The sequence below is a fragment of the Larus michahellis genome, chromosome 2 (genome assembly GCF_964199755.1).
Source record: "Larus michahellis chromosome 2, bLarMic1.1, whole genome shotgun sequence".
NCBI classification, from domain to species: Eukaryota; Metazoa; Chordata; class Aves; order Charadriiformes; family Laridae; genus Larus; species Larus michahellis.
The window spans coordinates 17,644,616-17,753,202 of NC_133897.1; the positions used below are offsets into that span (position 1 = coordinate 17,644,616).

General features: G+C 48.2%; 1 protein-coding gene across 2 annotated transcripts; it reads right to left on the reverse strand.

The window, feature by feature from the left end:
* Positions 1–800: 800 nt before the first annotated feature.
* JCAD (junctional cadherin 5 associated) lies at positions 801–64,956 on the reverse strand. Of its 2 annotated transcripts, XM_074574370.1 has the most exons (4): positions 64,252–64,956; positions 15,880–16,238; positions 5,565–9,217; positions 801–1,436 (listed from the first exon to the last, which is right to left on the reverse strand). In XM_074574370.1, the coding sequence occupies exons 2-4, from the start codon at positions 16,176–16,178 to the stop codon at positions 1,402–1,404; spliced, it is 3,987 nt and encodes a 1,328-aa protein (XP_074430471.1). In that variant the 5' UTR covers positions 16,179–16,238; positions 64,252–64,956; the 3' UTR covers positions 801–1,401. The 2 variants fall into 2 exon arrangements, with proteins under 2 accessions (XP_074430471.1, XP_074430470.1); XM_074574369.1 differs by lacking the exons at positions 801–1,436; positions 64,252–64,956 and adding an exon at positions 28,963–29,050 and having other exon boundaries at positions 5,366–9,217.
* Positions 64,957–108,587: the final 43,631 nt, after the last annotated feature.

Sequence of the window (108,587 nt, forward strand, 5' to 3'; positions counted from 1 at the left end):
AACTCCTCCCCAGCAACATCAGTTGACTTCAGGGAAGAATTAAACCCAGTTTTGTTTATTTTTATACACTGGCCTAATCCAAACCCATAATCTGTAAAAGGGAACAAAGTAAAAGAAAGAAACCAGGTATTTTATCTGAGCCGCTCAGAGACACCGGGACAAAGATCCAAACCCACTTTTTGGTAGTCACCGTCACTGGAATGCAATGGCAGGAACACAACACCAGCCGGGACAGTTCTCAGCTGTGTTTCAGAAAGCGGCTCCAAGAAGAACGATCCAAGGGTTGAGTGGGGAAAAACAGAAATTAACCCTGTAGTACATACATACATACATACATACATACATAGATGGCTCTTTTCAGAACGAAATAAGGTAGCACTACTGAGTATGTGGCAATATGGAGTGTGCATTAAGATACACAAGTGAAATCTGCTTGGGGCACCTTCACTCAGAGGGGTAAGTCTTCTTAAAATATAATAATTATAATAATAATAATACTTCTTTATACTTGCCACTTGTTAGCAATTGTTTACATCGTAGAAAAATAGATAGTATTCTGTAACAAGAAATATAGTTACTTTGTTAAAATGGGCTATTTTAAACCAGCTACTATTCTTTCATATAAAGAATTTCTAAACAGGAAAACAAAAATAGGTAATACTGAGTGCAAAACAGCCAGTGGTATACTTTGCATTGGTTTGAAACACTAGTTGCCAGCTACTATAATTACAGGTTCTGTACACTGTACTACAAAAGTCTTCCATCTTTTAGAAGCTTTGGGGTTTTTGCTTTTCTTCTCTCTAGGTGGCAAGTAAGTATTTAATCCGAGTAAATTCATACTCTGGAAGTCAAAAATAATTTCACCATCAGTCTTTGCTACCATTCTCTCGCATTCCTTCCCCCACGTAGTGCAGCAGCACTTTCTACTTATGGCCAAAAATCCCTTAAGTTAAACAAAGTTTAGACTGTAGATACTTAGAAGTTTAGCTTATAAATTCACATTCTTTTAAAAATCATTTCACTAATCTCCCACATTTACATTTACACCAAAGAGAAAGCTCAAAAGCCTCACTTCATGCATTTCATCATCCCCGCTGAAGACTGAAATAGAGTTCAGATAAAAACTCTTTGCCAACAGTAGGTAGTAAGTCTTAACGCTACAAAGCCAGATGGTTCCAATGTAGAAGTCAGATTTTTCTGTAGTCTCCGCAACAGTTTCAGATACGAATAGCTAATTCCTAGTGGCAGTGGTAAAGGCATTATCAGTACACCATGAACACCACAAATGGAGGCAATTTCCAAGCATCAAAGAACAAAAGACAAACAAAAAGCACCCAGAAAAAAAAAATCAGTGAAACATTCTTAGTAGAGCGGAATTCTCTGTTCTCCTCTCTGTTCATCTTACACCTTTTCAACTTTGGTGGGGTCATATGTATCTGAAAACAAGACAAGAAGACACTATTAATAATGTATTGTGAAATCTATTCAATGTTGCTAGCTGCGGAAATAAGACATCTTTTCCCTAGGTTTTATTAAAAAAGAAGCAAATACTGGACTTTAAGCCTTAAAGATACATACTACATTCCTGACCCAAATTCTGTATTTACACTGATGTAATGCAGGAGCAACTTGGATCAAATGCATGGAGATATAATTTGGGAAATCTTGAGCAGGTAGGAACAAGCACGCTGACTGTTAAGTGATTATTTCTAGTTTTCAGATTAAGATAAGATTTGCTCCCCCTTGTACTGAACAAGTAAATGTTTTAAGTATCCTAGTAGGGCGTTTAAGGCTGGCTGAAGCAGCAATGATGCCATCCAGTCATCAGGGTCTCTTCATTCGATCGCAAATCCTTGGGTTCAGATTAATTCAACAGAATACAGGAAAGCACAGCTGCGTTGTATCACTATGGTTAGACTGTCTCACTTCAGTCTGCAAAACTGCAGCTCACATTTTGAACATTATTAACTCAAGCACTGAACTGGCTTACTAACATTGGTCTTCATTTTTAGCCTACCTCTTGTCAGTTCACAGGACAGACTACTCTTTGTTTTTCTTTTCCTGAAGCCCCAAGGACACTCTTCTATCATATTTTTTTTATTGGATTTATACCAACATTATCCATGAAGTGAGCAAATATGAGCCTTTTCCTTCACCCTTGTGACTCTGGGATAGGATTGTAATGAAACGGCTTTGCCTTGCGAGATCTGCCTGCCCTGTGCCATCATGCACATCCCTGACTTACCCTAGGCTCCTTGGGATGCACGGTCATGGCATGGAGGAACCAGGGCTACCTGTGGAGGTCATGCACACATCTGACTTACCCTAGGCTCCTTGGGATGCACGGTCATGGCGTGGAGGAACCAGGGCTACCTATGGAGGTCATGCACATGCCTGACTTGCCCTAGGCTCCTTGGGATGCACAGTCATGGTGTGGAGGAACCAGAGCTACCTATGGAGGTGTCTGTAGGCACAGAGGGGCCTGGACAAGCTGGCACTGCAGCTCGTGCTACCATGTGCTACTTGCTGCTCTTATGCAACCTGGATATCCGTGCTAACCTTAAGCATCCCTCCTGTAGGCTGCACTCCCACAGCACTCGCATTTAAACAGTTGAAAATAGTGAAAATAGTTGCATACACAAGTATCACACTTTGGAGTAAAACATTCACCCCCAGGACTTTTATGTTGATGTGAGTGAATGTCTTCATTAAAACAAGCATAAAAATCCACAGAGGGAAATTTTTACTCATGTGTGCCCGCGTCCATCTGCAGCATCCAGACTCATATCAAGGGGGGACTGACTAGGAAAGAACTTCTGGATTTGGCCCCAGTGGGTGGATTCCTGCTGCAGGATCCTTTATCACTTCTCTTGCCCACTCCCCTCGAATTGCTAGGCCAGCCAAGAAGGGAGTCTGTGCCAGCAACACCTATGTTTTCAGAACTGCTTATCAGTATTCAGACTCTTCTGGTATTTCCAAACTTCAAGCACAGACACCACATGAATGCAAAAAAATCAAGAGAAAAAAAGTCTTTGAGGACTAGTGCACTCCAGGGTAACGATGCATCTTTCTAGGCTTAATGCACTGATGGTGTGGGAAGATGCCTCTAAAGCAGTAACATTTTTTCAATTGTAAATTTGCCGCCTAAACTGCTAAAACATACAAAAATTCTAAACTGCTCTGTGTGAGGTTTACCTAAGAATAAAAATGGCTTCACATTTCAGAAGCCTGATTTTCCTGAAGCCAGGCACATTCACACCAATAGAGCTCCCCACAAAATTGCAGGTGCTCACTGTTGCAAGGAGTAGCGGAGGGTAAAAATCAGGCCACAAGACGTGGAGCCTCTGCGTGGCTCAGTTTATTCCTGGAAAGCTTACCCATACCCTGAGCACCTAAACCAAGGACAAAAAAGGGCCAGACCGGCAGGCTACGTCCCACTGCTGGGGGGACAAACATTGGAGTTCTAGCACTGATACAGAAATGTCTATTCAACATTTGGTTAAGCTCATTTGAAATGCTCTCTACAGAAGCAAAGCCAGACCAGCAGCCTCATGGAAGCAGTCTTCAAACAGCAAAGGAGAAAAGACATCCAGTGCATTTGGGAACATTTGGAGATACTCTTCTAATGGCAGTATTTGCATAGTAAGATCAGCTTCTTGCACTGAGTTTCGGCAGAGTTCTTACTCTGAGAGACGACTGTTCATCTGCCAAGCTGCATTATACATGTGAAAACCTGTTTCTGCAAAGGCCTCTAGCCTCTGCGACGGGCCCAGTCTGCAATTATAAGACTAACATCCCCCAACCTCGTTCCAAATAGAATGGCCTTTAGCAATATTTACTCTTTAAAAGCAACAAATACAATGGTTTTCCAGGATTCTCATTTTGGATTTCAATGGTACCAGCGAGCTAGTCTGGAAGTTGGGAGTGAGATTGACAGAGGAAGACACAACATCACGCCTTTCTACAAACAGGAGTCTTCAGTCCTGCCCCGTTAGGGTAAGGTGACGATCTTGTGGCCATCAGCAAATCAAGGTCTTTTCGGATGGGAAGAAGCCAGCCTTCCCGCCCCATGTGGTACTGGATGTGCGTGGCAGGAAGGGACACCCATGTTATCCAGACGTGGGGAGGGCTGTTACGTCTGTGAGGGAACTGCTGCAGTGGGAACACACTGTGGAATACAAGCCTGGCATTGTCAGCAAGAGGGATAATTTTAGACCTAATTTACTGCAGAATAACTCTCCAATAAAACACAGACAATCTGTTTTGATACATCCCTGAAGTCATGTCACCACAACAGTTATTTTCTTCACTCCAACAGAAACCCCAAGGGAGGAAAGCATATGAAATGCATGTGGGGCATACTAGACCTGATGGATACAAGGGAGCTAAATTAGCCTGTTTGGAAAATCTGGTCTAGAGAAACACAGCTCAGAGCAGAAAGAGACACAGAGCTGTGGGATACAGAAAAAGACATGAAGGGAAAGGCTGCAGGACTGCAGGAGTCAATCCTTAGAACTCATACAAATATTTCTCTTCAGATGGAAATACATAAATCCACTTTAAACTATGCTCCATTTAATTTCAGTCCCTCTGTACTGGAAAACTGTGAACAGATTTATATCGATGAGGTTTAATGAATAACCTGTGCAGATTTCAAGGTAGAACATCAGCTGTTACAGAGAGGATGGTAAAAGGAAGGAGGAGATTAATAGTAATTTAACAACTTTCACACCACACATTTGCTCACTCCAATTAATTTAATGGAGTAGACAGGTGGCCTGGGACATTTATCCCTTTACACAGATCTACGGCAACAACTGATTTTCAGTTGTTCAACACAATGCTGTATGAAAAGTGTTTTGGAGAGAGAACAGCTCATGTTACTCTTTGGGGATGCATATGGACTACACAAGTTTATACGCCTTTGAGAGATGAGGAACACCAAGAAAAAAGAAAAGGTGTTCACTGAAAAAGTCAACTTTCCATTTGACCTGGGGATAACAGTTATTCTCAACATCTGATCTGGAAAATATTCATGAGAGAGGGAGAGAGAATTTTCCAGGCCCCTTAACGCAGCCATTTCCCAGAGGCGTCACAGAAGAACATCAGATTTTTATTTTTAGTTTCTTCTGAACTCTGATATAGTATGTGTCTACTTAAGTATTAGAGAGGGAAAAAATGGGTATTCAAGGAGAGGTTATGATTAAATCACCACGTGTTCCCAAACACTGGCACTAGAGTGGCTATCTCTGAACTCTGCTGTTTGAAGCTGGCTGTTCCCTGAAACAATTAGACAGAGATGAGACCTCAGGGAGCGCTCCTGTCTCTGTGAATAAGTTTCGGTATCACAAATGAGTTTTACAGTAACTTCTCCTAAAATGGGATCAGAGAACACTCATGTTATCTCTTCCACAAGGAGAGCAAAGCGGGTGGCAACCAGACAGGGGCAGTACCACCTACAGCCTGTTACTATTTGAGCAGCGTTATGTGGGCATAAGCAAACCGATCATGCCCATTACCTAAGGAAACAGTACCCATTTGGATCTCCCACCACAGGGTCTTACCTAAAGAAAAATCTCTGTCGATCCTCTTCTTGTCCATTCCACCTAAATATCCGTTTTCACTGAGAGAGATAATACGCTTGGAAACAGCCCCTGAGCTTGCCAGTTTGTTTCCTCTCTCCTCTTGTACCCTCAACAGCTTCTCCTCGTCCACCTCCTCTCCCGAGTCTGCACTCTTAATGCTCAGACGTCTCATCCGGGACACAGAGTCAACTTCTTTCATTCGCACTAAGCGATCCATGGCAGTCCGGCTAGGTGGAGAAGTGAGCTTGCCTTGGAGTGTCTCTATCACTTTTGAGGTGCTTCTCACTCTCTTTTCTGAATGCTGATACACAGCTGACTTGCAAACCAAGTTTTGGTCCTCACCTTGGCTGGGACTCGCAGGTTGTTCAAGAACTTGCTCAGTTACCGGTGTTTTAGCGCTGGCTTCCTGGTGAGTGGTCTGGCCTTCATCAGGGTATAAAGATCGGCCTCCCACTCTGACAAAGAGAGCACTCTCTGTCCAGCCACACTTTCGTCTGCCTTCATAAGAACCCTCTTTTTTTCCTTCTTTTTCACTTACTGTGCTCCCCAGTGATGACTCAAAGTCCTGGGCACCATTTGCAGGGCTAGTGCCTGCATGGGACCCAACATGGTCATCTGGAAGGAGAGACTCCACTGCTATATCTATACCTAAAATTCTTGCAGCTCTGGCCTGCAATGACTCATTCACAGGGATTTCCACTGCATTTGCATTTGAAGAGTGATCGGAATTGTTAGCACCAGGTCCTGGGGCTACATCAAGTCCCACTGACCTCAAATCCGGCTCAGAGCGCCCTTGGTTCCTCTTCGTTAGTGACAAGCGTACTACTGAGCCTCTCTCTAATGCCGTATCATTCGTGGGAGTTACACCTTTGCTTAGTTTAACAAAGTCTAGGTAATTTTGGTCTTCGCTCATCTCCTGCAAGACAGGGTTATTGAAAGGATTACTGTGACATGAACTGCTTGGGCTACTGGACAAAACTCTCTTGAGAGGGCCCACACGAACTTGCTGCTTGCTTGTTCTGCTCTTGGCTTCCCCTGTCCTCATTTCTGTTATCAGACTTCCATCTGCTGGCCTGACTCCTTCACTGCTCCCTCCTGGCTGCGAGGCGCCTTGAGAGCCAACGCAGCCCGGCTCACCACCATGCTCTGTCCCCACACTCCAACTTTCAGACTTACTTTTAACTCTTCCTGGCTTAAATACAGGCACCTCTGAGACCACCATTTCTGATTTCCTACCGTATTTTGGCTCCTGGTTCAACTTCTCATTTCTGGATGCCCTCCTCTGTGTAAGGGCACCTGCCTGTGGAGAAGCTGCAGCACTTTCCAAATCTTCTTCACTGCTTGTGCTCTCCTCCTGCTCTTGCAGCTCCTTGTTAAAACTTTCTAGCTCACTTATTGCATCCCAGGGACGGCGACTGACAGGTTTCAACAGAAACTGCCCAAACAGCTCTTTACTGTTGCAGGGAGCGCCTGCTTCTCCCTTAACTATATCTCCCCGGGGAAAAAGGCCGGTTTCCCTCTCCTGGGCAGGCAAGGGCTGGCTCTGGTGGGCTTTTGGAGATGGGGCCTGAAGGACCGAGGTGGCGGTCCTGGAAAATGCACTGTTGCTAGACTGGCTGAGATGCATCTGACCCTTCATGCCGTAGGCGGTCTGTCTGCAGCTTCTCTCGTCAGAAGGCAACCCCGCCTGTTTTGACCCTGTGGTGGATGCTGTACATCCTGGGAGCTTTGGAGACAGCGTTTTGTTACTACTGGGCTGCCCAGGTTTTTTACCATGGAAAAATTGTGGGCTATTAGGTTCTTCAGTGAAACTGGTCTGTGTCTGCTGGTCTTTGTACTGATCACCTGGCCAGGAGCCAGAGTATTTGAGCTCTCTGTGTTTTGTAGGCTGAATAAATCTGAGGTCATTCATTTGTTTGAACTCTTCTGGTCTCCACAACTCTTGTTTTTGTAACTCATTTTTATTGGTCATGCTTCCTGTAAGCGCTTGTAACTCCAAGTCCGTTGAAGACATACTTAAGAGACTTTGTTCTTGCAAAGCCCCATTGTTATCAAACCCATTCTTATCAGGGCTCTGGGTTATGTTGTTGTTCCTATCTGTATCTGGCAGATTGGATTCTGATTTAACTGGGATAGAGACCAAACAAAATATAGTTTCATTCATTTTTTTCTTTGAACTCTTTTTGCTCTGCATCCCAGTTCCAGGTTCAAACTTTTTCACTTTCGTAACAGTCTCACAGGTGCTGTCCATATGTGAATTTCTTACAGAGGGTTTGCCTTTTGCGTACTCTATGCTGGCTTCATTACGGGGGCTGTGATTAGTTGTGCTACAACTATCTCTTTGGTCTGGCAAGGCACAATTTTCCTGATCTCGGATGGATGGTGCCAACCATCTGTTGCTATGGGTGGAGCTGTTGGAAGTTCTTTCTCCCTTTGCAGAATTGGTCAAGTTTGATGCATCCGAGAAGGCACTGTTGTACTGTACTTCAAGATCTCTCTCTTGCAAAGCACCAGAACGGGGACTACATGCATTTTCAGTGTATTTAGCGTTGTCCTGCAGACCTTCCGGTGGTGCAATTTTAATATGTCGTATTCGAGGATCGTCAAATGGAATATACTGAACAGAACGCAAGTAGTCAGCAGGGCGCCTCGCATGGCTTTGCTTCCCATGAGGAAGGTGGTTGTCTTTGCAAGGGTCGCCTCCCACTTCAAAAGTATTGGCAGCTGGTCGTTGGCAGGGGACAACCCGCTCCACAGGACCCTGATGATCACTGCTGGCATACGTGTCATTGTTAGGCACTTCATTGAGGGGATGTGGGGTCACATTTTGGTGAGTTGGGGATTTGTAAGATGGAGGAGGTACATAGACCGGGGGCTCCAAAGCAGAGTCTTGAATGCAAGCATCTTGCCTTGGCTCATTAACTTTGGCTAAGTAGGGGATGGGTTCATCTTTCTGGTAGTGGTCCTGGAAACCCACAGTTTCTGCAGGTGACCTTGTCTGCCGCTGCAGTTCGTAAGACGGAGGCTTCAGAGGTCTCCCGTACTTGGGTTTCACTAGGGGAAGGAAATGGCCTCCCGTTTCGTGGTGCTTGGCTGGTTCCACACTCAGTCTGTTTTGGGGATAGGAGGGGGTTTTAGTTACGCTGAGTGAGCTGTTGCTGTTGTTTAGGGAGGGCATTTCCACGCACCTCATACTCTCTGGTGAAAGGACCCTCGGCAAGGACTGTGATTTCCCCTTGTTGTGGGTGCTCAGTACGTTATCTCCCAGGGTGAGCGAATACAGCTCCTGAAGCAGCTTCTCCCTGTCACCCTCGGACATTTGCCTCCCTGCCTTTTTTGTCTGGTTCCAGCTTTCCATTCCCAGACTCTGCCATTTGCAGTCGCCGGGCACTTCGCAGCTTTCCTGCAAGCCGCTTCTTCTGGCATACCCTGCGCCCGTCCCCACCTTCAGCTGACTCTCCCTGGGGTGCCGGGGTGCCCCCGGGGCTGCAGACAGGCCTTTCATTTCCACGCCGCCTTTCTGGGAATAGCTCAGTAGCACACTGAAGTCCTGTCCTCGTCTTCTCCAGTAGGCGAGATCTTTATCAGTCCTGGGCTGGGAAGACCATGCTAATTGAGTCTTGTCATAAACCCTGAAAAAGAAACACAGTGTCACCAGGCAGTTTGCACAGATGTCCTTTCTTTCCCTTATGGGTAAGGCCATTAGGAGGTCAAATGTTGAGTTATGCCAATGGGGTTTGTGGAATTTATTTGCAACCAGATGACTTTATGATTTTAATGAGAGGATTTAAAAGTCAGTCATTAATATGAGTAAAGGAAGGGACTGATGCTCTGCTGGCATGTTGTTAGCTACGCAAAGCTGTTAGAAAGAGAAACAAATGCACACAGTTACGTGCTGTGCAAACATGCACAGCCCTCCTTGATGGACACCAGAAAACCAGAAATGATTGTGTTGAACTTATTTCTGCACTCTGCTACATCCAAATCTATAGACGTCAAGGGGACTACTGTGGTACGCAAGTTTAATAGGAATCGAAAGCTAAAAAGTAGAGCTGAGGAGAACAGGTAGGGGGCTATTTCATAAGATATATTCTGTAAGAAGCATGATTTGCATCCTAGTACAAGAGCTGAAATGCAACATGTCATTTCCACTGTTGATTTTTGTTTGTCTTTCAAAGGGAACAAATGTCTTCGAAGTGCTTTGGATGAAATGATACACGCCACAACAATGGTGATGTATCAGCGCAGTTCTGAATAAGACAGAACCAATATCTGAAATCTAAAATACCTCAAAAGAAGTATAACACTGTTAAATAAAAGAGGGATTAACTCCAGCATATGAAATATGAAAGACATTAGACATTTTATTGCAGATTAGAAATTCAGAACACAGATTTAAATGAACAGAATAGGTTCTTTGTGTGTTCTGAACAGACTGTAAACTATTTAATATATTACTGCTGAAGAAAATCGGTACCTTTCTATATAAATAATTAATCTTCTACTTGAACCGTGTTCTGCTATTCTTGTACCTAAGGTGTCCAACAATATAACTGCCTTTACACTATGTAGCTGCCACCAGCACAAGACTGGAAAGAAAAATCAAAATTGACAGAAATAGGACAAGTATGTAGATAGAACCCAAGAATTTCTTTCTTTTCTCTCCACCCCAAGGTATATAAACAGTGTCATCTGGGTCTTTTTTACTAAAACCAATGATCTATTCAAATAGCAGTTTGAGAAAACATAATACAATTCAAAATTTGGAATGAAAACTAAGCAATCCAGATCCACAGCAATTTTGTCGTATGTATGTTAACTTTGTCCTATGACTATAAAAGTTTAAAAACCAAACTGGGATAAGGAGCATCTTGTTCATATTTATTCAAGTGGATTAAGACTTAACATCTGAATAAAATGTTCTGCCTCTGAGGCACAAAGTACAGTTCGATCGATGAACCCTAGGAAGTAACAGACGTCTTCATTAATCAGTGAGATATACCAGGACACCTCCTATACTGGCGAGTTGATTGTTGTAACAATGAACATTTCCATGTGGAAACATGCAGCTGAACAAATGCTGCCTTCTTCTGAGATTATCAAATCTACCTTTTCATCTCACCCCCATGCTGCTACGGCACCATTTGTATCTGCATTTACAAAACGAGGTGAGAAACGGGGTCTAGCAACAATGAGGAGGGAATGGACAGATTGCTCTTTCTGTTTGGTTTTAACCATCATCGTAAAAGGGTCTACAGAAATCACAGGAAGTACAGAGTCATAGGTTCCAAGATCAGTAGAGACTGTTATGATTATTTAGTTTGACATCTTGCTCATCGCAGGCCATCAGACTTCCCCGAAATGATTCCTGCTTCAGTGGCCGCATGTCTTTTAGAAAAACATCTAAAAATCTTGATCTTTACATTTCCAGAGATGTTGTTGCATGGCTTAATTCACGATTAAAAAAAACCCCAAAGTGAACCCAAATTCTTATCAATCCAAATATAAAAACATTGGGGGAAGGACAACATCATTGGTAGACACTAATACTGAGATTTGCAACAATTGCAACTAACAGCACAAGAATGGCATGTGCTGGATGTTTAAAGGATGTAACAGGAAATCAGGAATAGGCAAGGAAGCACTACTCGACTCTTTCCTAGGAAACCCTAAACCAGAAGAGTTTTGCTTAGTTTGCTTTTTTAAAAGCAAACAAAACCCAAGCTCAGACGTTCATTAAAGTAAATTAGCCTAAGTTAGGACAGCTTCAATTAGAAAGGATGTTCCTCCATTTATTAAAAGCTGTTTAAAAGATTAAATTTATTTTTAAATATTAAAAGATTAATAACTAGGTTCCAGCAATAAATTTCTGAACATGATACAAACCTCTGTGACCTGTACTATGTCATCACTGCAACGTGAATGTAGAAAAGACATTTAAAAGGAGGTATTTACAGCATTTTAAACCTCATCTTTTCTGTGATCTAGTCACAAGGTGGACAATACCAGTCTTTCCAGCTCCTGGCTCAGGCGCTAAAGATGGCTACACAGACAACCTGTTTCCTGGGCCCTGAAAGCCTCTGGAGGGGATGGCACTCCACTGTGCAGTGGGAAGAGGATGCTCCACAGTCTCCCCATGGACCTTCCAGCTTAGCTCCAGCCTGAAGACTCTTTTGCTCCAAAAGATGGAGAGTGGCTCCTGCGCACCTGCAGGCAGCAGGCATGGCAGCAGGGCAGCAGAGCACAACCATGCTGCTTGTGGCTGCAGCTGCAGCAGAGTGGCTCCTTCCAGGCTATATGACACTTTTGGGTCTTACAGTCAAAAGAAGCTGTGAGAAAGGGAAGCATCCAAGAGCCACCCCAAGTTCAAAATGCTTCACTACAGCCTCAGCAATGCTACCTCTCTGGATGGTGAATGCCAGTCATGCTGCAGTCTTTGCGTCCATGATTCATTACCAATGAAGAGACCACACGATCCCTCTTAGCAGCAGCTAGTCTCTGACCATGCCACTATGCAATTATATTTCACTCCATGATGCAACGGCACTGACACATGAAGACATGCACACTCAGATACAGCAAGTGCTTCACAGCTGCAAGGGGTGCCAAGGAAGGAGCAGTCCCATGCGACCAACCGGGAAGATTTAAGTGCCAGGGACAGAGTGGTCCCATGGGACCAAGGAGTTAGATTTTAATATTACGAACTCTTTTCTAACAGACATCACATTTGCTGTCATAAAGTGCTTTGAATTGATTCTATATAAAATTAATCCAATGAAAACCATTTAAAAAAAAGAAATTTATATTGCTAGCTTTCTATGAATTTTAGGACTTTGCAAGAAAGGAGGCCATCAGTCCACCCTGCACCAGCTGCACAACTGCATTCCACTGAGCTGCCCCTCTCAGAGCAATGGGCTGAAGCTGACCGGTTCCCCCAGGGCAGTGCTGGACCAACAGGACCTTGCGTGACCCACAGAACGGGGCCAAAAGTGAAGGAGCATGGCACAGGCTATGAAGCCAAACCCCTGCAGAATGAGGCCACTGCAGGGCTATCTAGCAATACCGGGTGACCTCCTGTCCCTGTTTCTGGCTGCCAGCATGCAAGCCGTAGGCATTAGGCACCCAGCAGCTCAGGGTGGGTGGGCCACTGGCACCAGGACAGACTTTGTGCCCAACGAGGAGGCACCATTAAGAGATTTCCAGGATTTGTCAGCAAGGGGGAAAAAAATTCAGAGGGCTGCTTTTGCGCACTGGCAGCTTCTGTTCTATTATGGGATCCTGTCCTCACGTACGCTCTTCCAAGCCTCAACAGAGGGAAACACCAGTACACTTTCCTATTTTTTCCAGCAGGTAATCTCATTAATGATGCTATCTATTTATCTCTAAATTTGCTAGCTACCAACATAGTTCCTCCCACACAAACAGCTAAGCAAAGTGCCTCTTCTCTCCACTCACAAGAGAAGCAGGAGGGATTTCTCCTGTGAACCTTTCTCATCTCTACCCATAGGGTCAGCTTTCCCATTTTCTTTGCCTCATCTCCTCTTCCAAACCTTTACTGTGCAGCCTCCTAATGCTCAGTTAAGCAAGGACAGCCAGGACAGCCCTCCCACCATCTGCTCCTACGCGTTGCCTGAAGAACAATGGGATGGAGCAGAACATCAATTCCCTGCTCCGTTGGGGCGTCACTCTCCCCTTGCAAGCAGCAGCGGCGGGCGGTGTGATGTGCCCACCTGCAGTTGCTATGAAGCATCTCACCTCCTCCTCCTCCTCAGCAAGGTCTGATCAGCAGAACAATCCCAATGAGTGGAGACAACAGCATCATCCCCCGCTGCCATGAAACACCCTTAGCCCTGCAAACCTGTTTGAGAAGGCAGAGATGAGGCGGGCAACATCACTCACTTCTGTGGCGTTTGGAGGGTGACTAGCTCTTCTACATCAGTGGTCTGAGCCTGAGTGTGGTGTAGATAATTCCCTGGCAGAGGAGCCTGAGTCACGCTCCAAATTGCCGTGGAGCTGGTCAAGGTCTGTGAAGGTAGTTGGGACACACACGGCCTCTTCTGGCCCGCTCCTCCCGCTGTGCTGCACTGGGAAGGCAGCATCAGGAGGTGACTACAGGCAGCCTGTGATGCCCAAAGAGCAGTGTCTTCCTGCTGGACCTTGCTGGGTGGTTGTCCCCTCTTCGGGCCCAAATGGTCCCCAAGTCTCAGCAGTGTGCCTTTCTGGCCCAGCTTGAGAACCGGGAATCTATGTCCTGTGACAGTCCAGAAACCAGACAGCAAGACCAAAGTTCACTATGGCCCGCCCTCAACAGGCCCAAACACCCCAAAGCGGGCCCGTACAAAGCCTGTTTTAAAGCAGCTCATGTTTTGTGGCTAGCCCCGCGCCTCAGATGCTCCCCCAGGGGGACTGTCACCCTGGAGCTCAGCAACTGAAACGCGGGTGCTCCAGCGACGACGCTGCAGAGACCTTCCCTGGATCTGGCCCAGGCAGCTCCCTGCTCCCTCCCCGTCCCAGCAGGACAGCGGCGGTGTCACGCTCTGCACCAGAGGTCCTCTGCCCACCCAGGGGACGGCTGATACAAAGGTTTTCCCTTGTTCCTAGCTGGTACTGCCTTGTAAGAGGCTCACTAGGAATCAGAGTTTGCTGTAACAATAATAGTAAGAAAAGAGTTCTATTTTTGTGAAAGTGTGACAAAACCATTTCCAGGGCTGTGCTCCCTATTTTATGGGGAAAAGCCACTTTTTAAAACCAGGATGGAATATTTAACTATGCTGCAGACTGACGGGTTCCACCCCTTGCATTTTGAGATGTCAGAAAGAGGCATTTAAAAAGTCAGAGAGCATTATTTTGTATTTAGCTGACACCTGCAGCTACAGATACCGCTGCCATGTCCGAGACGTGGGGCAGACACACGGTCCCCCGCAGAAGCCCCCGGCGAGGTCGGAGGCAGGGATGCAGCAGTACTCCTACACTCCCGGGCACCCGTGCAGGCTGTGCTGAGGTCTCTTCCAGCCTTGCACAGCCGTATCTGCTACATACCAGTTTTTCTCCACGTTGTAAAGTTATCTCCAAGGCCAAGCGCCGCCTTCCTTGACACCCCTCACACTCTCTTCCCCTGCTCTGAAGCCTTTTCAGTATCTTTCCTCACTTTATTGCTGTCCAGGTTACTTCGCCCAAAACGCACCACGAAGGATCCTCCTTATTACCTTTAAATCTGTGTCCTTCATTCTCCAGAAGGGATGGTTCCACCTGGGGACCTTCACCACAGCTGGGACTTGCTGCCCCAGAACTGCTTCACAGGGCTGACATCTCTTCCTGCCCGTTATCCTAGCTGGCAGCCAGGAGCCATTCCTGCTCCAGGCAAACAGGCTTGCAAGGGGAAGAGACACGAAGGGAAAGAGCAGACGAGCCCAGCAGTCAGGGGACACGTGCCTTTGCCACATGTTACTGAAGGTCTTCGTAGGAGGACAAGCTCCCAAGGCGGCAGCGTTTTGCCCTGCTTTCAGTTTCAAGCCCGTTCGTCAGGAGGAAGGGGCTTTTCCTCCTAAACTATCGTCACGCTTGGGCTGGCTTCCAGTCCTGCTCTAGCCCCCTTCCTTTGTTCGTCTGCAGCACTCAAATAGCCGCAGAACAATGGCCGAGCGGCGGTGTGTACACATAGCTCTTCCTGCCCAGCCTGCCCCAGCCCCGGCACGCACGTACTCCGCGCCCAGCAAGCCACTGTTGTACAGGCACATTTTATGGAGTGACGACAAGAGCTTCCACTGGCTTTGAGCTGTTTTAAGAAGAAAGAAACAGGCACCTTCTCATGTTTATTCCACGAGAGCGGCCTTAAAAAAACACGAGAGTGCCCGGTGCACGTTGGAACACCCACCGAGAGCTGCACATGGCTGAATCTACAGCAAAACCCAGGGGGTGTATGTGGCAGTATGGTTCATTTTTTTAGAACTGAAGAAAAGGAAGAGCTTCTGCCCCATTTTTTTTTACTGTACTTGGACTGAGCTTCTCTAAGCCCATCAAAAAGGCCTTTCTGACACAGACCATATTAGTAAATGACATTTTCCCACACTTGGCCACTTCCCATCACCCCAATATTCTCAAAGGCCTCGCTCTAGCAGAAGGTGAATAGATGTGCTACTGCTTTGTGTGGACTTGCAGTGCATGGCATTGGTCACTAGTATGGGAGCAGGAAAGGATCACAGGAAGGTGGTGTCAAGGGTTAGGGTCATGCTTAGTTATCTGTCAGGACCAAAAGGAAGAGAAAGCAAAGCCATGGCATGATGCTGAAACTTACCCCCCTTCTGAAGTATGAAAAGTGGACAAACCCTGAAGGTCATGGTGGCAACCAGGACCCGCTTGCCTCCCTTGGCTCCCATGGCTGCTTTCAGTGCTGCTCGAGTTGGTTTTCACCAGAGGTTTCTTGCTGTATGCCCCGGCTCTTGATTCTGCCTCAAACCCATTCAGCGTTCTCTGAGCAGATCTGTTCCCTGTGACTTCATGCCGGTATCCATCATATCTGTTCTCATATGAAACAGGGGGATTTTTTGACAATTTGTATCCATGAGAAATCAGGAGGTCCTCAACACTGAACATATTGTGCTGGTTTCACTCACAGCTGTGCCATCAGAAAGCTCTTTCCAGCAGGACCCATCACTGGAAAACAAAACCGAAAACAAACAGAAGGCTGTTTGAAACAAGGAAAGATACCTTTGATCGGCTGGTAGGCTGCCGAAACTAAGAGTCTCATCCCCTGGCCTCAGCCTTCCACCCTTATAATGAAATAGATGAAGCAAAGTGCATGCAGATGCTGATGAATCATGTGCTGACCTTCCCCAGACAATACACCTCCATGCACTCAGCCAAGCAGCAGATGCCGCGCTGCTGCTGACTCAGTCCGTTTCACTGAAGAATTCACTGGTGATTCCAGCTTTCAGATTTCACTAAGTGATCTCAAAAAAAATCTTTGCACCGGAGGTAGGCCCGCAATCTGAGTCAGGCGTTTCCTTAAAAAACAAATTTTTTCCAGTCACGGAGAGGTGTGCTCTGTTACGTTTTAAGTGGCTGCAGGAGGAGGGCGCGGATTGCAGGGCAATATGCCTCTCCCTACAGCTCTGCATATTCCAATTAAGAAAAAATGTTCACATGAACAAGGACAAAATATGCATGAGAACAAAAATAAATTATGCAACCACATGAGAAACCCAGGTAATATCATGCAATACCCCAGCTAAACAGTCCTTTTTACAGATTACTTTCTTTTTGGCCTGCGTCGGCCTGCTGGAAATCAGTGATCCTCAAGTAGAATAATACAAAACCTAAGATTTCAAGTACGCAGCACACTTCCACTGCATAAAATGACTGGAAACAACCTGAGATGCCCATGTCTATCGTGTCTCAATGATCTCCAAGACATGGGACAGTTAAGATTTTTCTTCCCAGTGGCCACCCTCAATTCTGCACTGTCTAGAGCAAAGATCCAGCCAACTAAATTAGTTGTCTGGAAACAATCTCTATTGTCTATACCCCTGTCGCAGCTTATTATGGCAATTACAGAATACCTATTCTTCCAGAGTTTTAAAACAAGTGGAAGGTAATGATCTGTTCTGTAGGTTGTGCACAATGGACCCATTCTGATACATTCCTCCTTGCTTGAACTGTGTTACCAGAAGAAAGAAAGGAAAAAAAAGGTGGATGAAGAAGAAATTAAACACACAGAAATAGATTTTTTGTGTAAAACATAAAACACTCAAGATGATTTTCGCTGCATGAAGAGTTCATTTAACACGCCTGGTGAGTAGTGTGTGTCCTTAGTAGCAGTAGCAGAGCTACCTGAGGGACAGGAGCCCAGCATTGGCAGCTGCTCAAAAGGAGATTGTCTCTGCAAAGATCATGAAAGGCAAGTGCATTTTCTACATCAGGCTCTAATGTTCTCTTAGGCAAGAAGAAAGGGAGAACTTTATTCACTGCTGTTTACAATAATTTACTTTAGATGGAGTAACTACGGAGATGGCTGCTGCACATTCATTAGTACTAAATCTCTCAGGCTACGTATACGCAGGATTTGATGAGTTGGCTTAGAATATAAACCAGTTTCTGTGGTGCAGCACTCTATATATTATGGCCACTTTGTGCCTATCCAGCGCCCCATCCATTTTCTGTTCCCACCCTGTCTCCTGGATACTCCTGCAGACTGCGGAGCCGGTTGGGCCGGCTGCTCTGGGCCAGCCCGGCGTGCGGCTCCTGGGCACGCACGGACCCTCTGGCCGCCTCTGCCCTGCACTGCCCACAGCTTGCCCGAGGACAGCCCGTGGTGTGGAAAAACAGGCACAATTTTTATGCAGAGCCGCAATTTAACTGGTGAACTGGAAGACTGCAGAAGTGGCTTTTCAAAAGCCTGAGAGCCTGCTGAGCACTTAAACCGGTTTGTCTCTAGAGCTTAATGAATCTCTTCCCTTTTCACACATGTAATACTACACACCCCTTAAAAACGGAGAAATAAAGCTCTGTGCCGAAGATATTTTAGGAGTATCCCTTGCTAGAACAGGCCTCCAAATTCCAAGTAAGTGCTCTGAGTAAGCGAGCCAGCAGTAAGTACAAGCAGGCAGAAAGCAGGGAGGAGCGGGACCCTTCCCTCTTGGAAGGACGGGAAGGCTTCATGTGTTATTTTTGAATGCTGACCTAAAAGGCTAATTTTCCATCCACCCGCCACCCTGGACTGAGCAAAGGAGCCAGGTACGAGCAAAGCAAGGAGAACAGCTGGCTGCTAGAGCTGTTCAGCTTCTAACAAGAGAAAGATCCGATGTGACTACCATAAACAGCAGAAAGCCCATCGGAGTGCTTGCAGGTGCAAGGAAGAAATGTGCTTTTCCTGCTATTATTGTCAGCCTGGCTTGGAGCGCGGCTTAACCCTCTCTCTGCCGCCCGCTGCAGCCATGGGGCCATCAGAGAGGCAAAGGCAAGTGGGCAAGAAACCTCCGGCCCGTGGGGTTTACTCTGCTCCTCCTTTTGGCACCAGTGGTGAAGAGCAACGTGGTGGAAATGCACGGTGAGGAACTGGTGCGACCATCTCCTCCTGTTCTGCAAACTTAGCACGTGTGGAAGGGAAAACCCCGCAGTGCTACGGGCGGTGGGAAGGCCTGGCGGGGAGTGGGATGCTGTCACTGTGCCCATCACAGCTCCGCAATGGGAACGAATAAGACGGAGAAGCCTGCACCCCTCTGCCTGTGTGGTGCCCTGGGCACCAAACCCCCCAACAAGCTGTCCTCAGACCTACCACATGGCAAAAGGCTTTGTGCCCATTGCAGCGGTGGCAAGTGGCTGCTAGCCAGGACACTGTCGGAACACGTGCCTCAAAGGGCTGAGCAGAAGTCACGGGGAGGTACCATCCCCCCACATCGGACCTGGCAGGGGACAGGGGAGCCGGAGGCCCTGCCTGAGCAAAGCCTGCAGGACATCAACCATGTCAGCACCCAACGTCCGCAAGGATACTGGCCAGCTTTCCAAACCTGGCTGCAGTACTGGGACGCTCTTCCCATCCTCCCTTAGATAAATAAATCTAAAACATAAAATCAAAGGAATTGGATTGGCAGGAGTAACAAAACCGTTGCGGCAGCACTGTCTCGCAAATAATCTGTCAGACTGGGCCAAAGAGTAAAGGCTGTGCAGAGCTTCTAATTTGAGGGAAGATCAACAACGCTGGAAAACAGTTTGTTTTTCCAGCGCTCATTTGTTTTGTTTGCCAATGACATCAGTAGTTTCTGATAGGGTTTGCTTCCTGAGGATGCCTGCTATCTTGCCAGCGTTTCCGACTTGTCCCCGTCAGCCAGTACAACTCCACATTACACTGGAAACAGGGGCCAAGCTTTTCTCTGGAAACTTCTCAGCAGCACTCTCAGATGCAAAGAAACAAGCGCAGGCTGAACGGCGGAAACCGGCATCAGCCCCCCTGTACGCGGACACAATGGGGACCCGCAGCCTCGGCGAGCGGGACACAATGGGACCACCAGACGGAAACGTCATCAGAGCACCTCGGCTCGGGGTGCTCTGCCCCAGAGCAGGGACCTCACTGCTGGCCCTGAGAAAAGCCCAAAGCGCTCCTGAAAGATACCCTGAAGAAATCTGGTGCTAGAGTTTCCTCTGCGCTGCTTCTGGACTCCATCATCAGTGGGGGAAACGCATTGGTTTCTATTGATGGTCTGCATTTATCTGCAGTTTTTTTCAGCGGCAGAGGTTCCCAAACCTTTTTGGAGGGGTACCACCACCACCTGTAGGATGATCAGTACCAGCAATGATGAATGACAACACTTGAAGCAGTGGCAGAAGCAGCTCCACGCTCTGAAATGTCTGGCACGCCGCTGAATCCTCCCTGCATGGTGTTTCGAGCAGCCCATTGCCGTGCTCCTTCCTTTAGCCCTGGCTCCAGAGAGCGTCCTGGCGCAGCACCCACGTATGGGTGGGAGACCAGAAGTGGCAGAGAATTTATCTTTGGCTGCCCTCTGTCACATCTCTCCTGCCCTTGAAAAACTTGCTACTTGAAATAAAGTGGAGGGTGGCAACCTTTATGCTGTTTGAATACGACCCCTGAAGTCCTTGCGCATGATTCACCCTGCCCACCTCTGCCAGAACTGTTTGTAACATTTTTGTAAGTGATTCTGCACAACTTTACAGAAAAGAAAACACTGAAGGAACACGACCCGTATTGCAAAATGAAGCATACAAACATCATGAATTGCCAAAATTAAGGCACCTTGAATGGCCGCACAAGTTCCTGCAGGCTGTAATTAACATGACTTCAGGCTACTGAATTCTGCAGGACTGCACCCTGGGTTGCTGTGCAGCCTAGGTGATGGTAGTCTGCCCAGGCTTTATCTACAGCAGCTATCCAAACGCTGTTCTGAAGACGGAGTTACTAACAGGCATCTGAATTACAAAGCGTATTATCTAGATGGGTCGCACATTAAGCTAGCTTATCTTCACTCATGTCTGGGTGACATTATTCCCATTTCATATCAGACATGTACCAGACAGAAGTATTTATACAGACAGACTAAAGTGAAAACAATCCTCTCCATTTTAGGCGCCTAGTCTGAAGTGCCTACAACATGATTTTTTAAAGCATATAGCCTTAAAAGTGAACTAGGTATGTTCAAAGCAACTGCTGCAAGAACCTAGTGCCTCTGCACATCAACTCGAGTGTGGAAAGTCAGCTGTCCACACAATGAAGGCATGGGATGAGCCAAAAAATTGGTTGCAGAAATTTGTCTACCACACTGTCCTCCATCCCTCTGCCCATCTAATCCAGCACCATCACTTTTGTCCAGGCAGTGTCATATCCCTCCCACCTCTGTTAACTCCTCACCACTGTGCGCCCCACTGCCTTCATGTCCCACTTCCCACACCCACCTGTCCTTCTTGCCACCCCCCACCACCCCCCACCATCCCTTCCCTGCCTTCCCGTCTCCTGATGCCACCAGTCTGGCCACTCTTCCTGCACTGCCCACCACCCTGCCATCCTGCACCCCTTACAGCTTCTCCTGAGGAGTCCTCAGTTCGCGTCCATCACCCCCATTTTCTCCTTCCCCTCCTGATGACTACCTTCTGTCACATCTACATTTCCAGCAGAAGCACCTCTGTGCCTGCTCTCTTTTCCCAGGTCTGAGACCCTGTCTCACCTGGAAAAAGCAGGAGCTGTCATTATGGGGACAATCCAGCTCCACCGCCGCAGTCCTGGGCATGCTCTGCTTGCCCATCGGTTGGAACGGTCAGAGAATGAGCACCATCCCTGCACAGGGCTGGGCTGCTGGGCACCAGAGGGATGAGAGGGAAAAATGATGGACGGGAGAAATCTTTGGAAAATGGAGCGTCTAGAACCAGAGACGAGTCTGCCAAGAACATGAGCAGACGTCTCCGAGCCTTGTCACCACAGATCCTGTTCCCGATCATGATGGCACCGCAGGTCTCAATCAAACAGCTGGAGGATTTCTTTTCTTTGCCCTTTTTAATGTGGGCAAAACAACATTCCTTCTCCCCTCCCTCCTCCCCCCTAGTTTTTCTTGGAAATGGTTGAATTGGTTTAGCTGACGATATTAAAATAAATTTAGCCTGAGAGAGAGACACAACCTGAAAGGCTCAGATCAAGTGATAAAAGCCTGACAGACTACAGCAATGGAAAACAGGTTCTTGTAGTAGAAGTTTTAATACTAGATGGTACCACTCGCTCAGTCTAAATATAACCCTGAGCAACATCCCAGGAGAATATCTAAGTCTTTGGCCATTGTAATTGCTCCTGTTTTCTCACTCTGGTTTTGCATAGGTGCATAGGAGACAGCATATCAAAAATAAAGACATTCAATAAGGTTTTGCCTTCATCATTTCATCTTTTCGGGGACGATAAAAGTCAGATGGGACTGTAAATGGTAGGCTACTGTGCGTGCAGCCGCCCCGGCGCGCCGTGCCCCTGCCCCTGCCTTCCGCTGCGGAAACAACCACCACCACATTCGCTGGCTGGCAGGCACGCGCTCCATCGGGAAAGATCAAATCCACGTGCTTGAAGAGCCTTCAACAACAATGTTCACTATGATCAAGTATTAGATATTTAATGCAAAGATAGTCTAGAACACAGGAAAAAGAGATTAGAGAATATTAACGTAAGTTGGATGTATTCAAGTTGGCAGCGCTTAATTAAGCGTAGGCTAGGAGTAAGGAAGGAGTAGGGAACGAGCCAGGGCAGCCCCCGAGCCATGAGTAAATACCTCCTAGAAATTCTCAAAGGATAGGCGAAGGGCAAACATATTATCTAACTTCAAACAAAGGGGGGAAGGAGACAGATCTGAGGTTCCACAGAACAAACAGCCCGGCTTTGATATCAACTCAGACAAATTATTATTCAACCCACTTGTAAATACTTATAACAGGTGTCAATTTATCGTGGAGCGGGAGGGAGCGAGTATGCGATCCAGGAGGAGCAGCAGCGTTTCCAGCTCCCTGCTTCCCGCCCTGCACCGCAGCTGCATCCACTCCCACAAGATAAAGTCATGAGAAAACAGAAAACACAGACTTGTCAAGAACAAATTAAGTCTAATCAATTTAATTTTCTTCTTTGACGGAGCTGGGAGCATAGTGACTAGGGAGGAAAAGACAGTAGAAGTCGCACACTGGAACGAGGAAAGCTTTTGATGGATGCATGTGATATATGCAAATCAGGTGAATACAATTTAGGTATAATTTACTCTAGGTGGGTATACAAATGTTTCAAATCTGTACTCAAGGAATAGTTAGTAAATTCAATGTCAACCTGAAAAGGTCTGAGCCTGGGGTCTTGCTCTATTCGGTATTTCCATTAATGACTTGTAAATTAGAATAAAGATTACAATTCCAAATCTGTAGGGAGTGCTGCGAGCATTTTCAGGGATTACAATTAGAATAAAATCTTAATAAATTAGAGACGCAGTCTGAAATGAGTGACTGACACTCAATATGGGCAGGTGTAAAGCACTGTGCTGAAGAAGAAGGGAGCAATGCACAAGTGCAAAAAGGAGTCTCGGGGGCTGGAGCCGTGAAGAGAGAAGACATCAAGAGTAGCGTGGGGCTTGGTTCACACAGGTGAATGTGCTCGGAGATATACTGAGAGCAGCACCACATGTCAGGCTCTTTACTCCTCTCAGCCTCAGACCCAGTTCTGGGCCCTACCTCAAGCGAGACGCTGCTCCCTGCCACTTGCTCACAAGCAGTTTAGGAAGTGTGAGCCCTTGAGAAGAGGGTACAAGAAGTGGGCTTGTTTAGCTGAAAGAAAAGGGAGGAGGAATGAGGGTGAGAGAATGAGAGATGATAACAAGTTTCAAATATGTCAGGCTGCTAAAAGGCAGTGATAATCTTATCCGGCTCCCTGCGGATGTGGAAAACTGAAGGGACTGGCTTAGCATGCAGCAAGGGAGATTTCGGTTAGATATTAAGGGGAACCGTCTTGCCATGATGATAGTTAACCACTGGTTAGGCAGGGAGGCTGCCAATCTCCATCAGCAGAGGTTTTCAAGAGCAGGCTAAACGAAGCTCTATCAGGAATGGTGCAGATGAAGCAGATCCTGCCTCAGAACCAAGGGATTTGGGATGGACACTAAACACATTGACATTTCTCCGCTGCCTCCCCCCCAAAAAGGTATCGTTTTGTTGTTGTGCCCCACACATTTCTGAGAAAATCAAAATGCTTCTGTACAAGATTCCTAGTCCTATAAATAGCCACCTTACCTGAATTACAATGTGCCTTTCCCCCACGGCTACGACTGTCCGAAGTAGAACAGCCACTTTATCACAAAATGCCACCAATGACCTACTTTGCAACCCCCTTTCCTGACAGCCTCTGCCCTTTGGGGAGGAGTGAGGGGGTGCCAAGGGCAGGCAGGCCTGGCAGGGTGGCAAACACCACGCAGTAGGAACAGAAACTTTGCCTTTCCTCCAGGGATGGGAGGGATAGGGAGTCTGAGACACAAGAGACACACCACACGTTGCAGGATCTTGAGCAGAAAAGAGGCAGTAGATGTGCTGAGTGGAAGTACAAGAACAGGGTCCTGACCAAAGGACTCATATCAGATCACGGACACACACCAGGCAAAACTTCAAGAAAATTCCCATTACAGCCAACACCACACTGAGGGCTTCAAAGCCACTAGTGCTAAATGCACAATCATCTCTGCTGACGACATGGGAAGATGTGCCAAAGTCATTGCTGGAAGATAAGCCAACTCTACGTTGGCTCTGCATGTCTTCCCAGGCCAGTCTCTCCCATTCATCTCACAGAAATTAAAAAGAAATCTGTGAATTTTTGTGTTTAACCCTCATTACCTGTGAGCAGGAGGGTTCACATTTTTTCACTAACACAGGGATTCACAGACAGAGGAAATTACAGCTCACATTCTCTTTGCATTCCCTGAGCAAAAAGTCCTCACTGAAATCACCGAGGAACTGTGCCAGAGAATGAATTAATGAAACGGTGTGTCTCCAATAAAATTAGGAAGTGGGGAGGAGGAGCGAGTCTCGAAGAGTTTGTTTAACTCTCAGACGGTAGTTATTCCTGTCTTCTATCTCACCGGTGCAGATGCATCAGCAAACCCACTGTGGCATCAGAGAGAGAGCAGAGCATCTCCTGGGGGAGACCTTAACGAGTGTCGGCTGCTCTCCAGGGGTTGACAGCCCCGTTCGTTAGGAGGTTCCAGGTCGTATTTCAAAGTTTGCCTTCTCAGATTTGCCAAGAAAAAATGGAAGAGAGTTAGATTCTCTTTTTTTTTTTTTTTAAGTAATATGGGTGTTTGAGTACTGGGTTTGCAAAATGATGAAATAAGTGTCTGATGGCACATGGATGGGAGTTTGTATCCGTAATAAGGTTGATTTTTAAATTTGCCATGGACCAATCCAGCCCCGACTGAACACTGATTCGCTGAGGCTCGTAAGCATCCAAATAGAAGTAAACGCATAAAGGGAGAGAGGAAACGTCCACGCATGCACAGATACCGCTGCTCGCATTAGCTGGTTTTCAAAATGTCAACAGCTCGCTTCCCCCGATGACAGAGCGGCACACTACTCCACTGAAATCGGTCCAGATTTTTTTCAGAGAAGGAGCAATTGTTAAAGAGCACTCAGTGCTACTCTGCGCTCCAGATACAACCAGTCCTTCGACCAATTGGCAGCATATGGTGTATTTCCTCAAATGACAGCTTTTGTTTGTCACAACAGGAGAACAAAATAGTACATTTATTAAACAAAGCATAATTAGCCAACTCTTTCCCTCCCAAAAAGGAACTGCAGAAGAGGGTATTTTTTAGGACTTGGACGAATGTTTCCATGCTGTTTATGACACTTTTGGACAGAGCAATCCATTGTGGTGGAACAAAGCACATGGAATCACATTTGTTGTTCACATCTTAAAATCAAGATGTTAAGGGCTAATCATCCCACCTAAAATACCTATGGCAGAGTGCTAATAAGCTACTCCCACACTAGGACTATATGGACCATTATTATTGTTTGCATGTTTTTTAACAGAAAAGCTCTCCATCTGCACAAACCAAAAAAAAGCCCCAAATCTCAGTAATGACCATATTAAATGTTTCGAAGTACAAATTTTTAATAAGGGATCCATCACATAGTTGAACTTCTTTGAGGTGACAGTGACGTGACTTATAGAGCCTGGGCTCTGTGATCAAAAGGATTACACACATTAGCATCCTACTAATCACAGCAGGACGGGCCAGCCCATCAGGCCAGGACTCACGGAGGAGAGATCCGTAAACAAACACTTTCTCCTGCTCACAAACGTGGCTGGGAGAGGAGGCGCTCCAAAGTTGGTGTGGTCTTCTCCTCTTTCAAAGAGATAAGGATTGTGTCTGCTGGAGTAAATAAATTCTCAGCATAGTCTTATGCATCTGTTTGTTTACTCATTTTCAGACATTGCCATCCTCTCCTGTGTTGTTATCCCTTTTATATTACCCTTGTACGTATAATCAAATGCCCTCTCTTCTGGATTGACCCTCTGCTTCTTCCTGTATTATAGACGCCTTTGATCTTTCTTTCTTGCATCTGTGTGTCCTGCCTTGTAGTCTCAGCAGGATTTCCCCCCGACCCCTTGCACTGCCAGAAAATAAATGCCAAAGCAGCATTTGTATGCTTTAGCGCAGAAAAAAAAAATGAGAGAGACGCTGGAAGAGCCTACAGGCAGGCTCCGCTGGGTGTGCTGGGCAGAGCTGCCCACCGGTGGGGGAGGTGAGCCCAGGCTGGTGAAAGGTGGCCCAGCTCCTGAGCCCCCCTGGACCAACAAGGTGAGCAGCTATCACTGTGACGGGGGAAGAGGGACCATCCTAAAATTTCAGAAATGGCTTTTTTTTTTTCAGAAATGGCCCCCCTTTGTCACACACTTGGTGACTTGCACTTTCAAGAAGCAAAACTCAGCCTTTAACTTTTTTTTTCTTTTTTGCGACTAGCTCAGATTTCAAAACCCCGTCCCTTGCCCCACCATTTGAGATGGTCCGAGTTAGGGCTGACAAATTCTATTAATATCCTAGCTGTAATACACTTGGGCGACGAAGAGGCTGCTGTTGATTTTTGTTCTCTGCAGGCACTGCCAGTACCAGCAGAACTGAGGGTTATCTCTAGGTAGATGTGAAAAGATGCCATCAGTTCACACAGAGACCTTAAGGATCGCATCAAGACTGCTGAAAGGCTGACCAACCCCTTCCTTCATAGCTGGAACTGGTGAGTAAGCTTCCCCAGCAAGCCCGAGTCCACTGGCTCTTCAAACAAAGCACAATAACAAGGTTGCAGAAAGTGAGATAACCCTTTCCACTCAAGAAGTGGAAAACAACATCTGTTAAAAACCAAATAAACGGGTGTAATGGCTTCAGCAAGAGACCCAGAGGATTTTAGGGATGCAGCTCGTGGCTTGGTCAACACATTGTGAACAGCAAATTACAAGAGAACAATTGTTTCATACCAAGCTCTCCCACCCCTGAACTCCCTCAAGGTTAATTAGGATGGCCTCTGGCCAAATTAATTAGAAGAGACGATTTGGGCAGGACTTTGCTATACACTCGGAACTAGTTCCAAGGTGACCGAGAAGTTCAGAAATGCCTCACCTTCCAAATAAAGCCTGCTTGGCAAAAAAATGAGCTCACGTGTGCCATGTCATTTCTCTGACAATCAGGAGAAACACTTAAAAGTAATCTTTCCCTAACAAACGGCAAAGGCAGAAGAATTTTCTGTATCCTTCCCACTGAACAATATGCCCTTGTTTATTTTCTGTGTGCTTTTTGGGTCGTAAGAGGCCAGTGAAATTATGCATCTAAAGAACAATATACTACTGTAATATGCCACTTGATACACACAACCCAGCAGACTCTCAAAGATCCGTCTTTTCCAAGAGCTGGCGAGTACATGTTGCAGCATGGAGAAATCCTGCACATCACCATAGGAAGGGAGGATGCAGAAGCGGGCCCAGCTTTTGAAACAACAGGCTAAATTGGTATTTTAGTGGGTATTATAACATGCCCCAGTGGCACAGCTTAGGAGAGCATCCTGCCTTGAGGGTGACAGCCCTGCCCAGCTTCTCTACCCGGCGGCAGCAACCTGCCTTGACCTCCTCCGGACTCCTGATGCCCTCAGCATCTTTGGCAAAGGGAATAGCTGGCAGGACCACACTTTTTTCCTCCAAGTGGTACCACAGTGAGTGGTAGAACCGCAAGAGCGTAGCAGGGTAGGGCAGATCTAGCTTCTGTGATTACAAGCTAAGCGCTGGCACAAATTGAGGCTCTCGCAGTGGCTGCATCTCTGAACTGCAAAGCCCTTCTCTGTCATTAATCTGATATTCTTTAGTTTGAAGCCGGAAGGTTGCTATTTTCCATGTGTTTGTTACCCACAAACAGCAACAGCGTTTCTGGGCAGAATCAGAACTTTTAAAGTGACAAAGAGAAAAAGCTTCAGCTCATGCAAAGAAGTGGAGCTGAATACTTTTCGGCAGGACACAATTCTCATTGTCACTAGCCAAGATTTAATGCCTTGACTGTGCGGATCAGACCGACTACTCAGAACAGTTACATGGTATTTTCACTTAAAGACAGGGGCTGGAGTAACTTAATGTGTAGGGTCCATGCCACAAAAAAGGCATTATTCTCAACTCTTGACACACAAAAAAAGGAAAAAAAAAAAAAACAACCAAACCCAAACCCTTAATAGATGCAAGAGTCCTTTGGCGCAGATCCAGCAGCAGACTAAGGCCATAATTTGTAATTCTGAGGCAATTATGAAATGACATAACAGCACAGACCTCCTTCTGACATAACAGCTTTTTTTTTTTTTTCATCTCCTTTGCAACAGTACATGGTTTAAAACAACCCCCAGAAAGGAAATAACCCCAAGGATCTATTTGACTGCTGGGTAAATATCGGGAATAAGCACCGAGAGGGGCGGCGGGTGATGTTTCAGACATCCTGCTCGGTGTCAACGGGACCCAGCACCGAACGGCAGCCGGCGCCCGGGTGGCGACGGGGTGGGGGGACGGCAGCGACCGGCGCTGAATGAAGGTGAGCGGCACCGACTAACTTCCCTGGGACTCCTGCTCCAGGGGGAGCTGGGCCCTAAAAGGGAGGGGGGGGGGGTGTGATGGGGAGGGGGGGGGGACACGGGTAAAGAGAAGAACGAGCAGGTGCAAAGCGGCCGGAGGAGGGATGGGGATACCGAGGGGATGTCTCTCCCCGCGCCTCCCGGGTACCGCGCATCGCCGCCCGCCTTCGGACCAGTCCGACCCTTTCCCCCCACCACCACCACCCCCCCCCCGACACCCCCCGCCCTTCCCAACTCCTCACTAACCCTTTTCCACGACCTGCCGGGAACTCACCTCTCCGGGCGATCACCGCAGGACCCTCCGGTGGCGGCTGGGGCCGCCGCGCTCAGCGGCCGCGGCAGCCGGGAGGCGCCGAGCGCGGGGCGGGGCGGGGGGGGGGGGGGGGGGGCGGGATGGGGCGGGGCGGGGGGCGGGCGGGGACCCGCCCGCCCCCCGCCCCGCCCCATCCCGTCCCCCCCCCCCCCCCCCCCGCCCCGCCGGAGGCTCTTGGAGCATCACGGCGTCGTTTAACCTGGAGAAAAGGAGGTTGAAGGGAGACCTTATCGCTCCCTACAGACTATCTGGAAGGAGGTTGTAGCGAGGTGTGTGTGCGTGGGGGGGGAGGGTGTCGGTCTTTTCTCCCGAGGAACAAGTGATGGGATGAGAGGAAACAGCCCCAAGTTCATCGAATCGTAGAATCGCCTGGGTTGGAAGGGACCTTTCAGATCATCAAGTCTAACCATCAACCTAGCTCTGACAAAAACCGCCGCTAAACCATATCTCTAAGCGCTACGTCTGCCCGTCTTTTAAATACCTCCGGGGGTGGCGACTCAGCCACTTCCCTGGGCAGCCTGTTCCAATGCTTAATAACCCTTTCCGCGTAAAAATTTTTCCCAACCTCCAATCTAAACCTCCCCCGGTGCAACTTGAAGCCATTTCCTCTTGTCCTATCGCCCGTCACTTGGGAGAAGAGACCGACCCCCACCTCACTACACCCTCCTCTCAGGTAGCTGTAGAGAGCGATAAGGTCTCCCCTCAGCCTCCTTTTCTCCAGGCTGAACAACCCCAGTTCCCTCAGCCTCTCCTTATAACACTTGTGCTCCAGACCCCTCACCAGCTTTATTGCCCTTCTCTGGACACACTGCAGCACCTCAATGTCTTTCTTGTAGTGAGGGGCCCAAAACTGGGCACTGTACTTGAGTTGGGGCCTCACCAGTGCCGAGTACACGGAGACGATCACTTCCCTAGTCCTACTCATCACAAGCTGTGCGAGGGGAGGTTTGGATTGGATATTCGGAAAAATTTCTTCACCAAAAGGGTTGTCAAACATCAGACCAGGCTGCCCAGGGAAGGGGTGGAATCACCATCCCTGGAGGTATTTAAAGGACAGGCAGACGTGGTGCTGAGGGACGTGGTTTAGTGGTGGTTTTGGCAGTGTTATTACGTTGATGGTTGGATTCAATGATCTTAAGGGCCCCTTCCAACCTAGACTATTCTATGATTCTACGATTCTATTGCTGTAACAGCCAAGGTCAGCTAACTTCATTATTTTGCCCCGTTGGAGAGTCGGAAGCAAAAAAGCGTAGAAGGTCACACCTGTGGGGAGGAGCAGACAGGACAGGTGACCCAAAACCAGCAGGATATTCTATCCCATCTGCATGCTCAGTATGAAAGCTGAGGGATCAAAGGGTCAGGCCTCTTCCTTCAATGCCCAGCATCCGAGGAGGATTCTCTCTGTTCACCTGCCTTTGACCCGGATCTGTGTGTTCCTCAGTCCAGATCTGGAATCCAGTTCCCATCCCTCGCTGAGTCCAGTCTGGGACTTTCCCAGTGCCTGACAGTGACGTGATCGTCATCCTGGGAGCTTGATGTGGTTTTGCATATATTGTAAATATGTCATTATTTTCTTTTTATTTTATTATTAATATTTCATTAAATTAGTTCAGTTCCTTCTAAACTCATAAATTTCTTTCTCTCTCTCCCTCCTCTCCTTGGAGAGACAGGTCGGGGAGAGCATCTGTTGTGCATTTCAGTGGCCAGTCCGGCCCAAACCACTTTTCTCCACTGAAGAGATGTTGTGGGATTTTTTTTGTTCTTGCTTTCTCTCTCAGCCCACAGCTTCACTGAGAAGACATCGACTTTGTCAGCACAAGGAAAATCTGCAGATGGGGTCCATCAAGGATGGAGAGGGACCAGAAGAGACCCTTTCAAAGTGCGCTGTGCCTGCCAGCACCCAAAGGGCTTGTTCTCACCATGGATTTCACAGTGACATTGTGATGGTTTAACCCCAGACAACAACCAGGACAATACAGCCACTTGCTCACTCCCTCCAGCTGAGATGAGGGAGAGAATCAGAAAAGTGAGAAAAAATTCATGGGTTGAGATAAGGACAGTTTAATAAGTAGAGCAAAAGCCACACATGCAAGCAAAGCAAAACAAGGAATTCCTTTACTACTTCCCATCGTTGGGCCATCTCGGGCCATCTCCAGGAAAGCAGGGCTCCATCACACATAATGGTGACTTGGGAAGAAAAATGCCATAACTCCAAATGTCCTCCCCTTCCTCCTTCTTCCCCAGCTTTATATACTGAGCATGACACCACATGGTGTGGAATATCCCTTTGGTCAGTTGGGGTCAGCTGTCCCATCTGTGTCTCCTCCCAACTTTTTGTGCACTCCCAGTCTACCCTCTGGCGGGGCAGTGTGAGGAGCAGAAAAGGTCTCGAGAGCTTAGCAACAACCAAAACCGCCAGTGTGCTCTCAACACCATTTCTCATCCCAAATCCAAAACATAACACTACACCAGCTGCTAGAAAGACAGTTAACTCCATCCCAGCTGAAACCATGACAGACATCCGCAAGTATTTTTAAAGCACTGCTCGTTGCCTGCTTCCCCACCTCTCCCTTCCCCGTCATTTATTCAGCCTCTAGAAACAGGTGAATAGTTTGCAAATCTGTTTTGGTTTAAAGCCACTCTTGAAACAGTATGTTTGTGAATCATTTACTTCAGCAATTGCTTGGGCCCATCAACTGCTTGCCGTGTCTTAATTGACTTTTACCCTAGGCTATCAAAGTGCTTTACACTTGTTCATAAATTGAGTCCTGTTCAATACCTGCTCTAGTTAACAGCGAGAAAACAAGGGCAGTGAAGTTACATGATGAGTCCAAGGTCACGGGAGAAGTCTGCAGAAGAGCCCAGAACTGAGTACAGGTTTCCCAGTGCCCTGGTTTCGTAGGGAGCTGGAAGGAATCGTCATTGACCTGCTTTTCTATGGACATCTCCTTTTGTCTTCCAGCAGTGAGGCTCTGAGCCTGCAGCTGCTGACACATGAAGTATCCACCAAGGGTAATGCCACCGGCAGCAGGAGGACCTCCAGCAGGACCCCGCGCAGGCACCTTACGCCCCATCCCTGCAGGGTACCTGGGGAGTTCTCTGTGGCTTTGCTGGTTGGCAAACCCACGTATTTTCCCACGGTAAAGCCTTGTAGCTGACACAGTCAATCACTAGAAAGTTTAGGTTTTGTCACAGAGCAGCTTCTTGTGGGTGTGACGGCAGCGCAGGTTTCCATCAAGGAAGCCATGCTGGCACAAGTTACCATTTATTATTTAAATATCTCGACTCTGACAGGCAAATTGGGACTTGTGGGTTTTTTAAATACCTGTCTCTACTGTCTTGTACGAAAAAAAAATTCCAGGATGATTTTCTCATCTGCATGGCTGCAGCTCTGAGCTTTTCGCTCTCCTTGGTTGTAGGAGACAGTCCTGTTTATATCCCTTCTTCCCAAACAAAAAAGCTTTTGCTCCCTGTGGGTAGTTACGGTGCACCACACAGAGCAGGTCCTCACTGCTGGAGCTCTCTGCTCTCCGTTGGGAAAGCTGCTGTGGCACTGGCTTTAGGGGATGGGAAGGAGGGGGGGGCACAGGCTGAAGCTTCCACTCCATGGAAGGAAATCTGGATCATTTGCTGAACAATGTCAAGGTGAAGGGAAGGGACATCTTTATGTCGTCAGGAGGTCACAGCCTGTGGAGAGTACGACAAAAGTGCAGAGGACAGAGACACCTCAGAGCTGCCTCTCTGCACCTGGGGGCATTTTTTGTTACACCTCTTCTGAGAATACTTCGTGGGCTGTAAAGGGAGGCACAGCCCATGGAAGGAGGCAGTTCGGCAGATTTGTTTGGAGTCCTGCAGTCACTGAAGATTTCCCCCGAGTGAAGTCAAAGGGCCTCGAGTGGAGAAACAGAGCTTTCCTCCTAAAAAAGGAAAACAGCCACCCGTGCTTCTAGCTCTCCTGTTGCAGTGAAAAGCCTGAAAACCTGAGCTGAACATAACTCGATGGTCAGACACCAGAAAGCAAATTGCATGATTTTTGAGAGAATCTGAGGGATCTGTTGGGCTGGATTCACAATTAACGACTGATGACGGCTGGCAGCCCCAAGTCGTGTCCAAGTGGGATTGCCCAGAGGGCTGGTGTAACGCACAAAGCCATTCGTCTGCGGTTTGGGAAGTCTGAGTGCTGCACTCCTCAGCAGCATCGCAGCTTTCAGGGACTCCCTTTGCTCCTGCTGCATCTTGCCCTCCGCCTCTCAGAGATCAAACTCTTTGGCCAGATGTCGCTTCTGGTTTTGCCTTAGCTCATTGCCCAGATCAATGGGGTTGCGGTCTCAGGTGGCTACTGCAACGCAGATCGTGACTGCCAGAAGCAGGGCAAAGATGAAGAAAAGCAGAGCAGACAGGAAAGCAATTCTGCTTTTTGATGGCCAGAGTAAATGTATACAACTGATGGAGCATTGCTCCCCCACAAAGCCCATGGTCCTGCAGCCACCTGGGGAGATCTCCCTCTCCTGGCTCTTTCCAGGGAAGGGGACCATAGTTGGACATTCTTCAGTTTAGAGCTCCAGCCTCGAAAAGGCTGGAAGAACTAAATGTGGCTGTGAGAGAAGCATACAAATGGGGTTTTCAGAAGGGAAAAGGGCGCTAAAGCCTCTGCCCTGCCACAGAGGACTCCTGAGATGGGTGAAAATCAGTGTGGAGGGGCAGGGTGACACAATGGGGCAACAGAGCAGAGAGCTGTTACTGCCCCTCTGCTTTGCATGGCTCGCAGGGGGCAAGAAGAAAGGCAAAGACACCATGAACCCGATGCCAGCGGTGGCTGTGCGCAGCAAAGGCGGGTATCTGGGCAGCAGCATGGAGGGGCTGCACGAACCCAGCAAGCAATAAGCTGTCCCCTTTGTCACAGTGGCCAGGTTCAGATCAGCGTCCCGTGGGACACGGTAGAGTGGGTCCATGTGCCGGGGCAGGCAGGGAACACCAGGGCTCGGTTCCTCGGGAGACCAAGAGCAGCGCCTGCAAGTCTGAGTGAGTGGCCGTTACAGACAGAAATGGTGGAAAACAGAAACACACAAACACGAGAGAGACAGGCCAGATGGGGGAAATACAGATGAATTAATGCACAGGGAAAGGAAAAGGAAAAACACACAGGCATGCTGCACGCCAGCCAGCTCTTCAGCAAGAGCACTGCTGCGTGCCATTGCTCTGATGAGTGAATGGGAAGTGCTGCTCTGCTTGGTGCAAGTTATTGCTGCTTTATGCCTTTATAATTCTCTTTGGCCTCAAAACCTCCCTGATCGGGAGTCCTCTGCTTATGTTTTATGTCCGATCATCAGCGTTGCTGCTCGGGGCCAGAGCTTTCCTGCCATTCCTACCCAGTTTGTTGCAGGCTTGGAGCCTCATTTCTGGAGGTGACCCTGCATTAGTGGTTTTTACATCGAAATCAAGCAGATTTCTTCATAATTTGGTGTGGTTTGAAGTGACTAGATCCATTAATTATTCCCTGAAAGACTGTAACAGTTTTTGTCTTAGATCCAGTTGCTGGGAATGTATTTAGGAGCATACGCTGAAATCACCACATACCTGAAGTTTACCATAACTAACTAGCCACAGATGTGCTATTAAACCCGTGCTTATTTTTTCCTCCTGTCTGTCCTATATGGCATGTTACAGCCATGATATATTAAACTTTCTTATAACAGATGCTAGTCATAAACAAAGCAGCTATTACCCTTTTGCAAGAAAACATGTCACATTACCCATCCCGCCAGTAATCACCTGTTTATAGAACTGGCACCTCTTTTTAGTTTGGAACAGAAGAGCTTCAGATATTTTATTGCTACATCAAGGGAAACACTAAGCACCGCCACGGAGAGGGGATGTTTTCATTTGACAGTTCTTTGGTGCTTCTTAAGCTGTATTTTGACCTGGTATTCGGGGATTCGTTCCTTGAACTACTTTATCGCTTCCTAAGCATCCCAAAGAAGCAGGTGGGATGGGTGTGTATTGAATAGAGGGAAATATTTCACGATGCCGGGCGGTGACTATTCTGCAAGGACGATTTACCACCCAGCCGTCAGCGTCTGTGCAAGGTGTTGGGCCACAGGCTGCTGGGGGGGAGAGACAGTGCACTGATGGAGAATATTTTCCTTTAGATGTAAGGACTGAGCTATCGTGTCTGTTAGATATACCTCAGAGTCTTAAAGTATGACACACAAATGTGTGCTGGAGGGAGGAAAAAATGGGGAAAAAAAAGCTAAAAAATAAAAGGCCAGTTAACACAGAGGAAATGTATAGCCATGTATACCGTGTGTGCTCCTGAACATTGTGAAGACTGCTGAAAAGGCTCAGAGGTGTGGCGCACAGGAATTACCCTTCAGAATTTAGCTGGTTTACATTTGCGAAAATTAGGTAGTGCTTCCAAAACTTTTGAAGTGCTAAATATTGTTAAAATAATCCTTACAGCTCTTTCATTCAAGGACTTGGCTCAGGGTACTCAGCAAATATTAATGAGTTTCTCATCATAACACCCAGGAGAGACGGGAAGTTACCACAGTAATTACCCCCGTCGCCCAGCTGAGGAACAGAACAGTTAGGCCTCCTTTTTCAGGAGAGTTTCCTGACCAAAATATTTGTACAGTCATTCATCTGGAAAGCTCTCGAGAAGGGTTAGGAGCTCCAGCTGGCCCCCCAGCAAGGTTTCGAGATTGGGGAAGCAGAGGGTCATCCCCAAAGGTAGGGGAAGATGAAAGAGGAATAGTTATGCAGTAGCAAAGCATGTTGGATCTATCCTATTTTTCTGGCTTAAAATTTGAATGCTTATTGCTCTAGAGAAGGCTAACCCCTGCGTTCGCTTAATAAAGTAATGTAGATTTGATGCATTACGTACAAGGGTACACGAATGGTACAATACAGATGTTATTGCAGCTCCATTAGTCTCCATGAGGGCAGATATGGAGGCTGAGCTGTGACGGCCACATCGTCATTCCTGCTAGTGATGTGAGCACCACTTGTTAAGGAGCGAAGCCTCACAGGCACTGGGAAGTAGAGGACATGGCTGAGAGGTGTGCAGCCAGGAACTGGTCTTTTTCCAAGCACAGGCAAGTTTCTAGCTTCATTTCTCAAATCAAAAAGAAGGAGTTAGCAAGAGCTGTGGATCCCATTAACATCACTGGCCTAGTGTGGACTAGTGCTGGTGGAAAACATACTTCAAATAAGGTAAAAGAAGAGCAGGCCCTGGTCCGACATCATATATAATCACAAGATGTTGATGGTCTCCAGGGAAATGCCCACTTTGCCGTTACTTGTGAGTGCTCAGCAGCTCCCAGACAACACTCAGCAGCCCATTGGGTCATGTCTGATATCCAATGTACATCTAGTCAAGCAGCAGGAGCCACCCTGTCCTCCCACCAAACTTCTAGCTACACCTCAGCACTGTCCAACTGTGACTCCAGATTTACTGTGGCAAGTTCAGATACTGACCTGTTGGAGTTACAGTGAGGGATGAGAGCAAACTCAGGTTGCCCGCAGGCATTAGCTAAAAAGTCTTCGCCTTTTTCATGAAACAAATTGCAAATTCACTTTAAAACCAAACAACAAAAAACAACTTCATCTTCAAAACAGCTGCAAACATATTCTTAGCAATATAGATAGCTTAACGCGCAAACACATAGTGTGTGCTGAGCAGCTCTTTATCTGGGAGAAGAGAGTCTGAAATAGTAGGGCACCTGGGGGAGGAGGTGCACAAGGGGCAGGGTGATAAAGGTATGTGAAGTAATGCAGAAACAGAAGAGGTGGTTTGAGAATGTCTCCTCCCATTCCTGAACATATATTTATAAGCAATTAGCTGGAAGATGGCAAATACGGTACTGATAAAAGGATTCTTATTTATTTCCACTGATACAGCTAGGCCGTGTAAATCACTGCTGTGAGATACAACTGAAGCCCTGAGGTTTACAAGGAACAAAGAAAAATATAGACCGAAGGCAAAAGAACCTATAGTTACAGCAGTAAATATCAAGAAACAGAGTCTGCAGGGGTTACACTCTTCAGAGCTTTGGGCAGACTGTAATTATTGGTAAAAAAAGGAAACTTGCCCTCGGGCAGGTTACCCCCCCCCCCATCCCCAGCCCCGGCCACTGCCACTTAGAGAGACATGGAGGTGCTGAGGGACCCGTGCACAGCCAGGCAGGGGCAGGCAGCGGGATGGGGAGTCAGACCGGCAGCTCTAGGCTGTGGGCCAGCTGTTGGCATGATAGTCCTCCTGCTTGCCTTTAGAAGGCAGGAGATAAACACAGCTTCAGAACTGGGAGACCACCCTTCCCACAGCGCTTGCTGTGCTTTGAGCAGCGGGGCTTTGGGTACCAGCTTTGGGTACCGCTCGCACTGAGCCGCTGCAGCAAGCGCTTCCTTGGGGAGCTCCCGTTCACCCGGCATCGCTGAGGGGAGCATCGCTGAAATGGTGTGCTTTAATGCAAAACCACAGCACACAGCGAAAAGGCTCTTTTTATAAATGCTCTGTGACATAGTTCCTATTAGTTCCATAAGGACTTAAGTAATAGCTATTTAAGTTTAACTCACCAGTTTCAGCTTTTGACTATAGTAACATTAATTTTTTAAATCTTACGTTTCAAAAGGCAGCACTGTCCTTTCTGAAATACTGCCTCCCCCCTATAGATCTATGCGAGCTGGTTTTTATGAGATCAAGGGCCGAAAGCTATCTATAGTAGGTTGTTCAGTTTTTTTTCGTAAGAGAAGTTGAGCACAGTAGCAAGGGCAGAGCGTGAAGAAAGGCTTGTCTGTAACAGGATACTTAAAAAGTTCAACAAGAGTTTGCAAGACCCCTTCATGCCAGTGTGTTCCCACAAAAAGCCTCACCCAAAAAGCTGAAATTACAGTCCTTCCTTCTCTGTTAAAGAGAGAAAATGTGAGAATGGCTTGTAATTTTTGAACCAGAAAAGCTATGTTTATCTTCCAAAGAACAGCCCCTTGAAGATGTGACTGTCATCCAGGGCTAAAGAGCAGGCAGAAAGCCCCCGGAGGGACAGGCCCTCGGCGGCTCAACACCCGGCACCAGGCATCTGTCTCCTGGGGCGGGGGGATGCTCCTGTTATCTCACTGATATATACCAGAGTGTTGCAGCTTTCCGTATCCAAACACATCTTGACACTGGAGATTACACAGATCCCGGAGCCCTGGAGTGAGGCCAGGGAGGTGTACCCGCCCCGGAGCAGCTCCCGGCCACGGGAGTGGGCAGAGGCAGCGTGGAGAAGCTCTATCAGAGAGCAATGACATGTCACGGCCGTCTTGAGCGGGCCAGCGGGTCAAAGGATTATGGCTCAAATCCATTCTTCCTAGAAAAAAATCTTTTCCAAATCCCTGACTTAATGCTATGGAATCACACAGGGAGAGTGCTGTTATCTGTGGGGGTGGTGCGGACCCACCTCTGCTTCAAGTGGGAAATCCAAAAAAAGAAAAAGTATAGGTGTGCAGAGCATCCCCCTTGCACAGAGTCACGCTCGCCAAGCTGCTTTCCTCCCCCCTCACACCCGCTGCTGGATGGGTTTTGAGGAGCGAGGGGGGATGTGTCTTTAGACCCACAGTAATAAACTTGCCTTGTGCATGTATATTTTAGGCTTGAATTTAACTGTTATTTGCTCTCATATTATTTTGCAACAGGGCATGCACTTCTACGGGTACTGTTGGCACCCCCAACAGGTTTCCTACCTGCTCTCCACTGGAATTGATTTTGGAGGGACTGGAGAGGAGACACTTCTTTGGAAAATACTTTTGCCAAGAGCTTATCTGAGCAGCATTACGGAAGCGTGGTTTAGCTCGATAACCTTTCAAGTTTTAGCAACTGTGCAAAGGACTGCAGCACCAACACCAGAATGTCAGCCTGCACCATAAAGGTTTGCAGGTCTGTAGGGATCGTATTTGGGTTTGAAAGTCATTGAAATCTATTAATTATCTTGTAGAAGTTGATACTGACATTACAAAGAAATCTTGCTTGGAAGGCAGAGAAATCCAAGCTCTCATACCACAATGCTTTTCTTGTCAAGCCGAAATCTTCCATTTCCTTCTTTCTATCCAGGACCAGAGGGAAAATGGAACCAAGCACCAAAATAATAAAAGATTTTTATTAGGCAAAACCTCAATCAGTTTAATCAGAAGGCATCCATGTGCGTTTTACTAGGTTATTTTGGTCTGAGGCCACCTTCTGTAAATTTATGCAGCCCCTGATTCACTAGAGGGCTTTCAGACTCATCAGTGGAAATTACACCTCCGCCTCACCACATTTTCTGTGCTTCGGATCAGAAACAGCCACCACGGAAGCCCTAATTTATCACAACTTTTCTTTCACTGGCTCAAGCTTCACCCCTGGTATTTGGGCATATTGCAGCGTTGTGATACAGAAGTGTCACACAGACTGTTTAAAGACGCAGCCTGCCCGAATCCAGTCATCCCCATGGGCAAGTCCCTACCCTGGAGGGTCTCACATCCACCTCCCAAGGTTGGGGGCGACCTCCCAAGGCCTCCTTTCACCTCAGAAAGACCTGAACCTCGAAGGAGATCCTTCGTCCAAGCTGTTTTGGAACACCTTCTCTGTCCTCAGGAAGGTTCTGGGAGAAGAGCAGCCAGCCAGCCTCCAAATGAGCTGCTGTTTGAAAGCAGATGAAACCCTCCCCTGCACATGCAGCTTAGTCGGGCAGGCAACATCAGAGAAGCTGAGCTGTATCCACTCCAAGGAGAAAGTTAAAATAGAAACGGGTTTTCTTACTTCAGCTCTGCCTTTTGTTGTGCCCTGCAGGCAGCGTACACCTGCGACCGTGTATCCTCCAAAGTCAGAGTGCACTTGCCCAGAGTGAAAAACGGCACATGCAGCCTTACGTTTAATTCCCATCATTTCTAGACAAGCCTCTGTTCTTCTTCTATTGAACATGACCTTAGCGGTCATAAGCAGCACCACAAACCATGTAGGTACTTGACACGTCTCAGAAGGGAAGCTGAAGAGCGAGTTGCAAAACTCAGAGTATAGCTCAGATCCTTACAAGTGGCTGCTCCATATTTAAGGAAAGGAGCAAATGATCACTACAGAAATAACGATACTGTTGTAAGATGCTGTCCTCCTCTACCCGCCAGGAGCCATCTTCCTCTCTAACAAGGTCAGAGGCATGCATGGTGGGAGCTGCAAATCTTCTACACCATCAGTGGTACTAGCCTGGATAGTTTTCTGGAGAGCACTAGGCTGATGGTTTTGCAGTGAAGTCAGTGAGGAAAGCTCTGCTGAGGGGTGTTTCCTTGTAGAAATGATGAAGGAAACAGCTTGGGGCAATGACACTATAACCCAGTACAGCTGTTTCTGCAGCGATCATTTGTTCACATCCGAGGATGCATTAAAAGAGCAGCTTGGAGCATTTCTGTTGCTGCTTATCCTCTGTCTGGGCTGTTGTTAATGCAACACTCACTCAATGAAGTGTTTGGGATGAGGTCCAAAAAAGCACTTAGGTGCCTAAATCCGAGGCAGCAATTCACAGCTGCCTAAGGACTTAGGTTCCCCCTTTTGTACACCCCTTCCCAGAACCTCTTTAAAAACTTGGACTTCTGCAATGGGGGTGACTCTAGGTGCTGCCATCTTAGCTGGGCTTGGCCACTGGAGCCTGCCTCCTGCCGTTCTTCCATCCAGCCCTGTAGACCAGGTGACCATGTTTGGGGCCACTCAGATGCTCTGCAGCTGTGCCCTGGGCTTTGAATTCAGCAGCTGGAGCTGCTCTTGCTCAAACCATGGCTGGTGCTGCTCTTCCCCATCAGTATAGATGCCATAGGAGAGTGGTGCTGGCTGGCTCTTTGCAGCCAGAGACTCATGGTGAGCATGGTGACAAGGGTGACAAGGGAAGAGGCTGCCACTAACCTGTCTTGGGTATATTTTCTCCCATATAGCACTCCCCTTCTCCCACTCCCTAAGAGGGATCCAGGATAGAAGTGATGAATGTACCCATCACAGAAAACAGTTATTCCCTCTTCCATCGCCCTTGCTACTGATGGCCTGATAGGGAAGGGTGGAGCCAGGTGGACTCTGCAGTCTGGCGGCTGCTGCATGTGTGGAAGCTGGATGGCTCATGGGACACCAGGCTCAAAGCCACTCATACTGCCACCCATCAATAGAGCTGTACAAGTCTGCTTAAAGCCATTCCTAACGCAGTATAAATTTCGTCCATTAACCAATTCTTCTACTACATTACAGAGCCTGTCTGTCCTTGTGCCTCTTTCCTCAAGATAGAGCTCAAAATAGCTACAGAGATCTGGTTATCAAACTCCTGTGACTTAGAGGGAGCCAGAGAAAGCATAGTTGCTCTTCTACTACAGCTTGTTCACTTTGCTCCTGAAGAAGCCAATTACTTCCAAGGAAGCTCTCCGGGTAGACGACGAGCTGAGGCGCATATGCTGGGAGTGCCTTAGTTGGGATGGCAGCACCCCTCCCCGCAGCCTCAGTATCTGCTTAGGTGATCTGACAGACATCTCTCAACCACGTTCATGTGTCTTGCCACGAGAGCTTAAGCTTTGCCAGGTTTCTCCTCTCGCCTGATGAAGCAGTTAGGGGTCCGTGTAACAGACACTTGCACTTTTCAAGTGTATGTCTCAGGTAGGGCTCTACACGCGCAGGCTGTTTTTCTCATTAAGCCCTTCAGTTACTGCAGTTTACCTAAATCCACGCTGGACTGTAAAAGGCTTAATCGATGTAACACTCACTCCTGATGATGTCAAGGAGCCACTATACCAATCCAACGGATGAGCTGATCTGATAGCCAGTAAATGAGGGATGACAAGCAGGGTTTATCATGTTAAACCAGATGCCATCAGCACCCTTCAGTCCTGCAAAAATGCTTTAATTCTTCATAAAGCTATTACAGAGACATGTAAGCAAAACATGAGATCTGAGCTCCTTCCTGCTCCAGCCTTCTGCCACTGGAACCTCTTCCTACAATCAGGAAAAGACCCTGATGTGGAGGCATGTTTCTGAAATGATTTCAAAGATCAGATTTGGTGTCTTCTCTGCCTACATGTGTCCTCAGCAGGAAAACTGCAGAGCAGCAGAAGAGGGAACACGAGGGCTACTGTGGGATGGAAAATGAATCGTCTGTAGATCTGTCCATGCATGTGTATCTGGCTGGGCCCCACACTCCAGCCATGCTGCAATCCGTATTTCAAAGGGACCATCATTTCTTCTCCAATTACTGGTGCTGGCAGAGCAGCAGAGCTGGCAAGAGAGCTTTCAGGAATGTCTTTATCCTTCACAATCCATATGAAATAAGTCCAAGTAGTAATATTCTCGGAGAGCCAGATACACAGATTTTGCAAAGGTTGGGAGCAGCAAAGCACACTATTAATAAAACAGTCACAGTGCTCTTGGTTTTGTTCTGCTTGTTATAATTGTAAGCAGAAGTTTTCTTTTGTCTAGGTCAAAGTCTCTGTTGCTTCAAATTTAGAGATGTCAGAGGCAGCTGAGCAAGAGGGCTTCATTCAATGGGCAGCAGTACTCGATCCAGCAATCAGTATCCAGGCCTTCAGTCTACTTTGGTGAGTTCAGTGGAAGAGTGGAGAGGAGAGCTTGTCTGAGGACCCTCTCTCCCCTCCACTGTTAACACTATTGCAGCTCAGAGTAACTTGACACAGGTGTCCTGGCTTAGAGAAAAAAAAGGATTTTTCTGGATCTGTACAAGCATATCCATGACCATATAAAATGGTAAAAGCTAGTATGACATTAATTTTCGTATTTATTATTTTATTAATGCTGGCTTATTTTAACAGGGTACCTTCAACAGGGAGAAATAAAGGACATACATACTCTCCAAATACTGGGAACCAGATACAAAAAAGAAGCTCCTCGTAAGTGCTCTTTTTTAGCCTCAACCAAATGTTATGAAACAAAGTTGGTGCCTTCTGGCAGTATGAGCCTGCTTAGGAGGGGAGGTTTTGTTCGGGTAGTCCACAAACTTTCCCTACACGTTTTCAAGAGGTAAGCCTCAATAGCTACCGTTAATACTCCAAGTCTTCATTCTCAAGAGGCCAAAGCACCCACCATTTCACCTCATTTGCAATTTAACAGGTTTATCATCTACACGATGGCATCTCTTTTAAAGGAAATCCCAGTGGAATTAACCAATATTAGATTTCAGGTGCAGCAGGAAAATGTGCAGCGAAGCATATTTATGCTAGAGACAGACTTTTGTGCCTAGGTATGCTGCAGTGGATATTGCTGAAAGGGGCAGCTTTTCTGTAAAGTTCTGTTAGATTCTCTCAGCAGGAAACAATTACCTGTAATACCAATTTCCCGCAGAATTTCGCAAATCCTTCCCTACAGGGATTTCACCTTTCATTGTTTCCCCTGCACAGGACTGAAAATCTAACTGCTGTGGTACAAAATCAGATCTGAGTCATATTTTTTTCAGCCTCTGGCAGCTGAAGGGAATAATCTCATCTTTGACGAGAAGGAGATGGGCAAACAGGGTAAGGGCTGGTGACCTGAGTCCCAAGATGACCTCTGGAGATCCCTTCCCACTACACCCATTTCGTGGTCTGATGCCCAGAAGGAGAGTGGCGGAGGGTGCAGCGGTGGGGGTTCATGCTTCAGGGGCTCTCATGCTTTGGCAGCAGCAGGAGGTACAAATCTGAGCGCTCCAGGGCCCCGAGACATCTGTGGGAATGAGCACTGCCACAAGCGGTATCTGCCAGGAGGAGCCTCCTGCAGCACTCGCCATCCTCCCCATGGGTCCTCTGAAGACCACAGCGTGCCCATGGCAGAGACTCTGGCTGCCTTGAACCACCTTCCCTTTGTCTTTCAGTGGCCGTGATGCGGGTTTACGAGGAGGAATATAGCCATGGCAACCAGGAGTCACATTTTCAGTGCCTGTTCTGTATTTTTTGCATTTGTCCCTGTCCCCTCTCCCAAAGCGAGGTGTCTCACTGTGCGGTATCCTGACAGCGTGGGCACAGCCCTGCCTGCGCAGGCAGCCCCAGAAATAACCCACAGCATGTGTGGGGGTCTGCCTTCTTCCCCAACATTGGAAAGAAACTCTGGGCCCAGTGTGGGGGTGCTCAGACCCCATACCAGGCAGCATGTCCCCAGGGAAAGAGGATTTGTGGGACACTCTAAGGAGATGGGCATAGAGCCAGAGCAGGGACTTCTCTCTTGGAACAGTTCAGCATGTTCAGAACTACCATATGCCAAGGTTTCCTTGCAGAATCCACCCGTTTCCACCTCTAGAGACATTTCTGAGGGAAGAGGGAAACAAGGACTTTGTCTATGTGCTTAGGGATGCAGGTTGGATGACCCCAGGAATGCAAGACAGTCCATTTTGGTGTCCCCAGTACCTGGCAGCCCAGCAGCAGCAGGACCTGGTCTGCGGGGTGACAGGTACAAATGACTGGTTAGATGTTTCAGCTTCATTTCCCACCGAGTTGCGCTCTATGACCATCTGCCCCTGGCAGTGTGTGGCTCTGCCAGCCACTTTCACCCAGTCCTGATGGGGGAGGCATTTCAAGGCCATGAAGTCCCAACAGGTCTGGGACATGCAACGAGTTGGGGCCATCCTCAGCACTGGTGACCCTTTGCCCAGGCAAGCCCTGGACACCAGGGAGGGCAGGGATCGGATTCGGCAGGAAACCAACCTCACAGGCTCCTATGAGCAACTCCATGGCTGTTTGCCCCCATCCGTCCCGAGCAGTTTATTAACTCCGGCCCAGATGACCTGACATTTCAGGTAAGCCGGATCTGATTTTCCGGCTGAGGGAGCCCTCAGATCTTTACCGTTTCCAACCAGATTTGCTCATGAAAAGCACATTACCCTCTGAGGCCTGATCTTCAGTGCCAACAGCAGAAAGCACCAAGTGTCTCCAGCTGACGGCAAAAGGGAACTCAGACCTTCTTTGCTAAGCCCTGGCTGCAAAATGGGAGCGGTGCCAGTGCTGGGGGTCCAACTTGGTGTCCCCATCAGTGCAGTGCAGCTTGTGTCCTGCACTCAGGAGATGCTCACCGCTCTCCAAAACGCAGGCTGTGCTGGGGGGACAATGATGGTGAGGCCCTGGTGCCACTCAGGACCTCACCATTTGGCAAGGCATGTGGGAAAGGCAGGAGGCACCCAGGGAGCTGCGGAGGGTTTTGGGGGTAAAAGAGATGGAGAAACAAGGGGGGAAAACCCTCTGGTATTTTTCAAGTTGGTGGGTCTGGTACTAGAGGTGGAAAAATGAAATCCAAACTTCTCAAGGTATTTTGTTTTCAAAAAGTGGAAACTTAAACTACAGGTGTCATTTTTTAAATCCACTGGAAAAAAGCTTGTCCAAAAGCGACGTTTTCCTGCATCAAATGACTTAAAAATCATCAACAAAATCCCGTATTTTTGGAGGAATGGTTTTAAGTTACTGAAGTCCAAGTAGCGTCCCCACTGCAGATGCTTTAACACATGCCCACAGCACGTATATGGAGCTGTAATTTGCTCTCCTTTGGAGCGTCTTCGTTGTTGGCCTTGAAGCTGCAGGAGAGCTGCCTTGTTACCCCTCAGCAGAAGGGGATACAAAGTACGATGCCACTGTCCAAGAAGTGCAAGCACAACTGTGAAGGCACGCAGACCTGCAACACTGAAAGCTATGGAGCAATTCTGCAGTGCTGTTAATATCATTTGACGTTCATCTCTAATCATCCATTTGTATTCATGGTCTTTTTACTTGCTAGAATCCTCTGGCAATCTTTAATCAAAAAATAAAATTCATTTCCCACTTGAGATCTCGGAGAAACAAGGTAAAAATGTAATTTGCGTGATAATCAAGGTCTCCTTCAAGGAAAGCGTAGGATCTGGATAAATTAGCCACAACCTGGCAAGGGTAAGAATATCCATCAAATGTTTGCCTGCTTAATTCCAGAGCCCAGGTGATTACAAAATAGTTGTTCTGTAGAAGCCAGGAGAGCAACAGCCGAAGGGAGAAGCTTTGTTCTGGTGAGTTCTGCACACCGGGAAGCCCTGATGAAGTGGTCACAGGGGAAAAAATGAGAATAATCACGGTCTGCCCTCCCTGCTACTTCAGTGTGGCAATGAGGCAGTCGAGGGGGGCAGTGGGGCAGGCTGTGGGGGACTGCGAACAGGTTTGACAAGCCCCGGGGGGACCACGTGGAGCCTGCCTGGGAGAGGGGGAGAAGCCAGTGACCCTCCCCAGGCTGCAGCTCTCCAAGAGGAGATACCCTTGCCCTCACCCCAGTGAAGTCTGGGAAGGAGGTTCGTGGCACCAGGTCTCAGCGCCTTTATAGGCGATTTCTATTTTTCAGTCTCAGTGTCTAGTTCTTATTTTAAGTTGGACCTTTTTTATTCAGTTGCAGGGTAGCCGTGATGTCCCATGACATGCCACAACGCTTACAAAAACCCTCAACAGTCCAAGGGCAAACAGTGACTTCGTTGACTAGGAACACTCCTGGTTATTTCCGAGTGCAATGGGAGATCCTGGCCTTCCTCCATGATATGTCCTTGAGGAGGATGTAATTACTGAATTGGGTTTTGTAGTCTTTTTGCTGGGCGCGCTCTGACTGACAGCCCGGGCCAACCCGCGCTTCTCTCCTTCATAATAGTGGAAGCTTATCTGCCTGCAGTGCCAATAAAAATAAATCATCTGGTTGCCTTATGCTCCGTGCAGATGAAAACAGAGTCATCAGTGGTCTGTGTACTTCTGTGCTAACTTTACGCCCACAGCATTCTTTTTTTTTTAAATCAAATTGCAGGATTTTGAAGAGACTACTATGTACTGGAGAAGAACGGAGGGCTGAGGCTCAGTGTGTGAGAATGATGAGGTTACAATACATTCATTGTTCAGTTTAAATAATGGTTTTTCAAATTAGGCTTGCATGTATGAATGTAATGGTCTCATTGACTAGAGCAACGCACAATAGGCCACCCACAATTTGGGAGAGCGCTATGAGTTTGTCCCTCTGTGGGCAGGCATCACTTAGTTTTCCATCCCCATTCTGTCAATATATCTTCAGCCCAGCCTTAATCTTTCCTTCTAGATGAGCTGGAAGCATATCTGGATCACATAATTTTCCATGGTGGCCTCATGTGCAGTTAAAAGATGTTTTCAAGTTGAGAGTCCTCAAAGCCTGGAGAGTTGAGACCTGAACCACTCATCCAAAATCCAGCTTCAGCATTTTCCACTCATTCATTGTGGGAGTAAATCAGGATTTATTCTTCTGAAGTCAGGGATTTATATCATTTTAAAGCAGGAATAAGCGAACATGCCTCAACTGTCAAGGGGGAACCACATAGCAGGTAAATTTTTTTACCATGTACTGCGAGTCTCAGCTTCTTTGCAGTAGTTTCGTCATCGTCCCTATTACCAGTTCCCCTACTTTCATAGAAAAGTAAGTGTGCAAGCAGCCAAACACGATGCAGCTTGTGGAGGAATCATTCCACTCAGGTCCCATTGAGATAAAATTGTATAACTCAAAGCCACCAAGGGCACAACCCCCAGCTGTATTTCCATCTGGAACATATGTCCTTCCCCCAGCACTTTTAGGGGAGATGCCTGGACAGGTTGTTATTTATGTCGGTGCAAACTGGTGGTACCAGGCATGTCTCCGCGGTAGTGAAGTATTAGTGTCGGCATCGTTGCGCAGCATATATATGTGATGAGATAATAGACATCTGGCGCTGAGTGGCTACTGGAGCTCTGTAAATCCCTTGTTTTGTAGTTTTGTGCAGAAAAGCTACCTCCAGCACAGTATATGATTGTATAGTCTGGAGTAATAAATTAAAGATTGTTGTGGTCCTTACAAAGCTCTGAGCTGTGTAATGCTGCTTTTGGGACCCCAGCTTAACACTTGTGTCCGGATACCCCTAGGATGTTGGTGCCTAGAGAAGGACCCAGGGAGTCCTTAGGTGTCTGTGGGATTGCTTGTAAATCCCTAAGGTTTGCTTGCTTCCTCACATTCTAGCATTTTGGCTGGCCCAAGCAGCTCAGCGTCTTGCCCTTGGGCTGGATGTCTCCCACCTGAGACACCTGGCTGAGTCTTCACAGAATCATTGAATGGTTCGGATTGGAAGGGACCTTAAAGATCACCCAGTTCCAACCCCCCTGCCATGGGCAGGGACACCTCCCACTAGACCAGGCTGCTCAAAGCCCCATCCAGCCTGGCCTTGAACACTTCCAGGGATGGGGCATCCACCACCTCCCTGGGCAACGTTTGCCAGTGCCTCACCACCCTCACAGTAAAGAATTTCTTCCTGATATCCAATCTAAATCTACCCTCTTTCAGTTTGAAACCGTTACCCCTTGTCCTATCACTCCACTCCCTCATCAAGAGTCCCTCCCCATCCTTCCTGTAGGCCCCCTTTAGGTACTGGAAGGCTGCTATAAGGTCTCCCCGGAGCCTTCTCTTCTCCAGGCTGAACGACCCCAACTCTCTCAGCCTGTCCTCACAGGAGAGGTGCTCCAGCCTCTGATCATCTTTGTGGCCCTGCACTGGACCCATTCCAACAGGTCCATGTCCTTCTTGTGCTGAGGACTCCAGAGCTGGACACAGTATTCCAGGTGGGGTCTCACCAGAGCGGAGCAGAGGGGCTCAAGTGCCTGCAGTCACAGTCCAGGCACCCCGTGTCACTTCCCTGTCCCACATCACTGCTGGCAACTCACTGTCCAGGATGAGGGAAGTGCTCACTGTTTTCTGGGCCCAAACAGACGCGAATGCCACATGTCCCGCTTCTGGGACAGGAGAGATGAGCGTTCAAGTCCCTCCTCCAGGCACAGGCTGTGCATTGCATCCAACTGCTGTTTAGGATACACATCCTAAAAACTTATGTTATTAACTCAAGGTTAACAAATAATTAACCTTATTCCAAATTAAGGAGATTAGAAATGCCATTAACATTTACCATTGTTGAGAAGCACGAGAGTAAACACCTCATTAGAGAGCGCTGTGACTATGGCGAACCCGCTGCAGGCCATACAGCACGTTCAATTCTGTGACGGGGCATTGCCAGCTCAAAATCCCTCGGGATGGGTACGGGACCAAATTCAACTCTCTCTTGCACTGCCCTACAGCTAAACTGACTTCAGTTTGCATCCCTCTGGCTTTATGTGGTAAACTGGTGGGATATTTGATCTTCAGTACCAAGAATAGGAATAAAGTGTCTGATTCCAGTGCATGATATTCTGCAAATATCTATTTGAGTAGCCGCGTCTGAGTAAAAAAAGAAATCAAATAGAGGGATGTGGAAAAATATCTTTATGCCTATAAAAGGATCACTTCAAAACCGCAGGATTTTGTATAGGAACCTTTTTCCTTAAATAGTAGAAACAGTCGCCGGGTGCATTCCATCAGTGTAAAAAATGGGGGTTAGAGGGGAGCTGCCGTGTCCGGCGGCAGTTTCCTCTCCTTCCGTCTCTCCCTTTCCTCCCCCCACCACACGTGTACCTTCTCCTAGCCCCAGAAACGACTTGTAGGAAGCATGAAAACAGTATAATTACAATATATATATTTATACGCATAGATATATTCAAACCCATATACATATATGCCGCGCAGTTAGAGAGGAACTGCACGGTGGGATTTTTGTGCGTTGTTCAGGAAACACCTTTCTGTCCCATTTTCCCACCAAGATAAACAAAACCTGGCGGTGGATTTTGCTGGGCGGCTGAAACCCCGGCGCAGGCTGCTGCTGCGGGCTCACATCTGCAGCCTCCTGCCGGCCGCTGGCCACCAGGCAGGGGAATGAAACCCCAACGCTCTTCGGCAGTGCCCCTTCGAGGGCAGTGGGCCAAATCCTGCCACGCAAAACCCTGCTGACATCACGGGGATTAGACAGGCTGCTAATCAGGACAGCGGGATTTGTGTCAATCTTTTACTTAGGATGCGATACCGAGCGCCCCAGCGGCCAGCGTGGGGTGGCTGGTGCTGCGAAGGGACCGGGTCTCCCTGGGGGTGAGCAGCCGTGGGAGGTGGCGCTGGGATTTGGGGTGCCCTGCATGTGCTGCCGTGGGGAGGAGCAGGAATGTGGGACCGGCTCTCCCAGGGCATGGGACCCCAGTGGCTCTCAGGGCAAGGGTCCTGCTGCTGCCCTTTCCATCTCGGGGCTCCCAGGCCAGCAGAGAAGAGGAGGGAGAAGATTTCTGTGGCTTTGGGGCTCACTGGCCCTTTTGCAGCCCATTTGTCTGAGGGTGGGATGGGGAAAGGAGTCAAAAGTTTTCCATCTTCAAACTGGAGATGGGCTCAGTTGAGACCAAAACCTTTCCTGGAGGCTGTTCAGAAACCAGGGTGATGTTTTTAGTACTTTATAAGAGGAAGCCCAAATGTTCACATTAATATGATGAAAATGTCATGCAGAAGGGTCCCCGGGGTCTCAAGCTGGCTCCAGTCCCTCCCTCCACCCCGTGCCTAGGTCAGTCCTTACGGATGTCTGGATAACCTGTTCTTAAAAATCTCTAAGAACAGAACCGCCACAGTCTCCAGAGACAAAGTATTTCAGCGTTTTACTACTCTTACTGTTAGAAACATTTCTTAAATCTGTCTTAAATCTTTCTTAACTCCTTCCCGACCAGACCCTGTACACACCCTCATTGAAATTTTAGCACATGGCTGCTATCTACAGCAGGAACAGAGAGCAGTTTATTTACTTTCTTTTCGCTCAGCCTCTTATGTGCCTGAAAGCCATTATTTCTCCCTTCAGACATCTGTTCTTTAATCAAACCCAGTTTCTTTAGCCTACCTTCCTGCACATACATCTTTCTTGAGGAATAGCATCCCCATCCACAAAAAAGTCTCTAGGCGAAGTCTCACACCAACAGGGGCAGCTGAGCAGAGGGAAGGGGGATGTCCTACATGCTGTATTTCTATTTATATACTCTGCAGTGGAGTTTGGGGGTCTTTTTTGCAAGGGTATGACATTACAGGTATTCAGTCAGCTCTTGACCCATCATGACCTGCAGGTCCTTGGAGCCGATCGGCAGCCCGGGCAGTCAGCCCCAGTCTGGCTCAGGGACACCAGGGAGAGGTGCGCATTCATCCCTCCCAAACCGCATCTTAGGGCTTTTTAGTCCCTATCTCCAGTTTGTCGTTCCTGCAACCTACAGCGAGCCCAACACCCGCCGCAGCTGCAACAAGCACATTGCTCTACTGTTCCATTTCCCAAGCTCTCAAGGACAATGTCGGTTAGCTCTGGGACAAAGGGAGACCCTCAGGGTCCCATTCAAGGCACCCCCCTAGTCAACAGGGATGTATTGACACCTTCCACACACAACTTTGCAATGGCTTCACCCTTCCCATAATAGTTTCACTTCAACCCTATTTTTGCTGCTTGCTCATGGAAAGGGATGGTACTGTCAGGGTTTGTAGAAACCTGGAGGAATATGTGCTGGGGTGAAAGTGCACCCACTTACCCGGCAGGCGAAGGCTCGGGTGGCAGAGCCAGTAGCACCCATAGGATGGGGACTGTGGGAGCCACAGGCTGCACCGCACCCCACCGAGCAGAGAGAGGGGGGAGAAGCCGCTCAGAGCATGGGCCCTGCTGTGGGAAAGCTTCGTAGACCCCAGTCTTGGGGTGTCACGAGGACAGGCAGGGGCTGGCAGAGTCAGGGCTTCAAACGGGGCAGGGGCTCTGCTGCGGAAGGACAAAACACGTGAGGGGCTGGAGAGCTTGGATGAGGAGCAAGGTGCCTGCCTTTCGGTGTATACAGCTCAGTTCTGCCACTGTGATAAATATTAGCAGCCTCACAGCGGTAAGAGCTGTGCATACAGCTGGTCACCTCCAGAATGGCTGTTTCTGCTTCATGGACCCTTGCACCTTTTGCCACGTCCTACCCTCTGCAGAGGGCACAGGCCTTGTGCTGCACATGCACAAGTTTCTAGTAAAGTTGTTAGTGCAATTACAAAAGGATAAAAAGTACCTGTGCTGCAATTGTTCAACTCCCTTTTCAAAGAGCAGCACATACAGCCGGAGACACGCTGCTGGAGAAAGCACGCTCCACGTACTGGTCTAGCAAACACCTCCTGAACATTTTTTAATGTGACCTGGCAGCAGTCCAGGGTAAATGGCATGTTCTTTTTCCAGTGCTTTGGCCCAAAGGGTGTATTTCAGAGCCTTAAAAGAACAGTCAGTCAATTAAATGTGATAAACGAGGCCATTTGTCACCAGCATTTTAGCTTTTCTTTTAAAGTATAAAACGAGATAATGAGCAGGGCTTGAAGAAATCCTTTGCGGTGTTGGGAGCCAAGGGCACATGATATACAGAACGGATTTTCTGCCTCTCCCATCATGAGAATGCGATCTGACAATACTCCCCCTCATGACACAGAAATCAGAGACAATGTTAAGAAGGAAAAAAATCACTAATAGATGAAAAACCAGTGACATGTTGCAATGAAGATAAGAAAAGAAATGCACTTAGTTAAGGGCAAATCTACCCCCATTGCAAACTTCCCATTGTAGATGCTGGTGAGTAGGAGCACTAATACAGAGACAGCTGCACAGTATCTTTAGCTTACAAAAAAACACCTCAAGTAGCATAGCTGCCGACACATCAGCTAGTCAGAAAGAAGCCAGCAGGGTATGAATCCAGGGGCAGGCGGTGACTGATGGAAAATGTGGCTCACGCCTCCCCTTCCCCCAGCACGGGAGAGGGGACATGACTGTGATGGGCTGTGTGAGCTGGGGCGTCCTGCACAACGTGGGGGTCCCAGGGCTCTGGGGCTCCGGGTGGTGGGAGGATATTCCCCCTGTAATGTCCACAGTTACACACAGCACACCCGGACACGCTGTTCACTAACAGCCACGTAGGCAATGCAATACGGGTGTGTAGTCCACAAGAGTGGTAGCCCTTAGGTGGTGTCCAAATTAGGGTAGGTTTGTATCCACGGCTGGAGGATAGAGCTGGATCCAGAGCCGGAATGTTTCCGGCTCTCTTTTTAAAAGTTGCACCTTTCTTTCTGGCACATTCCCTGAATGTGTTTCTCTCTACTCACTGTCCTTCTCTGTCATGTGTGTCTAGGAATTAGAAAACATTTACTCCAATGTGTGAAACCTCTCCGCAGCTGCGGGACATGAACAGACTGACTGTATTGACTGCATTTCACATTGGCGTCAGCGCCACCAGGACGGTGCTGCTGCTGCACCCTTTTCCCACCTCCCCTCTGCATCTACCCACTGGTACTACCCCAGTAAGAAATTACTCTTTTCTTCTAACTTGTTTTCTCAATCAATCATCAGTTTATACTGAATACATTGAGGCAAGAGCGACAGTAAGCAAGGTTGTGCACAAACATGAACAGATATTTGAGATGAGAACCACTGACAGTTTGTCTCTACAACCTATGTTTTATTTATGTCTGCACTGTGCTGTCTTGGCAGGATTTTATTTAGTCCTGGGATGAAAACCCTGCCTTCCTGCAAACATGGACAGCCTCACACATGCCTCTGACATTAAATAAGTAATATACACAGTGCACAGGCGCATATATTTTAAGAAAACTACCCAGATGCGCCAGCAGCAGGAGGCATCAAGGTAACTCAAAAGACAAAGAATTAAAATCTTGTTAAAGGAATTGCATGAAAGGAAGTCCCAGTGAGGTACCAAATGAGTAAACGCCAAACACGCATTTGGGCCAATGACTCAGCATGGGGTTAGCTGCAAGTCAATGAGTTTTCAGCTGATAACGAACTTTGCGCGTGGCCTTCGATGGGGCTCTGGGTGGAGAACAGCCTCCCCAGCACCCCAGCGACCCCGCGGCCGCAGTGTGCAGCCAGCTGCGCCCACCCCGACGTTGCCATTCATGGTGGCTACCACATTAGCGACGTCTGCACCCGAGGGGATTTTTCAGATGAGGCTTCAAACAACAGGACCAGACCCTGTGCTGTGTAAAACTGCTGGTAAGAGTGGTCTGTCTGTCTCCGCCTCCCCTGGAAGCAGGCTCAGCCCCAGCCCATGGGTTGCTCCGGCTAAGGCTTGCTGAAAGGGTGGGATAATCCTGCCGAAGCCCTTGGTGGGCTGCCCAGTTCCTCTCCTTCTGACTCGCTTGCTTCCAAAACAAATTCTTGTTGCAAAGGCTCAGGCCCTTTTAACTCCACATTCCTGCTTGTAACAGGATCCCTTTTGAAAAGGAGGTGAGCTGGTACAACTCAGTGAGCTCGAAAGGAAAAAGATCCCAAATAATTGTTGGAAATGATTGGAAAGAGATATCTCATAGAACAACATCCTAAACCAAACAAAGGGCCAAATGGTTCAGAAGCATTTAGCTGTGAAATGGTGTGTTTTCAAAAACACAGGGACTTACCACGGGCAGGCAATGAGGTGTGGGAGTCAACGCCAACGCCTTTCCCTTCCTCGTGCGGAAAGCCCGTGGTGCTGCTGCCTGCCCCTCCAGGCGGCTGCGTAAAGGTACGACCATCACCCACCTTCACCAACAGTGGGAGAGACCCACCGCTGTGGTCTCTCGCCATGGCCCAAGGAACGAATGGTCCGTCCCTTCTGCAGCAGAGGTTTGCTGGCATCCACCTCATCTGTCTGGGTTAAGCGAGGAGGAGGTGGAGAAGGAGGGGGAGGCTCTGACTCCCAATTTACAGCTTTACAGCTTCAGGAAGATAGTTTCTTTGCAAACGGTTTCCCTGGTTTTCTTTCTCCTGTTAGCTCTACAGAACGTTGAGCATCTTTAAAACTGCATTAGCTTCCCTAAGGGAGGCTTGTTTTCAGATCCTGTCTCAACCCGATTTGGAGCAGGGACATCAAAGGCAAGGCAAGTCTGGTCCCCTGTTAACCTGGATCCATTTGGAGCTGGTCTGGGCAGTTGGAGCTTGCTGTGGTGATCACAGTCTTTCGAAATATTTACTTATCTGACTGACAAGAGAGTTATTTAATAAGTTATGAGGTCTGCAGTTTTGTGTATACAATTTACAGTGCTATGATTGATGCTGGTTGCTGTTTGGAGAGAAGCGAGGCTGATTGTATATACTGGGCTTCGTTTTGGGGATTTCAGCCCCAGGACTGGGCAGTGTTGTACCTAATATATAACAACAGTTAATCATTTGGACTCACATTGTTTCAGTGTTCATAAAGCCACACAAACATGGCCAAATTAAACCAATGCGTCTTTGAGCAGACCTTGGCCATGCAAACATCAGGGGTCTCTGCCCGGTACAGCGGTCACAGTGCCCGTCTCTGCTCTTGCCCCGTGCCTATGCTGCCCACAGCCCTCCAGCTCTTACTGGGCAGAAAGAAATATCTGGTTTTCTGGGTGAATACCTTCTATTACAAGTGTGCAGGATCACGAGAAAAGCCTATTCCTTGGTGGAAGAGGTCTTCCCACCTCCAGTGAAGCAATACAGGAGTGATTGCTGCGGCTCATGGGTGCGTGCAGCCCAGCTGGTGGGCCAGAGCTACTGTAGATGAGCACAAGGCCCCAGGAGACACTAGAGCAGAAAAGAGAGGGCATGGACTAATGTTAAAATGAGAGGGAGTCAGAGGCTTTGGTTCAGTTCATACTGGAAACAAGTTGTTTCAGTTCTGAACCATCAAAATGTTTTGTTTCTGGAATTACGTGACCTGTACATATCTGAAACAACGTTTTCAGGACCATGCAGCTCCCTCAATTTTTCTGCAATTTGACTTACTGACCTGATTGTGCACAAAGACAAGGGTATGACTCTCAGGAAACACGGGGGCCAGTGCAGTCATGTGCAATGCAGGAGCTATGCAAGAGCTACTACTGGAAGGCAAAGCTTGGAAGGAGAGGAAGAGAGAGCCCTTTCATGCTACCAAGCAGCTGTCCAGATTGACTAGTACAGGCAATAAATTAAAAAAAAAAAAAAAAAGAGTTAAGAACTTTATTCTGGAAATATTCTTTCAGACACATTCACCGTCAAAGGTCTACACCAGATGCTGTGAATAAAGAACGGGAGGAAATTAAAAGGAGGGAATTGACCCTGACCCTGAGACGAGGTGGCTGGGTGAATGTCAGCTGGATGAAGGCTCCACATACCCACGCAGCGAAAAATGTGCCTCCTCTGAACAGAGCAAAGTAATGAAGTATTGCTTTGAAATTATTGAACTGTGATACTACATCCACGTTGCTAACGATGGCCTTGTCTGATGGAGAGAAAAGCACAAGGAGGTCTTCCCAATTCAGACTGGAAAAAGGAAAAGGATGTCTGAGGCAGACTTTCCACATATTGCATTCACCATGGAAGGAAAGTAAAACTCAATGCCCTCCTGATGTTCAAAACTGTTTCTGCAATCATCTTCAGCCACCAGAAAAGGCTAATTGATCCCCCAGCTTCACCAACAGCATTTGCTCTTGAAAGGATATATCTTTTCATTTAGTCTGTTCGAATTTACACTTAGAACAAGAAGGATCTTAAGCAAAACGCAGCCTGCCGCTTCCTCCCAAGAGACCCTCCGGAGATGCACTGCACTTAGAAAAGTAAGTGAAGGTTTCAAGGGGACCAGAGGGATAGCAGGCTGATGGCACCACTCTCAGTCTCCATGGAAATGTGCCTTGATGTAATTAATGATAAAAAAACGGGACAAGAATAAAAATGATTCAGAGAAGCTCTGGTACTTCTCCCCTGTTTAGGTCCCGTGATTAAACCCACATAGAGCCTAGAATGGGGAGATGAGGTTCAATTATAGCTAAGAATAACAAATTATCTCCTTTGCACTTCTTTTGCTGATGAGTAATCCAATTCCTACCCAAAGTAATGTTGACTATGGAGATTTTGCCAATATCTGATTCATAAAGTTGCTGGAAGAGTGTGGGATTAGAAATGCAGAAGAAGGACAGTAGCTCTGTACCACTTATTCTTAAACACTGATAATTTCGGGCAAACTTTTTAACAGGTAACAAGAACACAACCAAATACTTCAGTGAAAGTCCACCTTTAGCTAAAATGAAATACAAATGGCCTGCTAAGTGAAGGGTTTGAATCTTCTCTTTTATGTACAATATAAATATCTTTTTACTTTGCATGATGAGGATTTGAGGACTTCAACCAAAGAGTTCAGAGCATGTTTTATGTGTCTTGAAGGTTGTTTGCTCAGAAAATACCCAGAACTGCAGGTTCTGAAGTTATAATTTGAACACTATTGAAAGGCATCAGCAGCCTCAGCCTCACACCCCCGGCCGTTGAGAGTCACAGGGGGTTGGCATCCCCGTGTTTCCAGCCCCAGCCGTTGTGTGTGGGTACCATTAGGAAGAGACGTCTCTCTGCAGCTTTCCTGTGTCTGAAAGGAACGTATTCCTGGAAGTTACGGGGTTGTTGAGTTCCTGGGACAGAAACAATATGACTGCTGAAACTCTGCCTTGCAACTCTGGGAGATGCTGGCACGATTTGAGGGCTGGGTGTGCGAGCCAGGCACCGGCTTTCTGGGCGACGGGAGCTGCAACGCCGGCAGAAGGAGATGGTGGCCCACAGCGCGGCGGTGAGGTGGGAAAGCAGTTCAAATACATTTAAAAAAAAAAAAAAAGGCTGGGGTCTTTTATGAAAGGCAGTCTTGTACAGCAATTTATAAAGAGCTCAAGGGATGTTATTGTTTAAATAAATATTTAAGGGAGATTCCTCTCAATTTAAACAGAGCGAGCTGTAGCATGTGGAAAGCAGCAGCGTTTGATTACATACATGCAAGAGGCCAAAGCAAACCGTTATGAACAAAGGTGGCGGAGGAGGAGGAAGAAAATTCATTTGATTCTGTTTCTCTGAGACAGTCTATTGACACCACCTTTTCTGCTTAGTGCCAGAGTGCAGCAGGGGTCCAAGCCCTGGCAGTCCCAGCAGCGGATGTGCCAGGCAAGAAAGCCATTCGGCAAGCCCCGGTGGTGTTTTGTCGGATGAGATGGCTGGGGATAGAATCTAGCGCAGGTAAAACCCTGCCCGGACTAGTGGCCTGACATGCAGCAGCAGGACTGCGTGCCCGAGGAGAAGGGGACAAAGGTGGGTATGGCTGACCATGTGTGGCCCATCTTGTGTGTTGGCCCGTCTTTGACAGGTGCACAATCACAGCCTTGATACCAGAGGGCTGCGCGTTGCAGCACGGGTTCACCTTAAAACCCGTCTTGGTTTGGTTGTTACAGAGCTGGAGTGGCCTTGTGGGGTGAGCTCGGCACAGCCAAAGCTCAACGCCGTGCGCTGTCAGAGGCTTGATACAAGGAGGTGCTTTCTGTCCTGCAGGTAGAATATGCCAAAGGCCTAAACATCCAACCGGCGGCAGCAGAAAAGACGAGAAAACAAGAGAAATTCACAGCTGAGGGACAAGACATCTAAATAAAAGTGAAAACATGCTAAAAGGCCATAAGCAGTTAAAAAACCCTCAGTGAGTTTGAGGTTATTAGGAACTTCCATATGTCATGTCTCATACATAGATTTGGACTATGGGATTCATAAAGGTGCTATAAATGAATTGACAGAAAAGGACTTAGGGGAACCCATGACACTTGCCTCAGGGTGGGAAATCTGAATTTATGTCTGGGTAGGGGTTTCCCAAATGGTCTTCACTCTAGTGCAAAAGGCTGAAATGCTCATCTTCCTCACCTTCTTTTGAAAAAGGTAAGGCCTTTGCCTTATCGGAAATAAGCTTTTCTTCTCTGATATAACTGTGTGTTCACTCTCCTTCTGAATTTAAGTCACAAGCCAATAGAGCACCAAATAAATCACTTTTCCAAAGCCACTTTTCCTGAAACTGGAGGATTCTGTAAAGGTCATGCAGCCCAGATGACACATATTTCATGGATGTATCTGAAGACATGGCAGATCCACTGTACAAAGTAGGACATGATTTACTGTTTGGATTATCAAGATGGTTGATACAAGAATAGTCAGCCAGGGCTGTATCTTGGTAGGAGGCAAAATCTGTGCACCCATTCATGAACAAACTTCTTTGATATTTCACCCTATCCCATGTCACCGGACAGCAGAATAATACGAAGAGAAATCTTTATCTGTGGTGCAACTGCAGGAAGGTAGCAAGCTTCTCTCGGGGCTGGGATCAACCTCGTTCTCTCCAGCCACGGGATCTGGGGACCTCAATGTTACTGTACAACCATCTTCAGATACCCAAGGCCCTGGCACGGCTCAGGACAGAAGACCTGGCCCACACCATCTGTGGAGACACGGGAGTCTGCAGAGCAGGTCAAGGCAAATCATTTGGAAAAGAAAGCATTAATTTCCAAGACAAAATAGTTCCTGATTCATGACTGTTTGGAAACAAATGAGAAATAAGAATTACAAAAAAAGCCCCATTTTGTTCTTTGAGGAACCACAGAATTAACTGCTTGTACATTAGTTTCCAGCAAGTACTAAGTCCCAAGGCACAGTGCTGTGATTGTTGAACTAGTCATGTCACACATACTGGTTTAATTTAGACGAAAACAGTAGGAAGAGTATGATGGGATATAGCCAGTAGCTAGCTGGGAATAAAGGTGGGATAGCAGCAGGGTCTTAGTCTCAAGTATGTCAAGCAATTCATCAAGCAGTGATGGTTTTGCGTTAGCACCCATGAGGTGACCTCACTTTTTCCCTGGGCTGTGTGCAGTGAAAGGAACCGTCTGGACCAGCCAGGATTGCAGATTAGGGGACAGCAGCTCTTCCAGAGCTGTACAAGAAACCTTAAACACAGACCTGACTGCTTCATTCGTGATGTTGCTCCCCACTTGTAATCATCACATCAAAGTGGTAACAGCAACGGCTTCCTGGATTTATTTCTTTTGTGGCAACTTCCACAAGGACATCCCCAATAAATATCTCCAGTCCTTGGACTGTCAGTCTCCACTCCGCCCATCCACTCTCATCCAGCATCAAAGTTTAGGGCACTGTTTGCCACAACGTCCAGGCAAGCACTTTCTTGTTTTCTTCCATGATACTTGGGGCAGCTGCCCATAAGCATCCACCACTCCTTTTCCTTTTCTGTTTCAGTTCTCCAGTGAATCCCTGCTTAAAACTCCTCCTTGTGATGTCCTTGACAAAGGTGAGACTGTTGGTTTGCAGTGAGCAGTGCCTGTCATGCTGGCCAACGCTATCTCACAGCTTCTTAGCACTCCTTCATCTCTTGGTAGCTGTCTGTAGGTGGCTCTGGTCTTCTCACATTGTCAGCTCCTGTGGAGCAGTGGCTATTCTTCTGGTCTTTATTTCTACACTGTCTCACACAGCTGAGGGTGCATGGGGCTTCCAGGAGCTAATGAGGATTATGAAGTTTCACTGCCTGGCTTTGTGGAAGAAGAGCCATATGGGATGCTCCATAGCCTGTAGCCATAAAAGAAGTGAAGGAAACCACCTCTCCCTGCCGCTCCATCAGGAGCAGAAACAAGCCGACCGCAGCTCCCTACCTTTCAATGTGGAAATCACGTCAAGTGGCAAAATGGAAACCCTGACATTTCACCATCTGTCTGCGAATGCTGCATATGTGTTGCATACAAAAATAGGCTATGAGAATACTGTTAAAACTGAAAAACCCATGAGGCAAGAGATGCCAGAATTAGGCCTTGTGCTACGTGTTATGATACACTTGTTAATTAGATGATCGCACAGTATTTTGCCAGAGGTCTCAGCTTTATCCCATGGTACAGGATGGACTGTCTTCACTGGAGAAGATGTTATACAGAATTTTGTTTTTTCCTTAGTGTTTTTTCCTTTTTCCTTTCCTCTCCTAAGACCAAGCCTAGCCTGTGGTCCTAGGCTTTATTTACTACCCAAGTTCTCCTCTGAATAAAAATGACTGACTTTCCCACACTGGGCAAATTGCAGTGGCCCACCTGCCTGTAGTATCCGGGTACTTCACAAGTGTCTCTGAGCTCTAGTACCTCTGTCAGAGGTGTGGTGGTGCTTTAGACACTTGAACAAAATGGAAACAGAGGGAAGACAAGTAATACAAGCAACCAGCTTGATCACATCAGGCACCAATTTATCAGTGGTCTGGCTTGGTCACCCATCCCAGCTGTCACCCACCACTGTCACCTTCCCTACAGGAAGACCCATGCCCACATCCACCCTTGCAGGCTTCACAGGTCCCGCAGCCCAGTGCTTCAAGGTCATGAGCTGAGACCAAGGGGTGGCCAACAGCCATAGCTGGGGACGGGGCTATTCAAGGGTGTTCAGTGTCAGGTGGCACTGGACATGCTAGGGGCAGACCTCCCATCAACTCCTACCCCAGGAGTGGTCATTCAGTGGTGGGGTCTCATGGCATGTGCAGACAGGGGAGCACACCCCACAGCTGCTGACTGCGGACTGGGGAAAGCCTCAGTGCAACCCAGCACAAAAGACCCTGCAGGGAGAGCAGGGCTGAAGCCAGTTCTGCCAGACAGTGCTCTTCTTCCCAAGAAGGGACCATGGATGGAGCAGCTCTGGTTTCACATCAGGCTCTGGCATGTTGAGACTCTCCCTATGGCTCACACCTTGACACAGATCTCTCTGCCACACACCCAAGCCCTCCAAGCCCCTGGCTCCTCACTTGCACCATGTAGTCCCCATCTCAGTCTCATGCCATCCTTCAGTTTATCACCCCTTTAGTACCAGACCTTCCATTAGTCCAGCATCGCCAGGGTCCCTGGCCCCTGGCTGTGCAGGAAAGGTGTCAGGAGTGCCGTTCCCTGCCTGCCTTTCCATTGCCAAACCACTCTGCCCTAAGCAGCATTGCAGGGAGAGCCCAGGCTCATCCTGCTCCTAGGACTGGGGATGGCTTTTGGGCTGCAGAGGGGGGACACAGGTATCCTGGTCCCTGCAGAGCTGTGGGGAGGCAGCAGGAGCAGCGGGAACTTGGTAGCACCAACTGGGTGCACAGGAGCACTGGGGTCGGCACTGGGAGCTGCCAGGATGCTGGGCTGAGCTCGCTCACGTGGGAAGAAATCTCAGCAGTTTTTCACTACTCAGCCCCAGCACATCCCTAATAAGTTGCTATTTTTTCCCTTCAAAGCCTATCACTAAGCCAAATTGGAGCATATTTACAAAGTAAAAAAAAATAGAAAAATCACAGTCCTGACCCAAAGCTGCCAAATTTCAGATCTCTACTCCAAAGCACAGAGGGATAAGAACTATCCAAGGAAAGGATCACCAGGTTCCCCCCTCCTGTTTCTTCCTTTCTTTTTTTTCCAGTTGGACAACAATGCGTTTTTCCCTATGCTCATTCTTGGAAATGGCTGGACAGTTTTGGCTGAAATTTTCCAGAAAAGAACTTAGCCCGAGGCAGATAATCAAGTTGGAAGAACTCAGTCTGAACGGTTCAAGTCTGGTAAAGTTATAAGCAACTGTGAATGTGGTCTTATAGCAGGACACATACGAGTAACCTTAATCATAGAAGCTGCATGCAATCCCACCTTTGATGCATTCAAAGTTATAATAGCTAATGATGCTGTTCCATTCAGACGCATCTTATCACGATTCAGATATGTCACCAGGAAGAAAGCTTTACTCAGTCATCCCACTGAGCCTTCCCACACCCCTTCCTACTCGAGCAGCTCTTCCCATCTAACAACTGGTGGTACAAAAAAACCCACAGTTCCCTCGCCTCCAATATTTGCATTTGAGCTTCTGCGTCTTGGATAGAGGCAGCTGATGCTAAAATGGGATTGCTCTCTGAACTAATGTATTCAAAATTAATAAAAGAAATAAAGCAACACACTCCTCTGGCAGGTTCCCATGCATATTTTCCATAAAAGTTCATTTTTCCACATGAACAAATTGTGAGTATGTGGGGGATTTGCACTGAATCTTGATACGGAGCTTAGAATTCTTGGCACTGCTTGGGACATTAAAATGACATCAGCTCTGCTTTCTATATTGAAGTTTTATAGTTGCTGCCTGACCCCATTGCTTTGTTCTGCGCATATTCTCTCTCCTGCGAGCTGCCTCTCTGCCACGGTGTGAGAGCATCATGACAAGCTGTGTGTTTGTAGTACTTCTAGCCCTGCCCGCCTCTCCCTGTGCCGGGCACCCGAGTGATAAAGCTGCATTTCTTCCCCCAGGACAAAGCAGCATTGTGGGTTCAAGGGACGAGGGCACCTTTGCCAGCCGAGAGGCTCCCCGACAGCGTGGCAGCTCTGTGCTGAGGGACCTGGCGTGCCGAGCAGGGTCCCCCTCTTTTCTCTGGAGGAGCAGGGGAGTGGAGTGCGCGCTGCTGGGGTGACAGGGTGACAGGGACCAGGGGAGGTCAGTTCTTGCAGGCAGGACACTGTGAAACCACCCTGCCTTGCTCAGGGAAGGGAAGGCGGGAGTGCAAAGAAGGGGAAGAGAAAAGGGATCATCCCTAGGTGGGAGACAGGACTTTCTCCAGCACTGGCAAGGTAGCACCTGGAGCAGCGTTTGTTCAGCGCCGCCTTGGCGGATGGAAAGCACAGGTGCCCCCCCAACACACACTCTCCCGCATGCCAAGGGAAGCGGCAGGCAGTGGCAGCACTTTTTAAAATTAAAACACAAGATCTGAGTAACAGTGTTTCTGTGTCATCCAGCAGCATGAGCCACTGTGTTTGAACACCATGGGGCAGGAGGATTTGGTACCCCGGCTCCCCCGTGAATCGCGATGCGGGGAGAAGCGGGAGTGTCGGGGCAGGGAGAGTTAACAGAGTCCCGGCACTGGGAGTACAGCTCCACAGGCATTAGCACGGACATCACACTTGTTTCCTGGATTTCAAATAAAAGAAGGTTTCAAGGAAAAGATGATGCTTTCCTACATCCCCTGTGACTTGGAAAGCAGTAAGAGCAAATAAAGACAGTTAATTATCTGGCACGCCACATCCAAACATTTCTGAGAGCACTGCTCTGCCGTTACTGTAAGAGTCACGCTGGAAGAGCATTAGCATATACTCTGTAAACAGACCCAGTGCCATCCTCCAGCACAGCCCCAGCCTCCCGCAGCGGGATTACAGCAGCTGGACAAACCCAGCAGGGACTATACCTGACAGTCAACAAAATGCCAGCTTTGCTTTACTCTTCCTTGATCGCAATAGTACCTGGGTTTGTTATTGCCTACATTGCCTACGTGCTCAGCCTCTCTAGCGAGTGACGGAGAATCACTGCTGCGTGCTTCTCTGTGCCAGATTATCATTTTATCATTTCATCATTTCACTGCTGTATGGAAATAGCCACAAAACCAGATTAACAGTTAAAGATTGTGAAGCCATTTGCCAAATGCTTCTTGTTCTATAAGCAACAACATTTTTACAATTGCATTTGCAACAGCAGTTTTGCAATCCCATTTATACTCCCCTTTACAAGCCCATGCAGCCGTATACGGAACGCAGAAAATCCTTACCTTGCGTGCCCAGAGGAGAGAGCCTGGTTTCCTCTCATGGATCAGAAGCAGGATGAAAAACAAACCCGAGAAAGCCCCTTGAACAGGCTCATCTGCTGAGAGTTGTCTAAATCCCAAGCCTGCTCCCGCTAGCAGCTCTAAGTTTGTGCTCTGAATAGAGGCTGTGTTATTTTAACCACAGGATTTCTAGTCATGGGGGAGGAGAGATGGATTAAGTACGTTTGCAATCTAATGCTTCACATTTACCTCAGCTGAAATGAACTACTTTAAGCCTGATGTAAATAAGTACTGCTAAGATATAAATTTCAAGAGCCCACTAACCAATTATGCTTAAACTAACAGGCTAAATAACTGTGGAAAATTCCAGAGGAATAAGATAACATACTTTTGTGTTCTTTCCTAAATAAAAGGCATGTGTGGAATTTCACGCTAGATACTACGACAAGTGAGCGGCAGCAGACGAACTGTTCAAACCAACCTATGTAAGGTGCTGTACCTCGTAAAACAAAATTCCCAACACCTGTTAGCGTGGATTTCAGCAGGCATCCCAGCAATGTGGGGGTTTGTGGCGTGTAAAAAGTACAGATATGAGGGATTTGAATCTAATATTTCAAAAGAGCAAATAAAGCTCTTTAAGGTAAGAAGGCAAGATTTTAAAAGGCCACGAGGTCTGTAGTTCTGCGGGAGCACAGACGTTATCCCGCTGCACAAGTGCCGCCTCCAACAGGGATATAAGCTTGATACACTCCCTGCAGCTCGGGGATTGCTACGGAGGTTGTTAAACGCAGAAAAAATATTGTGCCCAGGACACTGGTTTGGGTTTTTTGTTGTTTAATCCAGCTCAAACTCTGCCTTCATTTCCTGGATTGTAACACTTTGGTGCCGCAGCTGCTGCGGTTGCAAAGCATGGCTCCAGTCCAGGCTTCCAGGGCCACCTCACAGCTGATGGAAAAGAGATCTATTCACTTTGTGTGAGGTACAATTTGTAAATAAAATCCATTCTTAAACTTTGGGCTGAACGGAGGAAAACAATTTGGAGGCAAAACACTAGAGGAAAGGGGATAAATCCAAATTTGTCTTTGACAGCAGAGGCTTCAGGAACACAAGTTTAATTCCGTTTTGAATAAAACCTGGGTCTATAAATAACATTATCGTACACTTACATAACCCTCTTCATCCCAAAGCGTTCCCGGGTGCTTTGCAGATGCAATCATCTTGTCTGAAAACCGCCGGCGGACCTCCCGCCCCGGAGAGGAGGGTGGTGCCGTCCGGCAGTGCTGGGCAGGAGGGAGGCAGCCGAGCATCCCGCCGCAGCTCGGCCGGCTCCCCTCCTTCCGCAGGGACTGGCAGCCGGCCCCGGACTCACAGACAGGGCCCTGCTCGTGGGATGCTGGCCAGGAGCATGGGGCATCAGCTTCTTGGGTCACCCGGGTACTGGAGCCGGCTCTGATGTACAGGTCTGGTGTCTTTAACCACCAGCAGTAGTTACGAGCGGTTCCCAGAACAGACTGGGGCATCTCCGGAGATGTCAGCCTACTTCCCAGAGCTCAGGCTGAGCTGGCTGAGCTCCCCCCGATGCCTGGCTCAGCCTGGCTCAGCTGGGCTCAACTGAGCTTGGGTTTTTGCAGGGAAGGCAACTTGGATCCCAAGCGTCTGTGCCACCAGCCAGGCAAGGATGTGCACCCGAGCTAGAAGGAAAATGTCCCCAAACCTCCCACCAACATGCCTCTGGTCCGTCAACCACTTTCTCCTTCCACCAACAAAGCGGCTTGCTCCACCCCATCTGGCTCTCTTTGGCATTGCTGTAATCACCATAAGATCAACCCCACTGATGTTTCGGGGATCTTATCAACGCTTACAAATACCTAAAGGGTGGGTGTCAGGAGGATGGGGCCAGGCTCTTTTCAGTGGTGCCCGGGGACAGGACAAGAGGTAATGGGCACAAACTTGAGCATAGGAAATGCCACCTAAACATGAGGAGGAACTTTTTTACTTTGAGGATGGCAGAGCACTGGGACAGGCTGCCCAGAGAGGTGGTGGAGTCTCCAACTCTGGAGACATTCAAAACCTGCCTGGACGCGTTCCTGTGCAACCTGCTCTGGGTGACCCTGCTTTGGCAGGGGGGTCGGACTAGATGATCTCCAGACGTCCCTTCCAACACCTATCATTCTGTGATTCTGTGATTCCCAGATACAGGTTCTACCTCATCCTTGCATGGGACCCCACCAGGAAAGCAGGGATGAGAAATGCTCCCAGGGAAGGGGCAGGTGTTGCTACAGCCCTCCTGGGGGAAGCTCCAGCTGGAAGAGCCCAGGTCCCCCAGTTTGCAGACAAACTGGTATGACAGGCACCAGACCTATGCACCAACATTGCAAGGAGAGGACTTTAGGAAGAAAACAACACTTCTCCTTTTCTTGTGTTCCCTGCTCCACCTGGATGGAGAATCTCTGCATGCACAAAGGAGGTGTCTGTGCTGCAGAGGGGTATATTTTTCATTTTTGCTTTGCTGGCTCGATAGGAAACAGCAGGAGGAAGAGAGGCCAGTAGAAGTTGCTCTGCAGTTTGACCTGAAAAGAGACCATTTTTTCCAGAGAAACTAAAAAAAAAAAAAAAGTGGGGGGGGATAAAGCAAAAATAATTTTTAATTAAGTGAAAGCATTTGATCCTGATGCATGATTTCATTTTTCAAGTTTATCAATCTCTTAGGTCAGACTGTACCCAATTTACAAAGAAACAGCACTTCAAAAACAAACATAAAGGAAATAAAGAGTTTCATTTCTAAAATGTCAAGGCAAGACATTTCAGCATTCCACATTGCTGCTGTTTCTTTGAGATGTGGAGAAGAGCAGTAACAAAGGGACAGGTTTATTGTTCATTTCTAGAATCCTCCTCGTTTGTTCTCCTCCTAGACAAGTCAACAAATTGGACCCAAATTCACAAACCAGTTCCTTCAAGTTTGTATTTTTTATCCCAAAAAAAGCCCCAAACCCCAATCATTCTGTCTGAAACCTTTTCCAGCTTTAGGCTCTGACACAGCAGCCAGCATTTGGAAGTCGAACACCTGCCTATTGATGAAGTTTTTTACCTTTCTCTCGTGCCTTGAGGCGGCTCAGAGCTGCTCCCTGCCTGGCGTGTCCTCCTGCTGCAGCCCAGACCACAAACGTGCCCGCTGCCTCCAAAACAAAGTCAGCTCCGCATAGTTTCCTACAGCTCTTTCCCTCGTCATCCAACCCTAACATTACGGATCTTAGCTGGAATGGTTCTTTCCCAAGTGTAAACAGCAACAAATTATTCCCGGTCTGTGAGAGGAACATTCCCTTTCAGCACCCTCTGTGTGATACTGGATATTTCTGCATCCTAATCACACCGGGCTGAGGTCTTTAAGCTGCGGTGCTCACCTGCCTTCCATTAAAGCCTGCAGAATAAAACATGGCCCATGCTAGAACTATTTAGGGATTCAATTTTGCATTTCAGTCAGCACTGAGATGAATCAAGCAACAAATGAAAGGAAATGTGAAGCACAATGAACTGTACAATGAAGTACAATTTTGCAGCAGCAAGAACTCCCACACTGGCCTCCCCTTCTGAGATAATGGGATGAAGAATTCATAATAGGAATTGTTGACGGGAAATTGCATGTTAAAGGAACCTGAGTAGTTGCCCATCTATTTTGCATGTTTTCTCCCCTTTTTTTTGTAAAGTGAACTGAGAATTAGAGGTAAAAAGTTTCTTTTGAATTAGGAAACTGCTTCTAGAAGTGATATTGCCAGTCCACACTGTTAAAAGATCTTCCATTAGAATCTGCACAAAATGCCATGATTGATCTAGAAAACACAAGCTTCTGTGCAAAAAGCCCTTTGGGAATGGTAGCAGACCACATTTTCACACTTCTGCTCTGCAGTTTTGACATCCGGTACTTAATTCTGTTGTAGAGGAAAGCAAATGTTTTCTTTAATCAAAGTACTCCAGGAACTGAGGCCCTGAACCAGCCCCTTCCAGTATCAACTACCGTAAGACAAAAAATTGTGATAGTTGTCAAAAATGAAAAAAAATTACAAGTCAAAAAGTGAATTCAAGCTCACATGTCTTGAATTATTTCCTTTCTGGATTGCAGTGCTTGTTTCTGTTCTATTTATTTCTAAAATTATGTCAATCACAACTGTTGGTACTTAAAACATCAAATGCCGTGATGAGATAAAACCGAACAAGCTTACAGTTAATTGCAATTTAATCCAGGGAATTCCACCAAAGAGTTTCCCCTTAAATGAAGTGTGTGCATCACTCAGTCACAAGCCCAAGATAAAACATGTGGGTCCCCAGTTTGGGGGATCGAGGCCCTGTTGGCTGGCACAGGAGGAGCATTGGCAGCCATTGACTCTACGTGGGCATTGCTTCCCCTCTCCAAATACAGCAGGTCTTCATAGAATCATAGAATGGTTTAGGTTGGAAGCGACCTTAAAGATCATCTAGTTCCAAGCTCCTGCCATGGGCAGGGACACCTCCCACTAGAACAGGTTGTTCAAAGCCCCATCCAGCCTGGCCCTACCATGAGGAAGTTGCACCCAAACTGCAAGAAGCATCTCCCAGTTAATGGCATTAGGAGGACTGTGACTCCCGTTCAGGGTTATGTGGGATACCGCTCGATGCAGGCAGCCCCAGGCACCCACAGGGAGGTGGACACGGAACGGGGGTACCCCCAAGCATGGCCCCAGGAAGTCCAGGTCTGCTCAGCAAGAGCAGGGAGATGCTGGGGTGGGCTGAGCACTGGAGCCAGACTTTGCCATGGCTCTGGTGTGATGAACGAATTCAAATCAATCTGCTTCTGGAATGAGTATTTGTGGAGGAAAGATTAAGTTTCACAACTTACCACTGCCCCAACAATCAACTTTGTTTCACGTGGTGGAAACCTCTGAAGTCATGTTGAATGTTAGCACATGAATACTGGGCAAAACCTGAAATATAATATAAACTAACTGTAGTGGTGCAGGCTCTTCTCGCCCTGCAGTGGTGGATCTCATGGAACTGCAGGACTCTGCAAAGGAGCAAAGGATTAAATGACTGAATCATCAGGGACCATGTGTGAGCCAAGGACCTACTGGGACTTCAGTGGAGATGAACTGCTGTGCTCAGCATGCGATAAGGAAAGCTGTGGTCACCTTCAAGCCTGGGGTACCTCACAGTTGTCCCAGAAAGGGTTCAGTGGCAATGCCCAGGGCTGCCTCGGGACAAGGCTCACTTTTAATTATTTGAATTGCCAGGAACAGAAGTGTAAGCCTGGCCTGTATTTGCAATCACTCACAGTAGGGTGGGAATTTGTGTTGCTTAGCAAGTTCTTTTGGTTAAATTAACAAATTTAACTTCTCCACAGATGCTTAAGAGTGTATTGTAACTGTAGCTAAGGCCTCTCAGTTGGGTGTACCTCTAACTCTCCTCCCATTCGTACTAGAATGCCTGCATTTGATGACGCTTCAAATCTGGCCTGACTGTCCGAGTGCAGGTATGGACTTGAGTTCAGAGGTTGCTTTTGCAAAGGAACGCTCTGCTTGCAAAGACAACAAAGCTGAAATCATTCAGCTGCTGGTAGAACTCCCATATCTCCCTGCATGTCTAGAAGGCACTGGGAAGTTTGCTCTTCCCAGTGTGCCTAGAAGGATGTTTTTTTAAATTACTTACTAGGCAAATACCATAGAACAGCTCATCATTTGGCAAGGTGATGGGTTTTTGGGGAGCCACACAGGTGAGGGCAGAACTACAACAGCACAGCAAGGTCAGTGCAGTTTCTGGGGTGACTGCTGACACCGAAGCCAGACTGGCCAAGGAGCACTGCCCTTGATGCGAATCACTGGCATTATCTCTGTTATGAAGACATAACCAAACTGTCAATTGTATCGATCAGATTTTTTTCCTTGTGGTGATTTGCTTGAGAAAGGGCTTCCTTTTGGTGGGAGGATTTCAGTCAATAGATCTGATTGGAAAATACCTGCCTAGTTAGAAGTATTTTATTGTAATGTTAGAAGGAGATATTATGATCTGAGTACATCTTATTTAAGCTTTCTTACCCCGTCTATCTATATGCCCCTCTTCTACATCCCATCTCCTGGCCTTTTCTGACTTGCTGTGAGTATGAGGCAGAATGAGAAAATCCATGTGAATCTCAGAAGGAAGAACATGCATCTCCCGAAGGGAGCTTTTGGATGAGACAGCTGAAAACCAGGCTGTATAGACAGCTAAATTTCATTGTGGACAACACTGAAAATACTCCTAGAGAAGAGCCTGTTTTTCTCAGTGTGCTGCTTTTGGCTGGAATAGAATTAATTTTCTTCACAGTAGCGAGAATGGGGCTATGGTTTGGATTTGTGCTGGAAACAGTGTTGATATTACAGGGATCTTTTAGTTAATTGCTGAGCAGTGCTTACGCCCAGTCAAGGCCTTTTCTGCTCCTCACCCCACCCCACCAGTGAGCAGGCTGGGGGAAGCCCAAGAAGTTGGGAGGAGACACAAGCCGGGACAGCTGACCCCAACTGACCAAAGAAATATTCCATGCCATATGACATCATGCTCAGCATAGAAAGCTGGGGGAAGAAGAAAGAAGGGGTGACATTTGGAGTTATGGCGGTTTTTCTTCCCAAATCACCATTATGCATGATGGAGCCCTGCTTTCCTGGAGATGGCTGAACACCTGCCTGCCGACGGGAAGCAGTGAATGAATTCCTTGTTTTGCTTTGATTGTGTGGCTTTGGCTTTTGCTTTACTTATTAAACTGTCTTTTTCTCAACCCACGAGTTTTCTCACTTTTACTCTTCTGATTCTCTCCCCCATCCCACCGGGGGAGTGTGAGAGAGGATCTGCATGGTCCTAGCTGCTGGCTGGCGTTAAACCACAACACTCAGCAATAGAAAAGTGCCAGTAGCAGTGTCCAGTGAGCCCTTCCACTCTAGAAGATGTTATCTTCTCCCCCAGTCCCAGCAGATGGGCTACTACTGAATATGGCTTTGTTATGAGGTGCCTTCTGAGGTCCTCAAGCATATTAAATCCCAACCGGCAGGCTCATCCACCAGCAGGGAGCCCTTGCGCTAGATATCTGACTGCTATAAACTGGAATTTCTTCCTTGGAGAACTTGCGTTATTAGAAATCTCAGCTGTTGCAGGAGGAGCGCTTTGCACCTCGTGCAAAGTTTATATATTCATCTTTATTGTGGAAAGGAAGATTACTTATTTTGACACTCGTGATCAAAAATGAAGGCAATTGAGCTCTCATTTATGAGATTAAGGGTTTTCTCTGCATTAACAAAGGGTTCATGTTCTTGCAGTCAGGTATGTGTATCTTCAACACTGTATTAAACAGTGATAACAAAGCGGTTGGTAGCAAACCAAAGCAGTTTTTGTGTGCAGAAGGTAGTTTTAGGAGCATCAGTTCCTGCTTTCTTTTGTGAGCAATGTCTCTTTGAACTCCTCTGTCTTATCCTGTACCCACTGCAGCGTGAGCTGCTCTGCACATGCAGCAGAAGCCACCATGGCAGCACCCACCCAGGACCAGGAAGGACCAAGCCAAACTGGGACAGCTGGAGGCGTCTCCAACTCTCGTGCTCCTTTCTGAACTCCTTCACAATATGTGCTGTACTGGGTTTGCACGGCAAGGTTTCGGTAGCAGGGGGGGCTACAGGGGTGGCTTCTGAGAAACTGCTAGAAGCTTCCTCTGTGTCTGCTGGGGCCAATGCCAGCCGGCTCGAAGATGGACCTGCCGCTAGCCAAGGCCGAGCGGTGTTAGCGCCTCTGGGATAATATTTTTAAGAAGGGGGAAAAAATTTGCTGTGGAACAGCAACTGCAGTGAGAGAGAGGAGTGAGAGTATGTGAGAGCAACAACCCTGCAGACACCAAGGTCAGTGAAGAAGGAAGAGGAGGAGGTGGTCCAGGTGCTGGAGCAGAGATTCCCCTGCAGCCAGTGGTGAAGCCCATGGTGAGGCAGGCTGTCCTCCTGCAGCCCAGAGAGGTTAATGCTGGAGCAGGTATCCACCTGCAGCCCGAGGAGGACCCCACACCAGAGCAAGTGGATGCCTGAAGGAGGCTTTGACCCCGTGAGAAGCGTGTGCTGGAGCATGCTCCTGGCAGGACCTGTGGACCTGTGGAGAGAGGAGCCCACGCTGGAGCAGGTTTGCTGGCAGGACCTGTAGCCCCATGGGGTCAGTCTGGAGCAGTCTGTTCCTGAAGGACTGCGCCCTGTGGAAGGGACCCACGCTGGAGCAGATCATGGCGAACTGTAGCCCATGGGAAGGACTCACATTGGAGAAGTCCACGGAGGACTGTCTCCTGTGGGAGAGACCCCATGCTCGAGCAAGGGAAGAGTGTGAGGAGTCCTCACCCTGAGGAAGCAGGAGCAGCAGAGACAACAATGAACTGACCACAACTCCCATCACACCGTCGATGTCTCGTGGTGGTTACGACTTGTCACTCTATGCTGTGAAAGCAAAATGCAGAGCCAGCCATCGCGAAGGGAGTGGGTCTGGCCTTACGGCTGCTCCTCTGGGAAAAGGAGTAATTGCTTGCTAATGGAAGTAAGGGTGGGTCTGAGGGTCTCACACAAATCGTAGTCCTGTCCTGTGGCCTCTGTGGCTGCTTGGCTCTTTTCGTGTGACAGTTCTTGACGATTTCAGCAAGGCAGGAGGCATCCAGGCAGCTGGGAGGGGGATACGTTTTTAGTGTATCCAGAACTGCAGCGTGCATCTCTAAGAAAGCCTCTGTTCCCATGCCTTGCCTTCAGTTACTTTCCTGTAATTATTTCTGTTACAATTAGCCAAGTGGGTGCCCAGGCTGCAGTGTGAAAGCCTGTCTGAAGGAAATGCTAAAGCCCCTACAGAATGAAGGGGTAGGTCAGGAATAAAATGCATAAAGCATGGCACCACACCAGTGCTAACCTCTCCCACTGCTGGCAGTGCAGTGTTTAAGTTTTTCCTTTGTTTTTTTTTTTTTGCAACAAAATTTATCCTGCATATGACATTATAAGACTCAGGGAAATACGTTTCATTGACCTGCTCGCAGGCATTCTCCAAGCCTTCATCAGGCCTAGCGTCCCTGGAGGAATTTGTTCAAAAATTATGAAGTGTGCATGGAAGATCTAAAATCCTACTGCGCCCCGAAGCCCTTTGCACCGCTCTGGGTGGGCAGGACGAGGTGGGTCTGTCTCTACCTCATCACAGTCATACCAGCCCTGAGGATATTTCCTTGTAGAGAGGTCAGGTCCTTCTCTAGAGCTCCCTGGAGAAATGTGCAAAAGGTTCCAAAGGAATTGCATGATCTGCTTTGAGCTCTCTTTTTTTCGTCTAAAGCAAGACAGCTAAGCCAAGGCCAAATCTTGTGCTTTCCAGACAAGTAAGAGGCCTGAATAACATACTTTGTCTCAGAGATCAGGATTTGATCCCCAGATGTATCGCAGACTCCCTGTATCACTTTGGCAAGTCACTTTGTGATGGATTTTCATACACTTGGCACTAAAGCCAAGTTGTTACAATAACTATATAAGGCAAGATCCCCAGAAGAACTCATTTCCCCTTGTCCAGAATTCTTTGGAAGAATTAGCCCATTATTTTACTTACTAAACAGGACCTCAGCTCTTCTGAAAACCTGCCCGTGCTTGGCAGCCCCGAGTTCTTAAGAAACTCTATCCCCACACCTCTCTGCCTCCATTCCCATCTGCATGTTGAAAGAAACCATCTTTCCTTGGAGCCCTTCGCCTGGCTTTTCTATTCCATCTGTGAGTTCCCAGTGGTGAGACCTCTCTCATGTGAGGTGTCCCAGCCTCTCTGGCACAGCAGGACATGAACCTCTGACAAACTCCCACCTGCCCCTGCTGGAGAAATACACACCATTGGTAACAGGAATCGAACTTAACAAACTGCACAGAAGGAGGACACCAAAAAGAAAAATAAAACATCATGTTAAATTCCTCTCTGATGCACTTTAACCTGTTTTCTCTTGTAAGATCCTCAGTGTTTGGGACCTATTTCTGCTTTGTACACTTGGAAGATTAGAAGGCACATTTTCAGGGAAAGGCAGTGTAAATCCTCTTTGGGTTTTTAATGACAAAGATGAATAGGGATGAGCATTCTCTGTCTACTGTGAACGTCAGAAGGAGCAAAACATCAGGATTTCCCAGGTAGTATGAAGAAAATGAGCTTAAGGTCAGAGCAAACTGAACTTTCCCCAATTTTATGGCCACAGTAATTCTGCTTGATTTTTTTTTTTTGAAACTGGTGGTTAGTATAGGATTTTTCAGATGCTGGAACTGCTCCTTTGAGCTATGGAAACTCACTCACAAGGAAAGCTGCAAAGATAGTTGCACTCAAATTATACATTGCCCCTGGCAGATCAAAACTCATTCCCACCTGTTCGTATTCCAGAAAACGAAGCCTCACACTGTCGATGTGGGTCACTCACTGATTGGCTGTCCGCAAATCTTTAGAGGCAATGGAGAAAAACAAGGATATTTTTGGCAAAGTTCTGCTAATCGGAATCGGATTTGTGCTAAGACCGAAGAGCTCACAGCAATCTTTCCCACCAAAAATGACAAGAAAACACGATAAAATTAAGGAGAATAACAAAGAGGCTGGCAGATGAGCTCCCAGCCCCATCCTTCACAGACACAACTTGCAGGGCTGACAGGGCGGTATTTTTGAAATCTTGCGTGCCTTTTAGAAAGCTCTGAGTACCAGCGGCTCCTTCTAAAGCCAGGGCATTTGGTGCTTTATGGGCCAAGTCCTGCTCTGAGGGCAGCTCTGCCTGCCCTGCAGACCGTGCTGTGGATGTACCTGCACCGGCTGCCGAGGAGCTGGCAGCCAAGGAGCTGCTGAGGGAGTCACGGTCATCCCTGTCCCATGGCCCGCCCTTTCCACCCGCCCACAGCAAGGCAGAAACCTCACAGGAGGCCACAAGTCTTATTCTGGGCACTGTTCAGTTCAGTACGGAGAAAGCAACCCCAGAAGATTAGCAGCTGCACCTACACTGCATGTCTTCATACGGCACGGCGCCGCACTCCTGTGCTCAGCCCCTCGCTGCCGTTGCAATGCAAGGTTTGAGTGCCTGATTGCCATTCGAGATGCGGTCCAGGAGGGATCCTGGACAGTGACAGCAACCCAGTGAAATTTCCCACCGAATAAAAGGGTTTATGAAGACAGGGGTGGGAACATTCACCTGAGCAAAACCAAGGTGCAAACATCTTAGTTGCATGCGTTATGCATCATATGGATGCTCCTGAGTTTGAAGCTCATTTTCTTATACTTGAAGTAACAAACGGGTGGCTCTCTTTCCTTACCACCCCCTTTGCCATGTCTTTCAGAACCCTACAAAAAAGCCGTGTCAGACAGCACTGGGCTGTACGCAGGGTGTGGCCTGGACACGGAGTCTTTTGCTTTTAGCTAATGTCTTCAAATCTATTTAAGACAGGAGCAGTTTGAAGCTCTTACCCTCTGAGAACTACTTGGCAGCTCAAATTAAATGAATTAGGCCAGGCTCCAGAAGATGTGACGTTGTCACAGCGGGGTCGGCAGCAGCCCCTGCCAGCATCCCGATCCCTGTTTGCAGATGGGGCAAAAAGAAACCCTATGCCCTGTTCCACAGCCACGCGAGGAGATGAGTGAGATACCACAGGCGTTTTCTTCTCAGAGCACGACTGGGTCCCTGGGCACAAAGCCAGGCTGTGGTGCCTCACCGCTGTTTGGTGGCTCCCCTGCCCAGATGTGAGCAGCTGGAGCCCAAGGGCGGCAGGGGAGAGGAAGGCACAGTGGTGTGCTGCCGAAATTCAGGCCCATGCAGCATTTTCCATTATTGGTTAGGTTTGTCTCCTTGATCTCATTGTGATTTTTCTTTTCCTTTTTGTTTACGTCATTGTTCGAAGGAGATATGGTTGCACTTGTTATCAGCAGCAAAACAGTTAACCGGTGATTATTCCAATGCCGCTCTGTGCGTTGGTAATTCCAGAATGACAGAAAGTCTATAAACAGGCTTTTTTTAAGGATTCTTATTCGAGGAAAGGCAGAAAAACAATCTTCCACTCTGGGAAAACTCATGAGATTTGAAAAAGCTTAGGAAAGCTCTGCTGCAAGGAAGCAGAGGTGCCTGCCTGGTTTGCCCCAGGAGGGCTGCTCAGAGGACAACGGGGAGGGGGCCCTTAGGCAAAACCAGCTCCTGTTCCCAGCCCCACGACTGCTGTGGAGATCTGGGGTGTGGAGGGGCTTTGTAGCAAGAGCACCCATGGCAAAACTAACAGGCTTTAACTCCCCTGGCTGCTCCAATTTGTCAAAATTGACACGTTCCTGCAGAACATTCCCATTTTGATGAAATGACATTTTCCAATGAAAAAAAACCAAAACATTCAGCTGGAAAATATCTAACCGGATCTAGTCCTCACGATGTGCTGTACTGACACGTTATTTATGCGCTGGAGGTTGGCGTAGCTTTCGCAAGGAAATGAATCCAAGAGGAGACTCAACAATGAACCACAGCCAGCGTTGGTATATTAAGACAACAAAAATCTGTGCGTTAGCAAACCCAGGCAGTGACATGAATATGACTGTAGCAAGTCCACGTCAGCTGTGGTGGTAATGATGTTAACTGATCAATAACTTGATTTCCCATGGAAATGGAAATAAAGTCCCATGGAAACCAAGCTGCCTGAAAAGGAATCCGCTCCTTCTCCTCCAATTTAGACTCAACTGCTAAGCAAATCAGCAGAGAAAAAATTACATGAATTAGACACACAATGTCCCAATCTACTTTTTACTGCCCCTTTGTGCCTCCTAAAGGAAGGCAACATAGTGTTGCCTGCATCAATCTGAAGATAAAAACGATTTCTAAATTTAGGAAACCAAAGACCAGAGTGTTTTGTCTATCTTCATTTCCTATGCATCTGTGGATATGAGATTAATCATAACACTGCTTTTCAATTTGCCACACGAACACGAATTTCAGGCTTTTTGAGTGAAATACTCTGTTTGCTCTGTTTTACAGACAAAGAAACAGCAACATGGGAGGTTGAATTGCTGTCTTCAAGACATGCTGTGGGTCACCGTCAGATGGATGACTCAGAGAGCAACTCTTGAGCAGTGCCCGATTCAGCTGACTGCTACCCCAGAGGTTCACAGCAGAATAATTCAGGGCTGGTGTTGGTGGTCTTACCAATGCCTGCTCAAAACCGCTGGCAAAAACCAAGTTCACAGAATTTAGCATCAAATTAAAAAGAATCCCTGCCGCAGCCAGGATCTGAGCGCTGTCCTTCCAGTGACCCAGCTCTTTTCACAGCTTCCCTTCTCCATCAGCTGCAGTCTCGTGCTGTCGTGGTGTGTTGTCCTTCTCCTGCACTGCTCTCCCATCACCGGTCCCTTGAGGCCCTGAGAAAGTTTGGGAGGGGCTGCTAAATTTTCAAGAAGCTAACTGGATCAAAATGCAGATCTTAAAAATGAAGGATAACCCTCCACCTGCAAAAATGTGCCTCCTATCTATCCAAGTGACAGCACTGTGGTGCTCGGGGGATTCTGTGTTCACACCTCGTGTAACAGGCTCTGTCTTTTCTTTGAGGCTCTGGTTCCTGGAATAATGTGATTGTGTGAAAAAGCCTGAGTTTATTTAAGGAAAATATTAGTAGCTCTCCTGTTTGAGGGGAAAAGCTCCAACATATGAAACTGAGGGGATCAAAATCCAGGTGGCAAATTAAGAAGCTGCAGGGTGATTTCTTTTAGCTCACCCCCGAGCTTGCCCTCGCTCATGAGGTGCTCTCTCCCTCGTGAGCCCTTCATCTGCCTGTTGGGAAGCTCTCTGAGCCGCAGGCCACGTGCACTTCTTAAGTGAACTACAATTAACACAATGTATTTATCATAAGTGAGCACCAGGCTAGACCGGCACCCCGCTGCTGGACCGGCTGCGCTGGAAGGGGCGCGCACGGGCTGAGCCCAGGGGAGGTGCCCGCACCAGGAGCGAAGAGCGAGGAGGAAGGCATGCAGCAGGAGCATCGCTGTGAACCCTGCAGGAGCCCACCTGGAGGGCGGTGGGCACGGCACGGGAGTGTGCCAAAGCACAAGCTGCCCAGGACAGCGAGGTTGCACTCACCCCAGTGCCCTGCGGAGATGTCTCCTAAATACCAGTCCCGCCTTAGGCACGGCCAAAGTCGCATCCTCTCACCTGTGAGAGCAGTCTCTGATACGGGAGCATGTATGCTGGATCCTCTTTCTCCAATTTCAGCCAGACAAAAACAAATTGCTCTTTAATTTTCCCCTGGAGCATTTGCTTCTGCATGCTCAGCCAGTGGTCACTGTAGAGAAGAGCCAGCAGCAGATGAGCCAGCAGCAGATGTGGTGTAAACAGATGTTGCCATTAATGTGGTGTTCATCTTCGGAGCAGCGTGGTGTTTGCGGTGCACTGGTGGCATGTTGTGTTTCTCATCAGGCTCCCTGCTGGCCATCTTTGTTGAAGGGCTCCTGCTGGGCTCCCAACCGCATGGTATGAAGGCAAGACTGCCTTGTGAGCTGGTGGCCACGCTGGGGACACTGAGCTGCAGGCAGGGAGGGGCTCAGCCAGGGTGCACAGAGGTTTCACACCACCAGCTCCTGCTTGGGCTGTGCCATCGAGGGGACTTTGCTGCGTCATTCTCAGCTTCTGCAGCTTCAGCATCCCCAGCGAGGCTGGTCTCATCAGCCAGCAAGAAGTACCTCACTGCAGAGAAGATGAAAACCCTTAATCATTTCCTTGCACAGAGGCTTTTTTGCATGGGGTTTCCTTGTCTGAAGCTCAGCCCTCTGCTCTTGTCCCTCAGGGGCAGGATTAGGTGACCCACAGGGCACTCTGCAAGGCACGTTTGCTTCCAGGGCTTTTCCTGGGGCAGTAGGGAGGGACATAATGGAGGCAATCTGCAGTGTGTCCAGCTAGAGGAACGCAGCACTAATAAGCAACACTAATTAGTTGCTGTGGGAGCGCTTGAAACCATGGATGGAGACAGCTGCTCCAATGCGCTGGGGTGCTGAGCCTTCACTGTGCCTCTCCCTCACCAAGCAGCTTAAATCCAGCTGCAGCATCACAGCCCCTGAGCATCTACTGCTGCTCACGCTCACAGAGGTTCCCGGAGACCTCTCGGGGTTAAAAAGGCTGGAGCGAGTGCCCCAAAAGCCAGAACTGGGAAGTGCCATGTCCCCTTTCCCCCTCTATTCATTAGTGGTGTTCATTACCCCAACCTCTGAGCGCTTCCTGAACGCTGGTGAACGTCCTCACCATCTTGCAGGTGAGGAGCCCATGAGAGGAGAGCAAATGGTGGGTTCAAGGTGATACCAGGGGACTGTATGCCTCAGCCTGTATCCCCGGCTGAGCTGGTCTCCCGAGCCTTCGCCCGGTGCATTAGCTGTAGAGCTGTCCTTATTCTCTCCTGTGTACTTGGAGCATTATTTTTTTAAATCCCTTAACTCCCCTGTCTTCTAGAGCAGCCAATTAGCAGTGATAATTAAAAAAAAAAAGCAATTCCCAGAAACTGGACCCAAGAAGTTTTGCCAGTTTAGAAGCAGACATGGCAAGGCTGATCAGCCAGAGGAGGGGTTCCGAAAAAACAAGTTGTCCCACTGGTTACATTCGTAGCTGATGAACAAAAGGGTGTTGGGCATCCCAGGAGCATCCGCTCCTGTGGGTCCCCAGCCCTTTGGGGAGTGGGTCCTGGCTGACTTCTGCTGCTTCAGCCATACTGTGGGGTGTCTGTTTCTGGTTGGATGGGAATTGTCCCCCATTGACAAACTAATGTGTTTCCTTAAATATTTTATTCATTGATCTTTAATAGAGAGTAATAGTTTTGAAAAATATAATTCCTCTTACCAATATCAAGTTTTTAAACTACCAATGTATTTCAACATATGATTGGAAAATATTAATATAATGAAAATATTGTGTTTGAAAGCTTATGACCACCACCATAACTTTGCTGAAAGAGGAGCAGGTAGATATTTTTGACCTGGCAGTTAGATTCACGGGACTGCCTTCCAAGCCTGTATCTCGGATTTGCAGTGTGACAGTACCTTATAGGCAGGGTACTCCTGCCAGAATGGAGAATGGATTTACCACCCCCAAACACAGTTTTTACTTGCTCGTATCGGAGGGTTGAGAGCAAAGCAAGAACGATTTTCTTTTCCTTTTCTTTCTCCTCCTAATTTAAACAGGAGGAAGCCGTCTTAAAATGACTTCGCTTCAATGTGAGGTTGGAAATTGTTTAAATGATTGCAGTGAGGAAAAAGAAGAAAAATAAGAGAGAAAGGACACCAGGGGAAAATGGTGCAGAAAGCCAGCAACGTTTTCTTTTTGCTGTTGGTGTAATGGCCAAATTACACATGTATGCTGCTGATAGGGCTTTTGAAGTTAGAAAAGCTCCATCCAGCCAGGCTGGTAATCTCACCCCCTGGAGAGGCAGTTTTGGAAGGAGGACTGGTGCCACGAAAGAGGGATAAACCCCCAGAAGCAGGGTCGCCTACTCCTCTGCAGCATGTGGAAGGGACTGCAGCAAGCCCAGAAATGCAGGAGACACTGGGGAGGGGTTGTCTCATGGGCTTTATAGGACTCCTCTCCACCACAAGGAGGCTGTACATCTGCCTGTCAGCAGATACGCCTACGAAAATAATGTGCTTTAATTTGTCATTACTCATTAGCTGAAGGAGAGCAGCGGATTTGTAGACAGCAAATTATCCATGAGCCAGCAGTGTGCCCTTGTCGCCAAGAAGGCCAATGGCATCCTGGGCTGCATAGGGAAGACTGTGGCCAGTAGGTCGAGGGAGGTCATTCTCCCCCTCTACTCTGCACTGGTGAGGCCACAACTGGAGTACTGTGTCCAGTTTTGGGCTCCCCAGTTCAAGAGGGACAGGGAACTACTGGAGCGAGTCCAGCGTAGGGCAACCAAGATGATTATGGGACTGGAGCACCTCCCTTATGAGGAAAGGCTGAAAGAGCTGGGACTCTTTAGCCTGGAGAAGAGAAGGTTGAGGGGGGACCTGATTAATGTTTACAAGTATCTAAAGGGTGGGTTTAAGGAGGACGGAGCCAGGCTCTTTTCGATGGTTCCCAGCGACAGGACAAGGGGCAATGGGCACAAGTTAGAACATAGGAAGTTCCGTTCAAATACACGGAAAAACTTCTTTACAGTGAGGGCGACAGAGCACTGGAACAGGCTGCCCAGGGAGGTTGTGGAGTCCCCTTCTCTGGAGATTTTCAAGACCCGCCTGGATGCAGCCCTGAGGGATGTGGTTTAGGCAATCCTGCTCTAGCAGGGGAGTTGGACTAGATGATCTCTAGAGGTTCCTTCCAACTCTGAAGATTCCGTGATTCCGTGATTCCGTGACTGCACATGCCCTTAGCATTCCTCCATCCAGAGATGCCACTGGTCTGCTGGGGTCCGTCAGTGGCAGCTGAGTGTGGTAGCCTGGTTGCTTGCAGCCCAGGCACAAGGAGGTTGGTACGGCTGGTTGTCACCGTGGTCAGCCTCTGCCGAAGAGAGGCAGGAGGTGCTTGATCTTGGCAGCAGAAAGCCAGTCCTACAGAATGAAGAGCCATCTCCTCCTGGTGCATGTCCTCCCTTGCATGGACACCAGCCTATGCTGCAGCCTGGTTGGGTTGAAGGCAGCCCAGCAGCCAGACATTTGGTCAGCTGAAACATGCCACCAACATCATGGCAGGGGAACACCCACCTGCGTCTACTCCTTTCCTCACAAACACTATATTCAAATGAGGCCAACGCTTGTGTCCTTGCAGTAGGTGAACCTGGGGTCTAGCAGAAAGGTTTGGGGGCTGACCCCAGATTCCTCATGTTGACCTCTGAAGAGGGGGGGTTCCTCTGGCACGTGCTGGGGACTCTTCAAACTCTGAGAGGGACCCGGCATGCAAGGGGTCCTTATATATTTCAGAAGGTGATTGAAGGTTCATTTGTGAAACATTCAGTAGACATCAGAAAGTAGAAACAACTTTATTCATCACATACTTTCAATATGTCTTTCTGAACCTATCCATTAGGAGCTGCTCTTGCTGAAAGTTTGGTTCTTGTCACACTGGTAGAGGTACTGGGTGCTATAACAGAGCTGGAAGAAGAGCTATTTTGGTAATTGTCTTCAGTTTGAAATAGCTTGTTTTTTCTTTTTCTTAAACTTTCTCTGGAGCACAAGAGCAAGACGGGTCTCGTGTCAGGATGGAGCTCAGGGTGCCCCTGGTTGGGCTGGGCAGATTGGCCACAGAGTGCTAACCCTGGCAGCCTCGCGAGGGCTTCCCTGCCTGCCCCTACGCAGGGACCGCAGAGACCAGTGCAACAGCTCGCTCACAGTATGGGAGTCGTGATTTCAACCAGGAATTGGGAGTTTTACCGGGATAAGGACTGAAGGGACAAGGGCCTGTTTTGCCAGGGGTGGTATTTAAGGGCTGTCAAGTGTAGTGACATGGAGGAGAAAAAGCTACTTATGTAAAACCATTACAAAAATTGAAAACAATTTAGCACTAATGCCTAGATTTCACTTCACTCTCTGCAGGGAAGTTGGAGAAAAATACTCTGTGTGCTCTCAGTTTTCTGTTTAAATGGGCAGGTTTCCTTAAGAGAAGCTTTTGACCTGCTAATAGCTAACACAGAAGTGCTCCACTTTCTCCCAGTTTGCTAAAGCTGTTCTTCATCTTTCCTTTCTAGTTAGATATACAAGGGGAACTGAGGAATATCCAGCTGCAAAATGGTTGCTTAAACCTGTTATATTTCAGGACACTACACCCTTGCCTGAAAGAGCAAAAAAATTAGGTTCTGACAATCAGATAGTGGGAGCTCACTCGTTGATAGAGAGGATGCAACTATTATTTCACTGGAGAGTGAATTTTAAGCCTTTTTTTCCACTATAAAATAAGAATCCAGCTAATCAAGTCTGAGAAATACAGGAAGTTTCAGTTGTAAAAAACACAAATATACCTTTACAGTCAATCATCCTTGAATCCTTCCAGGGTAACAGGCATCCTAAAGGTCTTGCCATCATTACACAACCTCAACAAAACCCATAATACCCACATCAGGGAGGGTGATACTGAGTGCTACAGAAATGGTGTACAAGGTGTCGGACAACCATTCACCAAGTGTCTCTTCTTACGCTGCACGAGTGGATGGAGCTCAGGATGAATATAAACACTAACTGGAGCGGTGTTGCAAGACACTTACCTGAAGATACACAACAAATTCATACAAAAGGGCCAGGGAAAAAGAAAAGAGGCTGCAGAAAGGAAGTGGATCTTGAGATAAAATGTGGGGCATGGGGGGGAATCAATGTTACCACAGCACAAGGGTCCATGAAAGAAAAAATGTATGTGGTGGTTTGTGTTTGGGGAGAGGTACAGGGCACACACAGGGAAAGGAGAGGAGAGAGAAAGGAATTCATTTCAAAATGGGAAACGTGTCCCTCAGGAGGCCTTTGAACCATCCGGAGACCTGGGTTCACTCTGTGTGCTGCCATGAGAGACAGTCCATCACCTTCCCTGCAGAAAATCCTTATCTAGTAGCTGATTTTCAGTGTGGCCTTGAACTCAAGTGTGCGAATCCTGGCCCAGAAGTGGTTTCCTCCAGTTTCTGGAAGTGCTGCAATAGGAAAAGCATTGAAGCAGTCATGGACACTCGGGAAACCCCATCAGGGGACCTGGCAGCTCCATCTTGGAAAACTGAAGTTTTATTCCAGGATCTGCCAGTAAACTGATACGTGATGTTGGGGAAGGCAATCCACACATCTCTGCTTCGCTTTCACCATGTGTAAAATGGGAATGATCACCCTTTCTGTATTGTATTTTCAGTTCTACCAATGAAAAGAATAGATGAATTTAGTATTAATTATTATTGTCATTATTAAGCAGGCAATAATTAGAGAACAGCCCAGATCTTAAGAGCCTTAAATCAAAGACACTGACTTTCTTTCCCTAAGCTGCCTGGCATCAGTGCTGCATGTATGTGATGCTGCAGAAATCCTGTTCTCCCTGCCAGCATGGCCACAGGGCTCATGGACCCGCTGCCTGTGAGCTGGGAACCACCACCCCGACCTGGTCACGTCGGGCAGGGGGTTTCCTGGGGAATGCGCCACTGTTGTTGGTCACTCTGGACAGAGGAAGACAAAGACTGGTGTGCGGGGAACAGCCGCAAGCCCTACTGAATGGCCAGTGTCTAACGAGCTCTACCCACCCCACTGATTGTAGGGACAGAGTAATGAAGTGCTCTCGCACTCTCCCTGCTGATGGGATTTCTAGGTAATCCATTCAGCAGACCATGACAATCCTTTTTCACAAATCAGCGTGCATTGTCATAGAATCATAGAATTGTTAGGGTTGGAAGGGACCTTAAAGATCACCCAGTTCCAGCCCCCCTGCCATGGGCATGGACACCTCCCACTAGACCAGGTTGCTCAGAGCCCCGTCCAACCTGGCCTTAAAAACTTCCAGGGATGGGGCTTCCACCACGTCTTTGGGCAACCTGTTCCAGCGTCTCAGCACCCTCATGGTGAAGAACTCCTTCCTAACGTCCAATCTGAATCGTCCCATCTCTAGTTTTAATCCATTGCCTCTGGTCCTACCATTACCCAACATCCTAAAAAATCCCTCACCAGCTTTTTTGTAGGCCCCCTTAAGATACTGGTACTACTTGTCACCTACAAGCTACCTCTAGATACAGTCGTCCTAGTTCATGAAGGACTTAGGAGGACAATCACACACTGAAGTAATATAGCTGATCTGACTGAGCTTTGGTTTGGATTTAGCCTAAGGCTGATGCGTTATATTAGCTTCGGTTATCTGCAAAAAAAAATGCCATTGACAATTGGCCCTTCAATATATGCAGTTCAATGGAAAAAGGAAAGAGCGTTTCCTTCACCTCTGTGGACTCTGCCTTAGAGACAGGCAGAGACACTTCTTGCAAAGGAACATTACCCATAGTGGTATTTGAGGTTTGTTGTTAATTCACCCACCACCCTTTTCTGTCTGTGCCACTTGTTACAGCCCTCACCAAAAGCATCTGCCCTGTCTTGGAGTCTTGGTGCCTGCAATGAGTATGTTCATGCTCTGCTCCATGTAACAGAGCAAAGATGGATTTTTTTAATGGGTTTTCTTGCAGTAACATCTTCACTATCAATACTCTCCCCAGTTATTCAAGGAGGTATGATGTCTTTATACAAACATACATCAAGCCTTAAGGTTTATCTTTGAGAAAGATGTGCATAATAGACTTGTACATAACAATGCAATTTACTTAGCAGATATTATCCTTCTTAAGGACTGCTTTATATTTCAGAATCAATGCTGATTACACACACAAGAAAATGATTGGAAAACTAAAGGCTCAAACCTACCAGATCGTATTATGAGACGATGACTGGGGAAATGCATTTCCCCAGACTTGTGTTCCACAGCACTGGTGGAGCTTTCCTTAGCAAGGGAAGGAGCATCACCAGCTGGGAACCGTTTATTGCCTTCAAGAGTCCAGTAGATTGTTTGATTTCCTTTTAGCTTTACCTCAATAGAAATGTTTTTAAAACAAATCATCCCACCTTCCCACGCATCAGTGGTGAAGAATATACAGAAAAATATAGCAACAAATAATTGCAGACAATGAAGGTTTTGTTTTCCTCTTAAGGGAATTCTCTGCTATTGGTGAACTGTGTAAAAGCAAAAGCTAAGACACAGCTGAGGGAAAGTCAGTATGGGATGAAAAGGTAGTAAAACTAATGGGGAAAATGTTCAACAGAAGCAAACCAGGCCAGGAAGAAAAAAATAATCAGCAGTTCTGTGACAGTAACATTCTCTTATATTAATATTCATATAATCCAGTACTACTTTTGAAGTAATGCAAATTTGCGACCAGATGGAAGTTTCCCCCCCTGCCCACATGGACATGGGTGGAAACACACCAGAGATATGCATGCCATGTCCCCACGACAGTGCTCGGTCTGGAGGCTGGTGGACCAGCACGGATGAGGTCCCTGGTACAGCAGGAGCCCGCAGCCTGTCTTCTGCTGGGCTGCAGAGCATGACCTGGGTGTGGGTCAGGCTCAGCCAAGCCCTTTTTGCCCAGGGGTGGATGCTGAATGCCAGCAGTTAATAGGGCAGAAGCTGGCAATGCCAACCCATCGTCACCCCATCGTGCAGGTGAAGGGGACGCTTTGGTTACTGACTGTTTGTCCCCCATCTCTCACCAGAGCTCACTTTACCTGCAGCTCAGGTAGGTAAAATGTGCCCAGCTGAAAGCCTGTGGCTGTACATCACATTTTAGGTATTTAAATGGGAAAACCTAATAGACATCAGAGATGGGTTTTCTAAATATCAAGGGTAATGGCTGTGGTGGAGGTGAGGGCTGGAGAGGAGAGGGCTGGAGGGGACAGGGCTGACGTTACAGGTCTGGAAGTTCCAGGGCTGGAGGGGACAGGACTGGAAGGGACAGTGCTGGCTTTCGAGGCTCGGAAGGCAGCTAACCCTCAGCTGGATCTGCACTGTTTGCTCTGATGAGCCTGAAGCTGCCCAGAGCGCTGGAGTGTCAGCAATCTCTCCAGGTGATCTTTCCAAATATGCAAACCATCCACTTACAGAGCATTTATTGTCTTTTTTTGTGCTCCCTCCTGTTCTGCACGTTGCTCAGCTGCTTGGCAGTGGTGGCAATTCCAGTCCCTCATTTAGGGACTGTACATTTGCATGTGGGCTGGGCTAAGGTGTAGGCAGGTACTCCTGCTTGGGAGAGAAGATGAAAACTTCTCTTCCTCCCCTTGGCTGCCAGGGGAACACCAGGCGCTCTGGGGACCAAGAGGAGACCCAGACACAGCCCCACAGCAAGCAAGGGTTGAATTTGCAGAAGCAGCAAAGTGTCCCAAGAGCTGATGAGGGGAAGGAAAATGAGACCACCTTATTTCAGCCTTGATCGGTCTGAGGTGTTCAAGGCCAGGCTGGATGGGGCTTTGAGCAACCTGGTCTAGCGGGAGGTGTCCCTGCCCATGGCAGGGGGGTTGGAACTAGATGATCTTTAAGGTCCCTTCCAACCCAAATCATTCTATGATTCTGTGATTCTATGATTGCTTCTTGTCCACAGTGTCCTGGAGAAAGGTTTGGGAGGGAACAGGCATTTTCGCATAAGCTGAATGGTGCAGATGGTGCAGATGAAGGGTGTCCAGGAAAAACCCTCTCCAAAAAGAAGATCTGAAACAGAGCGGAGAGGGGAATGGCAGTCCGGGGGGAGGCAGGGATGCACCACCGCTGCCCAGCAGCTCCAGTGCCTGTCCCTGGGGGCAGGAGCAGCGTGGCCAGAGTCGGTGCTGGTGTGGCTGCAGCTGCAGAGCCGCCTGCCTCTGCCCCACAGCATGGAGGAAGCCAGATGTGTGCCTGCTCTGCCGGCAGGAAGACAGCGTTTTCCTGCAGAAACCGTATTTCACACCCGTTAATCTCTGCTCAGGGCTCACCCCGCCAAACTGAGGAGCTTTTCCTTTAGCGACTATTCTCTCTGAGAGCCGAGGAAACTCCGTTCTGGCCTCGAGTCAACAACTTCTCCCTTTCTATGTCATGTCTGGGGCGCGTCATGATGCTTTGGACAAGGCGGTTGGGGTAGCAGAGCGGAGCTGTCTCGCAAGGGAAGAGGAGACGTGCTGTGCCCTGGGAGCAGGTCGTGCTTATTTAGGTGGCAGCATCATTGCAAACATGGAGCTGCTAAATGGACCCCGGAGCTCTCCACGGACACAGGCAAGGCAGTAAAAATAAACCCCGAAAGAATTATGACAATGCCGCACCCTTGTCATGGGTAGGGAGTTTAGTCCCTAGCTCAGGCTGCGGTGCTCGTGGGATGTGGTGGCACCTCGTGAATCATAGTAGCAACCGCTGCAGGAAGGGTTTGGGAAACTGTAAAGGCTTGAGGAAGGATGGTGGGCGTAACTGGAAGGGGTGATAACTCCGCTCTGTAAAACAGTGTTTGAGGCTCTCAGTGTGGTTTTGGAGTTCGTCAGAGATGAGTTCAGAGGGCTGGGATCACCGCTTGCTTGGGTGGGTCTCATCTGACTAAGCACAGATATATTTAAGCTTATTCTTTAGACTGCCTTTGAAGTCAATGTAGAGAAATAAGCACTTTAGGGGTGCAATTCTCCTTCTGCTGAAGGAGAGGTCTAAAACAGGTAACAAAGACTGTATCCTCAAACTACCTGTTTCCCTCAACTGAGTACAAAGAGCCTGTGGTGACTTGCTCTGCTGGAGACATCCCCACTGCAGCTATCCAAAGGAAGGCAAGGCAAACCTCACTGTAAGTGATGCTAAAGAAAACAAAAACGTGTTCAGGGAGCTCATCAATCCGGAACACAAAGTGCAGCAAAATCTGGAGCTGCATGGCGGAGCACGGGGGTTTTAGATGAAAAGGGAGGTGTTTTAGGAATGACAATAACCAAATCTGGGAATTTTTTAGCATAGGCTAAAACCCAGAAATTTTCCTATAATACATTTTTAAACAGAAATACCCTGGTTCAAAGGCAAACTAATTCAGGGAAGCTCTGGCCTGAGCTGCCTGGGAAGTCAGGGTAAATGTTTAGAACAGTCTCTTCTGATCCTGTATTTGGCAAATCTAAATGGCAAACCAAGGACAGGTTTCACCAGCTTTTGTACATATTTTTTTTTTAAAGGTTTGCAAGTTGCCGCACTACAGTGATGAGAACTAGATCTGATAGGTATTAGTAATGCTGAGCTCACCACGGCTCCATTTGCGGTATCTGCCACTCCTTCACCGGGGCTGCTAGACAGAAAAATATTTCTTTGCTTGGATTGTCCAAGGCTGTGTCAGGAAAGCAATTATTTTGAAAGGGAAATGAATGAAATCATTCAGGGGCTTGCTCCACAGAACAAAACGGGACACAATTGAAACTGGGATGTTGTGCAAAGGCTGGGGAATGCTTATTTTCTTGACTGAGCCACCACCACCTTTTTCCCATGTCGGCAGTTACTGCTCGTTCAGACACAAGAATGGCACAGAGCCGGACTGGGAAAAAGGCTGAAAGCAACTTCACAGAAGGTCAGACAAGCATATTTTTTTTCCAGGCCAAACACTATAGGTGCATTGTTTAGGAAAGATTGAAGTGACAAAGGTGCTCGAGCCAGGGCAGCAGCGAAGGGCAGCCTCCCCACAGCTCTGGCCGTGTTTGGCTGGGCTCTGCCAAGGCAGGGCTCTGCGTTGTCCCTCGTGCCGCTGCCACATCGGATTAGTTAAGCCCTCCTAGAGAGGGTTAAAGAAAAAAACTTGCCGGCTCTAACGTGAGCTGTCTTTATCTCATGGTTTTCTTTCTTAAAAGAATAAAAAGAGAAGGGTTTGTGGTAGCAGGGGCATCCCTCTGTTATAAACTATGATTTTAACAAACTGTGCATGAGAGATTTTTATTGTGATTTTTACTTTCTTCTGCCTTTTGAAATACTTTTTTGGTCTGCTTGAGAAACACATTTCACAAATTCTCTTTTTTAACTTGCATGGGCATATGTGTATAAATATACATACCCATGGCATTAAGGTTTCTGTTTGAATACGCTACCTGGGGCAGGAGCGGTGGTTTTGATCCACCGTCTAGCAGGAGGGACTCCTCAGAGTCCTTTGGGAAGACTCCTGGGCTTCATCGTATACAGAGAGTTACTGCAGCAACATAATAGCTTGTTCACTCGATGGCCAACAGGGAAAATATCAGGTCACCGCACCTGAACGCTACACACCCTTCCTCATGTCTACGGTCAGTTTTTTCCTGCCCCTCTCCCTTTGGCTGTCAGTGTTTCTCCAGCCTCGTGTCACCTCTTCCCAGGTATCTCTAGGTCTCCCCCAGTGACACCCTCGATACGGCACAGCTTCCCCAGACCTGTGGTCTGTCCCCAATGTCTAATCACTGTGCCAAATTCCCCCACATGCAAATTCTTCAGTCACTGCTGCTTGCATTGTTATTTTGAGTCACTGAAGCTGGATATTAAAAAGATCTGTTTAATCTTTAAGTCTCATCCCTTTTTCATATGTAAAGATCAAATCCCTTTTGAGAGGACACACTAAATATTTAATGTTATATTACACTTCATCTCTGCCAAAAGCCTCTGAAAAGGTATTTGCGAAATCCGAGGCTTAATTAATAGTCGCCCTTTTTTTTCTTTTTTTCCCCTTAAGAAACAGCAAATTGGTGTTTAAGAGGAAACAAATAAAGGGAATCACCATGGTGTATGAAGAACGGAAAATATCCTGCGGGGTATCTTCAACGTACCTGAGGCGTTGCTGTTCACCAGTGTCTGGTGGCCTCTGTGACGTGGTGGCTGCTACAACAGTGGCACCACGGTGGGTGGGTGGGTGAGGGTCCCCAGCAGAGCCCAAGCCTGTGGGTGGCCATGGGACATGAAAGCGGACAGCGAGGAAACTGAAAAATCAACTAACAAGAAGCAACAGGGTTCAGCCCCAGCCTGGCAAGAAGAGCGCAGGTGTAGATGTGCTGTCCCAGAGATGGGACACAACCTCCACTGCCTGCTGGCCGCTGGGAGAGGGATTTTCATGGTAACCTCAGCCCTGTTTCTTATCTCGCTGACGCCAGGGCGTTCACTCCCTTGCCGAGAGATAACAGCATCCCCACGCTGCTCCGCCTTCTCCCTGTGTAAGCCTGGAAGGACTGCGGTGGCTTGTTCGGGACAGCAGGGTGAAGGGCTCTGCAGCTGGAGGAACCGCTGCTCGCTCCCTCTGCAGCTGCACAGCCTCACCCCAGCTGGTACCAAGGAGCCTGGAAAGCGTCACCACGATGGATAGCGAGGGTGGGGTGACGGAAAAACACCCTGCAGCCCCTGTGCTATCACACGCATCAGTAAGGGCTGCCGTGAGAGGCAGCTCCACCGCCCAAAAGTGCAAGGAGAGATGAAATAGTAGTTCAGGGTTATACGCTTAGAGAACCAGCCTGACTAAAGAAATCCTGAGTTTGAGCAGCTTACATAAAAAATAAGACGTCAACACAGGAAGAATTTTCAGTGTGAATACCGTAGGTCTGATTCCGGTTTTCTTGGCTACACCTTTCTTAGGGAAAAAGGGTGAGCCTGCAGCGGGATCTGGTTTCTCCACGGACTGCAGCCCTGACCTGCGCACGAGGATAACCTCCCGGAAGGTTTTGCTCTATGTTCTGTGCTGAGTGAACAAGAGCATAAAAATATGTTCTAACCGCTAATGAGAAACCCAGCAATCCCCATAGTCAACGAACCACGGAGGTAATAGATGAGAAAGATTAGTAAAATTAGGTCAGTTGGAGCATCCCTGTGCCAGGGCCAGAAAATCTTAAAGCTTCAAGGGCCGGCTTTAGAGCAGAGCAGGCACACACAGAGGTTGTAAGGGGTCTAAGCCCTCCCTGAGCACCCCAGTCTTAACATGTGCAGTCCCGCTGAGGTCTTGCCGTGTCTTTAGTGGCAATCAGGAGCTCAGGAGACCCCCATTTTGCTGCAAACATTCACTTGACCTTGGCCAGTCACTTACCCTTATGATTTTTCCATTCTTCTCTGTAGAAGGGAGCTCATGTGAGAACCAATTTCAGCATTGCGAGATACTCCAGTCTTACAGTCAATATCACTACCTGAGTAGTTAAGATACCTACTCTACTGACCTAGGTAGTAGATGCAGATCAGCACAAAACCAGAGCTTTGTGTGAGGCAGGCCTGGGATACGACTTCTCAAATTCTTCCGTCTTTGGTTTTTAACTCATGGTAACTGTTGGTTGCGCTGGAAAAGCTCATCTTTGTAAAAAAAGCCTTCAGGAATCCTATTCTCCATAACCCAGGGGAAGACAAGGACAGAAGGTTGTGGGCATAGGGGATACAAAGGGAATGATTCCTTCACTGTCTCTCCTGCTGTTTCAAGTGTCAGAGGAAGCAGGATTGGGAGTAAAAAAAAAAAATCTATTTCCAGATCACCAGCTACTTCACCTCAAACCCCAGGGTTTTCAAGCCTATTAAACTCAGAAGAAAGTAGACTCCTTAATGATCTTGCTGTTGTGACAGCCCAGTAGCCCTCCTGAAAGGCAGCAGAGAGAAGTTCAGCAAGGATAAGCTGAACGTATGTGGCACCAAAATTCAGGAGAGCACTTCTGGGGCCCCACAGTAGCCTATTCCAACAGTGACCATCCCAACAGGCTTTAGAGAAATAAATTCAAGAGTGGGATAGACCCCAGGTGAAGCATAACCCCAAGCAGCTGGGAGGAGGCACTTTCAGCCCTGCTGATCTCCTGATTTTGATGAGTTTCAGGTGATTTTTTGATTGTGTTTTGGTTTTTTTAGGAAATAAGGTCCCAGGTGCTTTGAGAAATGACAAGGGAAGGAAAGGTCTGGGTGTATTACCCTTGTGCTGCTGCACCAGGCTCAGAGCCAACAGCTTCCTTGCAGCTGTCTGATGGAGGGAGAGTTGATGTTTCTGGAGATAAAAGAGGGAATTTGGATGTGCCACCTGCCTTTTCATATGTACAGAGTGGCCCTGTGTTCCTTATGGGGTAAAGACACGGTGATTAGGAGAGGAAATTTGTCCCCTTGCATGTGCACTGAAAAGAAGCCAGTAAGATAAGACTCTGCACCCTCCCTCAGACCTAAACCAGTTCTTGATGGCCCCGTCCTGTGAGATGCTGAAGGGGAGGCCAAGGCCAACCTGTGTCTCATGGCATCCCTCCAGATGACACTGGCTTGGATCTTCCTCCTTTTCTTTCCTTCTCTTCCCACCTTCTGCCATGTCTCCATGTGCTAGAAAAGCCTGAGACTGGTGGTGCTTGGGATGACGTTACCCAGGCACAGAGCTGGCAGATGCTTCTGCTGGTGGCAGTCCAGTCTTCCTCCTCTCCCAGTGCTCTCAGGGGACCCTTTTGCCACCTGCTCCCTCTGAGGTACAGGTTTCCACAAATACCACTAGTGCTAATAAGAAACATCAGGGTTGCTCCAGCAGAAACGATAATTATCCCCTGCAGCTGGGTGATGATTTTAGTACCTTCCCAGCAGGAAACGTGTCACTGGTTACTGAAGAGCAAACCTAACAAGCAGCAGAAATAACATCAGCCAAGCCAATGTCCTCAGCTGTTAATGGGGAAGAAATGCCAGATTTCTTCCTGTATAAAGGAGGAGCTGTATAAAGCCCATGTACTGTCCCTAGTTTTTCAGGGACAGCTTCAGAAAAGCTGTCCGCCTGAGTGGCCATAAGAAAAGTGGTGCTCATGGTCTGTGCCTTCCCCTGCCCGGCCATGGTGGGGCTGTGGGCTCAGCACCCACCGTGGAGCACATACAGCCGCACTCCAAAGGACTCCGTGCTGCTGCATCCCACACACACGCAGTGAAAGGCAGAAACACTGGCATGGACGGTGCCCTTGGGCAGCTCCAGTGGGGACCAGCGGCCAGAGGTGACGTTCCTCTAAGCCAATTGCTAGATTTCTTTGAATGGGGGCAAGGCTGGTGTGCAAGGAGCATCCCGGAGGATTAGTCTCTCCAGCACAGCACAAAAGACGAAAAACATGTCTCCAAAAGGAAGGAATCGCTAGACTCAAGGTAGACTTTTATGGGGGCAAAAATGTTAGTTGCATACCAGTCTGGTGCTGAGGGGGGAAAAAATCCATTTGTATTTTGGGTGACAACATCAAAAAGCCCGAAGCAAAACAAACAGATGAAAAGGAACACGATAGACTGTAAGGAAACATGCTGGGCTGTTTCTTGCAGATGTTTAACACTTGCCCATCACAGATATTTAGATACCTGCACCGTGTATACTTTGGGTACTGTCAGTGCTCACGCGCTAGCAGTTCGTTGGCAGGGGAGCCAAGCCGGCTCCCCTGGTGCCTGGCCAGGTGTGTCCCATGGTTTCCCAGGGCCATGTGGTGCCCAGATGCACCGTGCAGCGTCTCGTTGCCCTGCACACCAGCAGCGTGCCAGGACGGCTCCCGACAGCCCGGCTCTCCATCGCACAGCGGTGACAGCCGGCACCCAGCATCCCTGTCACCAAAAGCGCTCTGCTCACAGAGACTTGTGGCTTTGTGCTGTCTAGTTGGTTGTGCCTCGTGTCTACTAAACATACAGTCTTGGCTAGTTTTAGAAAAACACCGCCGCCCGTGCTGGGGCTAGCAGATGCTGGCTGCAATGTGGAGGTATCCTCTGGGCAGGAGAGGCCATGAGGAAGGTCACTGCAGGGGGACACGCGCTCCCCAGCAGGCAAACAGCAGGAACAAGGCTGTGGCTATCGGTTCCTCTCTGGTTGAAATTTAGCTTTACTGCCAGCCAAGAGCCCCAGCCACAAGGGTGACCACATGGAGCTGCAGGCTGAAAATGCAAGGGCGGGTCAGCCCAGCTGGTTTCTCCCACCTGCATCACTTGGCCAGATGGCTTGGTGGAGTCCATCAACGGTGCAGGCACCTGCAAAGCACGGGGCTGCCATCACCAAGCATGGTCTTTGTCATGTTAAAAGTGGGATTACTTCAGGATGCTTCGGTTAAAAAAGGAAAACTAGCAGGAGGAGGCTTTTCCCAGCTGGGAGGGAGCGTGGGAGGAAGCGTGGTGGGTGAGTCACACAATGCCAGCCCAACAATCGCAGGAACTTGCTGGAGGAAATGACTAAAATAGCCACGCGGGGCAGCTGGCTTCATATAAATAACCAGGACATAAAAGCTGCACAAGGTGAGAGAGCACAAGCAGGGAAGGGGAGAGGGAAGGTCCCAGAAGAGGACAGTGGAGGGAACAGCTGCCATCCTCCATGGTGAAGGAACATCCCTGGTGTCTGCTGGAAGGTTGGCAGCAGCACTGAGGGCTGCAAGAGGACCATGGCCTTCCCCGGGCTCCCTAGGACAGGCATGGCAGGTCACCTTCAGCTCCTGGTGAGCTGGGACTAGGCAACTGGTCATTGGCAGAGCCAAAACCCAGCCAAGCAAAGGTTTTCTTCTCCTGCTTCTCCTTGTGGAAAAAACACGGACAGAGGCAGTTCCATCAGCCTGACTGCACCAGGAGGAAGGTATTTTCCATGTTGCTGTCTGAGAAGAAGGGTGCAACCCCCGTCCCTTCCCTGGCCAGGGCGGGAGAGCTGCTGCCGCGGGTGCCCAGCTCTGTCTGCGGCCACACGCCTTGGACCGGCCTCGGGAGCACAAGCGCCTTCTTGCAAAGTACGCCGGCCTTCGTGGAGTTTATATTAAAATGGTGGTTCTAATAAACAACCTCCCTGCAAAACAAGCAAACGGAGGAACATCACCGCACCAGCCTTTGTTTTCGAATGAGGTTCTCCCTGTTGGCTATTGCTGAGATGAATTTGTTTCTTCATCACAGATATTCCCTATACAAAATATATAGTTTATTAGCTTTGATCTCCCCACATGCAGTACTTGAAGCTGGCTCCAAGTTTTATACAGTTAAATACTACCACATGCTTCCAGAGCTCAGTACAGCCTTTTCTATAAACTAGCGTAAATCAGAGTAAGAATTTGAACTGCTTCTTGCCAAAATAGAGGGTGTGCCTCTTGCCCAAGCTAAACTCTTTTCTTCATCTCTGCTCTGCTTACAGTGAACCTGCAGTGTAGCAGACTGGCTTTATACCACACCTATTATATCCCATACAGGAACACTGCAGCCTTCCAGTGACTCTGGGAAATGCAGAAGAAATATCACAGCCAAAATCACCAACAGTCATGAAAGTGTTTCTGATCCTCGTTAATCCCTCAGCATCCTGGTTACATTTGTTTGTCAAAACACATGAAACCTTGGGAAAAAATATGAAGGGGGGGGAAAAAAAGTCATCTGTAGGATATAGAAGACAGACAGCCTCTGGAAACTCATCCGGTACTTTCAGGCTCAGCATCCATGAGGCTATTTGAAGCACAGGAATATCATTGTCCAGTTCAAGAAAGACAGGGAACTATGGGAGAGAGTCCAGCGTAGGGCAACAAAGATGATGGAGGGATTGGAGCATCTCTCTTATGAGGAAAGGCTGAGAGAGCTGGGACTCTTTAGCCTGGAGAAGAGAAGGCTGAGGGGAGACCTTATTAATGTTTACAAGTGTCTAAAGGGTGGGTTTAAGGAGGATGGAGCCAGACACTTTTCAGTGGTTCCCAGTAACAGGACGAGGGGTAACGGGCACAAGCTGGAACATAGCAAGTTCCAAACAAATATGAGAAAAAAGCTTCTTTACAGTGAGGGTGACAGAGCATTGGAACAGGCTGCCCAGGGAGGGTGTGGAGTCCCCTTCTCTGGAGACTTTCAAGACCTGCCTGGATGCAGTCCTGAGTAATGTGCTCTAGGCAATCCTGTTTTGGCAGGGGAGTTGGACTAGATGATCTCTAGAGGTCCCTTCCGACTCTGAAATTCCATGATTCCGTGATTCTGTGATTCATGCCTGTGAATGCCCAGTTCGGGCCCAGAGCATCAAACACCCTCATCTTTGTGGGGAACTTTCGGTGTGTGTAGGAGGGGCTGAAGGAGAGGGCTGCTCTGGGCAGCAGGGGTCTGTTCCTGCCGAATGCAGCAGCTCTACTAGAAATCAGATTGAAGCAGAGCCCAGTTTGGCCCTCAGTTACTTAAGGACACGTTCCTGAAGGACAGGGGGTAGGGGTAAAGCAAACATTGTGTTTCCAGGAGGGTGAGGAGGAAGCAGCTAAAAATCTCACTGGAGCGGGAGTTTCTGGACACCCTGGGGTTCCAGGAAGATGCGTAAATGTGTGAGCAGCCAGAAGCCCAGCCCATGGCTTTGTTTTTCATGAGGCTTTATTTCCGAGTTCCAAAACGGGAGATGCTTTCCGTGGTGCTCAGCTGCTGCGGATGGCGAGAGCACCAGGCGCTGGTGTGCGGTGTGAAGTATCCATCCGGATACTCCCATGGAGCCTGGCTAGCATCAGGACCAGGGCATATGGAGCATGGCTGACGTTGAAAATGGAGCAAGGCTCTTGGGAAACCCTCTTTTTCTTTGCTCTGGGTGAAGCCCACCTGCTCTGGAAAGTGTAGCATAGGAGACCACACTTCGGCAGGGCAAGCACAAAACAGGAACCCATTGGAAGCGAGGCATCAGCAGCTCCCGTGTTCACCAAAGGCCTTGGTTTCGCATGAGCTTATTTTCCCCTTGCAGCCTCTGAGGGCTGTCCAGGGGTCAGACCACAGTGCTGCAGTCCCCGGCAAAGGCAGGGTGAGGCTTTCAGGGCTTGATCGTGCAGTTGCATGGCCCTGCTGCACTCAGAAGATGACCCAGCAGGATTTCCTGACACTTCTACAGACCTGTCCCAGTTTGGGGCGGGATACCTCTGTTTTGATCCACTGAGAAGCAGGTTTCTTGCAGTCCTCTCCTGCACAGAGGCCCGGAGCGCTGGAGGAGCTTGTCCTCACCCTGAACTGATGTCAAGAAAAACAAGCACCTGAAGAGAGGAGGAGCACGTGGATTGATTTGGTTTCAGTCTGTGCTGCTCACACACACTGAGGGCTCTTTGGAGCATCCTGAAAAATCCACTTGATTAAAAAATACAGCAACAATTAAGCACTTAACTGCTGTTTACTTTTGCAATAAGAACAATTGATCCTTCTTCCTTCTGACTTCCACCTCTGACCCGAATTCCTCGCTCTGCACACAGCCAAGCGTAGTTCAGATGGGGGAAACAGTAGAGAGATTAACATTCTGGACTTCAGTTAGAAATATAAATCAGCTTTGAAATAGTCACATTTTTTAGCCTAACCAAAGGAAGTCATCTGTATAAATCAGGCTACAGTCATGTTTTTGTTATAACTAGAAATATACCAGCTTCCTGGCTGTTGGAAATTATCTTTTTTTGTTGGTTTTGCTCATGACACTGGGATCACGCAGCTGTACTGTTTGAAGAGAAACTTAAAGCAGGGGAAAGAAAGTGGCAACATAAAGTTGCTGCTCTGATAGTGGCTGCCGGCACGGCCAGCCACAGCACCCCTGGGTGACACACCAGAAGGAAGCTGAATGAAGGAGATTGCACGGGGTCCCAGATATTTATTTTTATGTCTTTATTCTGTATTTTGCCACACTGGTGGTGACACACTTCACAACACTGATGCGGGTGGGTCTACTGGTGCTGGTGACCTCCAAATCCATCCCTTGTTAGCTGGTATGTGGGTCCCAGCATCACCTGGGACATCATTTCGTTATGGATTTGGAGCAAAAGGGCAACCTGCCCCATCGGCACAACCAGCCCTGGTCCCTAGACCTGCCCAGGGGTCCCGTCTGTCGCCAGCATGGAGCCCCCATGCCCGGGGGCTGCACAGCTGCTGGACACGGCTAACCCGGCGTCTCGCCTCGCTTGCCAGCAGACAGTTACTTCACTTCTGTAAAATGGGTGAGAAAAGTAAACCATTTGCTCTGCTTAAACATATATTAAACAGCTGCAGCTTTCCCCCTTTGGCTCGCTGTTTCTTAACCCAAATCATTTCACTGACATAGTTTATGCTATAGTCCAAAAAAGTAGTTACATTGGCACAACTGAAGCAGACAGTAGGAATGGCCACAGTCTCTGCTGGCAGAAAAATATTCACCACCAACCTTCTACTTCGTGTGTGACAAAGCCCAAGAGAGAGCCCAGAACAGCCTTTGGGATAATAACCTCATGTGTGAGAGGCAGGTAGGAGAGAGAGTAGAGCCTGATGGGAGACAAATAATACATTTTCTTTTTCCACTTCTACCAAATGAAGATTTAATTTAAATTTTTCAGGACTATAGCAATGGGAGAGGAAGAGCATTGGGGTATAAAACATATGAAACATCTCATGGCAAAGAATAGCTGAGAAATGCCCAGCAATAACAGAGCTTCGTCTTCACATCTGTTCTTAAATATGTAAAACATCTAAAACTCCACTGGGCAGCTCCTGCTGCCAAATATGGATGTGCTGGACCTTATATTATAACTGTTTTCTCTCTGTAACCAGCTACTGGAGTTTCAAAGCAAAATGTGCTGTCCTTCACTTTGGTTTCCCAGTGTCCTTTTGCTGCTCAGTGTCCCTGTGGCACTGATGCTAGATGAGAAGCTATTTGACTAAAAGCTCTCTCCCCCTGAAGAGGGGGAGCACCTCCTGCAAACACAGTACTGACACAGATCGGTGTCTTTGAAGACAAGGAAAATGGCATCTTTTCTTTTGAAGCCTGGAATACAACCACCTTCCCGCTGGCCATGTCAGTGTGGCTGCTGCCAACTGAGAACTAAGGCTTTGTAAACAAAACCCAAAGACGTCGGGAAGCCTCCTCTCTGCTGCCAGGGCTGACATCACCTGCGGTGGGTTACCTCAGCCCGAATTCCGCTGTGCTGACGGCATCGCTTGGACGCCTTCGCTCACCTTGCAGCAGCCCGTGCCTGGTCCCCAGCCAGCCCTCCAGCAGCAGGCACCGGCGCAGGGACACCGGCCTGCCCGCGAAACATCCTTCACAAACAGCTCAAACACACGTAGGCTCTTTGATTTCACAACTGTTTGCAGGCTTCTATGTTTTCATTGCGTTTCTGAATGGTTTGTGATTATTTCCCGCTGTGCCACGGAGGAATGGTGTGTGATTATGGGGGTGATCATGATTTGTGCTGTACCATTCGGCAAGTGAAGGGATCCGGGAGGACAGAGCTGGGGCAATGCGAGTTATCATGCGGCAATTTGGCCCTGGTGGCATTTGGAGGGTGACACGGGTCTGAAGAGAGAGTGCATCCGGAGAAAACATGGCATTACCTGGCTGCTGGTGCAACCAGGTAAGGTGTTCACCCTCACCTTCCCTCCACCTCCTAAGGCAAACAACCATCTGCCACTTCTCCTTGGAGAAATATGGATAAAAATACTAATATATGTGTCTACAGATCTACACAAATATTCCGCTTTTCCAGGCACCTTCCAGTGCAATTCTTATTTCTCTTATACAGCAGCACAGATATTGGGGGCCAACAGCCTCCCAGCACTGGGCTGCCAGAAGTGGCACACACCGCCACATCTCTGCGCTTACGTCTGCGATATCCACCATGGAACAGGACAGCAGTGGTGCAACTGTCACTGCTCATCAGCGTCCCAGCACCAGGGAGAGCCAAAGAGCACGGGAATTTACTCTAATCATCTCTAACCATTGAGTGTGGTTGCAGAAAGTCAGACGCGATCAACCTCAGAGCACGAGCGGTTGCTGAGGCACTTCTCCTTCATCACGGCAGAGGCAGAGCAACGGCAGAGTGCGGATCCGGCCCCTTTTCCCCCTGCACAGCCGCTCTGCTCACTGCGGTGGGGCTTCCCAGCCAGGGGGTCTTCCAGGAGCAGAGGCACTTGCGTCATCAGTTTGGTTTCTGCCACAGCAGTTCCTCTCCAAGTTAAAACCATACACTCCAGAACATGGAATCTAATTGAAATCTTTTAAGAAGAGTCTCAAACTGGCAGGGGCATGGGCTTGAAATAAGAGACCCACACTTCTGCCTGTTTAGGGGATTCAGTGTGCCCATCATGTTAACTGCGAAATTTACTTTAGGCATCTGGTCTATGCTGAGTGCAACCTGCTCTGGGCTTGCAAACACGGTCTGCAGGTGTAGGAACAAGTTGGAGATGAAGCCTGGCTCTCCGTGCTTGCTGTCGATGGGTCTCCCAGGCTGGGGGTATACGTTGCTAAATTTTTTCTCTTCTTTTTTTTTTTTTTTTTTTTCTTTTTTTTTTGTCCTGGAGCAGTGGGTAATGTTTTCTTGGATAGAAAATCTTTCCAGCTGGCAGTGCCCAAAATCCAACTGTCATGCCATGGCTGAAACTACGGAAGGATCCAGTCTCGCTGAAAGAGCTGGGAAGGCAAAAAAGTACCAGCATGGGGCAGAGAGGCGGCTTTTGGCACCCAGAGCAGACGGGAAGACAGGGAGCAGGCTGGGGCCAAGGCGGGTTGCTGGGGTGATGGGGGCACACACGGAGAGAAAGAGGGAGGGGGACTCATCCTTTCCACCAGCCGGCTGGGGGCTTTGCTGATGGCCAGGCAAAGGCCAGGCCAATATTTCTGAAAAAGCTGCAGTGGTGTATTAATGCGGAGAGTGTTCTTCTGCTTGAGGAGGCAAACACAAAAGGCAGACGAGCACTTTGGAACAAAACCTGTCATTTCCGAGTACGCCTGCTCTCTGGAAGTGTGAGTACTGGCACGCCTGACAGCAACCGCCGGGAGCTCTGCCCTGCGCCTGCCCGAGGCTCGTCAGGAGCATGATCAACTCGTGCTGGGCTCCCCGTGGTGGGGCAGGTGGGCTCCCAACCCCTGCCATGCCATGCCGTGCCATCCCCAGCACGGGGTGGCCGGGGCGAGGGTCCCCAGCCCTGGCAGGGAGCGGGGCAGGGGAGCAGCTCAGCACCCTGTGCCACCCTCTGACAGCTAAAAGCTGCTCTCGCCTGCCATTAGCACATTTTAAAGTCATTAATCTTTCAGGAAAATCCTGCAGTATTCTAAAGCACACCCTGGGTAGCAAGTTAAATTTGTATGTTTAAACAGCGCCATTTCACCTTTTCACTGCGAAGATGCGGCAATGGTACCCCTTGCTGGGGATTTGACGGTGTCAGCGCCGGGACTGGGATGAGGTTAATGGAAAACCTTCACCAGAGCTCTCCTCCTCTGGAAAATGAAACTGAAATTTTCAAGTATACACCACAGGGGTTTAAGCGGACAACCCTTGTGCCCCTCACACAGAGCGGGAAAGGTGAGCCCATGGCCATGCTGCAAAGCCCATCTCCTCCTGCAGGCACTGAGGAAGGAGGAGGACCTAGAAATAAGGAGCTGGAGGTGAGGAGGAGGAAAAGGGAGGGAGGGAAGGAGGGAGGGAGGGAGGGAAGGTAGATAGATAGAGGTTATAATTACACGAAAATATTGCTGCTGAGGTCATCTTATCTGTAGAATACAGTAGAATGGGGAAAAACCCAACATGCTGTGAGAGCTGCAGAGAATTAACAGAAAATTACATCCTTGCTACAGGATGCTATGGAATCCCCTGACATCAGGGGGGAAATCAGGAGCAAGGAAGACTTACCCTCAGTGGAAGTGGATCAGGTTAGGGAACATCTAAACAAACTGGAGTTACACAGGCCCATGGGACCTCATGAGATGTGCACCCACAAGTGCTGAGGGGCTCGCCAATGTCACTGTGAGGCCATTCTCTATAATCTTTGAAAGGTCATGGCAATCAGGAGAGATTCCTGAAGACTGGAAGAAAGCAAATGTTCCTCCTTTTTCAGGAAGGGCAATAAAAAGATTGGGGGAACTTTGGCAAATACCAATAGTACCCTGGGCTGCATCAGACAGAGCATTGCCAGCAGGTCGAGGGAGGTGATCCTTCCCCCTCTGCTCAGCACTGGTGAGGACACACCTGGAGTGTTGTGTCCAGTTCTGGGCTCCCCAGTACAAGAGAGACATGGACATACTGGAGTGTCCAACCAAAGGCCACAAAGATGATTAAGGGACTGGAGCATCTCTTAAAGAGGGGAAGCTGAGAGAGCTGAGAGTGTTCAGCCTGGAGAAAAGAAGACTCAGAGAGGATCTCACCATTATGTTATACCTGATGGGAGGGTTTAAGCGAGATGGAGCCAAGCTCTTTTCAGTGGTGCCCAGTGGCAGGACAAGAGACAATGAGCACAAGCTGAAATGCAAGAAATTCTATTTCAACACAATAACAAACTGCTTTACTCTGAGGGTGGTCAAACACCAGATCAGGTTGCCCAGAGAGGTAGCAGAGGCCCCGTCCTTGGAGACATTCAACATGAACTGGACATCCTGGGCAACCTGCTCTAGCTGACCCTGCTTTGAGCAGGAGGTTGGACTGGATGATCTCCAGAGGTCCCTGCCAAGCTCATCCAGCCATATCAGCCTGTGATTCCAATGTTACACAGCTTTTTGTTAGTAAGAAGCAACTGATTGATAAACCGGTCTTGATCAACTCTCAGCCCAAACAAAAAAGCCCTCACAGGGATTAATGAGTGTAGCTACTTCATCTAAATAACAGGGTTTGAAAGAATTACCCTGGAATAATGAGAATTTTGTTGGAAAATGCCACAGAACAAATGACATTGTTATTCTGGTTCATGCTTACAAGAGTATGAACCTTCTGGGAAGACTCTTTTTCAAGTTCAGTTTTAGAGGAATCTGTGGAGGGATGGGGAAGGTTTCCCAGCCCGCCTGGGACTTCAGCAAAGCCCCTTCTACTCGGTGGCCCCGTGCTCCAGCCTCGGGAGTGAAGGCCAGGCAGGTTGGTTCAGAGCTTGCAAGGAGTGCTTTGGTGCCTTTGATGTTTGCTCCTGCAGAAGCAGCTATTCCATGGTAAAAATACATAATTTTTGCACAGCAGCTCGCAGCGTCACATTGCGAGAAAGAAGCTGAGCCGAGGGAAGGAGGTCCGATGCCGCAAGGTCAGTGGCAGCAGAACAGATGCATCATTTCATCCTGAAAGAAAACACCTCCTCATACGCGCTGCCCCTGTTATCCCTCCCACCACTCACTACTGGTGGCATTTGCCTTTCTGGAAAGTGAGCCCACCGCAGAGAAAAAGTAATTTATCTTCTTCTTTTAGGAGATGTTTTTGCTGGCAGAGCCAGACACCAGTGAACACATGCCAGTGAAGCCCATCAACACAGTTGTTGCCTGTCTGGGAGCGCACAGCTCAGCAGGGAGATGTGTTGGGCTGCGGCAGCCACTTGCACCTCAGCTGGTGGATTGCCATGTACCCGACGGCGGGACAGCCGGCGCCCCGTGGCACCACGTGTGACTTCATGGAGCAGCGAGGAGGAGGCTCGGCTGTGGTTCAGCTAAGCAGCAAATGTTTTTTGACAGGGAACAGCAGTGTGAAGTTTAGTCTGCTGTACTGGGCTGAAGTCATCCAAAATTATAATCTGCAGCATCTCCCCACCCACCGAGTTGCTGCTCCTGGGAGCAGACCACCCAATCTGTCTTCCTCTGCATACCACAGGCTACTGCAAGGCCAAGTCCACGTGTTGTCCCTATGCACTACGGGATGAAGAGCTTTCCAACTGATTACCTTCACCATCATCAGGGACTGGTTATGGTTAAATTCCATGCAGATTTTTTTTTTTTTTATTAATGCTGGGGATAAACCCAAAATCAAGATAGGAGGTGGTGTTTTGCTGTCTCCTGACAGGATCTGCCTTTCTACCATCTGTTGAACATGCAGAAGAGGGACAACATTTGTCCGGGACATGGACTTAATACCAGAAAGGTGTAAGTGATGCAGCAGCCCATCACTGAATAAGCTGGTAGGTGAGAGGGAAAGCAGACAGAGAGCAGAAATTATTTATCACAATAAAGAACCCACCCAGGGCTTGTCCCAGCACAAGGGACAGGGGAGGGGAGGGACAAGGGGACAAGGGAGAGGGGAGAGTAAGGTTCAGAGGCAGGTGTGAGGAGACCAGAGGAGGGGGGAATGGCACACAGCCCAGACCCTGACTTGTGTGCTTTTATCATGGTGAAAAGCATGACGCAAAAGGCAGAGAAGCAGAGGGGATCACAGGGCAGTGCCTGCCTTGGGCTGCCACCAGGCACCCCATCTCTCAGGAGGCACCTTCTGCAGAGCAGCTCAGAGCAGGATGCTCTGCCCTGACCACAGGGGAAGCCACGGATGCACCCAACCATTCGGCATATCCCTACCTCCCTGCTGGGCTCCCATAAAACAAGTGGCAGGTGTGTACGGGGCGGTGGGGGCATGCAGGAACACTGCCAGCAGAGGCTGAATGGCACGGGGCAGCCGACGCGCCAAGGTGGGCACTCGCTTGTGCAGGCACCACATGTGGGGTACAGATGTGGCAACATCTGCTTGAAACGTCACCAGTCCGTGCACACAGGGCAGAGCAGGAATGGTATGGAGAAGGAGAGAGCTGCTGGAGACCCTGAGGACCTCGGCCCGGGGGGAGCAGGGCTCCAGCTTGCCAAGCACTGGCATCTCAGGTGGGTGATGGATAAATGGCCTGTGTTTATCCAGTATGAATCTCATTACTTCCAAAGATTAAGCTTCACATTTACACGCCTCAATCTCACAAACCTCCCCTTTGAGTCTCATGGGATCAAAAAAAGAGCCCCTCTGAAAGGCAGAGGGGGTTTGCTCTTTTCAGCCATCCTGCAGCACATTCACAAAGAAACTATTTTCCACAATGGAAAAATTTCTCCTGTTTTGAACTGAAGTGGATGACCAGAAAGTTAAATCACTGCAACCTGTTTCAAGCCCCAGGTGCTGGTAGCAAGTTGGTCCTCATGCCGCGTCCATCAGCCGTCCCTGCTTTCAGGCACACGGCTCTCTTCGGCTCGCTGCGGTACGGAGTCACTCAGGGGCTGGCAGCAACAACCCGCCTGCCTTTGCTCACTGGTTTTGAAATACAGACGAAATTTCTTCAAGCTGTGCAAATGCCTTAAAAGGAAGAAAACAGAATTAGCACACTTCTCATGCGGTCCGTGTAGGAAGGGACTTCTCCCTCCAGTGTTATACCAAGAGAAAACGTGCTCTGTGTTGTATCCCTAACAGGGCTGAGCAGCACAGGAACACTCTCATGGACTTTGCAGGGGAGACAGGCAAAGGAAGGAGTCAGTCCCTTTCCATGTTAATAGATCTATTCACTTCCCTGGGCCAGAATTTCCATTTCCAGAGAGAAATGGATCACTTTAGCCTAGTGTTTTGGAATTGGAGCTAAACCCAGGAGCATCACAGCAATCAGAATTTTCTCTCTCCCTTACTGGAAAGTCGGGGGTGATGTTCTCTGCCAAGAGAAAGCAGGGCAGCCAGCTCCCCCACCCCCAGGGACTTTGGATGATTTGGGGAATGCTTCTGTCCAGGGGGTCCCCCAGGGAGGGACACGGGGGGAGGATGCTGAGATGGTCTCTGTGAGATACGGCACGTACCCTACAACTTCCCAATAGAGCACGAGACATTTCAAAATTCCCCAACCAGAGCTGCAGCTTAGTCGACCAGCGAAGCGTAATTGCTCCCAGCTCTGAAGTCACGTTGGGCGAGGACAGAGCTTTCCATGTTACCTCTTCTCCAGCTAGAAAAGCGAAAGCTGCAAGGTCCACCCGGTTGCACAAGAAGGGCTCGCTTACGCAGGGGGATTTCCCGAGGAGGAGAGCAGCTTGCTGAGCCCAGCCCTGCAAGACAGACGCTCTCTGCGTCACGGGATGCTGTGTGGGCACGAGGCACGGTACTGCGGTGGTGGGGGCGGTTGCCTTGGGAATAAAGCCCACGTCAGTCTTTTTTCTGGTGATTACAACATAAAGAGAACATAAGTTATTAGAAGCTGCTCTGATACTTAGTGCTGACAGGCTGCAAGAGCTCATAAAAGCAGAAGAACCATAGAATCATAGAATGGTTTGGGTTAGAAGGGACCTTAAAGATCATCTAGTTCCAACCCCCTGCCCTGGGCAGGGACACCTCCCATAGACCAGGATGCTCAAAGCCCCATCCAGCCTGGCCTTGAACACCTCCAAGGGATGGGGCATTGACATCTTCCCTGGGCAACCTGTGCCAGTGCCTCACCACCCTCACAGTAAAGAATTTCTTCCTAATGTAGCTTCCTATGCTCATGAAACAGGTGGAGGAGCGGGGGGAACTGGGGGCTTTGTTGGGGGTCACTTTTAGGGCCCCTCTTCCAGGGGTGACAGCTGTGTGGCTGCGCGAGTGCCTGTGCCCACACACGAGGGCAATGCAGGAGCAGGGACTGGGTGGCAGCCGCAGCTGAAAGGGGGTGCAAAACTCAGCCAAAGGGTGTGCAAAGCTGCCGTCTTCCAGCAGGAGCTCAGGAAAGCACTGCACAAGTTTCTTTGCCGAGACAGGGGAAAATCCAACAGTTTCCACGATTTTCTTGTCTCAGCCTGTGCTGAGCCACCACAGCACGTATGTGTTTTGCTGTCGACAGTTTTCACTAGAGGTTGAAGTGGTGTAGCCACAGTCACTCCCTGGTACCGCTAGAATCCAATTCCACAGCAGAATTTAATCCAAATCGTTTTACTTTTAATGACTGAGGGTAAATTGCCCTACTCTGCCTCCACTGATTGCCTATGCCAAAAAAATGAGACTGATTTTTCCTTCTGTCAGCGAGGTAAATATACTAAAAAAAGGCTTTCAGTCGACTTACATGACTATTGTCACATCTGATCCACATTAATCTTTTAACAGCCTTAAGCTTGCTCTTGATTCAACACCAGACCTCGCGAGGGAGGAAAGCGCTACTCTCCCCCTGAGTTATAACAGAGTGATTTTGCAAATCTCAATACATTTTGCTCGTTAAAAACAGGAGCTTGTTTCTGCAAACTGTACCAGTAGGGACAGGCTGTTATAGCCCAACAAGAAGCTTTCACGCTGATGTGTATAAAATGCCTTAGAACTGTGAGGGAGGAACAAGAAAACTTTCATGAACAACCGAGAAATCCACCCTTGAACTATGGGGGGTTTTGAGCATCTTGTCAGCTGCATCCTTAGTGCCAATGGAGAAAATCAAGGGGGGGGGGGGCCTTGTTTCTCTTAATTTTTATAGGTATCAGACCAAACCCAACACTTTTTAAAAGTAGCTTTATTTAAATTAGTGCATTAAATAGATGCATATAAAAATGGCCTAATATGACAGTAATTATTACACCGTACAAATCTAAATATAATCTTTAAGCCTGACAGTCAAAGGGTATTATCAAAAGGTGTTTTTTCATCCTGTCATGCTACTCCTTATCCTGGTGTTACAGATATTTAAATGGGAAGATTAAAGTGTGTCTCAGGATCTATACTCCTTTTTTTCTGCTTCTTTCAGCAACGAACAGTAGTGTCAGTGTTAAACGACGTTATAATATCTTGTTTAGTCAAAAACATCACCATTATTTGAGCATTTGAAATAGTCAGCTATGCTTTTATCACAGCATCAACTGAGCTATTTGTTGGATCAGTTGGATCAAGTTTCCAGACGACTTCCCATTCTTCCAGATACACACTGGCTCATTTACAGAAACAAAGACTGGACTGGAAGGGATGACTGGCTCACCAGACCTACTGACCGTTCATCACAGCGTGATGCTTCAACAGAAGACATGCTCCGTTTCTTCTTCCCAGCATAAACTGCTGTGTAATTGATTTTTCAGTAATTTTTCAAAGATGCCGAAAAGATTTGGGATTCAGCATAGAAGCCCTTTGAAAATTCAAGTTGCGTTTACACACAGATGCTTCTCTGTATCAGAACGTGGTGTTCTGCCCTGTGTTTGCATGCATTTCACGTATGAGTGCAGTAGCGGAAATCAAAAACCCCTTCCTTTATTATTCTTTATGCCTTTATTCATAACCAAGAACAATCAAGATCCTCAGCCTTCTGTTGAAGGCTTTCAACTTCTGTTGAAAGCCATTAAGCTACAGACATATACACAAACACT

Coding starts and splice junctions, on each gene's coding strand:
- JCAD (XM_074574369.1), bottom strand. CDS start 16,178: ATGTTCAGTGTTGAGGACCTCCTGATTTCTCATGGATACAAATTGTCA. Junction 9,218..15,879: donor TTTCATACTTCAGAAGGGGG/GTAAGTTTCAGC, acceptor TTTCTTTTTCAG/GGTTTATGACAAGACTCAAT.